The following is a 139400-nucleotide window of genomic DNA, read 5'->3' on the forward strand; positions in this document are numbered from 1 at the left end:
AACTGCCTCTTTCCCTCCCTCAGCTCAAACCCTGCCCCTTGTGGGTGGGGGTTGTTAGAAAGGACTTAATCTGGAAGGGCAGTAAAAGTGCTTTGAAGGCTCAGAAGTGGGGGCGGGGAGATGGGGATTTCCAGTTTTAGGAAGTCGGGGGTCCCAGCCAGGAGGTGGGAGATGGTTTTTGAGTGAGGGGGATGTTTGAGGGTAAGCCGGGAGCAAGCTGGCAGGGCCGTGTCCCAGGCTGGATTTAGGGAGGCTCGAGCAGGGGAGGGCCGGGATGAGGGTCTTCTGCTGTGTCTGCTGTTAGAGCAGGAGCTTGGGGTGCCTGTGAGATGAGGGGGTGAAGACGGGGGAGGGATGAGGAGGTGTTGGTGGGGAGAGAGAGAAAGGATAAAAGGCTTCAGGCTGAGCGTGGGGGATCCAGGATAATGACGTTTGGAGGGGGAGTGGGGGTGGGACTGAGGGTGGGGGAGAGCTTGAGAGTAAAAGGAACTTGGGGGACAAAGTCCTGGAAGCTCACACGTGATTAAGGAGGTCACGCTGAAAGGGAGGGGAGGGGTGCACGGTGGTGGGAGGAGGGGGCTAGAAAAAAGAGTCTGGAGATAGCTTGGGGGATTCAGGTTAGGGGGTGGAGAGAAAGAAGAGCATGGGGGTGTCTGGAGAGGGGAGAGTTTAGGTCACATGCAGCTGAAGGGGTCAGAATGGTGAGCGGAGAGAGATTGGACGAAAGGGTCTTGGGCTGAGCTGGGCTCAGAGAGAGTGTACAAGGAGGGGCCGGGGTCCCCCATCACGGTTGGCTGACGGAGTCCGTGGGGGAGGGGAGTTGAGTAGAGGGGACTTCCAGATGAGCTCCAGGGGTCACATGTCAGACTGAGTGGGGCATGAGGGGGTCCCTGGCTAAGCGGACGCTGGGGGACTTAGGGGGGTCCAGGGGCCTGTGGAAGGCGGGGGTGAAGGAGCAGGCCGCTGCCGTGGATCCCGGAGGGCGGAGGGGAGCGCGCGGAGCTGGGGGCGGGGGGCCAGCGGCGCATCGGCTGTGGCTGCGGCGGCGGCGCATGCGGCCCAGGCCCGAGCCCGGCGGCGGCGGCGGCGGCGGCAGCGGCGGCGGCGGTCAGAGCACCCGGGGCCAGCCGGAGCTCCGGCAGCGGCTGCTGCGGCAGCTGCGGCGGCATCGGAGGGAGAGGAGGAGGAGGGGCGGCCGGAGCGCGGAGGCAGCGGCCCGGGCCGGGCAGGCGCAGGTGAGACCCTGGGGCGGCAGGCCCAGCGCCCGGGGCAGAGAGGGATGGGGGACGGGCTGTGACCCAGCCTGCCCTCCCTCTCCCTCCGCTGTCGGGAGGCCCCACTCCGCCCTGGACCGCCCGCACCTGCGGCAGGGAGGGAGGAGGGAGGAGCGAGGCGGAGGGCATCTTCCCACGGGCGCCCGCATCCCCGGCGCTCACTATTCCAGGCTCCGCGGGCCTGAGAGCTCGCTCACTCCCGGCCCCCCGGCCCAAGGTCTGGGAGCTGCTCCCCTCGGGAATACGTGTGTGTGCAGGGGAACAGGGACACGCGTGTGCTAAGCGGGCCAGTTCCCCTGGGGTCTCCGAAGGACTGTGGGACAGGACAGGGTCAGGATGCCCTCCCGAGTCCCGGGATCTGGCTCCCTCCCTCCTCATTCCGGGCTCATCACCCATCATCCCAGTGTTTCAGAACCGCAGGTTGGGGTGGGGGGGAGGTGTAGGACTGGAGGTTCTGGGGCCTGCGGGGAGGGCGGGTCTGGAGTGTAGAGACCAGAGCAGTCACTTCCCGCATTCACACACCCAGCCCAGGCTCCCTCCAGCCTTGCTCCCTCTAACCACGTGGTGCTTTAGGCATCCCCAGGATCCCCTAGTCCTTGTTCTGTCCCTGCCGGTCTATGGCCCCCGTAGGCCCGGAGAAGGCTTTTCTCCTCCCCACCCCTGCTCTTGATCTGCGGAGAAAAGAACACCTTGTCCCCGTCTCCTGTCCTCCCGCAGAGGGGAGTCCGGGGGAGCCAGGGACTCCAGAAAGGAGGGGTCATATACCAGAGAGTAGATCACAGGATTGAGTCTCCCCCACTTCACTCCTGTAACCCCCAAAGCCAACAGAAAAAACTTCCTCTCATAGGATATAGAATCTTGAGGGGGATTAGTAATTGTGTGATGTCTCTCATCTTATAGCCAGAAAAACAGCCCTGTCCCCTACATCTCGGGCCTAAACCTGCAAGTCTGACTTCAGGCGGTCTTCATTGTTTCTGGGGTCCTCCCTTTCCCTAACTCAGGCTCTGAATGACTCTTTGTCTGAACCACAGAATCGTGGCATGTCATCCTGTTAGAGCTGGCAGGTGCCTAACCGGAAAGCTGCTGTCCTCTCTTACCACTTTCTGTTCTTTCCCAGCACTCTTAGCAAGACCCCCTCAAGTCATACCTTCAGGCTACATCCTCCATCCCCATTCCCTCACTCTCTACTCACTTTCCAATCTGTAGTAGCCTCAGCCTTTCTCCTGTTCCCAAACTATCCAGCCAGCGATTACTGATAATCTCTTGCTAAATCCCAGTTCTCTTTCTCCTGGATCTTTGAGTAGTTTTTGATATGGGTGCCAGTATCTCTCTTCTGGATGTTCTCTCCAAGTGGCTTGGGTGACATTGCTTTTTCATGCTTTTTGTCCCTCCCTTCCTTCCTTCCTTCCTTCCTTCCTTCCTTCCTTCCTTCCTTCCTTCCTTCCTTCCTTCCTTCCTTCCTTCCTTCCTTCCTTCCTTCCTTCCTTCTTTCCTTCCTTCCTTCCCAATTAGGGTTAAGTGATTTGCCCAGGATCACACAGCTAGGAAGTATTAATTGTCTGAGGTCAGATTTGCACTCAGCTCCTCCAGACTTCAGGGCTGGTGCTCTAGCCACTGTGCCACCTAGCTGCCCCGCTTCTTGTTTGCTTTGCAGAGGTCACCATACATTTATTTTCCTATTCTTTAAACACAAAATCTTATCTTATGGCTAGCCAGTGCCTACTTCTTCCTCACCTAATCCTCATGATTTAGAGCATCATCAGTGGCCACCTGGAAAACCACCTCTGCTCTCATCTCCATCTCCCTGAGTCTTAGACCTCCTCAGATCTGTATCCAACTGCCCAGTACCCTCCCTTCCACAGTACTCCCTGGAATCCCTCTGTGCTCAGGCAGGAACATACAAGTTGATTAAGAAAGTAGCCTTCAGCTTAGGCCTTCTCTGCTGTGCACTTTGCTTCTGCTATTCAGGGAAAACTGACTCCCTAAGGAGAGACTGCCTCCTGGGCATTCCACCCAGTATTAGCCACCCTTCCTGTTATTTCCCTTCCCCCAACTAAGTTAATATTTATTTAATATTTTTATTTTCCCATTACATAGAAAACAATTTTTTACATTTGTTTTTAAAACTCAGAGTTCCAGATTCGTCCCCTCCCTCCCCACCTTCCCCCCACTTTAAGAAGGCACTTGTGAAGTTATGCAAAACCCCTCATAGAATTAGCAGAAGATATACTTCTTGTTCTTCAAGGTCATTTCCAGGCCTTCCGACTGGCTGCCATCCCCCAGAATCCTTTCCTCATTTGAGATCCACTCCTCCCGGATCAATCCCCCCATCCAGATCCGGGCGGGAGTTATCTGTCAGCCTCTTCCTTTGTCAGATAATTAGCCACCTTGCTCACAATCTCCTTCAGAACTCCAGCGTCGGCCTTTGGACTTGGAGACTTCACCATGTATATTGATGTTCACTTATCAACTTCTTCAACATACACAGCCACCCACAAAGGTATCACGCCTTGGTGATCTCACCGTCATCCATGAATGTTCCACTCCCAAGACAAGAACTATGAAATCTGTCCCATTATCCCTAGCCTTTCATTACTCACTGAGGTGCATCCCTTCCAATTTTATTTTTTGCCCTTACAATCACCTCCAGTCCTTCCATCCCTTCTCCAAGGCCATCATCTCCCCTTGGCTTTTACTTTGCTCCTTGCCCGGTCTTGGTCCGGAAGTTACCCCGGTCAGCCATACACATGCTCTACTTTCTTTATCCTTTGCCCTTTCTAAACCCTAACCACCTAAACCTGTCCTCATTGTTCTCCACTCTTACTGAAATTGTCCTATAGATGCTCTGACAGGTCATTGAGATTATCCGATCCCAGTTGGGTTCTTATGTCTACAAAGCAATCCAATTGAGTCTCTGCTACTGGACTCCTTATATCAGTAACTGTTCCAAACCTTTTTTCCCCTCTGTAAGCCTCCATTATTTCCTCCTTCATCTTTATAGACAAAGAACCTCATCTCAAACTTTACTGAGAAAATAGAAATTATTGAATGTCTTTTCCCTCTCCTCTCCTCTGAATCTCAACATCCCTTCACATCCTTTGCCCAAGTTTTTTCTCCTCACTAAGGCTAATCCCTCGATTTGCTCCCTCTATCCCATCCCTTCCTTTTTCCTCTAGCCATTCACATAAGCATTTATTAAGTGCTTCATGTGTGCTAAGCAGTGGGGATATGGAGAAAAGCAGAAACAATCCCTGCCTTCAAGGAGCCTCCATTCTAATGGGACAGAACAGGGACTGGACCTGCCTTTTTAGTAGCCCAGGGAATTCTGAGGTGATGAAACTTTGTCTTAATATACCTTTTCGGTTTCTTACCTACCCTTAGTCACTGAACAGGTGGTTACCTCAGGCAGATTGAAACCTGTTAAAGACCTTAGTTTAAAAGGCCAAATTCTCCACTGTATCCAGGGCCACTTCCAGTCATCCTGATCTATATCTTGCTGCTGGATACAGAGGAGAAAGTGAGGCAGGTGGTCGTGCACAGCCCTCCCTCCCTCCAGTCCAATTCACTTGCATGTCACGACATCGCTTCCCTGATGCATCTTCAGGAACAAAGGACAAACAACAACTTTTTCAGCAACTTAACAGTCTTTGAGAGTGGTTTAGATCCCAGCTTCTTAAATTATGGCTCATGACCCCATATGGAGGTCATGTGAGAGTCATAAAGTACTATCAATAAATGTTTGATTTGTATACCTACTTTATATACCTAAATGCCCAGAGTCACATACAAATTCTACTTTTTTGTTGTTGTTGAGACAGTTGGGATTAAGTTACTTGCCTAAAGTCACACAGCTTAGTAAGTGTCTGAGGCTGGATTTGAACTTAGGTCCTCCTGACTTCAGGGCTGGCACGCTATCAACTGTGCCTTCTAACTGCCCCTCACATAGAAATTTCTAGGGCAAAAAGGGGTCAAGAGTAGGAAAAGATAAGAAGCCCTGGTCCAGATCACTGTGTTTAAATGGCCCACGCAGTGTCACACGGGATGTGTCAGAGACAGGATCTGACACAGAGTCTTCCTGGGTTTGAGTTCAGCTTTCTCTCCATGAGAAAATGGAAGAATTAAGTGTGGTTAAGTGACGAGGATGGAAGTGAAACAACAAAAGGTTGAAAAGTAAGTGAGGAGATGGCAATATTGACCAACTCTTTCTAGGTTTCATTGTGAAAGAGCAGAGGCAAACAGCCTGTGGGAACGATGCTGTCTCCGACAAATATGTACATCTAAGTTACATACACAATAGATGGAAGATGACTAAGGGGTGAAGACTCCAACATAAGATTAGCCAAGTGGTTGAAATGGATAAAGTGCTGGGCCTGGAATCAAGATTATTTCGAATCTAGCTTTGGACGCTTACTAGCTTGTGTGGTCCTGGGGAAGTCATTCCACCTTTGTCTGCCTCAGTTTCCTCAACTGGAAAATGGGGACGTCAATCGCCCCTACTTCCTAGGATTTTCAGAAGGATCAAATGAGATAATATATTCGGAGAATGTCTTGCACGATGCCTGGCACATATGTAAATGTTAGCTATTCTTATTCTTATCAATATTATAATTGGAGCACTTTGCTATACAAATTTTAGTTATTATTTTCTTCCAATTTCTCCTAGCCTACCGGCTCGTTCCTTGCTTCATGTCTGTCTCATCCCTAAAAAGTCTCAACCTGACTGAATCGTTCCCACAGGCTGTTTGCCTCTGCTCTTTCACAATGAAACCTAGAAAGAGTTGGTCAATATTGCCATCTTCTCACTTTTCAACCTTTTGCTGTTTCACTTCCAACTTCTTGTTCCACTTTCATCCTCATCACTCGACCACACTTAATTCTTCAAGGCTAGCAAGGTTCTCCATTTTAAAAAATCTTACTAGCTTTTGCTAGATTCCCTACTGCATCTCTCCCTTCCTTGCTCCCTTATAGTAAATAATAATTTTTTAAAAAGAAAAGAAAAGAAAAAAGTTCATCCAAATCAACCAACTTATCAAAAAGTCTATGGAGTATCTCTTAGTCATGGCCCTCCACCTCTGGTAAATGAGAGGAAGTGTCTTTTTATGGGGCTTCTTTGAATTCAGGCTTGAGTCATTTTAATTCCAGGAATTCATTTTGTATTTTTTTTTATAGTTCTTTCTCACTTACATCATTACAGTCATTTTTTGGACTGTCTTTTGCCTCTTTTCTTATTCCTGGCACATAGAAGGCACTTGATAAACAATTATCCCTTATTTTCCTGGCTCTGCGTCCCCCAGTCTGCATCAGTTCATCTAAGTCTTCTCAACCTTTAATATCTGCACATGTTCTGAATCGATTCCATTCCCCATCATCAGACACCTTGTCACAGGTCCATGACGCGAGCACGAACTCTCAGAGCCCAATCCTCCATGCCATCTATATTCATCATTGTTTCTTTTTTTTTTTTTTTGAAGTCCTTCTCTCTCTCTCTCTTTTTTTTTTTAATTTTTAAATTTTTATTTAATAATTACTTTATATTGACAGAATCCATGCCAGGGTAATTTTTTTACAACATTATCCCTTGCACTCGTTTCTGTTCCGATTTTTCCCCTCCCTCCCTCCACCCCCTCCCCTAGAAGGCAAGCAATCCTATATATGCTAGATATGTTGCAGTATATCCTAGATACAATATATGTTTGCAGAACCGAACAGTTCTCTTGTTGCACAGGGAGAATTGGATTCAGAAGGTAGAAATAACCCGGGAAGAAAAACAAAAATGCAGATAGTTCACATTCGTTTCCCAGTGTTCCTTCTTTGGGTGTAGCTGCTTCTGTCCGTCATTTATCAATTGAAACTCAGTTAGGTCTCTTTGTCAAAGAAATCCACTTCCATCAAAATATGTCCTCATACAATATCGTTGTCCAAGTGTATAATGATCTCCTGGTTCTGCTCATTTCACTTAGCATCAGTTCAATTCATCATTGTTTCTTGTTGCACAGGGGCATATATGACATGGGTCAATTTGTTCAGCCATTCCCCACGCAATAGACATCAGCTTTATTTCTGGTTCTTCGCAGCCGAAGGAAGAGCTGCTATTGGTTTTTGGTGTGTAGGGGAACTTCGTTTTTGTCACTGACTTCCTGTAGGTAAATGTCTAGCAGTGGAAGTCAAAGGGTATGGGTATTGTAGTCGCCCTTTTCAGCATTTGAAACTTTGACTCCCCTCTCCTCCTGGATGTAAACTTCTCCCTGTTCTTTCTCTTGGTTCTTTTTCTTGTTCTCCTTGGTTCTATGTATTTGTTCCTTCTCAATCTCCTTAGATGCCCCGCCCCTGCCAGTGGTAGATTCCCTAAGATTCTGTCTGTCTGTCTCTCTTTCAATCTCTTTCTCTTTCTGTCTCTCCTTCTGTTTTCATCTCTGAGGGTTAAGTGACTCGGCCAGGATCACACAGCTAAGTAAATTTCTGATGCTAGATTTGAACTCAGGTCCTTCTGACTCCAAAGAGGCGCTCTATTTACTTCATAACCAGCTGCCTTGTTCCCTGAGATTCATTCTTGAGTTCTCTTCCTTTACTTTTTCTATCTGCTCTTTTTTGACCAAACTCCTGTGGGTTCATTGTTAGTCATTGCTAAGCCCGTGAGCTGGGGTCTTACATAGCTCAAATTTCTGCCCCGAACTCTGTTCTCACATCGTCAAGGGGAACCCAGTGAACCCACTGGGTAAGGATGGCCAACCCCCTGGCAGTCGGACCCCGTGAGAGCCTGACAGGTTAGAGCTTTGGTTTGGATCTAATAAGATCGAATTCAATGGTGATTAATGGAAAACTTGACATGGGTTCAAATGCTCAGAAAAGGGCACACAGGATGTGGATGGCGTGTGTGGGCAGTTCTGAAAAAGAGCCTGGGGTTTTAGTAGACTACAAGGACATGTGAGTCAGCAGAGTGATGTGCCAGCCAGGAAAATGAATGAGCTTTGGGGCTGCATCCAGAGGCAGAGCTTCTAGGAACGGGGAGGGGAGGATTACGGTGCAGCTTGCCCAGTCAGAGCACAGCTGGATTGTTGATGGGTCCGTTGTTGGGCCACAGTTTAGGAGGGCAGCAAACAGCTGGAGTTTTCAGAGGGCTCTAACGAGGATGATGGTAGCCCCTGGCATAGGAGGACCATTTGAAGGAACCGGGGATGTTTAGCCCCGAGAAGAGGAAAGCGTGGTCTCTCTTCAAGGGTTAGAAGGACCGTCCTGGGAATAGAGCTTTTACTTGTTTTGTTCAACCTCAGAGGGCAAAACCAGATGGTAGTGGGAACGAGGGGAGGAGGGAATTGCAAAGAGGTCAAGCTAGGTTTGGTTTCTGGGAACCTTCTGAACAACGAGAGCCGCCCCCTAGTGCTGCGGGCTGCCTCGGGAGGCAAAGGGGGTCTTCTTCTCAATGGAGTTCTTCAGGCAGAGGTTAGATGATCACTTGCAAAGGATCTTGGAACAGGGATTTCTTTGGGGCCTGAGTCGGACTGTATTCCACCGAGAGTACATCTGGCTCTAAAATCCTACGATTCTTTGACCTACCTAGTGGCCATTTTCCAGTGGATGTTCCGGGGGCATTTCATCTGGATGTCTTCAAAGCAGAACTCTATGTCCACCTCCCTCAAACACTTCTCTCCGATAAGGGTGCCGCCACCTGTCCAGCTACCCAGGTTCACAAACTGGCTGTCATCCTCCATTTCCTCCCTCCCTCATTTCCCAAGTCTGATTAGCCTTTAAGTCTTGCCACATCTCCCAAATGGCTCCTACCCTCACGTGGCCCTTATTTGGCCACTCCCCTCTCTCCCAGATTCTGTGGTAGAGACCAAGTTCAAATCCTTCCTCCGACACTTACTAGCTATGTGATCCTAAGCCAGTCATTTAAATGCTCTGACTCTAATTTCCTCATCTGGAAAATAATAATAGAATTTATTCCACAAGGTGGTTAGATATATAAGATGATAAATATACAGCACTTGGAGAATCTTAAAGTACCACATAAATGTTAGCTAATATTATTTCCTTGCCTCCTGTTGCTATTCTTTTGCTGTTCCTAAAGCAGAGGTCCAGCGATGTTATTCACCTGCTCAAGAAACTACAATGGCTCCCTATCACTGTTAGGATCAAATATAAACTTCTCTTCTTGGCATTTAAAGTCCTTCCCATTTAGGGCTCCAGCCTCCCTCCTTCCCAGGCTTATTACATTACACATTTTTTTCCCTTTCACACGCTTCACTGCCACTGCCCTGACCTACTTGCTGTTTCCTGATTGCCACCTTCCATCTCCTCGTCTCCTTGTTTTTTGCCTTTGCACAGGCTGACCGTCCCCCGGTTCCGGAAAGCTCGTCCTCCTCTCTGCCTTGTAGGATCCCTTATTCCCTTCACCGATGAGAACACGGGGACCTCCCTGACCCCCACCCCCCACCCCTGGCCACCATACCCTCCCTTTTAAATAGTGCTCTTCATTCACCTCGTCAATTTTTGTATTCACGTGTCTCTATATCTGTTATGTCCCCCCATCCCCAAAGAATATAATCTTTGAGGGCGGGAATTATCTTGGCTTTGTCTATTCAGTTCCTGGTTTGTGGGGATAGAAAGTGAAATTGAGATTTCAATGAGAATCTAAATTACTAATTCAAGTCAGCCCCTCCTCTGTAGTCTTATGGCGTTGCCTGAAAGGTCTTGTTCAGGGTCACACAGCCAGCTTGTGTTAGAGAGAAGACCCCAGTCTTCCTAGCTGCGAGGTCCCGTGCTTCTCCTCTAGCACATAACACTCGATAAATGAGGGTCCGATGAATGATTGGGTCACCTAGGACTCTTCCCTGCATCCTCTGCTCCCATGAGTTCCTGGGCCACCTCTGGCCAACACGATTCCCAGATCATCATCTACTGAATCCGGATCTCTCTCCTAAGCTCTAGTCTCACACCTTTATTTGCCTGTTGGGCAGCTTCCCTTAGACCTCCCGCCGGCCCTGCAGACTCACCGTGTCCCAATAGACATCTTCTGTTTCCTCCCCTAAACCTGCCTCTCTCCCAATTCCCCATTTCTCTTCAGAGCAGTAACATCTTCCATCTCACTCACCAGACACAGAATCTCCAAATCACCGGTGACCTCACGCTAACGCTCCTCAGATCTAATCAGTCGCTAAGTGTTGACCATTCCATGGCCCTAACATCTCTGGATCTTGCTTTCTCCTTCCTGTTTGGACAGCTACCACGGCAGTTCTCACCCCCGTCACTCCTGGCTTAGAATCTTGCCCTAATTGGATGCCGCCTTATCTTTCCCTTTCTCCCACTCTCCAACCCATCTGCCACGAAGCTGTGAAAACAATCCTAAAATCAAGTTGGACCAAGAATATTCAGTAGCTCCCTATTGTCTCTTGGATAAAATAAAAAAAATCTTCTGCATGGCATTCTCATCAGGCTCCAGCTGACTTTTCTAGACTTGCATGTAATTCCCCTTTACATACTCTAGAGTACTTGGAGTTGGAGCCAGGAAAACTTGGGTTCAAATTCAGCCTCAGACTTTTACTTGCTAAGGCAAATCATTTAACCTCGCTTTGCTTCAGCTTCTGCATCTGTAAAATGGGGATAATGATCATCTATCTCCCAGGATTCCAGTAAGGATTAAATGAGATTAATAATTGTTTTTTATTACAGCTTTTTATTCACAAAACATACGCATGGGTAATTTTTCAACATTGATTCTTGAAAAACCTTCTGTTCCAACGTTTCCCCTCCTTCCCCCCCATCCCCTCCCCTAGATGGCATGCAGTCCCCTCCATGTTAAATATGTTAAAGTAGATGTTAAAATCAATATATGTGTACCTATTTATAGTTATCTTGCTGCTCGAGAAAGAGCGGATCTAGAAAGGAGGTAAAAATAACCTGAGAAGGAAAACAAGAAGCAGGCAAACAATAACAGAAGGAGGGGAAACACTATGTTGTGGTCCACACTCATTTCCCATAGTCCTCTCTGGGTGGAGCTGATTCTCTTCATCCCTGAACAATTTTATTATACTCCCATTACTTGCTATTACTCAGCTGAGCTTGTCCTCCCATCTGCCAGCTCCTTGCCTCCTCTCTCTGCCTTCTCACTTCCCCTTCTTAAGACCGCCATCTTCTTTCAGGCTTCCACTCACGGACCTTTTCTGACTGTGACTGCTCTCTCCTTCCTCTTCAAACGACCGTGACTAGAAACTCCTTGAGGACAAAGACCGTGTCAGTTGTATCTCGGTTGCCAGTTGCCAGTCTCTTATAAGGCATTTCAGAAACATTCATTGGATAGGATGGGATGGGATGCAATGGGTACGAGCCTGACGCTCCGGTGTTAGCTGACGTGCTTGCTCTTCATGGGCTTTCCTGTTCCTCAGACATGTTCTGTGCTCCCCCATCTGTTGCCCTGGGTGCAAAGTTGTCCCTTCTGCAACAGGGGAGGAAAGCCCTGGGCAGCTCAGCAGGTTCTGGGCAGTTCCCTATCTCTAGAATCCCGATGCTCAAGGTCTTTCTTTCAGCCCTAAGCTCCTTATTTGTAAAATAAAGGGCTTCTTCCGGCTCCACATCTGGGTGCTCATCATCTGCCTAGTTGGACCTCAGTTTACTCCTCTGTAAAATGGACCAGACGGCCCCTATAACATATATTACGTTTACCAAGCTCCCTGTCTCAGGGCTCTGCATGTGGGCCAATGCCATGCTTTAGTGAATGGATGGATGGATGGGAGCAGGGACATTACAGGCTGTCTAAGGGAAATGATTCTGGGGATGCTGGGGCCCATGTCTGGGCTATGAGGAGGCCAGTCCTGCTGGGGTTCTGGTGCTGCTGACCTGGGATTGAGACTCTGCTGATGGGTTTCCTTCTCCTTCTCTCCCTCCCAAAGGCCTGCACGTTCCCTGATGGCCCACATGCCGGGAGGCCCTGGGGAAGTGGACAACATGGAGGGGCCCCCTTCCATCAATAACAACAACCCCACCCGGTGGGAGAGCCCCGAGCGGGCCTGGGACCGGGAGCCCACGGCGGCCCCAGCGCCAGCTTCCGGGTCAGCCAACGCAGCTGCCTCACTCTTCGAGTGTTCCCGGATCAAGGCCTTGGCAGGTGCGTGGTGGGAGGCCGGGGAACCGGGCAAGTGGGGATGGAGGTGAGGGCTTCGGGATAGACCAGAACCCAGGGGATGGGGCAGTGGGGAGCTCGAGGCTATGGCATTGTGGGAGGCCGGGGAGCCGGGCAAGTGGGGACCGAGGTGGGGGCTTCGGGATAGACCAGAACCCAGGGGATGGGGCAGTGGGGAGCTTGGGCCATGGCATTGTGGGAGGCCGGGGCACGGGGGCTGACGCGTCCGGCTGGACGGGGAAGCAGCAGGGTGATCTTGCTCCCTAGATGAGCGGGAGGCGGTGCAGAAGAAGACGTTCACCAAGTGGGTAAATTCCCACCTGGGCCGCGTGGGCTGCCGCATCAGTGACCTGTACGGAGACCTGCGTGACGGTTATGTGCTCACCCGCCTGCTGGAGGTGCTGTCAGGGGAGCAGCTGGTGAGGAGAGCTGGGGCTGGGCCGGCCGGGAGCAGGAGACCAGGGAGTGGGACGGCTGGGGCGGCCGGGGAAGGATAGCTCTGCATGCCCTGTCCGCCCCCTTCCTCCCCAGCCACGGCCCACACGGGGCCGGATGAGGATCCACTCCCTGGAGAACGTGGACAAGGCGTTGCAGTTCCTGAAGGAGCAGCGCGTGCACCTGGAGAACGTGGGCTCCCATGACATTGTGGATGGGAACCACCGGCTCACCCTGGGGTTGGTCTGGACCATCATTCTTCGCTTCCAGGTACGAATGACCCAGAATCCTGTCTCCCCCAGGGAGAGTGAATCATTGCCCTGATACGGAACCTTCTCTCTGCCCCTGTCCCGTCATGCCCTGATACGGAACCTTCTCTCTGCCCCGTCCCGTTGTGCCCTGATATAGAACCTTCTCTCTGCTCCTGATCCCCATTCTGACCTTGAAATTCCTCTCTGAAGCAGGAGTCTTTCCTGACCCAGAACCCAAATCCAGTGTCCTGTATTAAAGTCTCAAACTCTTGGGCCTCAAAAGTCAGTTCTTGTTCTTGCTCCATGTACCTGGGATGCTTACCTTGACTCAGGACTCAATCCTAGAACTCTCATCTAGACCTTTACAGCTCTTGCTCTGACCTACAATTCAGTCCTGCAAAATCTTCCCTCATTCAGGAATTGGAACATTCACTGTGACCTAGAATGACTAACTATCCATCTGGAACTCTTACTTTGACCCAGAATTCAATTCCAATTCTCGTCTAGAAGACTGAATCTTTCAACCTGACTTAGAACTCAATCTCAGAATCCTTACCTGAGAATTTGCAACTCTTCCCTAGACCCAGAATTCTAGTAAAATTCCCAACTGGAAATACGACCCAACACAAGAATCTCTCCTCCCTCCTCCCCACATTTGAAATACTTACCCTGATCTAGAACCACCACCAGGGTCATTCTTGACTTTGAACTAGAACATTTTCCTTCCTGGGAATCTGGAATTCTGATTGTGACCCAGATTCTAAAACTCCCTGTGCCTAAGGAGGCTACAATTTTCATCCCTACTCGGAACCCATTTCTGGAACCTGAAGACCCTGAGAACCTGAAACTTTCATTTTGACTCAGACAGGATCCCATCATTTCCACTAACAAAGAACTTTCTCCTCTTCCTTTTAGAGCATAGGAATAACAGTGGTACCCCAACATTAACACGTACCTCTGGTTCCCTAGAATTCTGAAGTGCTTACCCTAACCTAGAATCCATACCCGGGAGTCTGAAAGATTCATTTTGACCTACAACATTCCCCTACTTAGAAGTCTAGGACTCTCGAACTTTTGTCCTGTCCGGAAGCAAACTCAGAATTTTCCCTTGGTAACCTTTCCTCCCTCCCACTAGCAATCAAGTTATTTTTTTCCCCCTCTCTCCCATATCCCTCTATCCCAAGTGTACAATTGCTGGATAACTCACTTAACCGATATCTGTCTCAACTGTAAAATGAGTATTAATCCTTACTTCCCAGGCTTGTTAGGATAAAATAAGATATTTATAAAATGCTTAGCACAGTATGTGGTACCCAGTAGTCACAAATAAGTACATGTTCCATTCTCTTCCCTTCCCAAATATTCATAATCAAGCAAAAGATAATTATCCTATTGGTAATGTCCAAAAAACATATGTCTCGCTCTGTATATTTAGCCCTTTACCTTTCTTGTCAGGAAATGGTGACCATTCCTGAACTTGGGTTCTTTGGAACGCTGGTTGGTCACTGCATTGGTCAGAACCCTTAAGTCATCGAAAACTGTTTGACTTTACAACGTCGATGTTGTGGAATGATTTTTTTCCCTGACTCTGCTCACTTTATCTTGCATCAGTTCATCGAAGTCTTCCCAGATTTCTCTGAAACCATCCCTTTTGTAGCTTCTTATAACACAAGAGCGTTACATCACATTCATATACCATAACTCGTTCAGCCATTCCCCAATGGGACAGCCCTTTAGTTTCTTTTTTAAATAATAGCTTTTTCTTTTCCAAAAATACAAAAAAAAAGTTTTCAACGTTCACTCTTGCAAAATCTTGTGTTCCAAATTTTTCTCCCTCCCTCCTCTCTCCCCCTCCCTAGACAAGAAGTAATTCAATATAAATTAAACATGTGTGGTTTTTCTACATATATTTTCACAATTATCATTGCGAAAATAAAAGAAAAATAAGAATAAAGAAAGAAAATATAAAAAAATAAAAGAAAAAAGAGAAAAAAAACAAGCAAGCAAAGAATAACAAAAAAGACAAAAGTATTATCTTGTAATCCATATTCAGTCCCCATAATCCTCTTTCTGGGTGTAGATGGTTCTCTCCATCACAAGATTATTGAAATTGCCCTGAATCATCTTATTTTGAAAAGAACCAAGTCCATCACAACTGATCATTATATAATTTTGTGGTTGCCGTGTATAATGTTCTCTTGGTTCTACTTCATTTAGCATCAGTTCCTGTAAGTCTCTCGAGGCCTTTCTGAAATCAGTTTGCTCATCATTTCTTATTGCACAATAATATTCCATAATATTTATCTCCCATAACTTATTGAACATTCTCCAGCTGATGGGCAGCCACTTAGTTTTCAGTTTCTTGCCATTAGAAAAAGGGCCGCCACAAACATTTTTGCATCCTTTCCCTTCTTTAAGATCTCTTTGGGATATAGACCTAGTAGAAATACTGCTGGATTAAAGGCTATGCAGAGTTTGATAGTCCTTTGAGTATAGTTCCAAATTGCTACCAGAGTGGTTGGATCAGTTCATAACTCCACCAATAAGGTGTCTCAGGTTTCCCACTTCCCCTCCTATAGTTATTATTTTTTCTTGTCATCTTAGCAAATTTGGTAGGTGTGAGGTAATATCTTAGTTGTCTTAATTTGAATTTCTCCAATCAATAACAATTTAGAGCATTTTAAAATAATGACTATAAATGGCTTTAATTTCATCATCTGAAAATTGCCATTTATCAACTGAGGAATGATTTGTATTCTTATAAATTTTCTCAGTTCTTTATATATTTTAGAAATGAGGCCTTTATCAGAAAAACTGGCTGTAAAAATTGTTCCCAGCTTTCTGCTTCTTTTCTAATTTTGGCTGCATTTGTTTTGTTCATGCAAACCCTTTTGAATTTGATGTAATCAAAATGATCTGTTTTGCATTTCATAATGTGTATTTTTTTCTGACTCAGAATCCATTTTCCTGATAGAGCCTGGAACTATTTATAGGTTTTATGAAAATTAGATTAAAATAGATTTTATTGATAGACATTTTTAACATCACCTATATCTTTCATTTTATCTATTCCCCATCCCTCCCCAAAAGGCATCTTTATAATAAGCATTTTAACATAAAATATACTTTAATATATAATATAATATAATAATATATTATTTAATATAATAGCATTTTTCTAATTACATGTGCAATTTTCAACATTCATTTCCATAAGATTTCGAGTTCCAATTTTTTCTTCTTCCCTCTCCTCCCGTTCCCAAGATGGCAAACATTCTGATATAGGTTATGCATGTGCAATCATGTAAAATGTATTTCCATATTAGTCGTATCGTGAAAGAAGAAATAGAAGAAAAGGGGGAAAAACTATGAAAAAAATCAAAGAAAGTGAAAAAAGTATATTTTGATCTGCATTCAGGTTCTATCAGTTCTTTCTCTGAATGTGCATAGTATTTTCCATATGATAAGGAATTTTTAAGAGGAAGAAAAAAAACAGTAAAATTAATATATTGAGAATATACACGTATAGCTTATATCCGATTGCTTACTAGAATGGTGAGGGGGGAGGTAAGGGAGGGAAGGAGGGAGAAAAAAACAGTGGAACTCAAAAATCTTACAAAAAATGAAAATTGAAAACTATCTTTACATTTAATTGGAAAAATAATATAATATTAAAATTAAATTAAAAAAACAAAAAATATATTGAAAAAGTCTGATCTTATTTCTATGCAGGATTTCTTACCCAGGAGCCTTCACCTCTTCAAAGAAATGGGAGAAAGTTTTCTTAAATTTCTTCTTTGAGACCATGCTTAGAGTCTCGGACTTGGAATCTGAACCAGTCTCACCCTAGACGTCCTTCTCAGGAACCTGGGTGGGGGAAGGAGAATTTGGGGTCTAGAATGTCATACCTAGAGCAACCTTGATCTCAAATCCTGTCCTAACCCAGAATTCAATTCTAGTGTTTTGTTTATCTTGGATTCTGAATCCCTGCTTTGTTATCCTTGTGAGATGGTCTAGACCAGCACTACCCAAGAGCTCAGGCCACAATCCTAACCCTGATTCAATTGAAATTATTTTGGCAAGTACTTATTAAACATCTACTGTGTATAGAGCTTTATCCTCAGGGTGGAATACTAGCTGACATTTCCATAGGCTTTCAGGTTTATCAGGTACTTCGCACATATCATCTTCTTTGGTCCTCACAGTGACAGAGAATGGATTACTATCCCCATTTCACAGGTGAGCAAATTGAGGTTCCGAGAAGGAAAATTGCTTGCCCCATGATCACCCAGGTGGCCTCAGTTTCCCTTGATTTTGCAGTCCTTGCTGGTCCATGCTGGAAGCTCTCTCCAGGATCTAAAGCCAGGAATCCGACTTCCCTTGAGATGTCTATTGGCATCAGAGGCCTTGAGGTCCCCCAAGTGTCTGTGTTGGCCCAGACACCCTCCTCTCCCAACTCACACCTTCCTCCCTCACCCCAGATTCAGGTCATCAAGATTGAGACGGAGGACAATCAGGAAACACGATCAGCCAAAGATGCCCTGCTGCTCTGGTGTCAGATGAAAACAGCGGGGTAGGGGCTCCCCTGCCCTCTTCTGGGACCCCCTCCCCTTCTCAGAGTATGGAAAAGTCTTCCGGTGGGAAGAGAGGGTGGGAGCTCTGGGTGGGGAGGCAGATGGAGGCTGGGTGTGCATGGGTGGGCAGAAGGTGCCTGATGGGTGAAGTGACCCCTTTCTGCCTTCCTCTGTCTTTCTGACTCTCCTTTTTTTCTGTCTTTCTCCCTTTCCCTTTCTCTGCTTCTCTGCATCTCCTGTCCCCTTTCCACATATCCATTTCTTTCACTTTGTGCTTTTCTGTCTCAATTGCCTTTTTTTCCCCCGTTCCCCTTTTCTGTGGCTCTTGGTCTCTTGGAACTGGGGTCTTTTTCTTTACATTTCTTCTCCGTCTCTCTCTGTCTCTTCTCTATCTCTTTCTGTCTCTTATTTCTCTTTTTGTCTCTATCTCTGTTTCTGTCTCTCTCCTCCCTCTGTCTCTCTGTTTCCCTGTCTTTCCCTCTTTCTCTGTCTCTTTCTTTGTCTCGCTGTCTCTCTCCCTCTCTCTCTTTCTCTCTCTGTCACGTTGACATCAATCACCACTATGTTCTTTCCCTGAACTTCTCTCTTTCCTTGAATTTTCATTGCTATCTTTCCATCTGCCTATTTGCTTCTCGGTCGCTTGTATCTGTGTGTCACACACGCCCCTCCCCCTCCTATCCACCCTCAGTTACCCTGAGGTGAACATTCAGAATTTCACTACTAGCTGGAGGGATGGCCTGGCCTTCAATGCTCTCATCCATCGACACAGGTAGATGCCTTGTCCCGGTTCCTGCCTCTGTATACAGACATATGGAGACACAGCTCTGCCCCCCGCCACGCCCCTTGCCCCTTGCCCTGGCGCAGCGTTCTCTCCCCCTCGGCTGGGAGCTATTCCGGGGGCTTTCCTGCCCACACCCCTCTGCTTTTACTGCCCTCCCCTCTCTGTTCACATCCCCAGGCCAGACCTAGTGGACTTCAGCAAACTCACCAAATCCAATGCTACCTACAACTTACAGCGGGCGTTTCACACTGCTGAGCAGCAGCTGGGCCTAGCCCGTCTACTTGACCCAGAAGGTGAAATTTCTTCTCCGGCTGCCCCAGAATCCCCAGGATCCTTACTTCCACTTCCTCATATCCTAGCTGTAACCCCCCGGAAATCAAAACAAACTGTCAGAGCTCAAAGCACCGTCAGAACACATATGTGTGCTGACAGTTATATGGACCTTAGGGCTGGGAAGGATTGTTTATGTATAAGTTGAAGGCCAGGAAGGAAAAAGCAACCTTAGAGGAAGATTGGAAGCTAGGGCAGGGACACAGCCTCCGAGCCAAGGAAACTTTTTAAGGTGCTAAAGTCCAGATAATAGAAGTATATACAGTGTGATTATCTTTATCTATATCTGAATACACACAGACAATTTGGTGTCTAACAGTAGCTATTTCTGGGGTGGGAGAGTGGGAAGGGAAGGGAGTTTTTAAAAAAGTAAACAAACAGAAATTCATGGTTTTGTAGTGAATCCTCTTTTTAGTTTGTGCTCTGTACACGGAAAAGTCTTTGGTCTTGATGTATTTGAATTCAAAACGAATAAATTTTTAAGACCCTAAAGTCCAGAGAAGGCGCTGACCTGGAATGCTAGAAGGGAACTTCCTTTAGTGATATCATTTTAAAAAGGAAAAAAAAAAAAAAGAACGGAGGTAGTTTACTCCCTAGATCCTTAGTCTCTACACTTGGTGCTATTTCAACAATGGAAATTAATAGCATTTGGTTCAATCCCCTCAATGATGGGACTGGAACAAGACCAGTGTTTTACTGGAATAAGGAACTCCCAGGTCAGGAATCTCCCTCCACTAACACATGGCGGCACTTTCTTGGACCTTAAGGTCTTAGAGAGAGGTTAGACTTTCCTAGGTTCTCCAGCCTGTTTGTGTCAGGAGACTGGAACCCATCCTTCTGGCTTTGGAGCCATCTTGTTATCTACTGTTATGACTTATTCTTCCCCCACTCCATCCTCTTTCCACCCTCCCCCCCAAAATAGGTCTCTAGCACTTTCCCAATATCTGGTTACCAGTTTGCCTTTTTTTTCCCCTGGGCCCCAGAGTCCCCAGCTTTGGTACTGCCTTTTTTCTCCCTCCTACTCCCATGAGATCACCTCAGCTCAAAGCATATTCCTCTCCCACTCTCCAGATGTGAACATGGAAGCTCCAGATGAGAAATCCATCATCACCTATGTGGTCTCCTACTATCACTACTTCTCCAAGATGAAGGCCCTGGCAGTTGAGGGAAAGCGGATAGGGAAGGTACCCGACTTGGTGGGCAGAGCAATGACAGACGTCTTAGAGGACCTCCTTAAGTCCTTGCTGACCTTGTGCCCTTGCCGGGGTTAGGTACTGGACCAGGTGATAGAGATCGGGAAGATCATGGAGCGTTACGAGGAGCTGGCTTCGGAGCTCCTGGCCTGGATCGAAAGAACCGTGGCTCTCATCAGCAACCAGAGGTTTGCCAACTCTCTCAGCGGCGTCCAGCAGCAGCTACAGGCTTTCACGGCCTACTGCACCCTGGAGAAGCCCATCAAGTGAGGAGCGCCCGGAACTGGAGAGGGCTGGGATGGCGTCAGCGGGAGAGGCTGGAGAGAGCGTCGGAGTAGGGCGGGAGGGTGGTGGAGAACGTAAGTGGTCTTGGTGGTGGGGGAATGGTGTCGGAGCAAACTGCCAAGGGACAGAGGAAGGAGGAGGATGTGCGGGACAGATGGGCTGTTGGAGAGAGAACCAGCGGCCAAGGAGCCCTGCCTCGTTTCCCCTTCCCTGGATTTCAGATTCCAAGAGAAAGGGAACCTGGAAGTTCTGCTCTTCAGTATTCAGAGCAAACTTAGGGCCACCAACCGGCGTCTCTATGTCCCCAGAGAGGGCTGCAGCATCTCGGACATCAACAAGGTTTTGAGACGGCGCGGGGTGGGGGGAAGACTGCCTGGGTCTGTGATGGTGTTGGGGCAGTGACTGGGTTTCCGAGAAATCGAGAAGGGGGAGACAGACTTCCGGTTGAGGGTGACGGTGATGGGGGATGTTGAGTGTGGGTCCGAGAGGATTAAGAGGTTGGATGTGGAGGTTTAAGAGAATCTGGGTTTGAAGGAGGATGGAGGGACAGATTTGGGGAGGGAAGAGGAATTGGCCTGGGTTTGGGATGATGAAGAAGGCTGATTTAGGATAGAGGGGCGAAGTTTAGGGGACTGAATTTGGAACTGAGTTTGGAGGACACGGCTGGGTCTGATCACGGAAGGGGTTGAGATCCAGTTCCACTCTCCTAAATCCCTAGGCTTGGACCCGACTAGAAAAGGCAGAGCATGAGCGGGAGGTTGCTCTTCGAGGAGAGCTCATCCGGCAGGAGAAACTAGAGCTTCTGGCTCAGAGGTTTGACCATAAGGCAGCCATGAGGGAGAGCTGGCTTAGCGAGAACCAGCGCCTCGTGTCCCAGGTGAGCGGGCAGGATAGGGAAAGCTTCTGGGGGTGACCAAGACGGGGGAATGGCCAGATCCCCAGCCCTCCATCCCATGCCATCCCTTCCTTCTCTGCACCCAGGACAACTTTGGGTATGACTTGCCGGCGGTGGAGGCGGCCATGAAGAAGCACGAAGCTATCGAAGCTGACATCTCGTCCTACGAGGAGAGGATCCAGGCCGTGGCCGACCTGGCCCAGGCGCTGGCCGGGGAGGGCTACTACGACGCGCGGCGCGTTGCCGCCCAGCGCGACAGTGTCCTGCGCCAATGGGAGCTGCTGACGGGGCTCGTGGGAGCCCGCAGGACTCGGCTGGAGCAGAATCTGGCCTTACAGAAAGTCTTTCAGGAGATGGTCTATATGGTGGACTGGATGGAGGAGATGCAGGTGCCCAGGACCGGGGACCAGAGGAAAATGCTCTACAGAGGCAGAGATGGGGAGGGACAGAGATAGAGACAGAAACAGGCAGAGAGACACAGAGAAACACATATAGAGAGACACAGAGATAGTGGGACAGAGAGACACAGAAAGTCAGAGGGAGAAACAGAGACAGACACTCAGATGGAGAGAGAGAGAGAGAGAGAGAGAGAGAGAGAGAGAGAGAGAGAGAGAGAGAGAGACACAGACACGGGGCAGAGGGAGAACAATAGGGACACAGAAATAGGATCAAGAGATAATTATGTAGCACAGTCAGATTTCCACCTCATCCAAGGAAATAGTCACCTAGAAGGGATCCCAGACTTCTGATTTGGGATTAATGTTGGCAAAGCCCTTTGCCGCTGTGCCTCACGCAGCTGTGAGCTGCCTATTTTACTAAGGAAACGGAGTCGCCCGTGACCCGACAAGGAGGATGTCTCAGAGGCAGGTTTTGAACAAAATCCTCATCTGGGTCATCTACACCAATGTGACTCTCATTTAAGAATGGAGATTAAGGGGGCAGCTGGGTTGCTCAGTGGTTAGAGCACCAGCCTTGAAGTCAGGGAAACCTGAGTTCAAATCTGGTCTCAGACAATAATTCCTAGCTGTGTGACCCTGGGCAAGTCACCTGATCCCAATTGCCTCAGCAAAGGGGGAAAAGAAAAGAATTGCGATGAGGAAATTACAGAGAAACTGGGACAGATGCTGGGAGATTCAATTCAGTCCAAGCACCAATCAGCTGACAATATGATGCCTTGTGTTTTGTAACAAGATTTTTTTTAATTACTTGGTTCCTTAGCTAAGAGACACACAGATGGGGAGAGTGGCCGGGAGGCTGAGTCAGAAAGACAAGAACTGGAGCTGTTTATCGTGGGAAAGAAAAGAGCTTTTTGGGTGTGAGGCAAGAGGGGTTAAACGACTTGCCCAGGAACCTGGTACCTGAGGTCAAATCTGAACTCGGGCCCTCCTGACCCCAGCGCCAGTGCTCTCTCCACTGCACCATCCAGCCGCCCCTAGCTCCAGGCTTTTTCCACTTTACCCCAAGGGACAGAGCTAGTGACAACTTTAGGTTTGAGGAAAGATTAGAGCTGCCCACAAGCAGGATGGGACGCTTTGGAAGGTAGTGAGTTCCTCGAGACTGGCTCTCTCCAAAGCAGGGCCCGGCTGTGCGCTAGGGGAGGGTGAGACCCCCCGGGCTGACCGGGTTCCTTCAGTAAGTGCCCTGCGAGGCTCTTCTGGCCTCTGAGAATGTGGGAGAGACAACAGGGCAGCCAGAAGAAAGGAAGGTGGGAGAGGAGGAGCTGGGAATGGCTGAGCCCCGTGTCCTTCCCTCTGTCTCTGCCAGGCCCAGCTGCTGTCCAAAGAGTGCGGCCAGCATCTCCTGGAGGTGGAGGACCTGCTGCAGAAACACGGTCTGCTGGAGGGGGACATCACGGCCCAGAGCGAGCGCGTGGAGGCGCTCAACGCCACGGCCCTGAGATTCTCCCAGCTACAGGGTACAAGGCCAGAGGGGGAGGGCGACTAGGTGGTGGAGGGGCTAGATCGCAGGGAGGACCCGAGTTCAGATCTGGCTTCAGACACTTAGCACTTCCTGGCTATGTAACCCTGGGCAAGTCATTTAATCCCAATCGCCTCAGCAAAAGATAGAGGGATGGGAAGGGCTCCCCCTGGGCATGGGAAGGCAGGAAGAAACTCCCAAGGTGGGATCAGAAGGACTCCCAGGGGTAGCGGGACTGCTGGGTGAGGGGTGGGGGGTCAGGATTAGTACAGTCTCCTGGACTTGGAGGGATCACAAATGAGGAGGGCAGGTAGGAAGTCCTTTCCTTGTAGAGTGCACTGCCCGGAGAGGTGATGAGCTCCCCATTCCTGCCAACCTGGAATGATCAGGCCTGGAAGGGACCTTAGAGATAGCATTTGGTTCAGTCCCCTCATTTTGCAGATGGGGAAATTAAGGCCCAGAGATGGGAAATCACTTGCCCAAAGTCACCGGCTCAGTGGCAGAGCTGTTTTGAAAACAGGGATTCTGCCTTCCAATCCAGTTTTCCCTTCTCTGCATCCTAGTCCCCAGCAGAGATTGAAATCTGTGTCCCCTACCCTGCCCCCTACCCCATCCCCCCACCCTGTGAGCCTCAGTTTAGTAAGTTTTTATTAAGTACTTGCAAGGCCCCATGCTAGGGCCTTGAAGAGAACCTGGGCATCTCATACTATGAACACTGTGGCTGGAGGAATGGAAGCTTCTATCCTAAAGTGCAGGGTGGGCTGGACAGCTCCTTGGGCACGGGCTCCTTGGGCATGGGCTCCTTGGGCACCGGCTCCTTGGGCACCGCTTCCTTGAGCACAGGCTCCTTGGGCACGGGTCCTTGGGCACCACCTCCTGCTGGGCTGGGACTCCTGGGAAGGGCGGGAAGGGCCTCTGCCAGGCCCGCCGGGACATCCGAGGCAGACCCGAATGCTCTGCGCCCTTTGCCCACAGGTTACCAACCCTGTGACCCGCAGATCATCCGAAACCGAGTGAGCCACGTGCACGGCTGCCTGACGGAGCTGCAGGAGCTGGCGGGCCGGCGGCGGGCGGAGCTCGAGGCCTCCCGGACGCTGTGGGCGCTGCTGCAGGAGCTGGAGGAGGCGGAGGCCTGGGCCCGGGAGAAGGAGCACCTGTTGGAGAGCAGGGCCGGCGGCGGCGGCGCGGGCGCCCACGACCTCCCGAGCGCGGCTCGCCTCCTGGCGCAGCACCGGATCTTGCAGGGGGAGCTGGGGGGGCGGCGGGCCCTGCTGCAGCAGGCCCTGCAGCGGGGCGAGGAGCTCACGGCCGCCGCCGGCGGGGACGCCGCGGCCTTGGGGCTGCTGGAGCGCGCCGCCGGAGCCCGGCGGCGCTGGCAGCGGCTGGAGGAGGCGGCGGCCCGGCGCGAGAGGCGGCTGCAGGAGGCGCGGGCGCTCCATCAGTTTGGAACGGAGCTGGACGGGCTCTTGGCCTGGCTCCGCGATGCCTACCGACTGGCGGCCAGTGGGGACTTTGGACACGACGAGGCATCGAGCCGCCGGCTGGCGCGGCAGCACCGGGCTCTGTCCGGGGAAGTGGAGGCCCACCGCGGCGTGGTGGCGGGCCTGCGGCGCCAGCTGGCCGGCCTGGGCGGGACGGGGCGCGAGGCGGCGGCGGGGGCGGCGGCGGGGGGCGTCATGGCGCTGCAGGTGCGCGTGGTGGAGGTGGAGCAGCTCTTCGCCGAGGTGGCGGAGGTGGCGGGCCTGCGGCGCCAGTGGCTGCGGGACGCCCTGGCCGTGTACCGCATGTTCAGCGAGGTCCACGCGTGCGAACTCTGGATCGGGGAGAAGGAGAAGTGGCTGCTCGCCATGCGCGTCCCTGACGACCTGGACGAAGTGGAGGTGGTCCAGCACAGGTACCGGGGCGGGGCCCGGAGCTCCCGGGGGGCAGAGCGGGTCTCCGGGGGCAGGACGCGGCTGCCAACCAGAGCCACCCTCCCCCACGCCCCGCAGGTTTGAGAGCCTGGACCAGGAAATGAACAGTCTGATGGGCCGCGTGCTCGACGTGAACCACACGGTCCAGCAGCTGGTGGAAGGCGGGCACCCCAGCTCCGAGGAGGTGCGCTCTTGCCAAGACCACCTCAACAGCAGGTGAGCGCCCAGGCCGCCTCCAGCTCCTTGGGCGAGACCCGCCCGGGTCCCATCTTTTTTCGGTTTTTAATCTCTCCCGATGTTTTTCCCTTTTGCTCTGGTTTTTCTCTCCTAACGTGATTCCTAAAGCAATGTGTATTAAAAATAAATGCCAGAAAAGCACCAGAGTGCCCTGGACTCCTCCGTGCCAGGCCGTGGACCTGGCACCGGACACAGACAAAAAGGAGTTCATCCCTGGCCCGGAGTTACTGCTCTTCTGGAAACAGGGACACTGAGAGAAAGCCAGCAGTGAACAGTTAAAGGGCTAGGGAAGAGCTTCAAGGAAGGACATGCAATATTCCAGAGGAAGGAGGTGTGCATTGAAGGTATCCGTGAAGGAGAGAGTGGAGAGGGGAGAGGCTGGGGGTGGGTCACCGGCAGTGGAGAGGTAGGTTGGAACCGAAAGTGGAGGACTGATGTTAGGATGGGAAGTTGTATTCTATTCTAGAGGCAAGAGGGAGCTCCTGAAGGTTTCTGGAGGGGGGGAGTCAAGACCTGTAGCTTAGAACATGTGGATCTACCCTCTGACTCTAGTATTTTGTCTGACATTCTGTGCTCAAAGTTCTGTATTCTAAGTTCTCTTTTAGTTCTGAAATGCAGTGTTCTAAACTGTGTTCCAGATCTGTCTTCTGTGGTTTAAGCTTCTATCTAGATCATGATGTTCCTTATTCTAAGCTCCACTTCAGCTCTGATATTCTGTGCTCTAAGTGTCCTTCCTGCCCTGCCATTCTCTGTTCTAAGCTCCCTTTTGGTTTGTGGTCTTTTTTTTTTAATATTCTGATTCCCAATGTTTTCTGTATTAAAAATGTCATCTAGTCTGCCATTCTTTGTTCCAAATTCCCTTCCACTTCTGACATTCTATGTTCAAAGCTCCCTGTGAGCCCCAACATTCCATGTTCTGATCTCTCTTTCATTCCTCTCATTCCGTGTTCTAAATTCCTTTCTAGTTCTGACATTTCCTTTCAGTCAATTTCCCTTAAGCTCTTAGATTCTATGTTCTAAGCTCCTTTCCAAAGCTGACATTCTGTGGGCTAAGCTCCCTTGCAACCCTTGCCATTGCGTGTTCTATGCACTCTTCTGTCTAAAGTTTTGCATCTCTGTCTGATATACTGTTCCAAGCTCACTTCAAACCCCGATTTCCATGTGCTCGCTCCATTCTGGCCCCCAACATTCTTTGTTCCGCACCTCCTGTGAGTCGCCCAGTCTTCTAAGCTGCCTTTCTGCTGTTGACATTGTCACGTGATCTCCCTTCCTATTGACATTCTGGGTTCTAAGCTCCTTTGCTCGTTCCTTGTTCTAAGTTCCCTTCCAGCTTGAACGGTTCTGGATTCTGAGCTCCCCAACAGCTTTATTGTTTTATGATCCGATGACTCAGGTGGAACAGCATCGTAGAACTCGTGGAACAGCGGAAGGAGGAGGTGAACCTAGTTCTCTCCGTCCAGAATCATCTGCTGGAGTGTGCCGAGGTGAAGAGCCAGGTCCGAGAGCGCCGGCTGGCCGTGGAGAGCGCGCCCCGGGCGGGCGGGGTCCTCCAACGGCTCCTCAGCTCCCTGGAAGCCACTCTCCTCGCACTGGAGCCCAGACTGCAGGCCCTGAGAGAGGAAGGGGAGGCCCTGGTTGCCCGGTACCCAGCCCAGGCCCCCCGGCTGCAGCCCGAGATAGAAGAACTGGACACGGAGTGGGCGGCCCTGGGCCACGCGGCTCGGAACTGCGGGGAGGCGCTGGCCACTGCCAGCCGACTCCAGGGCTTCCTGCACGACCTCGACGCCTTCCTTGACTGGCTGGTGCACGCCCAGGAGTCGGCAAGCGGCGGGGGCCAGCTGCCAGGCTGCCTGGAGGAGGCCGATAGCTTGCTGAGCCAGCACGCCGCTCTCAAGGAAGAGATGGACCGGCGGGAGGAAGACTTCGGGAGGATCCAGGCCGCCGGGGACGTTCTGGCGGCCGACGGGGCCGAGCTGGGGCCCGAGCTGGTCCTGGAGGACTGGCTGCCCCACTTGGAACTGGGCTGGCAGAAGCTGCTGAGTCTGTGGGAAGCTCGCAGGGAAGCCCTGGCCCAAGCCCACGTCTACCAGCTCTTCCTCCGAGACGTGCGCCAGGCTCATGCTGTCCTCCACAACCAGGTGGGCGATGGGGGGGGATGGGCTCTGGCGGGCTGAGGGGCTCTCTGAAACTGGGCTCTGCCTGGATGGTCTCACGAGATGTGCGGGTTCCAGGGGGCAGATAACGGAGTTACAGGGGGAGTCATTGTGGGTTCCTGGGCAGGAGAGGGTGGGCAGCCTGCAGGGGGCAGGCTGAGGTTAGCCAGGGGGCTTTCGGTTATGGATCTTCTTCCCTCCTTCCTTTTTTTCCTTCCTTCCCCTGCTCCCCCAGGAGACAGTGCTGTCAGGCCTGGAGGTACCCGGAACAGTGGAGACAGTAGTGGAGGCTATCAAGCGTCACCGGGATTTCCTGACCACCCTGGAATTGAACCTGCAGAAGATCCAGCTGGCCGCGCAAGCTGGAGACATCTTGCGTAGGCAGGGAAATGCCTATGCAGAGAAAGCCCAGGAGCATGGGGCCCAGCTGCTACAAAAGTAGGGGCTCCTGGCACCTCTGCCAGCCCTGCACCCCCTGAGCAGGTCCCCTAGGGCTGGAGAGGGAAACCCCACCGGGACCCCCGACACCTAGAGCTTGCTCGGGAGGGATGTTAGGGTGCCACCGTGCTCCACCCCTGGCCAGGCTCCATCTCTGTCTCTGCCATGTCTCGTAGTCCTCGCCTCTTTGTGCCCTGTTTTTTCTGTCTCTGTCCCTTGGTTCTTTCTCCCGCTCCCCCCTTTCTTTCTGTCTCTGTCTCTCCCCCCTCTCTCTTCTCTTTCCTCCCATGTCACTGTTTGTGTGTCCTTTTCTATCTTTCCTCCACCCTGATCTCTTTCATCCTGTCTTTCATGTCTTTTCTCCTTTTTGTCCTTGGTGTTATCTCTGTCTCTTTCCCTCTCTGTATCTCTTTTCCTGTCTCTCTTTCTCTCCTTCCCTCCTGTGCTTTCTTTTCTCTCCCTCTTAGTCTCTTGTCTGTCTCTCAGCCCTCTTCTCTCAATGACTTTAGTTCTTTCCTTCTTTCTCACTGGTGTCTCTCTCTCTCTCTCTCTCTCTCTCTCTCTCTCTCTCTCTCTCTCTCTCTCTCTCTCTCTCGGCTCTTTTCTGTCTCACACCAAACGTTTGGCTTTTCTTCCCTCCCTCTGTCTCATTTGTCTGTTTTCCCTCTCTGTGTGTCTATCTCTGTCCATGGGAGAGAAATGCAGAATTCTTCACCTGTGAGATGATGTGCCTGGGATCCCCAGACGTGCCCCCATTGGGGCGCTCCCCCACCGGGCCTGGGCTTTCACTCTGGATCTGTGCCAGCGGAACCAGAGAGGGGGGAGGGGCGGCCTTGGCCCTTTGTGGTCTTCTTTGGTATTTATGGGCTCTCTATGGGCCCCCACCCGTCTGAAGTGTCCAGAATTCCTGGTTTTGACCCCAGCCTCAGCCTCCTTCCCTCGCTCTGCATCCTTCCATCATGACTACCTCTTCCTATCTACCAGTAGGGCTCTCTCGCCCTTACCCTCTCTCTGTCTCTGTCTCTCCTGCTTCTTGTCTTTGTCTCTCCCTCAATTTTCTGTCTCTAGTCAGTCTGCCTCTCCATCTCCCTTCTTTTTTGCCTCTTCAGTTTTTTTTTTTCAGTCTCCTTAGACGGCTCTGGTCTGTCTCTTCTGCTTGCTATTATTTCTTCCTGTCCCTTTCTCTGCCATCTCTGACCATTTGGCTTTCCTGCCATTTTCTCTTCACTTTCCAAACCTCTTTGTTTTATTTGTTTCCCCCTATTCCCCTGTGCCTCGTCCATCTCTCTTATCTCTTACTGCTTCTTCCATTTCTCTGTATTGGGCTCTGTCTCTGTCTCTTGATCTCTGATAGTTTCTCCCATCCCCTTTTCTGCCTTTTCTTTCTCCATCCCCCCACTTTCTGTCTCTCTCTCTGTCTCTGTCTCTGTCTCTCTCTCTGTCTCTCCCCCTTCCCCTCCCCCATTTCTTTTTCTCTTCCTGATGTCACTTTCTCTTAACTCCTGGTCTCTTGGGAAGCCGCAGCTTCCTCCTCTCCCCTCCTTTTTCTTCTTTCTTTAGCTTGGCCCCTTCTGCTTCACTGTCCCAACCCCTCTTGTACCTGTCTCTGTCCTCTTCCATTTCTTTCATCTCCGATGGCAGCCCACAGCGCTTTGTCCCCCAGCCCCGTTTCCTTCCCCTTCCTCTGCTTGCCACCCCCCTGCCCGACCCCCTGACGGTCCCCCTGGTCCCTGGGGCACCGAGCACCCCCTCCCCCGCCCCCCAGGAGCCAAGAAACTCAGCTTCGAGCCCAGCAGTGGATGCAGTGTCTCTATGACCATCTGGAGCTGCAGCATTTCCTACGAGACTGTCAGGAGGTAAGGGGGCGGGGAAGGAGGGAGAGCTTCCCCGAGGATCCCCTCAGAGCCTGGGGGTGAGAAAGGAAGAGGGCCCAGTTGGGATGAGAGGAAGCAGGGGGGAATCAAGTTTAGAATCGGGAGTTTTCTCCCTGGAATAGCCGGAAAAGAGCTGGAGAGGAGGGGGGATCGCGTCTCCCGGGGCTGCGCTGAGAGCCCAGCTTCGCCCTCCCCCCCACTCCTTCCCTAGAGTGAGGGTGGGGGTGCAGGAGGGGATTTAGAGAACTGACTACACCGCCAGACGGCGCCATCATCCCATGCTTCTCCGAAGATGGCTGGGAGGCGGGGCTAGGACGGTGTCCCGGCAACTTGGTTTCCTAGCAACGCAGACCCCGCCTGCGCGTGTGGCAGCGGAAGCACGCGAACCTGAGGGGAGGGACGAGCGCCGGCGGGGAAGCGAGAACAAGCTGAGAGGTGGGAGGGGCTGCACCGAGAGCCGAGCACCGTGACCTCACGGGGGCGGGGCGCGAGCGCGAGGAGATGCATCCTCCCTCCTTTTCCCCCCTCTCCCCGTTCCCCTAACATCCTAGGGAAGCTCTTCCTCCCCCCCTTTTTGTGCTCCGCCCCCCAAGGAGGAAATGAACTAGGGTTAAAGTTGGAGGATTTGGGTTCAAATTTTACCCCCGAAGCCTAATACCCGCGTGACCTTGGGCAAATCTTTTAACCTATTTAGACCTCAGTTTCCTTATCTGTAAAAGGAGGAGATGAGATGAACTCGAAGGCTCCTCCAACACTAAATGGATGAACCATCCTCCAGCTCCTTGTGCTCCCCTTCCGTCCTTCTCCCACCCCTACCTTTTCCTAGCTCTGTGACCTTGGGTAAGCCTCTTGACCTTGTGAACCTTTTGCTCTTCTGTAAAATGGGGCTAATCCTTCCCAAGGCTGCGAGGAGGCTCCTTAGATGGCGCATATCAAAAGCTCCGGGGATCCCTAAATGTCAGCTCTTCCTGCGGGGACCCTCGATCCTGCCTCAGGATTCGGAGGCTTCCCCCTCCCCCATCTCCAACTCACTGTCCTTCAATCCTCAGCCTTCCCCCATCCCATCCCCTCTCTCCATTTTCCCCCCCAGCATCCCCAGTCTCTTTCCGTGTCCTAAACCTTCCAGCCTCTACCACTTCCCATGACTCCGCTCACCCCCTTCCTCAGCCTCCCCCATCCCCTCTCCATTTATTCCTCCCCAGCATTCCCAGCCTCTGTCCTCCTCCGAAACCTTTCCTGCCTCTACCCCTTCCCTCTTCCCTGTCTCCGCTCACTCTCCGTCCTCCGTCATCAGCCTCCCCCATCTCCTCTATCCGTTAATCTCCCTCCAACATTCCCAGCCTCTTTCCTCACCCCCAACTCTTCCTTCCTCTACCCCTTTCACCTTCCCCCTCTCCGTTCACTTTCTATCCCATCTTGTTCCCTCCACCCTAAACCTCCCCCCCCCCCATCCCTTCTCTCCATTTATTCCCCCTCCCCGGAGTATTTCCCGCTTCTTTCCTCATCCCAAAACCTTCCTGCTTCTACCTTTTCCCTCTTCCTTTTCTCCATTCTCCATACTCGACTCCCTTCCCACCCCAACCCATCCCGTCTCTCCATTTATTCCTCCCGCCCCGGGACATTCCCATTCTCTTTCCGCGTCCTAAACCTTTCCTGCTTCTACCCCTTCCCCCTTTCCTTCACTATCGCCTCGAGGCTCCTTCCACCCTCCTCCGCTGGGTCTGCCCAGTGCGCGCACCCTAGGAGACATGAAGGTGGGGGAAGGGGGAGGCTAATCAGCGCACTTGCGGGACCGCGGTTGCGGGGTGGGAAGGGGAGGGGCGGCGCGGATGCGCGCGCGCGCCGTGGTTGTCTGTGCCCATTGCTGCAGTGGCCCAGGGAGCGCCGCCCGCCGCAGGTACTGCGCGCCGCCTCTGGGCTGGGGGCGCGTAGAGGAGGGGGCTGGAGCGCGCCCCCGTGAAGGACGGTGGGGGTGGGGGAGGAGAGAGAGCGCGTGCGCCCCAAGAGGGCGGGAAGGGGGTATTCCCCCCCATAGAAGAGGGTGCTGTCCTTGGTCCTGAACCTGCGGGGGGTGGGGAACAGGACTCGTGACTGCACTGGTCTCTAGAGGCGGGGGAGGGCAGCTTTTGCTGGGATAGGCCCCTGGGGAGGGGGTAGCTTCTTACTCAATTGGGCCCCTGGGAGGAGGGGGTAGCAGGCCATCAGATTGGCCCCTGAGAACTATCCGTGGTTCTGAAGCGGCCCCGGGGTAGGGAAGACCGGCCTTCTAATCTCTTCCTGGGGAAGGTGTCGTGAGGTTTATGGGGGATGGTGGTGATTGTGAATTGTCTTTGGTGCGTATGGCGTTTAACTGGCCTGGACCGGGGAGATTCCTGGGCCTGGCCTTGGCAGTGATGTTTGTGGTAGTGTTTGGGGGGACAGGAGGGGGAACTGTGACTTATTTTCCCTGAAAGTGATGAACTGGATTTGTTTCTGTGCTGTGGTTGCCTTTTTTGGGGGGAGGGGGTGTCTGACTGTCTTTGTCTGATTGAAGTGGCTCTGATTAGGAGTTATGATTGACTTGGGGGGGGTTCACATGGACTGAATGGTTCTTTGATTTTTTAAGTGGAGAAGCATGATGTCTAGTGTTCCCTTGGTGGTAGTGGTGGTGGGAATGGAGATCTGCTCTAAATCTAGCCATAATTTGATGGAAGGCTGGTGACTGGCTTTGCCTGGAGTGACAATCTAAGTCTGGCTGTGACTGAGGAGAGGTTTGCTTGGGGGTCCTGGAACTGGACTTAGCTTTAGGTCGACATTGTAATTCATTCTTCCTGGGCTGTGTCTGCCCCTATATATATTTGTATTTGTGCTTGGGGAGCTGCTTTGTCTTGGAAGGGATCTGGATCTCACCGATTTGTTTCCATTTGAGTGGGGGGGAGACCAGGCTGAGACCTAGATTTCTTTTTGCTTTTATGGGGAGAGGAGTATAACTGAATTGGCTGGGTGGGAGATCTGGATCTGAAAGCTACCTCCCCCTCCTCCTTTTTTTTTTTTTTTTTTTTTTTTTGAGAATGAAGGACTTGTAGTTGGCTTTGATCCTAGGGCATTGGCGGGGGGCAGGTAACTGTGGTACCAAATCTGTTTAGACACTCAGGGTGCTTTCTTGTTGGAGGGATGGCATTGGTTCCAGGATGTGAGGGAATGTGCAGTCAGGGATGGTGGGGGGGAGGCTGGAGTTGGTTTGTTCCTGGAAGGGCCGTCTTCGGCCAGCTGCCCCCCTTCAGATTTAGGAAGAATGGAGGCACCTCTGCCATCATCCTGCCACTCTGGGAAAGAGGAACGGGGCACAGAGGACCTTTTCAAATCTGTTTTAGAAAGCAGTCTTACAAATTCTACACCTTGTTCCCTTGAGTCAGGGGGAAGAGGACAGAATAAAACTTGTGGGGCCTCAGTGGGGGATTTAGTGTGGAGTGGACAGATGGATAAGGAACAGAGTGCTAGGTCTGGCTGCCTCTGGGGAGCTGTGGGCCCCTCACCAAGGATTCCCCATCCCCCACCCTGCTTGTGTACAGCTGGATGGCTGGATTCATGAAAAGATGCTGATGGCTCGGGACAGCACTCGGGAGGAAGGCCACAAACTCAGGAAGCGATGGCTCCGGCACCAGGCCTTCATGGCCGAGCTGGCCCAGAATAAGGAATGGCTGGAGAAGATTGAGAAGGTGAGCAGGGGAAGGGCCTCATCATGCTCCCAAAGCATCGTTTCCCTTACCTAGCTCCTGGGCTTACTGGGAGCAGTTGTTATTGAGAGGTGAAGGGCAGAGCTCTGAGTTGGAATCCTGTTTTCTATTATTTGGGTGACTTTGCACAAGTAACTTTCTATTTCTGGGCCTCAGTTGGTTCATTTGTGAAAATAATCCATGATCTTTAGGCTCCCTCTCAGCTCTAAAAGGGATAAATCCTTCCTAGGCTGAGCTTTGGGATAGAATCTACCAGCAGAGGGCCCTGGGGGAACAGACTCCATAAAGCCCTTTTCTTCTCTCCCTGCATGGTCCTGAGGCTGAGGGGGGTGGGGGTGGCACATGTCTCCCAAGCATAGCATTCAAAAATGGGAAGGCCTGGACTTAGCTGAACTCTCCTTCCCTCCCCCCCCCCCACATCTGTCTCTCTCTCTTCTCCTTTCTGTGTCTCTTTCTGTCTCTCTCTTTCTCTCTGTCTCTGTCTCTCTCTGCCTCTCTCTGTCTCTCTCTCTCTCTGTCTCTGTCTTTCTCTCTCTCTCTCTCTTTCTCTCTCTCTCTCACACACACACACACACACACACAGAGAGAGAGAGAGAGAGACAGGCAGGCAGACAGGCTCCTCTAACCCCAGTGATGTAGGATGGAAGGGAGGAGGGTGAATGCCCTTTCTCCTCAACTTCTGGTTAAGCCCCTCCCAAATCAGGACATCAGGAGGCTTCCAGAAAACACACTGAGTTCTGAGGCTGCCTTCAGAATTTGGCCTCATCCCTGGCAGGCCCCAACAGAATCCTTGGATTCAGCCCTCAGACCCTGCTCTCATGGGATCAGCCCGAAACTGAGCTGACATCTACTGGAGTTAGGACCCCCCAGATCAGGTCTCTGGGCTTCCTGAATTTGATCATTTGCCCCACCTTGATGACAACCCACTTCTTGTCTCCGTGCATACCCGTGCGTCTGCCTTTCCCCATGTTATTTGCCGTCTTTCCTCCTGGGTCTCCCATGGCATTGTTTCCCTGTGTGTCGATCTGTTCCCCCGTGTCTCTTCCCCCTGTGTCTCCCTCTGCCTGTTTCGGATCCCTTTTCCGTGTCTCTTTTTACCTCCCCTGCTGGGTCTCTGTCCCTGTGTACCCCATGTTCTTCCTTGAGTGTGTCTCCCATTGCACCTGTGTCACCGTCTCTTTCATTTCCTGTGCCTCCTGGGTGTGTGACTGTCCTCCCTCCAAATGTATGGGTCTGTGTTTCTTATTACACGCATCCCTTTTCTTCTCCACTTTTGTGTCTGTCTTCATTGGTGTGTGTGTGTGTGTCCCTGTCCCTCCCCACCCCCTTCCCATCCCTCCCCGTGTACATATCTGTCTTTTGCTGGGTCTCTCTCACCCCTGCTTGTCTCCCGGGGCAGGAGGGCCAGCAGCTGATGCAGGAGAAGCCCGAACTGGCGAGCTCTGTCCAGAAGAAACTGGGAGAGATCCGGCAGTGCTGGGCCGAGCTGGAGAGCACCACCCAGGCCAAGGCCCGGCAGCTGTTCGAGGCCAGTCAGGCCGACCAACTGGTCCAGAGCTTTGCTGAGCTGGACAAGCGGCTCATGCACATGGAGAGCCAGCTGCAGGGCGTGGACCCTGGGGGAGACCTGGCCACTGTCACCAGCCAGCTGAAGAAGCTGCAGGTAGGTCGGACCAAGCAGGCTGACATGGAGGGGCTGGAAAGCATGACCAGGGGCGGCGAGAGGTGATCTTTCTCAGTCCGAGGGGGTTTCTTTGTAAGTGGTGGGGACGGCTCCCGTTTCTTTGAGGGGGGCAACTATGGTTTAGTTTTGCTGAGCTTTTTTTGTTCTTCTTGATCACATTTTCTTCTTTATTTAAAAGATACTCTGGTAAGAGGGAAGGGAAAGAATACATTGGGAAATGTAGAAGATGTAAAATCAAATAATGATTCTTTTAAATAATAATTGCTAGCATTTATCTGGCATTTTAAAGTTAATATGTATTATCTACTTTGAGTTTTAAAATAGTCTCCTGGGGAGGTAATTTTATTATACCTATTTTACAGGTGTAGAAATTGAGGCTGAGAGACGTTTAGTGAGACTTGGTCAGAGTCATATAGCTCATAAATGTTTGAGGCAAGTCTTCTTCACTTTAATTCCAAGCTCTATCGTAGCTAACTTTAAAAACCACGACGAGACAAATGCAGCCTCTCTTCGCCCAGAAGAAACCAGAGCATGGGCTTATTAGAGAGCGTGATCTAGACTGTGAACGTTACCAGCCATTCTCTTCCATGCTGGTGTATCAGGACGGGTCAGGGCAGCAGGAGGGGTGCACAGATTGGGAAAAGGGGGTGCCAGAGAGAATACAGGCTTCCCGGAAGACAGGGATTCAGAAGGAAGAGAGCAGGAGATGAGGCTGGGGGAGTTTGATGTTTTAATCATTTATTCACCAGCAATTCTGTTCATTCACCATTTATTAAGTGCCTACTGTGCGCAGGGTTGTGTGCCAAATGCTAGGGATACAGAGATGAAGATAAGATGGTCCCTGTTCTCAAGAGCTTTGCATTCTAGTGAGGGGTGAGGCAACATATAAACATACAGAGTGTGAGAGAGAGATTCCTATATGTGTATATATACCATATACGCAATATCTTATAGATGACATTATTTTGTATATATTATATAATAATATACATATTATTTGTAACCTAATAATCTAATAGATCGAGCAATTGAGAAGTCATTTGCATAGAGAAGATATTTGTTAAATTCTTGGGATTTGATGAGTTCACTAAGAATATAGAGAAAATAGGCCCCAGAATCTTGGTGGACCCCCATAGTTAGGTCAGTGGGATGGATATGAATCAAAGGAGACCGAAAAGGATTAGCTAGACAGATGGTAGAAGAACCAAGATAGGGAAAGATGATCAGCCATGTCAAATGTCAATGTGAGCATATACATACATATGTGTGTGTATGTGTGTGTATGAGAGACAGAGAGACAGAGACAGAGAGAGACAGAGAGAGAGAAAGAGAATGGGAAGGAGGGAAAAAGACACATACACACAAAGCAGAGAGAGGAAGGGAGGGAGGAAGAGAGGCACAGAGACAGAGACAGAGAGAGGGAAGGAGGGAGAGAGAGAGGAAGAGAGAGACAGAGACAGAGAGAGAGAAAGGGAAGGAGAGAAAAAGACACATACACACAAAGACAGAGGGAGGGAGGGAGGGAGAGAGAGAGGAAGAGAGACAGAGAGACAGAGACAGAGAGAGAGACAGAGACAGAGGGAGAGAGACAGAGACAAAGAGAGAGAGAAAGGGAAGGAGGGAAAAAGACACATACACACAAAGACAGAGGAAGAGAGGGAGAGAGAGAGAGGAAGAGAGACAGAGAGACAGAGACAGAGAGAGACAGATACAGAGACAGAGAGAGAGAGAGACAGAGAGAAAGAGAATGGGAAGGAGGGAAAAAGACACATACACACAAAGCAGAGAGAGGGAGGGAGGGAGGAAGAGAGGCAGAGAGACAGAGACAGAGAGAGGGAAGGAGGAGAAAGACACACACACACACACACACACACACACACACACACACACAAAAGCAGAGGGAGGGAAGGAAGGAGGGAGAGAGGGGGGAGAGAAAGAGACAGAAACATGGAGAGAGAGAAAAAGGAGGAGGAGGAAATGATGATGATGATGATGATGGAAGAAGAAAATGGGCCCGACTCTGTCTATGCAGAAGGGACACAAAGACAAAAATGAAGCCTTTGAGGAGCTTATATTCTATTTGGGGGAGGCAGCAGATCACTGTAGATTGTTGTATGTTCTTCATTCTGGAGGATGACCATGATGTCAGAAAGTGATGCCAGGACTTGCAAGTGAACTGGATTTGAGTGAGGAAGGCCTTTTGCAAGGTGACCTGCCTCGCTTTCTCCTTTCCAATCTATAGATACATACAGAATAGACGAAGGTGATAGGTGTGGAGAGATCAGGAGCAGTTGGTGAGATCAGGAAAGGTTCTTAAGGAGCTTAATCTGAGTCTCTAAGAAAAGGATTGATTCAAGAAGCACAGACAAGGGGGTGGGGGCATTCCAGCCTGTGCACAAGCCCAGGGATGGGCCATGGGATGCTTTATGTGAAGACTAAGGCCGTTTTGATTCAACCATAGAGTGTGTGACAAACAAAACAACCAAAACATAGAGTATGTGAAGGCAAGAAAGAGCGTAACAAGGCCAGAAAAGTAGGGTGACTAAGGTTTTAGAGGGTTTTTTTTAATAATTATTTTTTTATTTTTATTAATTAATTTATTTTTTGGTTGGTTTTGGAACGCAGGCATTTTGTTTTATTCTAAAGGCAAAAGGAGCCATTTGGGATTTATTGAGAAGGTTCCTAATGTGGTCAGATCTTTGCTTTGGGAAAATATCTTTGGCAGCTGCGAGGAGGACGGATTAGAGGGAAGCCACTTGAAGCAGGGAGGACTTTAAGAGGCTAGCATAATTACTGAGGCCAGAAGGATGAGAACCTAAATTAGGGTGTTGATTGTGTGGGTGGATGTGGGAACAGATGTGACACGCCGTTAAGATGTTGGCAGCAGATTGGACGTGTGGGGTGAGAGAGAGAGGAGGGTTGAGAATGATACCGAGGTTGTGAACCCGAGGGACCGCAGGGATCGTGGCCGTCTCTACGCTTTGGGAAATTCCAGAAGAAGACAGGATTTAAGGGAAACGATGGGATTTAAGGGGAAAGACAGAGTCCTGGGTCGGACAAGTCGACTTTGCTGTGCCTGAAGACCATCCACTTTGAACCGTCCAACAGGCAGTGAGTTGGTGATGTTAGAACTCAGGAGAGAGCCTAGAATTAGATGTAGAGATCTAGGAGAAATCTGCCTAGGGCTGATCATTAAACCCATGGGAGCTAGTGAGGAGTGAGACAAGAGAAGAGGGTCCAGGAAGGACACTTGGGACACGGTCTAGTTAATGGAGATTTTAAAAGTCCCACAGAAAGGAGAACCAAAGGAGTGGAGTGTCACAAAAACCCCGGAGGATGCTACTTAGTAGCAGTTTGTAGTTAACTGTGTCCAATATCATAGAAGTGTCTCCCTTTCTATCTCCTTGTGTTACTGTGTCTATTTTTTCTTGCTTCTTGGCCCCTCTGTGTGTGTCTCTCTCTTCCTCCGATACTGTGTCCCTCTTTTCTTGCCTGGCAGCTTCTCTCTGTATATTAGGTCCATTTTTTTTTCTTGTTGCTCTGCTTCTATCTGTTTCCAGTAGGGGTCATGGGTTTCCCGGATTACAGAGAGAAACATTATATCCCTCCACAACCTGGGAAAGTCATTAGTATGTATTTATTTCAGAGTCTGTTTCAGGCCTTTTTAAAAATTATTATTATTATTCAGAGCCACAAGGGAGAGACAGAGGGATAATGGGAAATTTCGGCCCTCAAGGAGCTCCTAATCTAAGGGAGGAAAGAAGCTAACTCAGGCCCTGTATCACCTCCCTTCTGCATGAAACAGAAGTCAAGGGCAGGAGGAATTAAGAGAGGGAATGGGAGGTGATACTGGTTAGGAGGGCGGTCGGTTCAGGCTTCAGAGGGGAGGTGATCTTTGATTCCCAGATTCCTGGGAAAGGTGAGAATGAAGTCTCTGGGTTTAGAAGAAAAAAGACTGAGCACCTCAGAGCTACACAGAGCAGGGAGGAAAGAAGAGCTGATTCTTTCCCTCCAAGACTAAACTGTATGTGGCACCTTTTAGCCCACCTACAAATCTTTTCCATGTCTGCTCTGGCTCCAGCATTCCCACCTCCTCTCCCCGGCTCCGTGCGGCTATTCCTCAAGAACCAGCTCTGAGAGCCCAGAGGAGAGAGAGCTCCCTCCCTCCTTCCCCACTGAAGATATGGCTGTTGAGGACCAGGGATTTAGGCCTGTGGGGATACCAAAACCTTTTTCTTTTTCTTTTTTTTTAAATAATAGCTTTTTTATTTTCAAAATACATGCAAAAATAGTCTTCGACATTCGCCCTGGCAAAACTTTGTGTTCCAAATTTTTTCCCTCCCTTCCCCCACTTCCATTCCTTCGTCAGCAAGTGATCCAATATATATTAAATGTGTGCAATTTTTCTAAATGTATTTCCACGTTTATCACGCTGCACAAGAAAAATCAGATCAAAAAGGGGGGGGGAATGAGAAAAAGCAAAAGCAAGTAAAGAACAACAAAAAGGTGAAAATACTGTGTTGTGATCCCCCCTCAGTCCCCACAGTCCTCACTCTGGGTGTAGATGGCTCTCTCTATCACAAGTCTGTTGGAATTGCCCCAAATCACCTCATCGTTGAAAAGAGCTGCATCCATCACAGTTGATCATCACATAATCTTCTTGTTGCCGTGTACAATGTTCTCTTGGTTGTATTCACTTCATTTAGCATCAGTTCCTGTGAATCTCTCCAGGCCTCTCTGAAATCCTCCTGCTGATCATTTCTTATAGAACAATAATATTCCATAACTCATTCAGCCATTCCCCAATTGATTCCAGTTCCTTGCCGCCACCAACATTTTTGGTACATGTGGGCCCTTTCCCCTTTTTGATCCAAAGAGCATTTCTTTAGCTGCCAAGAGAGTTTGAGTCAGATGAGTGGGGCCTTTTAGGCACTTCTTCTTCTCTACAAATGGCTCCCATTTCACCACAAAGAGGCTGTAGTCTCTGGGTAGGCCTGGAGCCTGCTGGTCTACCACCCCCAGCAGAGCTGACTGGCAACTCAACTGGTCTGAGAGCCAGGGCCCCGCCTTAGCTCCCCCCAGCCAGGTACCCGGGTGTGGCCCCCCCCCTCCAGCTCTGGGCCAGCTCTGGGTGAGGCCGTTTCTGAGGGCCCTTCCAGAAAGCCGTCACTGGTTCCATCCTTGGGTAGAGCCAGGCCCCGAGGGGGCCTCGGGGTGGGAGAAGCTCGTCCTCCGATCACTCTTGGTCTCCGAGGCCCACATCCCCACTGGTCTGGAGGCTTTGGCTGTGTTTCCTCCCTTACCTCTCCCATGTTCCTATTGCCCCTCAGCCTCCCCCAGTCCCAGCCTGAGAAACTGTGCGGCCTTCGGCTTCCCCCTTGATGGCATCGTGTCCTGCCGCGTGTCTTTTTGTGTTCCCCGTGTCTGTGCGGCACAGGATGGCGCTCCGCCAGCTTCTCTTGCCTCTGGGCTTCTCTGTGAGCCTTACATCCCTTGTGCCTCAAGGCTGGTGGCCTGGCGGCCTCTGTGTTGCTGATGCAGCCTTTCTCCCTGTCCCTCTTTCTGGTGCAGTTATGAATGTCAGCATCTCTGCTGCTTTGTCGCCGTGTCTCTGTCTCTGTGACGCCATCCATCCGAAAAGAGAGGTCCCCGAGACTTCATGAACTCTGAGGTCCTTCCTGTCACTTACCCTCCCTGGGCCTCAGTTTTCTCATCTGTAAAATGTGACAGGACTGCCTTTGGGCGCTTATCTGCTCCTCTCTAATGCATATACTTTATCTCTGCCTTTGTGTCTTTTGGTCTGTCTCTGTCATTCATCCATTCGACAAACACCTATTTGTAAAACAAGCAGTGTGAAGAATGAGCATTACGTGCCAGATACTGTCCTTTAAATCTCATTTGATACTCAAGCATCCTGGGAAACTGGGTGCTGCCATTATCCCCATTTTGCAGATGAGGAAACTGAGACAAATAATGATTTTTTTTTTTTTTTGCTGATGCAATTGGAGTTAAGTGACTGACAAATAGTGATTTAATGACTTCCCCACGGTCATGTGGCTAATAAGTGGCCGAGGTCAAATTGGAATTCAGGTCTCCCTGATCCCAGGCCCTGGGCTCAGTCTGCCCTGCTCTCAGCTGCCCACAGTTACTTCTCTCTGGCGTTTTTGTGTCCTCGCTTGTTCAGGACACCTGCTTTTACCTGCCAACATGCTCTTTTCTCCTCTCAATCGCCCGCCCCCTAAAACCCAGGAACGTTGATGTATTCTTGAGGGGGATTAGGCCCAGGGCCCCAGCAGCAGCCTGAGAGGAGCAGGAAGAACACAAGTGGGCCCCCGGGATCCTAGTGGTCCTTACCCCCTTCCACTGTGGGCAGCCCCTGTTCCCTTTCACTATGGGCAGCCTCCTCCCCTTTTACTATGGGCAGCCCCCTCCCCCTTTCACTATCAGCATCCCCTTTTACTATGGCAGCCCCTGCCCCTCTCACTATGGCAGCCCCCTCTCTCTTTCACTATGGCAGCCCCTGCCCCTTTTACTATGGCAGCCCCCTCCCCCTTTCACTATCAGCATCCCCTTTTACTATGGCAGCCCCCTCCCCTTTCACTATAGGCATCCCCCTCCCCCTTTCACTATGGGCAGCCCCTGCCCCTTTTACTATGGCAGCCCCCTCCCCTTTCACTATAGGCATCCCCCTCCCCCTTTCACTATGGGCAGCCCTCTCCCCCTTTCACTATCAGCATCCCTTCCCCCTTTCACTATGGCAGCCCCCTCCCCTTTCACTATGGCAGCCCCTGCTCCTTTTACTATGGCAGCCCCTGCCTGGAGGTGGCGGGAGTGAGGAAGCCATATGGTGGAGGCAGGCCCAGAATCCAGGTCTCTGCCTCCCCTGCAGGCCCCAGCCAGCTGGTCTGGCTGCGCCGCTGTTGCTGCGGGGGAGGTGGCCTGTTTTCCTGCTTTGGAGGAGACTGGGGTGGGGGGGGGGGAGATGCAGGGCAGAGACAATGGAAAATGCCTTGGAGAAGCTGCAGCTGGTGGGACTTCTTTCTCGGGCGAGTCCTTCCTCCCCGCCCCCTCCCCATCAGGGGTCCTGGTTGCCAATACTTTCCCTCCTATGGATCCCAGCCCTGCTCCCATCCCCCACCCCCACCTCGGCTTGGCGCATCAGCTGCTCCCTCTCCCTTTCTGTCTCTGTTCTTTCCATCGCCACCTTTCCAAGAGTCTGACGTCTCCCCTGGCTCCCACTGCTCTGCCCTCGCTCAGCGCACCTTCCTCTCTCTGGCTGAGAAAGGAAGAAGGCCATGGGATTGGGAGGGGCGGGGAGGGGAGGAAGTTAAGGGGCAAGAACCAGACTAGAACTTTCCTAAGGACCTACTATGTGCTAAGTGTTGGGGATGCAGAGGCAGGAACGAAATCTCCCCTACCCTCAAGGAGCTCCCATTCTAATGGTGGAGGAGGACAATATGAACACATGTATGGAGATCCCGTATACCTTTATTTTGTTATGGGGGGGGGCAGTCAGCATTAAGTGACTTGCCCAGGGTCATACAGCTTGTAAGTGTTAAGTGTCTGAAGCCGGATTTGAACTCTGATCCTCCTGATTTCAGGGGCGGTATTTACCCACTGTGCCACCTAGTTGCTCTTATGCAGAATATCTTTAAAGAAAATATGAGGTGCCCTGAAATCTGGAGGCCTTGCTTCACATCTGGCAGAACGTGGCCGGCAGGTCTTGGGCAGGTCACTTACCTCGGAGTGGGCTGGACAGTTCCCTGAGGCAGTGGGATTGCCTACTTTCAGGGATATGGGAGTTTCCATATCCAGCCATTGCAAGCGGTGATGAAGTCATAGGTCTGGACCACACTTCTTGCTTTTTTCCCCCAAGAGTTGGTAAGCTTTGAAGGATTCTAGAAATGAGAGCTGTGGCGTTTGAAAATTAGGATGACAGGGAAGCTAGGGGGTGCAGTGGATAGAGCAGCAGCCCTGGAGTCAGGAGGAGCTAAGAAAGGAAGGAAGGAAGGAAGAGAGAGAGAGAGAAAGAAAAAAAGAAAGAAAGAAAGAGAAAGGGAAGGAAGGAAGGAAGGAAGAGAAAGGGAAGGAAGGAAGGAAGAAAAGAAAGAAAGAAGGAAGGAAGGAAGGAAGGAAGAAAAGAAAGAAAGAAAGAAAGAAAGAAAGAAAGAAAGAAAGAAAGAAAGAAAGAAAGAAAGAAAGAAAGAAAGAAAGAAAGAAAAAGGGAGGGAAGGCAGGAAGGAAGGAAGGAAGGAAGGAAGGCAGGAAGGAAGGAAGGAAGAAAAGAAAGAAAGGAAGGAAGGAAGGAGGAAGGAAGGAAGGAAGGAAGGAAGGAAGGAAGGAAGGAAGGAAGGAAGGAAGGAAGGAAAGAAGGACGCCAGGTTTAGAGATCATTGAGTGAATCCAACCTCTTCATTCATATACTAAGCCCTGTGTCAAGCATGAGGAATACAAAGACAAAAGGCAATCCTTGCTTTCAAGTAGTTTACAGCCATTTTACAGAACAGCAAACTGAGGTGAAGGAGGCTGCCCCAGGTTTTCCTGATTGCGAGTCCCACAGCCGCTCCACCGCCACACCCCACGCCCCACGTGGCTGCCGGAGGGGATGGTATTTAACTTGGGCTTGAGGTTGCCGGAGGGCAAAGGAGAGTGTTGGGGAACCGAGAAAGTTGCGCTCAAAGCCTGGAGTGAGAAAGTGCGAAGCTCCTGGGGATCTCTGGCCTGGACCTCTCACTCCTGGGCAGTTCGGAAAGTGAGAGGGAAATGCAGAGACCTCAGGCAAGGTCGGCCCTGCTTCGGTGGCCCCGGGGCAGGAGGCTGGATCTGGGCCAAGGCGGGCCCAGAGATCTGCTTCCTCTGTGGCTTCGGACTGCTCGCGTGTGGACGAGGAGGGGGCCGTGCTGGCCGATCTCCAGGCTGCCCCGTGACCCCCGCCTGCCCTCAGGCCGCCCTCCAGGGGATGGCAGACTGACCTGAAACCTCCCGGTTGGGCCCGGGGCAGAGGCAGCTTGGACGGTGGGAAGGGCCCGGCTTGGGCTGGCGGGGGAGCTGCCTTCGCGCCCGCCTGAGGGACGGGCCAGACTTTGGCCTCCGTGCCCGAGCCCGGGAGCCTCGATGGGTCTTTCCTCTCTCTCCCTGTGCCCCCAGACCATGGAGTCCCAGGTGGAGGAGTGGTGCCGGGAAGTGGGGGAGCTGCAGGCCCAGACGGCGGCCCTCCCCCTGGAGCCCGCCAGCAAGGAGCTGGTGGGGGAGCGGCAGACGGCGGTGGGCACGCGCATCGTGCGCCTCATCGAGCCCTTGAAGGAAAGGCGGCGCCTCCTGCTGGCCTCCAAGGAGCTGCACCAAGTAGCCCATGACCTGGAGGACGAGATCGTGAGTGCCGGGGAGGAGGGGGATAAAGGGGGGGGGGGCAGCGTCCCTAGGCTCCGGGCCTGCTGGAAGCCCCCAGTGTGTCCTGGGAGCCCGAAGGAGCTGCTGCTGCCCTAGGAGCAGCACAGCATGGGGGGGAGGGGAGAAAGGCGGCGGCCCGCAACCCCCCCCCCCCAGGGGCAGACCCCGGCTACACTCGCGGTCAGTCCTGAGCCGGCCGTTTTAGAGAGAGCATTGACATGGGAGCAGATGTTAGAAGGGCCAGCGCAGGGGAGACTTGTTCTCCTCGCCCCAGGCTTGGGCCTTGGGGAAGAACCACCTGGTGGTTAGCGCCTGCCCCAAAGTGGAAAACGGGCTGCAAGAAGTGAAGGGCTCTCTCTCCCCCTGGAAGTCTTCCCCGGGGGGGGGGGGGGAGGTCTGGGTGGGCCGGCTGACCGGTGAGCCCCCTTCCGGCTGAGAGTCATGGGGGGAGGGGAGGCGGGGAGCCGCTGCCTCCTGCCTTCCTTACCCTCCTCCCTCTCTCCTCTCCCAGGCGTGGGTCCAGGAGCGGTTGCCCTTGGCGACGCAGACGGACAAGGGGAACAGCTTGCAGTCTGTGCAGCAGCTCATCAAGAAGAACCAGGTGGGGAAGAGGTCTTGGAAGAGGGGAGACTAAGGGAGCTTGGGGGGGAGGGGGTGGGCCGGGGAGGGCAGAGGTGACTCAGAGAGGGAAGTCACCTGACTGAGAAAGTCACATGTTGGCTTCTGGGCTCTGTTTTATTTTTACTGACATTGTTCAAACTTTCCCCAACACAAAACTGGTGCTCGGGAGTGTGGCGCTGCCGCCCGTTCGGCCCCGTGGCCAGAAGTAAGGGGAAGCTCGGAGGAACAAGAACACATGTGCCCCTGACTCACAGCGCAGCCTCTCCCCGTACTGCGGGCCCCCTTTTCTAAACTAGAGGAGACTGCATAGACTAGGGGGATGGATCTGGAGTGAGAACTGTTAGAATCCCAGCTTTGATCCTGGGAAATTTGCTTAATCGCTCGGTGCCTCAGTTTCTCCTTCTGAAAAAAGAGAAGGCATCAGAATCTAAGTGATTCTGTTGTCTTGGACCTTGGGGATTTTCTGTGCCTCAGTTTCCTTATCTGTAAAATGGAAAAAGTGGGCCAGGTGACTCCCACTTCTAAATCTATTCTCCTTTGCTCTGGAAGTGCACAATCCTGATGCTGGGATGCTCTGTGGGGAGTTCCCCTGCCCCTTGCTCCAGGCAGGACCCCTCCTTCCTTAGCTCGGAGAGATTGTGAGGACTGTGGGAGTTCTCTCGAGCCAAATCATCACCAGGGCAGGAGGTGCCCACCCCTCTGCCCACCCACCCCGGGCCCGACCCATCCTGGCACTTAACCGTACATAGTCCAAAATGCTGCAAAATGGGCCCTAGCTAATAATAACTAATAATAGCAGAATAATAACAATGTTTCCCTGCACTCTTGTGGCATTTTGAGGCTGCTAGTGGTCACCATTGCAGAAACATTACCCCCTTCCCCTCCCCAATTGACGTGGCTCATAGATAGGAAGTCTCTCTCTCTCTCTGTCTCTGTCTCTCTCTGTCTCTGTCTCTCTCTTTCTCTCTCTGTATCTCTGTCTCTCTCTCTCTCTCTCTCTGTCTCTGTCTCTCTCTGTCACTCTCTCTGTCTCTCTCTCTGTGTGTCACTCTCTCTGTGTGTCACTCTCTCTGTCTCTGTCTCTCTTTTGTCTCCTCTCTCTCTCCTCTGTCTCTCTGTCTCTCTCTCGTCTCTCTCTCTCTCTCTCTATCTCTCTGTCTCTGTCTCTCTCTCTCTTTGTCTGCCTGTCTCTCTTTCTTTGTCTCCTCTCTCTCTCTCTAAAGCTTTTTGTTTTCAGAACATAAGCAGATAATTTTTCACCACTGACCCTTACCTAACCTTGTGTTCCAGATTTCCCCCTCCTTCCCCCTCTCCCCTCCCCTAGATGACAAGCAATCCAATATATGTTAAACATATTAAAAAATAAGTTAAACCCAACATATGCGGACATATTTATCCAATTATCTTGCTGCACACACGGGAAAAATCAAATAAAAAAGGAAAAAAATTAAGAAAGAAAACAAAAAGCAAGCAAACGACAACAAAAAGAGTCAGAGTGCTATGTTGTGATCCACACTCAGGAAGTCTCCTGACATAAGAGTTTAAAGGAGAGGTACAAAACTGAGTGACTCGGAAGGTCCAAGGGGGAAGACTCCCTGGAGGAGGTGACCTTTGGGGCAGGCTGAAGGTCAAGGTTTGAGGGACAGTCCATCTCTTATAAGCCATGGAGCTTTGGGCAAAATCTCTTTCCCTTTCCTGGCCTCAGTTTTACTCTGTAAAAGAGAGATTTGGAGCTGATCCCTTCCAGTTTTTTCTCTGCCCTGGGAAGAGGCAGGCAGGGCTAAGTTGCTAGTATCTGAGGTTGGATTTGAACTCAGGCCGGGTGCTCTCTCCACTGCCCCCCTGCCCCTGCCCCCTGGTCTCTTCTGTTTTTAAGTCCTCTCGTGCTCTATCCCCTTTCTGAGTCTCAGTTTCTTCATTCATAAAGACCAGATGAGCTCGAGCTAGCTCTGTGTCTGTGGCCGCAGCAGAGGCCCGGCCTCCTTTTCACTTGGATTCTTCTCTCCCCGTGCCAGAGCCTCCGTCGAGAGATCCAGGGGCACCGAGGCCGGGTGGAGGAGGTGCTGGAACGGGCCGGGGCGCTGGCCTCCCTGCGCAGCCCAGAGGCCGAGGTGGTGAGCCAGAGTCTGGAGCGTCTGCAGGGCCTGTGGAGCTCCCTGCAGGAGGAGGCTGAGCGGAGGCAGCAGGTGCTGGACGCTGCCTTCCAGGTGGAGCAGTACTACTTCGACATGTCGGAGGTGGAGGCCTGGTTGGGGGAGCAGGAGCTGCTACTGATGAGCGAAGAGACGGGCAAGGTTGGCCTGGACAAGGTTCCCCAGGGAGGGGAGTCACGGGGACCCGGGGAGGGCTGTCCCCATTCGGCCCCTTCCACAGCCTCCGAAGGGAGGAGAGAATGCTCATAATCTGCCCTTGATACACGGACAAGCTCCTCGTCCTCCCTGACCCTCAGTCTCCTCTGTTCAATGAGGGTGGGCTGGATGATTGTCTCTAAGAGCCCTTCCGACTCTAGTCCTCTGATCCCATGAATCTCTGCGGGCCTCGGTTTCCTCATCTGTCAAACGAGGGCCTCTACCTCCCTTCCCTGATCCCGGGATCCTCTCTCCTTTGGAGGTCCCGGTGGGACAGTGGTCTGCCCCCCCCATCATTCTTTCCGGGCCCACAGGATGAGCAGAGCACCCTCCAGCTCCTGAAGAAGCACCTGCTGCTGGAACAAAGCATTGAGAATTATGAGGAGAGCATCGCCCAGCTGTCCCGCCAGTGTCGTTCCCTGCTGGAGATGGGGCATCCGGACAGGTGGGCGGCGCGCGCCCCGCAGTTCCCGCAGAGAGCGCAGGCGCGGCCGCTCTCCGTTCTAGCTGGGAGAGGGGGGATCCCGGGGTGGCAAGTCTTTGACTCTGGCATCGCCTGCGCTGCTCAGGGTCACTGGCCAGCCCCCAGAAAGCTCGGATTTACAGGGGGAGGAGACAAAGCCCCTGGGCAAAGGCCAGGGCAGGATGGTTCAGTGGATATGCCGCAGTCTCCAGAGTCCGGAAAGCCTGAATTCAAATTCTGGGGTTCGGGTTCTTCTTAAGGCCCGGACGGCCACGGGGGTCCCTCCTAGCTCTAGACCCTGCCGCCTCTTGTCCCTCAGTGAGCAGATCAGCCGACGGCAGTCTCAGGTGGACCGCCTGTACGTGGCCCTGAAGGAGCTGGGGGAGGAACGGCGCGCGCGGCTGGAGCAGCAGTACTGGCTGTATCAGCTGAGCCGCCAGGTGGACGAGCTGGAGCACTGGATTGCGGAGAAGGAGGTGGTGGCCGGCTCCCCCGAGCTGGGCCAGGACTTCGAGCACGTCACGGTGAGTGTGGGCGCGGGACGGCCCAGGAAGCCAGCTGGAGGATCCGGGAGGAGCGGGGGTTGGGGAAGTCACGCACACGCTCGGGTAGCCGGGACCCAGAGTTGGGCCGACCCCCAATATCCCAGGGTTTGTTCTTGGGAGCTAAAAGGACCAGGGGTCCTCAAACTTTTTAAATAGGGGCCAGTTCACTGTCCCTCAGACTGTGGGAGGGCTGGACTCTAGTAAAAACAAAAACTGTTTTGTGGGCCTTTAAATAAAGAAACTTCCTAGCCGGTGAGGGGGATAAACGTCCTCAGCTGCCGCATCTGGCCCGCGGGCCGCAGTTTGAGGACCCCTGGGTTCGGTCTCGCGTGAAAGAGAGGGACTATGGGAGGATGTTCCCAGGGTTGTGAGGGACCCAGGCTAGTAATGGGAACTAAATCAGGAAGGGCTCTGCTTCTTCTACCTGGCGTGGGGGTAAAGGGGAGCCTGGGAGATCGGAGGATTCAGAGCTCGAGAAGATCCTCGAGGCGACCGAGTCCCGTCCCACCCTCCCTGCCCCACTCAGGTCCTGCAAGAGAAGTTCACCGAGTTCGCCAGCGAGACGGGCAACGCCGGGCGGGAGAGGCTCGCCGCCGTCAATCAGATGGTGGACGAGCTGATCGAGTGCGGCCACACGGCCGCCGCCACCATGGCCGAATGGAAGGACGGGCTCAACGAGGCCTGGGCCGAGCTGCTGGAGCTCATGGGCACGCGCGCCCAGCTGCTGGCCGCCTCTCGCGAGCTGCACAAGTTCTTCAGCGACGCCCGCGAGCTGCAGAGCCAGATCGAGGAGAAGCGCAGGCGGCTGCCCCGCCTGACGGCCCCTCCGGAGCCGAGGTCCAACGCGGGCAGCGTGCAGCGGGCGCTGAGGGCCTTCGAGCACGACCTGCAGCTGCTCGTGTCCCAGGTGAGGCTCCGGAGCGGAGCAGGAGGCTCCGTCTCTACTTCTGTAAAGTGGAAATAGTAGGGCCCACATCACCTGCTTTCCAGGCTCAGCTTGTCATGGGACGGGGGGGGGAGGGTTTAAGTCTTAAAGCATCAGGGAGATGGGCTTAGTGGCAGTGATATTCAGTAAGCCTGAAATAAGGAGGATTTGCATCCAGATCCCGGCTCAGGGACATCCTCGCTGGGTGATCTTAGGTAAGTCATTTCCCTCAAAAAATCCTTCTTTCTAAAATGGGGGTGGAGGGGAGGAGAGGACAGCATGGATTAGCTCAGCTCTAATGACCTTCTAGCTCTCCCTCCTGTGATCTCAGCTGTGTAACTCGGGCATGTCACTCTCCCCACCCGAGACTTTCTTCTGTAAGAACAGGAGGCAGCTAGGTGGCAGAGTGGATAGAGCCCCAGCCCCGAAGTCAGGAGGACTTGAGTTCAAATCTGGCATTTAACACTTTCTGGCTGTGTGACCTTGGGCAAGTCACTTAACCCCCCTTGCCTCAGAGGGGAAAAAAGAATAGGGATAATAGTATTCCTCTTGTAAAAATGTGATCTGTTGTCATTTGAGGCAATCGGGAACGAGCTCCTGAGTGTCTGAGGCTGGATTTGAACTCCTGGCCTCTTGATGCCAAGAGCACTGCTCTAGCTGCCCCTTGATTTGTTGTTAATATCTTTCTAGAAGCCTTGAATGAGAGGGCTCTGGGTTCGAATCCCAACCCTGCTGTTGAGTACAAACCGTTTCCATTCTCAGAGTTTGCTTCTAGAAAGTGTGTGTGGGGGGTTATTCTCCAGGGCCTCTGCCAGTCCTGTGTACCATGTTCCTACAAGAAGCTCTCCAGGGAGCACGAGCAGCTGACTGGGAAACGGCCCCAGAGGGCCCCAGACCTGCTCCCAAACGTGGCAGGGCCCAGAGGCCCGGAGCCCCCCGAGCCGGGGCGGCCTGCTGCGTGGCCCAAGGAAGGGGCTTGAGTGGCCAGGCTGAGACTGCAGGTTACAAGCCTCCCCCCTCGCCCGCTCTGAACCTCTTCCGGCCGGGCCGGGGAGGCTCCCTGGAGGAGGCCGCCAGGGGATGTTTGGGGATTTCTCCACATCAGTGTCTCCCTGGTTACCGAGTCACGCTCCTTGTGAAAATCCCGGCAGCGAGGACGGGAAAAGAAGGCTGTGTGTGTGTCAGGCAGAATGTAGAGTTCTGCCCCCCTAGGGGGGACCCTTGTGGACACCCCAGTACAGCAAAGGGGTGAGGCTTGCACACAGGTCGCTGGAATACCCAGAATGCTTTAATGAATGCGTCAGAGAGCCACAGAGCAGGGGATTGCGTAACATCCAAGGGAGAACCATGTCATTAATCTGGAGCCAAGCAAGAAACACTGATAATAATGATGACAAGGGGAGTAATAACAGCTAATGTCGATTTACAGATTACAGATATATCTTCTTTAATGCTCACAACAACCCTAAGAGGCAAGTGCTGTGATTATCCCCATTTTACAGATGAGGAAACTGAGGCAGCCAGGTTAAGTCAATCAGTAAACATTTTAAACGCCTCCTACCAGGCACTGTGCTAAGTTCTAGGGATAAAAAGAGTCAAAAGACAATCCTTGCCCTTAAAAAGCTAATGGGAAAGACAACATGTCAACAAAGATCCAAAGCCAACTATATACAGGACAAGTAGAAGATGATTAACAGGGGGAAGGCACTAGATTTTTAATAATCTTTTAGTTTCTTCATTTCCACATAAAGACAATTTTAAAAATCCTTTTGTTTTTTATTTCATCCATTTTTTTCTTTCCCTATGTCACCTTCTTCCTCTCTGAGACAATAAGCAACCTGAGACAGGTTATACGTGTTCTGAAGCGGATTAGTTATGTTGCGAAAGAAGACACGGACACAAAGGGAAAAAAAAACTACACACAAAAAAGATGGGAAGTCAGGGGCAGCCGGTTGGTGCAGTGGTCTGCTTCGCTCTGCACTCAGATCCCATCAGCCATTTCACTGGATGTGGCTAGTGCTTTTGATCATGGTCCTTTGGAATTGTCTTGGATCATTGCATTGCTGAGAATAGCTCAGTCATTCACAGTTGATCATTTTTGACAATGTTACTGTTACCTCGTACAGTGTTCCGGAGTTGTCCATTTCACTCTGCATCAGTTTGCAGCGGGTTTTTCTGTCTGGTTGTTGTGCATTTCACTCTGCATCAGTTTGCAGCGGGTTTTTCTGTCTGGTTGTTGTGCATTTCATTCTGCATCAGTTTGCAGCGGGTTTTTCTGTCTGGTTGTTGTGCATTTCATTCTGCATCAGTTTGCAGCGGGTTTTTCTGTTCCGGTGTTGTGCATTTCCCTCTGTATCATTTTGCAGCGGGTTTTTCTGTCTGGTTGTTGTGCATTTCATTCTGCATCAGTTTGCAGCGGGTTTTTCTGTTCCAGTGTTGTGCATTTCCCTCTGCATCAATTTGCAGCGGAGTTTTTCTGTTCCGGTGCTGCTCATTTCACTCTGCATCAGTTTGCAGTGGGTTTTTTTGTTCCGATGTTGTGCATTTCCCTCTGCATCAGTTTGCAGCGGGTTTTTCTGTCCAGTGTTGTGCATTTCACTCAGCATCAGTTTGCAGCAGGTTTTTCTGTTCCGGTGCTGCTCATTTCACTCTGCATCAGTTTGCAGCGGGTTTTTCTGTGTCGGGGTTGTGCATTACACTTTGCATCAGTTTGCAGCGGGGTTTTTCTCTTCCCGTGTTGTGCATTTCCCTCTGCATCAGTTTGCAGCAGATTTTTCTGTTCCGGTGTTGTGCATTTCCCTCTGCATCATTTTACAGCAGGTTTTTCTGTTCTGGTGCTGCTCATTTCACTCTGCATCAGTTTGCAGCGGGTTTTTCTGTTCGGGTGTTGTGCATTTCACTCTACATCAGTTTGCAGCTTAGGGTTTTTTTCTGAAATCTGCCTGCTCATCTTTTCATATAGCACAATAGTATCCCATCACAATAATATAACCCAGCTAGTCCAACCATTCCCCTATGGATGGACATGGCCTCAATTTCCAATTCTCGGAAGGCACTAGAATTAAGAGGGATTGGAGAAGGCTTCCAAGAAACAAATAGAGCAGATTCTATCTAGTTGGGACTTAAAAGAAGGCAGGGAGGTCCATGTTCAAAGTGGAGGACAAGAGAGGATTCTAGGCCCTTGGGGATAGCCAGAGAAAAAGCCGGGTTGAGAAAGAACAAGCATTTTGCTCACGGAACAGCCCGGGGGCAGATGGAACTGAATCAAAGAGGATATGTCAGGGAGTAAGATGTAAAAGGACTAGAAAGGTAGATTAGGTGCCGTGTCCAGACATCCACATGAGCAGAGGCTGCCCAGGGGCACACATCAGGGCAGCGTCAGAAGCATCAGCGTCCAGCTCATTGGACAACCAACCCTATGGTTTGTCCTCACTCAGGAACCCCCCCCCCCTTCTCCTTTCATCAGGTACGGCAGCTCCAGGAGGGGGCAGCCCAGCTGCGGACCGTGTATGCGGGGGAGCACGCCGAGGCCATCCAGGGGAGGGAGCAGGAGGTTCTGCAAGGCTGGCGGGAGCTCCTGGCTGCCTGCGAGGACGCCAGGCTGCACGTCAGCTCCACGGCGGATGCCCTCCGTTTTCACAGTCAGGCCCGAGAGCTGCTGACTTGGATGGAAGGCATCGTGGGCCAGATCGGGGCCACTGACAAACCCAGGTGGGGACCCTCCCGTCCTGTCCCTGCCCTTGCTAACCAGCAGCCAAGCCCAGGCAGGGATGCGAGGGCCAGAGGGAGGGTCAGCGCACCGTCTTAGCCAATCAAGCAGAGAATCTTAAAGCCGGCCCTGTTCCCAGCTAGTCCAACCTGAATGGGAAGGTTCTAGGTACTGTCTCTGACCAATAATCATCCAGTGGCCTGTAATGACAGGAACTTCCTTCCCATCTCCTGAAGCAGCCCGTTTTTACCGTGGAACATCTCTGATGGTTAGCGTCCTTTCCTTTCATCAAGTGGGTTTTCTTTTCTGAGCGTCTCTCTCCTCCCATCCCCCAGAGATGTGTCATCGGTGGAGGTGCTAATGAACTATCATCAAGGCCTGAAGAGTGAAATTGAGGCCCGGGGCCCAGAGCTGGCCTCCTGTCTGGAGCTGGGCCGTTCCCTGTTGCTTAGCAAGAGCCCTATGGCCGATGAGGTGGGGAGGGGCCGGGGGGGCGAGGGGGACCCCCCATTATTGACCAGGGATTGGGATACGTGGGGAGGCCGGGGAGTTCCTGGAGACCTTGTTCCCTCCCCTGACTCTTCCCCCCAACTCACCCCTCTTCCCTGTAGATCCAGGCCCAGCTGGACAAATTAGTGTCACGGAAAGAGGCGATGACGGATAAGTGGGACCAGCACTGGGAGTGGCTGCAGCAGAGTGAGTGGACCTCTGAAGCCCCTCCATGCATGTCTGCTCCCTGCTGGGAGAGCTGCCGAAGCCAGTGATAGAAGGGTGGGGGGCAGGTATTCAAGAACAGGTAGAGAAAGGGGTCACTGCTGAACAGGAACATCTGGGGGGGCTGCTCATAATGCACCAGGGAGATCCAGACTTGGGGGAAAGGCCCGAGGCATTCTGGGATGGGGGTGGCCAGTAGGAGTGTCCCTCAGGTGGCCACAGTTAAGGCGAATGGGTTAGGATTTAAGTGTCAGAGTAGGAAGGTGCCAGCCCCTTCCATGCGCCAACCTCCGAGGGGGCTCTCGACCTCATCTCCTGCTGCCCATTAGCAACCACTGGTGGGCCCTCGTGCCCAGGGGAGGCCCGTGAGGGCCACTGGAGCGGGTCAGGCACCTGGAGCCCTGTCTCACCCCCTCCGGGGTGGGCTGGGGCAGGGGTGGAAGTGAGCCCCCCATCCCTCCCTTTCTCCTGCCTGCCCCACGCCCCACTCAGTGCTGGAGGTACACCAGTTTGCGCAGGAGGCCGTGGTGGCCGACGCCTGGCTAAATGCTCAGGAGCCTCTGCTGCAGAGCCGGGAGCTGGGCAGCAGCGTGGACGAGGTGGAGCAGCTGATCCGGCGGCACGAGGCCTTCCGCAAGGCGGCGGCGGCCTGGGAAGAGCGCTTCAGCTCCCTCCGACGCCTCACCACGGTCAGCCCTCCTCCGCCCCTTTCCCGCCCCGCCTCCGCTTGGTCCCGGGGGCAGGGCAGCCTGACAGCCTCCCTCTGCCTTCTCTAGATCGAGAAGCTGAAGGCTGAGCAGAGCAAGCAGCCTCCCACGCCCCTTTTGGGCCGCAAGATCTTCGGGGATCCCACGGAGCTGGCGGCCAAGGCGGCGCCCCTGCTGCGGCCCGGGCCCTATGAGCGAGCCCTGGATCCGCTGGGCAGGAGGAGCCCGGAGCCCCTGGCCCTCCCCAGCCGACTGGACTCGGCCCTGGCTGAAGGCCGAGCCAGGGTGGGCTACGTGCGGCAGGAACTGAAGCCGGAGAGGTTACAGCCGAGGCTCGACCGGCTCTACGAGAGCGCAGGAGAAGTCCTGTCTGGGCTCGCGGCGGGGGCGACGGCCGCGGCCGGGGCCGCGGTGGAGGAGGCCATTGCGCCGCGGCGGGAGAGGCTCGAGGCTCGAGGGGCGGCCCCGGTGGAGGTCACGGTGGAGCGGGGCCGCCCCGAGCGCCAAGTGTCCACCGACCTGGAGGTGGGCCGCGTGGAGGAGCTGCCTCGGCGGAGGGCGGACAGGCACCCGGAAAGGCAAGAGGCCGTTGAACACGAGCCCAAGCCGGCGGCTAGCCTTACTCTGGGCCGCTACGAGCAGCAGGAAAGGCGGAGGGAACGCCGAGAGAGGAGGCTGGAGCGCCAGGAGTCCAGTGAGCAGGAGACCCCCCGAACGGACCCTGCCCGCGGGTGAGTGGGAAGCCCCGCCCCCCGCCGATGATTGGGCCTGTCAGAGCCAGCGGCCACTCACCTCGTACCTCAGCTGGAGAAGCTCCCTGGGAGCTCGGGATTCCCTGGGCAGGCCGAGGGTCCCCAGGCTCCACCCCTTGCTCCTCATTGGGCATCCTCCCTTTCAGCCCCGCCTCCCCGTTTACCCCAGAAGCAGCATAAGGCTCTAGACAAACTGAGAATGGAACTGGGTTTGGCGATGTAGCTGGCTCGCTAGCTTCGGCCCTAGGGCCCAACTGGCCGTTTGGGGTCCGCGTCCCCAGTGCCGGATTCCGAAATCTGGGCATTGCTGCTGTGTGAGGTCCTGGAGGGGTCTTCCAGCCAGCCAGCCGTAAAGCCACAGACATGTATTATTAAAAACCTGTGTGCCAGGCGCTGGGCGAAGAGCTTTCCCTTATCTCCAGGGGAAATATCCTGGGCACATTTAAACAGATTGAGATTGAAGGTAGAAATCATTTATCGAGCGCTTGTTATGGACCAGGCTGAAGATCTGAAACTCAGCCCAACTGAATGCTGGTTAATCGGGGTGGGGAGAGAGAGGCTGGCCGCTGGGGGAAGGGCGCAGAGCAGGAAAGGCAAAGCTTCTAAGAGAGCTGATGGCTGGTTCCCAATCCTGGGGCTCACGTCCCCCCCAACCTTCTTCTCCAGGAAGGCCACTCTGGCGGATATCGTGGAGCAGCTCCAGGAGAAGGAGTCAAGCACGGGGCCTGCGGCCAACATCCCTGTCACTGCCACTGCGGGGGTAAATCCGGCAGCCAGGGGAGGTGGGCTTGAGTGGGTGCAGGGAGGCCTCGGGGTTCACTGGCTAATGCCGCCTCAGCCTCCGGCGCCGGGGCGGCCTAAAGCCTCTTTTGCTCCTCCAGCCCTCTCTCCCCCAATCCCGGGAACTCCCACCCTCGTTCCCCGAGAGGATGCCCCGTCCCGACCGGCCCCGTGCCCGCGACCGGCCCAAGCCCCGACGGCGTCCTCGGCCGCGGGACCCCAGCGGCGAAGGCGGCGGGGCGGGGAGGAGGTCTCGCTCGGCCCCAGCCCAGGGCACCAGCGCCCCGCCCCCTCCGCCGCCCAGCCACACGGTCCAGCGAGAGGGCTTCTTGCTTCGCAAGAGAGAGCTGGAGGGACCCAACCGCAAGGCGTCCAACAGGTGAGGCGGGGCCGGCTGAATTGCCTGGTCCAGCTGGGCAGAGGGACCCCAAAGGGAAGTGGAAGCCTAATGGAGCAAGTGGCATTTCTCTTCGTCCCTGATTCCCCTCCTCCGTGGTCTCTAAAGTGTGGATCTTCAGAGATGGGGAAGAGGTACCTGGTGGTTTATTCCAGACTGATGGAAAGCAGGGAAGCCAATTTAGGAGGCTGGCCCAGTAACTGAAGCAGATGGGGAATAACTGGGGCCCCAGAGACCCCCCTGGACTTCTTCTCTACCCTCCCTTCCCAGGTCGTGGATGAATTTGTACTGTGTGCTCAACAAAGGTGACCTGGGCTTCTACAAAGACGCCAAGGGCCCATCATCGGGCGGCACTCACGGAGGAGAGCCTCTGCTCAGCCTGCACAATGCCATCTGTGAGGTGGCCAGTGACTACAAAAAGAAAAAGAATGTTTTCAAACTCAAGTAAGCTTGCCAGCCCAGGGAGCCAGGAGGGCCAACTTCTAGCCTAAACAGCCCTAGATCTTGCAAATGATTCTGGGAAAGTCGTTTCCCTCTCCAGCCTCAAGCTGTTTCCTCACTCATTTCGCAAGCACTTGTTAAGTGCCTGCCTTGTGGACAATATGGCAGGGAGATAGTTCTCCTCATGTCTAGCCCCTGCCCTCAGGAAGCTTAGGATCTAGTAAATGGGAGAACTACAGACAGGTTACTTGATGCATGATATTTCATGGTAAGGCCCATTACACTATTGGGGTCATCGAGGAACTCTTCATGGAAATGTAGTTCTTGCATTTGGCCTTTAAGGGGGTGAGTTTGAATGGGATGGGCAGCCGGGCTCTGGTTTGGGGTGGAGGGTGACTGCCCACTTATGCCTCCCCTTTCCTCCCTACAGGACCCACGATGGCAGCGAATTCCTTCTCCAAGCCAAAGATGAGGTAAGGGACGGCTTCTGTTTAAGGAGACGAGGCTGTTGAGGGAGTTCAGACCAGTCCTCTCCCCTGGGTCAAGGGAAGAACCATTAGCTCGTGTTCTATTCAACCATTCGATTCAACAAATATTTATTTCCCATTTAGGTCCCTTCCACTGGGTGGAATGAGAAACAATAGAGCTCCCTAAGGGAGCTTATATTCCACAGAGGGAGGCAAATAAATACTTGCCTTTCACACAGCTGGCATTTAATAAATGCTCTTTTGAATGAGTGAATGATCCAAAATATGCCCAAAGAAGATAGCGAGTGAAAGGGGACCAAGAAATCTGAATGTTGAGGGGGGGAGAAAGCACTTTCAGCTGTGCTGATGAGAGAAGACAGGAGGAGAGATTGAGCTCTGAATGTGAAAGAAAGGGATTCTGGGAGGCGAATGCCTGGAGGGGTGCATGGGGCAGGATGAGGTTGGGAAAGTGCTTAAAGCAGAGGGTGAAGGACCCCAAGACTGGAAGGGAGGCTTTATTTAGATTATGAAGGGCTTTGGATGCCAGGCTGGCAATTAGCACTTTATTCTTCACGTGAGAGGGACCCCGGAGAATTGTATGAGAAGAGTGTCGGGTGGGACTTGTGCCTTAGGAAAAGGACGTGGGCATCTTTGGGCTGGAGGCCGGGAGGCCAGGTGCCATGTCTGGGGGAGGATGCCCCCTTTTTGTCGTCCCCGATCCTGGGTCCCCTCACTTCCTTTCGGACGCGCTGGCCCCAAGGAGCCACGTGCAGAAGAGATGTCCGCACTTTGCGATTGGGCCGAGGGCGGGGCTCAGGCTAAGCCCCGCCCCCGGCCCCACCCCCCACCCCCGTCCCCAGGAGGAAATGAAGGGCTGGCTGCAGGCCGTGGAGAGCTCGGTGGCGGAGCACGCGGAGATCTCCCGCTGGAGCCAGACGCTGCCCACCACTTCTTCCACCGACGAGGCTAACCCGAGGCCGGAGGGCCCGGGCTCCCGGAGAGCGAGCGGCCGCCGGAAGTGACCCCGCCCCGGGGTCTCCGCCACTCCGCCGGCCCCGGGCCTTACCCCCGCGGGCAGGCCCACCCCGAGGGCCCTGAACCACACTGAGACGTCTTACCTTCCGCCTTCCCCGCCTCCACCCGCCCGGGCCCCGGACACTCGGCCCTTCTCCCTCTGACGTGGGGAGACGCCCCCTGGGCCGGCGGGCCCCGAGATCCGCGGACGCTGACACGAGGGGGACACGAGGGGGAAGGGTCGGGTGCCCTCTCCCAGCCCGGGGGGTGCCTCATGCCATCGGCCCCTTGCTGGAGGCCCGCCCTCACAAGCCATATCGCTGTTCCGTCCCCTTCCCCCGGGTCTTGGGCTTCATTTTTTTTTATGCAATAAATGAGGTGGGGGGAGGGGACACGGGGGAGTAGTCTGCGTCTGAGCGGGGGAGAGGGAGGGGAGAGCAAACTGAGCCAAGCCTCCCTTCCCCTCGGACTCCTTCCTGCCCTCCAGGGTCCTTGGCCCGGAGGAAGGGACGGGAGGACCCTCCGACGTGTGGAAGCAATCAAGCCACCTCAGCCCCGCGTTTTTTCCGGGGACGGGGAGCACAATGCTGTCAGGAGATCGGGGTGGGTGGACGGAGGCCTGTGGGGGGGCCAGTGAGGCCTGCCCTCTCCCTGGGGACCCGGGGCGCCCCTCGGGGCGGCCAGCCCAGGGTGCTGGGGATGCGGGGGTCCCTCCTCTGCCTTTACCTCACTTCCAAAGCTGCCTTGTTCTGCCTACGGGCCGGTAGGGTGAGGGGGGAGGAGAGGGGACCCCGCAGCCTGACCCCCCCCCCATCTCCCATGCTCAGCGCCATCCATTTGTTTGCAATCCTCCATCCCTCCATGGACCTTCCTCTCATCTACCTGTAGAGACTCCGACTGCTTTCCATAGGATTTGCGGGAAGGGTCTGATCCCCTCCAGGTGCCCCCAAAGCGGGAAGGGAGCTCCTGAGGCCTGCCAACCATGCACGGCCGGGCGCCGCTGCCCCTGCATGCTCCATGCCGGGCACCCTCCCCCAGCCTCAGGAAGGGGCTGGCAGCGGGGTCGCCCCAGGCTGGGGGGAGGGAGAGGGAGGGCCGCGGCCCCGGCGCACTGTATGCACCTTTAATAAACCCTTGCTCTGTCCAGTCTCTGCTGCTGTTGCTGCCCCTGCTCTTTGGATTGGGGGGCGCCTGGGGATGGAGTCGGGGTGGTGAGGGGTGGGGTCTGCTTGGCAGAAAATAGCAGGATCTAGGTCCCAGGCCCCAAACCCGGGGCTGAATGTGGGCCTTCTGCCCGCCTCACTGCTCATCTCAGAGGCCCCAAAGCCCACTAAACACCGCGCTGCCCCCCATCCCCTGGGACTGTGGCACCCACTTCTGGAGGCTCCGAGGTTCTCCGGGGATTTCCCCTTCAGAAGTCACCTCAGATAAGTATTGCCCATCTGAGCACCCATTTTACAGAGCAGAAAACTGAGGCTCCTGGGAGCTCAGGAGCCTTGCCAAAGCCTATAGGGGCTTTTCGGTCTCTGAGCCGGAACTCTGACATCTCTAGAGCGGGGCCGAGGAAGGCGTGAGTCCTCGGGCCGTGGGGGAGGCCAGGGATCCGAGGGCAGCTTGTGTGTAGGGGGCCAGGGAATTGTCTGAGGGAGAGGAAGAATATCTCGGGGACTTCCGGCCCTTTAAGAGGTGGGAACTGCGACTGAACGGGCAGGGCCCCTGACCAATGATCGGTGTGCCGGGAGATTCCGGGCCAATCGGCGGGGGCATGGGCGGGGCCTCGTTGAGACCCGGAAGCGGGCTCGGTTTGGCCCAAGCCATGGCGGCGGCGGCCGCTATCGGGGTCCAGGGGGACGCGGGAGACCCGGGCCGGGGTCGGAGCGCTCCCGGAGAGGTCATCCACTTGAACGTGGGGGGCAAGAGGCAAGTCTCGAGCCCTGGCCTGTGGAGCCCCGAGAACGCGAGGCCTTGCGCTCTTCCCTCCGCCCATATTCCGGAGGGGGAAGCTGAGGCGGGGCGGGAGTCGGGGGCGGCTGGGGGTCCCTGCCCGGTGCCCCCTCCCCACCTGCCGCGAGCCTTCCGTCCTTTCACGGCTTCTTCTTCACCACAGGTTCAGCACCTCCCGTCAGACACTCACCTGGATCCCGGACTCCTTCTTCTCCAGGTGCCTGGGACCCGCCCCCGCCCCGGGATTCTCCTCCCTCCTTCCCGCCTCCTCTTCTGGACTCTCCCTCTCATCCTTCCCCGCCCCTTCTTCGGACCCTCCTCTCCCCGCCCCCGACCCTCACCTTCTCCCTGGGGTCCCTCCCCCCCTCCCTCCCAGAACCCTCATCCCACTCTGCCTCCCCACAGCCTCCTGAGCGGGAGGATTTCTACGTTGAAGGATGAGACCGGAGCGGTGAGTTTGGGGAGGAGGCGGGGGTGGGGAGGCAACGGGGTGGGGATCGTGCCCTCCTCTGACCCCCCTTCTGGCCACTCCCCCAGATCTTTATCGACAGGGACCCCACGATCTTTGCCCCCATCCTCAATTTCCTGCGCACCAAGGAGCTGGATCCTCGGTAGGCTTCCCCGGGGGAGGGGCGTTGGGGGCGGGGCCAGCAGACCTCACACAGCAGGGAGTGGGGGGAAGGGGGGGGGGGGTCCCTGCCTTGTCCTGACCCGGCCTGCCTCATCAGGGGTGTCAACGGCTCCCTTCTCCTGCATGAAGCCCAGTTCTACGGGATCACCCCTCTGGGTACGTCCGCGCCCTCCCCGCCCTTTCCCCACCCCCAGTCTCCGGGAGGGATTTATTAAGCGCCTGCAGCGTGCTGGGCCCTGCAGAGACAAGGCGGGTCCGCCCGCTGGGAGCCGCCAGCCCGAGGGGCGTAGCGCAGGATAAGGGTTCCCCGACTTCCTGGGGAGCGGGGAGCAGGAACGACCCGCTGAGGGAGCCCCGGGGTTCGAATGGCGGGCTGGGGGGTGTGGCTGCAGGAGCTGGCGCAGAAAAGGGCGCCTTCCTCCGCCTTGCGTTCCCCTGCAGTCCGGCGCTTGCAGCTCCGGGAGGAACTGGACCGCTCGTCCTGTGGGAATGTGCTTTTCAATGGATACCTGCCCCCACCAGGTGGGCCCCGGGGAGCCTCGGATGGACGGGAGGGGCCGCTCCCAGTGTCCTGGGCCCAGGAGGGTGACGGGAGTTGTAGTCTTGGATGGGTGCAGAGGGATTGGGGTCCTCAGGCTGTAAGCCTCAGTGGGAGCCAGACTGAGGGGCTTTCAGTGAGGAACCAGGGGGCGTGTTTGATCCCCGGGCTCCCAGGGAGCCTCTGGAGGTTTCCCGAGCAGGCGCCTGGCAGGGGGCACGTACCCACCTCTACCATCCCCTCCCTTTCTAGTGTTCCCGGCGAAGCGGCGAAACCGGCACAGCCTGGCAGGTCCCCAGCTGTCCGGCGGCCGGCCGGCCCCCGTGCGCCGCAGCCACACCATGCCCCCCAACTTGGGCAACGCGGGGCTGCTGGGGAGGCTGCTGGAGGACAAGGTGCCCACGCCGCCCTCAGGTACTTCTCTGTACCCTGGTGCCCGTGCCCCGCGCTGAGGCCCCGCCCCAGAGACCCCTCAGTGCCACAGGAAACAGCCCCTGTAAGAAGTCCAGACCTCGGACCCCCCCTCATTCCCTCGCGCCCTCCCCCTCCCCAGGGACTCCGGATGAGCCGGGCATGGTGCGGCTGGTCTGCGGTCACCACAACTGGATTGCCGTGGCCTACACGCAGTTCCTGGTGTGCTACAGGTAAAGCTGTGGGAGTGGGGGGCGGGGGCTGGGAGGAGACACAGGGAGAGAGTTCTGGGAGGGGGGCAAGGACACAGCATCCTGATGCTGAAACGGCCCAGGGAGAGGTCGGGGAGAAGGGGAAGGGCCTGGGGGCAGGGGCACGGGTACATGCGTGTGCGTGTGAGCCAGCTGGGGCCGAATGCTGCCCTCGTTGCTCACCAGGCTGAAGGAGACGTCCGGCTGGCAGCTGGTGTTCTCGAGCCCGAGGCTGGACTGGCCCATTGAGCGCCTGGCACTGACCGCCCGCGTTCCTGGCGGTGCTCTGGGCGAGCATGACAAGATGGTGGCCGCGGCTACTGGCGGCGAGATCCTGCTCTGGGCCCTGCAGGCCGACGGCAGCGGCAGCGAGATCGGTGGGGGCCCTCCCGCTGTGGGTGAACCCCTCTCCTCCCTTGATTCCAGCCTGCTCCTGCTCCCGAAGGTCACGGTCCCTTCCCTGGGGTCTGGGGAGGTCCAAGCCTCCTGCTGCTCTTTCCAAATCGTGGGCTTTCTTGAGCCCCTTCCTGGTGGCCCCCGGGGGGCTTGCTCCTTGGCCTGCCTCCCGCCCATCTCTGTCCCGTCTCTTCCTCCCCCCTTGCTTTCCCTGGGCTGCCCCTTAAAGGGAATCCGTGTCCAGGATGATGGCCCCTGAGCCCTCACGTTTCTCCCCATCTGCCCCTGGGGCAGGAGTCTTCCAGCTGGGGGTCCCCGTTGACTCTCTGTTCTTCGTGGGAAACCAGCTCATTGCGACCAGCTCCACAGGCCGCATCGGGGTCTGGAACGCCGTCACCAAGCACTGGCAGGTTCGGGGGAGACTTTCTGACCCTTCCTCCCCAGGGTGCCCAGGCCAGAGCCAGGGGCCAGAGTGCGGAGTTCACCCTGGGCTCTTGGAGGAGGATTGGGGGTGGTGCTGGCTGGTCTAGAACAGGCAGAAAGCTGGGCTGGAAGAATGGACGTGAAATGGCCTCGGTTTCCTCAGATCTGGCCGTCTCCAAGAATTCTCTCCTTTCTGAAACTTCTTGAAAGGGAGGGAAGGAGGGAGTAAGAAAAGAAAGAAAGGAGGGAGGGAGGAAGGAAGGAAGGGAGGGAGGCAGGAAATAAGGAAAGGAGAGAGGAAAGAAAGAAGAAAAGAGAAAGGAACAGAGGAGGGAGAAAGGAAGAGAAGAAAAGAAGGAAAGGAAGGGAGGAAGAAGTAAAAGAAGGGAAGGAGGAAGGAAGGGAGAAGGAAGAGAAAGACTATGAGCAGGAAGGAGGGCAAAATCAAGGGGGGATTCTTGAGGGCCACTGTGCCCCCCCACCCCACCCCCACCACAGCCTCCTCTTCCCCAGGTCCAGGAAGTCCAGCCTATCACCAGCTACGACGCAGCTGGCTCCTTCCTGCTGCTTGGCTGTAATAATGGAGCCATCTACTACTTAGGTGAGGTCCAAGGTGCCCTGCTCCTCCTGCCCGACGTTGGGTTTGGATGAGTCGGTCTTTAAGGCCCCCTGTGGCTTCTGGTTGGGGGTGTGGCAGAGGAGCCTTCGTGGGTGACTTCCTCCCCATCCCCAGATGTGCAGAAGTTCCCCCTGCGGATGAAGGACAATGATCTGCTAGTGAGTGAGCTGTACCGGGACCCTGCCCAGGATGGCGTCACAGCCCTGAGCGTCTATCTCACCCCCAAAACCAGTGAGTTCCTCTCTGTGCCCGAGCCCGGCCAGCTGGTGGGCTCCACTCTGTCTGAAACTCACCCTGCCCCTGCCCCTGCCCCTTCCATCCCTCTGTCTCTGCCCCTGCCCCTTCCATCCCCTCCGCCTCCCCCCCCCCCCGCCTCTTCTGTCTCTCCGTGTCCTCCCTTTCCTCCCCCCAGGCCGTCTCTGACCCTCTTTGCCCCAGGTGACAGCGGTAACTGGCTGGAGATCGCCTACGGCACCAGCTCAGGGGGGGTCCGTGTCATCGTGCAGCACCCAGAGACGGTGGGCTCGGGGCCCCAGCTTTTCCAGACCTTCACTGTGCACCGCAGCCCTGTCACCAAGATCATGCTGTCGGAGAAGCACCTCATCTCGGGTCCGTGGGGCTCGGCTCAGACCTCGGGGCTCACTAGGCCCACGGGCCCCTGGGGGGCTCCGGGAAGGGGCCAGGCCGCCAGCTCCCTCCCACTGACCTGTCTTCTCTCTCCAGTCTGTGCCGACAACAACCATGTGCGGACATGGTCGGTGACCCGCTTTCGGGGCATGATCTCCACCCAGCCGGGCTCTACCCCGCTGGCCTCCTTCAAAATCCTCGCCCTGGAGGCGGCGGACGGCCATGGGGGCTGCAGTGCTGGCAATGACATTGGTGATGTCCCCGCTCCGTCCGGGCCTCTCAGCCCTCCCTGTCCAGGCCTCTGGGGGGCGTTGTAACCGGAGGCGTCTCAGTGCCCCGTCCTGCCCTCTCCCTGTGTCCCCCATCTCGCCATTTCTCCATCCTCCTATTTCTTTGAGCATTGGGGGTGGGGGGGGGGCAGGGAGTGGCTTCCTCAGCAGGGGGTCCCAGGCATCCCTCCCCTTCCCTTCCCTGCCCAGTCTAAGCCCCCGAGGAGGGACTCGAAGGAGAGTTTGGGGCGGGTGCTGAAGAGCTCAGACCGAGCTTGGGGTGTAAACCTTGGGGTCCTGTCCAGGCCCATACGGGGAGCGGGACGACCAGCAAGTTTTCATCCAGAAGGTGGTGCCCACCTCCAGCCAGCTCTTTGTGCGGCTCTCATCTACGGGGCAGCGGTGAGGACCCCCCCCCCCCATCCCAGGCCACAGCACGAGGGCCCATGGGAGGAGGTGGGGGATGGGCAGGGATGGTCCCAGCGAGATGACCCGCGCCCCCTCCTCCTACCCAGGGTATGCTCGGTACGCTCCGTGGACGGCTCTCCCACAACGGCTTTCACGGTCCACGAGTGCGAGGGTTCCCGGAGGCTGGGCTCACGGCCACGACGCTACCTCCTCACCGGCCACGCCAACGGCAGCCTCGCCATGTGGGACCTCACCACGGCCATGGACCGTCTGGGCCAGGCTCCAGGTAGGCCCGCTGCCCGGCCGCAGGTGCTGGACTTCAGGTCCAGAGACCTTTGCCTCGGACACTTGCTGCCCCCCGGGATCTCGGGCACGCCGCTTCCTGCCTGAGCCTTGGCTCCCTTGTGTGTCGGAGGAGAGGGTGGCCCACATGATCTCCAAAGCGCCTCCGACCTCTAAATCTGTGCTCTTGTGGCCTCTCTGACCTTGAACCCCTGGCTTCCCCTCTGCTCTGACCCCTGGCCTCTGCCCCTGGGAGCCTGACCCAGTCCCTGTCCCTGCAGAGGGAGGCCTGACCGAAGAGGAGCTGTTGGAGCAGCTGGAGCAGTGTGAGCTGGCCCCTCCTGGGCTGCGGAGCCTGACCCCCAGCCCCTCGCCCCGGACTTCCATCTACAGGTATTGAGGAGGGGCTGCGAGGGGCCCATTGGTGGGGTGGAGCGGAGGGGCCCAAGGGCGTGTCTGCTCTGAACTCGGGAGGTACCGGGAGCCTCCAGCCGGTTCCCAGGATTGTGTGGTTCCTTGGGACCGGAGGGAGGATGGGTGGCTTCCCTCCTTGCTCCCGAGTTGTAATTCTATCCCCACTTTCCCCCAATCCACAGTTCCCAGTCAGAGACAAGTATAGACTCCAATCCGAGTCACCAAGGGAGCCCAGGCCCCCCACAGCCAGAGATGCGGAGGCGGGGGGCTGGTAGCTTTGTGGAACGGTGTCAGGAGCTAGCCCGGAGTGGGCCGGACCCCCGCTGGCCCCCCGCCCCCGCCCCCCGGCCTCGCCCAGGCTCTAGGAGACTCTGCTACCCCCCACCCCCCATGTCCTTCTGAATGCCCGGCCTTCCTAGGGGTGGACTCGTGAGGTGCCTTTGGACAGCAGTCCCCTGTCTGTCTGTTCTATTTCCTCGCCTCCCCGGGGTCGGGGTGGGCTCCCTGTTACAGCCCTGCCAGAAGAAGCCAAAGTTGCCCCCCATTTCTCCCTGCTCCTCACCAATAAAGTGTTCCCCACTCTTGCCTCCATTGTCCTCCTCTCTCATCCCTCCCGGTGCCGTGCTCCGCGCTCCTTCCTGTCCCAGCCTGAAGGTCTTGTGGTTTCCCCACAACAGGGGAGGAAGGGAGCAGGGGGCTCGTCTGGCCTGTGGGACGCCAGCTCAGGGGGTCCGGCGGGGCTGAGGTGGGGCCTGAAAGAATGGCTGCCTGCCACTGCCGTGGGCCCCGGGACCTCTGGAACCTTCCCCACAGCGGGAGACGGCCCAGGGAGGAGAGGCCGAGACGGGAGCTGAGCTGGCAAAGCCTGGGTCAGGACCTCGGCGCCGTCAGGTGCGTTGCTGTCAGCAGAATGGTTGGCAGATGCCTGCGAAAGGAAGTGGCCGACGAGCGAGCGGGCACTCGCAGGAACTGCGCCTGCCGCCGCCGAGCCTGCTTCCTTTTCTGCTGGGAGCTAGGCTGGTAGATGAGGGAAGTGCCACGGACGGGGTTCAGGTTTGTCAGGCACTCATGCCCTCAGCTCAAGGAGCGGGACGGGCCCCGGGGCAGCGTGCTGGGGGTGCAGATTTGGTGCAGAACTGCCTCGGGTGGTGGGCTCGGATGTCGGGATGGGTTTTATAAGATCCAAGTCTGAGAAAGATCTGAAAAGGTCCAGGTGGGTGGCGCAGGGAGTGGTGCACCAGTTCTGGGGAGAGGAGGACCTAGATTCATACCCATCCTCAGGTGATCCTGGATAGAGCACCCTGATTGCTGCCATCGCCACTCCTCCCTCCCCAAAAACCTGAGCCAGAAAAATCTGGAGGTTTCAATGGACCATACACTCAATAGCAGTCAACAAGTTACAGGCGAAGAAACTGAGCCACAGAATTAAGTGGCTTGCCTGGGGTCCTACAGCTAGTGTCTGAGGTGGGATTTGAACCTATCATTATCACCCTGCCTCTTAAAATTATACCTAGATTAGATTTTTTTTTTTTAAGACCAGAGACTTTTTATTCTTTTTTTTTTTTCAATTCCAAATTCCCTCCCATTTCCCCCTCCTTTGCCACTTAGAAGGCAAGAAAAATAAAACCCATCATACATAGGTATAATTGTGAAAACAATTATGTATTTAATATATAATAATATTTACATATTATAATATATAATAATAAATATATAAATGAAAACCTTAGCTATGTTCCAAGAAAAAAAAGCAAAAAAGAGAAGAAAATCTATTTCAGTGTGCACATGGAGTCTATCAGCTCTTTCTCAGAAGGGGGATAATAGTATGTCTCTTCAGGAGTCGTTTGGAATTGTGGGATTGTGTTGGTCAGAGTGCAAAGTCTTTCAGGATTGGTCAGAGTTTTGTCAGTCGTTCCGGTTCTCGCTCCCCTCTGCCTCGGTCCATACGAGTGCTCCCGGGTTTCTGTGAAACGGTCCCCTGCGTCACTTCTCACAGAACAAGGGCGTGCCGCCCCATACACACAGCACGGCTTGGGCAGCCATTCCGTGGGGTGCGTGGGGTACTTTGGTACTGTCCTGGCCGGGCTTGGGCTCGTGACTCATGACCACTGAACATGTAACACAAAGGAAGCTCAGGATTCGCCATTGTGGAAGAAACATGAGGCAATGACACATTTGGTCAAAAAGGGGGTGTCCCGTGCCCCATAACGACACATCCATCGAGTTTGAGGGGTGTTCACTTTGGGGCTTTTTATGCCCCTGGTTGTCAACGGCTCGGTCCCCGGTCTCTTGGACGCTCTGCTCTTTAGGATGGCTTTCCTGCCTTTTAGGGGGAAACCACCTTAACTTGTCTAGTGGGGACCCTCAAGAGTGTTGCTCCTACTAATCTGGACCAGGCCACATGTGGAGGATTGTGTTTACGTCTAGAGTTCACTTTTAAAAGAGAACTCAACAAAACTGCATTCAGCTATTGGGATACAAATGGACTTGGGGACCTCTGTAACATTAAAGGAGAAGTCCCTGTAACCTGGTGGCTGCAGCTTCTCATGCTGGTCCAGCCTCGCCTCCTCCCCCGGCAGCCTTCCCCTGCTCAGTCAAGCCAATTTCAGTGAAGACGTCAGTGATGTGGAAACTTCCTGGGGAAACCAAGGCAGTGGGTCCAGAGTCCAGTCCTCCTAGACAAGAAAAGCCCTAAGTTGCCCCTGAGAGGGCGACCCAGAAATAGGAGCAATGGGTTGGTTTCCAAGAGACACACTTAGGCCGAGTGAAAGAACAAAATTCTGACTACTGGGGTCCCACAAGTGACTTGGGCTAACGTGAGAGGTAATGGGCTCAATTTGATGAGTCTTTTTAGATGGTTGGGCTGGGGGCTGCTGTTTCCTTCTTTAAGCTGAGCTGGATAAGAGAAAGGATGGCAGAGTGGGAAGGGAATGAGCATTACTAGACATCTGCTACGTGCCAGGCACTGGGCTGAGCCTCCACATTTGATACTCACAACCCTGGCAGATAGGTTCTGTTACCCTCATTTTGTAGTTGAGGAAATTGTAGTAAACAGGCAAGTGACTGGCCTAAGGTCATCCAGCTGGTGGGGATCGAATCTGGTCTTCTTGACTCTGGACCCAGCAATGTCCACTGCCCTCCCCCCCCCCCCCCACCTCCAGTTGCCTTCCTGGTAGGTATCTATCAAGTACATTACAGATGAAATTCTGCTCCAGGTACGGGCCGAACCGATGTCCAGACTACAAGATCGTGTGATCAGGACTGGGCTCTGTAGCATGAACGGTAACGAGGGACTAACTCAATTTGAATTTTTAGAATTTAGAGCAAAAAGAGACCTTCCGAGTCCTCTGGTTGGAGGGAAAACGAGTCTGGCCCTTTTCATTCCTGAGAGCTCTGGTCCAGTAGATCCTAGACTATAGATCGCTTCTCAAGGGAATTGATGAAGAGCCGGGATCTTTGCCAACCTGACACGTTTCATCACCGATGGGCCAGACTCACTGGCACTCAGAGGGAGCCTAAGCAGATCTCCTGTTTCCCACGAGGGCGTGCTGGACTAGGGGGAGCTCGACATCAGTCCTGCTCACTCTCTTGTCCTTCCTGGAGCTAAGATTTGAATGGACTGCTTCGGGATGTGGCGAGTCCCCTAGTACGAAAGGGGTTCAAGAAGAGAACGCTCGCCCTTTTTGCAGTGGCGAGGGACTGGAAACAGCAGCTGGCCATGAGTTGGAGAATGGCTAAATAAGTTATGGGATGGGAACGTTATGGAATATTATTATTCTGTAAGAAATGACCAACAGGATGATTTCAGAAAAGTCTGGATTTACATGAACTGATGCTGAGTGAAATGAACAGGACCAGAATACGGCAACAGCAAGATTATACAATGATCAATTCTGATGGACGTGACTCCAACAATGAGATGATTCAAGCCGCTTTCAATGATCTTGTGATGAAGAGAGCCGTCTGCATCCAGAGAGAGGATCGTGGGAACTGAGTGTGCTTCACAACATAGCATTCGCATTCTTTTCGTGGTTCGCTTGCATTTTGTTTTCTTTCTCATTGTTTTTCCTTTTTGATCTGATTTTTCTTGTGCAGCAAGGTAACCGTATAAATATGTATATATATGTTTATGTTATCTTAACATGTAGAACATATATTGGATTGCTTGCCATCTAGGAGAAGGGATGGGAGGAAGGAGGGGGAAAATCTGAAACACAAGGCTTTGCGGGGGCAATGTTGAAAAATTATCCATGCATATGATTTGAAAATAAAAAGCTTTTTAAAAAGAGAGAGGATGCTAGTCTGGGAGACTTCTACACAGATATGGGATGGACCAGCTGCCCTCTGAAAATTCACTCATTCTAAGATTCTGCATTTCTGTGAAGCCTGTTTTCTTCCATAATGGGAGAAGGGATGAAGTCCAATCTAGAGTACAGGGTGCCTAGAACACAGTCACAGCTAGCATTTTTTAAAATCAAATTAATTTAATTTCTATTTTCTTTCCAAATATATGCAAAGATAGTTTTCAACATTCACCTTTACAAAACTTTGTTACAGTTTTTTCTCCCTCCCTCCCTCCCATCTCCTAGATAGCGAGCAATCCAAGTATAGGTTAAACATGTACAATTCTTCTAAATTTATATCTATCTTCATTATGCTGCACAATAAAAATCATCGCAAAAGGAAAAAAAAACCACGAGAAAGAAAAAAAAAAGAAGCAAACAAACAAAAAACAGGAAAATACTATGCTTTGATCCACATTCATCCTCTCTCTGGATGTGGATGGCTCTCTCCATCACGAATCTATTGGAGTTATCTTGCATCACCTCACTGTAGAAAAGAGCCACGTCCATCAGTGAATCATGACATAATCTTGTTGTTGTTGTGTACAATGTTCTCTTGGTTCTGCTCATTTCACTTAGCATCAGTTCATATAAGTCTTTTCTGAAACGAGCTAACATTTGAATAAAAGGGATATATTAGATCTGGAGTCCTATACGTATTTGCAGAAGTCGCATTTTAGGCAAGAGAATGACAAACTGGAACAAGGTCTGCAGGAAGGGGATAAGAGCGATGAGATTGGAGGGCGTCTCTTACCTTATGTTGGAAAACTGATTCAGTATTTTGCGTATTCTTTTTGAGCCAAGACAATTTGTCTTCTTAAGCCCACTGGGGAAGAGCTCAAAAAGAGACATGCAAAGAGGTATTATAGCCAGGTTCTTTATCCAAATGGGACAAATTCGACTATTTCGTTGTCTTTCTTGCCGAATTGAGAAGACAAAAAGAGCAGTGATGGCAGCTGGAGTTAGGACAGCTGGAACATTCCAGGAACAAGAAATATATGAAGAATTATAAGGTTCCAAAAGGCTGAACTGTTTTTCATTGAGGGAGAGGGCTGAATGGTCACTTTTCCCTTGGGAAAGACGATCTCCCGTAATCCTTCAGAGTGGCAATGTCTAATCTGACTATAGTCTTTTGCCAGAATGAAAAGTTCTAAGACCTAGGAAGACTTGTATGAACTGATACAAAGTGAAATGAACAGAACCAGGAAAACATTGTATACAAGAATAGCAACCTTGTATGATAACCAGCTCTTAGCTCTCCTAAGTTCTCAAAAGTTCAGTGATCCAAGACAAATACAAATAATTTATAATGGAAAATGTCATTTATATCCAGAGGAAAAAAACTGATGGACTCTGAATAAAGATTAAAGCATACTATTTTCACTTTTTTCATGGTTTTTTTTCCTTTGGTTTGTTTCTTCTATAACTGTGACTAATATGGAAATACACACCCACATATATATGTACACATATATTTCCATGATTGCACATATCATACCTATATCAGATTGCTTTTTGTTTTAAGAAGAGAGGAGGCGAGAGAAAAAATTCAGGGCTTGCAATTTTGTGAAAATGAATGCAAAAAAATTGATTTTACATATAATTTTAAAAAATCCTATTAAAAATGAGACCTCCAAAAATAGAATAGTAAGTTCTACGACCACAGAGAAAGATAAGTCTATAACTCTGTTTCCACTCATTAAAGAGTCAGTTGAAGGAACTGAAAATTTCTCAAATATAGTTGGTATTTAATAAATGCTGATTAATTTATTGAAAGAGGCTGAACTAGACCAGCCATTGCGATTTCCTCCTCCAGCTCATTTTGCAGATAAGGAAACTGAGGTAACTCAAGACCACGTCTACACGGAGGAATTCTATAATGGAAGAAACAAACTCTTGGAAAGCATGGAGACATCATTTTATAAAGTATCTCAGGGAAGGGAAGGTGCCAAAAGAATGCCAAGAAAAAAATCACCAACAATATTAATGCCGTTACCCCAAAGATTGACAGCAAGACTTCTCATCAATAGCTACTAATTCCCATGTTTACTTCCTCTTTCTTATAAAATCTTCACTTGATTCTAGTCAAAAGACCAACTAGCTATTTTTTTTACAGTCTTTATGAAAATTACTTCTATATGTATAGAAAGCATTCATGGAGAATATATGAGAAGAAAACAGGCAGGCTTCTGTATTTTTTGGTTATTGTTGTTTGATCACGTCCAAGTCTTCTTGACCCCATTTGGGGTTTTCTTGGCAAATATACTGGAGCGGATTGCGATTTCCTCCTCCAGCTCATTTTGCAGATAAGGAAACTGAGGTAAACAGGATGAAGTGACTTGCCCAGGGTCATTTAATTAGTAAGTGTCAGAGACTAGATTTAAATGCAGTTCTTCTTGACTCCACACCTGATGTTCAATCTACTTCACTATCTAGCTTTCCATTATTTTCTGCATTAGACCAGATCTTTGAAGTTACACTCCTGGTTGCAAAGGGAAGAGGATCCAAAATTCCCTTGTGTTTATTGATCAATGAGAACAATTTGACCCGGTAAGGTACAGTGCAACCTGAAAGGTTCTCCTCCAATGAGTGGTTTCTTGTACCTATGTTAAGATTACATCTGAGTCTTTGGTGAATGAAAACATAAATAATTCCAGCCATCTTTTAGTTATTCATGTTCAGCAAGGCGTGTAAAACAGAGAGATGTCTGCTCATGAAAAGCATTCACTACAGCCTGAAGATTGCCCTCTGGAAGGTCCAAATGGAGAAGAAATCCCCGCTCCAGACCTCTAAGCTAAGATATCCATCCCACAGTTACATGAACTTTCTAGGGAGGTGACAACTTCCTCAGCATTGATCAGGGCTTGGGTGACTTGTCACTGATGTTACAGGGATGGATGTCCATGCAAGTACAGGTCAGACTAGATCCCCTTAGGTCCCTTCCTATTCTGAGAAGATGAAGTCTAGAAAAGTCGATTCAATTAAACAATTATCAAAGGCTTACGGTCTCCAATGCACCTAAATTGCCAAAACTTGGTATCCTAAATATGTAGAATATGTGTATCTTCACTACCCAGAACACAGCAAAGACATTCTAGCCTTCGGTGCATTTAGAACACTCTATGACCTAGAACTTCAAGACTCTAGAACAATAAAGAACCCTGAATTTGAAGACCAGGGGGACCTAGCAGAATCCTAGCTACAAAGAATTTTGGCGTTAGAAGATCCATTTATCAGTCATCTAGGCCAATCCATATCTGACAAAGAATTCCCACCATAACACAGCCTCCAAATGATCATCCAGCCTCCACATGGACCTGCAGGGTGTCCTTCCCCCACTGTCCTCTCCAATCATCACCTCCTCAGACAATCCATTCTAATTATCACCTCCTCGGACAATCTGTTCCAATTCTGGACAGCTCCAGTCCTTAGAAAGCTTTGGGTTTTTCCTTCTGATGTATGAAATCCCTAAACTTTCTCTTCCACCGCTCCTCTGGAACCACAGAGCAAATCTCGTGTATCTGCCATGTGTCTCCTGCCCCCTTCCCCCCCCCCATCTTCTCTTTCCCAGGCTAAAGATCCCCAGCTCCTTCTCCTAGTCACACCTTTCACCATCCCGATTGCACTCCAATTCAAATCTCCGCTCTCCAATTTAACAACGGCCTTCTTAAATTGTAGCCCTCAGCGATGGTCTGACCAGGGCAAAGGATGGCGGGGCCATCACCTCCTTGTTCCTTTTCCTGGAAGGCATGCCTTTTGATGCAGTCTAAGATCATATTTATACTGCCATATCACAGGCAGGCTGCCTAGAACCCAGGAAGTGGTGACCTAGATCTCAAGTGAATCTAGAATACATCCTAGAATCTCGGAGTAAGAATTCAAGTAGGTGAGGGTGACCCAGAAGAGTCACTGGGGTCCAGTAACTGTCCATTCCAATTTTTCTCCCTTCTTCTTCCCATGGACCAGGATCAAGATGCAGTTGCTTAGCAACCAGAGAGTGCAGTTGTGATGACTCAAAGGAGGAGGAGCCAGGGGTACAGAATCCTCCCTGAGCTAAGGACCTGGGGTGGGGGTTGGGGGGCGGGAAATAGAATTCTCCTTGAATTGGGGGGTGGGGTTGAGTTGGACTCCTCCTTATTTTAAGAGGCGGGGCCGCCGAGGGGCAGGGCTTCCCGGCCGGGAGGAGGAGGGTTTTGGCCAAGCCCGAGAGGCTGACCTGCCTCCCCTTCCCCACCTCCCGACCAGAGGAGAGGCGGAGGTCTGGGGTGGCAGGGCAGACTGGGGCAGGGGCGAGAAGGCCCGCTTCAAGGTAGAGGGCTCCGGAGTCCTGGCCCGGAAACAGCAGGTACGGGGGCCGGGAACCACACACACACACACACACACACACACACACACACACACACACACACGGTTCTCCATCTCCATTCCCGGGGCGCAGCGCGCACTCACGGGGCCTCTCTCCCATAGACTCCGGGGAGCCCTGGCGGCAGCTGCATCTGGGGACCGAGGAGGAAGAGGAGACACCAGCTAATGCTGAGAGGAGGAGCAGGGGCCGATGCTGCGCCTGGTGAGGGCCCAGTGACCCGCCCCCTCCCTTTCCTCCCCATTTGTCCTCTTCCCTTCTTCCCTCTATCCCTGGAGCAAGTCCCATTCTCCAAGTGTGTCTGTGTGCGCTTGTGTGTAACCGCGGCCATTCGTTGTGTCACTGTGTGTGCACCTCCGTATATCCCTGTAGCAGTGTGCAAATGTGTATGGGTGTGCGTGGCTGCGCGTCTGTGCCCTCTCAGTGTCCCTGTGTGTATGAACTTCTGCATGGTTGCATGTGTCTGGAGTAATCGGGGTTTGTGCTTCTCGGAGCTTACTCTCTGTATGTTTGTATCTTACTCTGCAGATTTGCATGTCACTTTCTGTAGATTTGCATGTTATTCTCTGTATGTTTGTGTGTTACTCTGCAGCTTTGCGTGTCACTTTCTATAGGTTTGCATCTTACTCTGTAGGTTTGCATGTTACTCTGTAGTTTGCGTGTTACTCTGTAGGTTTGCACGTTACTCTGTAGGTTTGCATGTTACTCTGCAGGTTTACATGCCACTTTCTGTAGGTTTGCATGTTACTCTGTAGGTTTGCATGTTACTCTGTAGGTTTGCATGTTACTCTGTAGTTTGCATGTTACTCAGTAGGCTTGCATGTTACTCTGTAGTTTGCGTGTTACTCTGTAGGTTTGCACGTTACTCTGTAGGTTTGCATGTTACTCTGCAGGTTTACATGCCACTTTCTGTAGGTTTGCATCTTACTCTGTAGGTTTGCATGTTACTCTGTAGGTTTGCATGTTACTCTGTAGTTTGCATGTTACTCTGTAGGTTTGCATGTTACTCTGTAGTTTGCATGTTACTCTGTAGTTTGCATGTTACTCTGTAGGTTTGCATGTTACTCTGTAGTTTGCATGTTACTCTGTAGGTTTGCATGTTAATCTGCAGGTTTGCATGTCACTTTCTGTAGGTTTGCATCTTACTCTGTAGTTTTGCATGTTACTCTGTAGTTTGCATCTCACTCTATAGGTTTGCATGCTACTCTTTGCAGGTTTGCTTGGATCTGCAATCTGGCACATATCTGAACCTGGACACCTCTGTGTCTCTGGGCATCAGTGGAGCTGTAGCTCTCTCTGGGTGGGTCCGTGGGCCCCTGGGAATAATTGTATGTGTCCGTGTATGTCACGTGTGCCATTCATCGTGTGTCTATATTTTTGAGTATTTCATTTCCTGTCTCTGTACTCCTGCCTTTTTGTGTGTGTACTCCGAGTACTTGTGTGTGTACCTAGCTGTGAGCATGTGGGCGTGCATAAGTCAGTGTCTCCCCCTTCACGTATACCTCTGCGAGCGTGTGTATGTGTATACTTGGGAACAATTGTGGCTTTATATCTGTGTCCATATCTCTGCACAAGTCTGCCCTCGTTTACTGTCTGGATAGCTGCTATCTCTGTCTCTGTCTGCACCAGTGGACAACGCCGTGCCCGTGGCTGTGTCCGTGAACACTCCTTCACTCATTTATTCCACAAGCATTTCTTCAGAATAAAGAGGTCCCTAGGAGAGGCCATGGGGGCACGAGAAAGGAAGGCCAGATCTGGCTCTAAGAGGGCTCGTGGGCTAGTAGAGGCTTTCAGTCAGACCCAAACCAAAACAATAATTCATAAAACATAATTTCATAGAAAACAGGGGAGGCAAGGATCACGGTGGCCCCTTTTACAGAAGCCTGGAGGTTAGTGATTTGCCTTTGCCCAATGACACACAGGAAGTGCATTGAGGTGGGACTCAAATTTAGACCTCATGACTCTCCAAGCCCAGGACCAGGCTGGACAAGGTCAGGGTCAGGAGCGAAACGAGGTGATGAGACATTGGAGGGAGAGGGAGGATGAGAGGGATCCCCAAGGCTTTCTGGAGCTTGTACCTGAGCTGGCCCTTGAATGACAGGGATTTTGCCGTTGGGTGTCACAGGGAAGAGGAGCGAGGAGGGACCTCAGCCAGCACACAGGGTCCCGGGCAGAAGATGGGCAGGGAAGGGAGACTGCTTCTGTCCCTCCGGAGCTTAGTCCGTGTCCCCCCTCTGCCCCTGAGGCCTCGCTGTTTCTCTGTATCCTTCCAGACCACACGGCTCTATTCCTCGTGTCATTGCCCTTCAACCCTGCCTGTCTCGGGGTGTCTCCGTCTCATCTCTGTGTCTTCCTCTGTCCCTTTACTCCTGAGGGAGGGGCGGGGGCAGGGGGCGAGAGATGAGACCTTGGACATGACCCCGAGAGCCGGGGAGGGGGGGGGGGATGGCTAGGGATAGGGCCTCTTTCTCGGCCCCGCCCTCTCCCCGACCCCTCCGCAGTTGCTCTTGTGATTTCTTCAGGAGGAGGGAAGGCTGCGGATGGACGAGCCCCCGGAGCCGGAGAGAGAAGAGAGGCTGCTGGCGCTGCTGGGCCTGGTAGGCACAGCACTCAACCTGCTGGTGCTCGTCTGTGTCTACGTCTACACCACTCTCTGAGTTGATGTCACCTACTGGAGGCGGGGCCAGGGAAAACCCTCCAAGGTTTTCCTCGGAGTCTATATGGAGCTGGAGGCGGGGCCTTTACAGCTCCTTCTGAAGCCTGGGTCTGCATGGAGGGGGCGGGGCCGGGAAGCAGGGGTGGGACTTGGAACCACTTTCTGAGGGAAGGGCCACCCGTGGCGAGAGGCGGGTCCTGGAAAGACGGGATGGGGGCCTTCAGGAGAGGGTGGAGCTTAGACTCACCTACGAGGGCTGAATTTGGGGGCGGGGACTGACTTTAGTCTCAGAAGGCGAGGCCGGGTGGAGGGAGGCGGAGCAGGTAAGCAGGGAACTGGGTCCTTAGAGCACCTAACACCTACTCTACTGTGGGGCAGAACAGGAGTTCACGGGCTCTAGCTGCCTCCCACATGAAGACTCAGTGAGCAGGGAGCTAGGGCCTGGCGCCAAACACTCCGATGCAGAATCTTCCAGCCTCGTTACACCAGGGTGGAAGCGGATCCCCAGTTCAGTAGGGCTGCCCCCCTCTCTCAGTTTCCACGGAGCAGGATTCCCGTGTGGGCTCCCGAGGAGCCAGGGGGTTCTCCGAGGTCGAAGGTGGGGAGGATGGAGTCTTCACGAAAAGCCCTCTGGAGATCTGGGGTGGGATCAGATGGGATATTCTTTGGGACTATCAAATTTGAAATAAATCCGCCCCTGGCCATTGGTAACGGACTTGAGAGAGCCAGCCTCGTCACTGCGACAGGGGCCAAGGGCGGGAGAATGGAACCCGCTACAGGATTTCCTAACCCCCTGCCTCCTTACTCAGGCCTGCTGCACGTGGGGGTCCGAGCCGGAAGGGATTCATAGACTCCTGCCCCCAAGGGATCCACACGAGATGTGCTCCGCCACTCACCCGTGGCAGTCCAGAGTACCCCCCCTCGCCCCCAAGTCCTCAAGAGCACCTGTCTCAGACAATCCGCCCCCGTGGCATCCCCATTGGCCCTTTCCGGGCACCCCCCTCCCAGCCGGCACTGTGTTCTTATTGGTCAAATCTGGGCTCCCCCGGCCGGCGCCGCACCTCCATTGGTCCAAAGTTGGAGCTCGGGCAGCGGGGGAAAGTTGGTCTGGTGGAGCTGGCGGGGAGGGGAGGGCGGGGTAAGAGGAAGGAGTCCGGGGCGCGGGAGACTGAGGGGCCAGAGCCAGGGACTGGACGGGACAGGGACAAGGGCAGGGGCAGGGACACGGAGCAGGACGAGATGCTGCCTCCCGGCCCCAGCTGCCGCCTCCGCCACCGCCCCCTCCTCCTGCTCCTCCTCCTCCTGCTCCTGTTGCTGGTCCACGAGCCGCGCCCAGGGCAGGCCGTCGGGGCTGCAGGGACGCAGGGGAATAGAGGCCGGGGCCGCCCAGGGGGCCAGGCCCGGTAAGTCCGCTCTCTCCCCTGCTTTGCTTCCTTTCCTTCACTCTCAAACAGCAACCCCCCCCCCCCGGGAGATGGGGAGGATCTCAAAAGGATTGAAGTGGGTGGGTAGGGTGCCCAGGACCGGGGGGGCCCTCATAACTCAGGCCCCGCCCCTGCGTCCCAAGTGGTACCAGCCCATCCCCTCACCCCTGCCTGCAAACAGCGCCCCTCAAAACTAGTAGAAAGAAAGGGGCTAGGGAGGAATTCAGAACCCCCAGAGGTTGGACAGAAAATGCCCCCCATCCCCAGGCAGTGCCTGCCCTTCCCCTCCGCCTGTAGTCGGTTTCCCCCGTGGTCTTCGAAAAAGAGGGAGGGACACAGAGTCCCCAGTGTGTGCACAGGGAGCCCTCTTCTCCCCCGGGATCCAGGTAGCGGCAGGTCCTGACTGTAGTCCGCGCCCCCAGCCCCATTACAGTGGAGGGAGGAGAAGGGAGGAAGGGTCTTCACCTGTCTCCCTCTACCCTTGGTCCCGGCCACCTCTCCGTTTGTCCGGCGTGGAAGCCAAGGCCCTTCCCCGGGTTTTGGTGGAGAGAGCCGTGTCTGTTCCCCCTTTCCCCTCTCCCCCTCCCCCTTCTCCCCTCGTCCCCCGCCAGATCGGCCCTCACGCTCCGCTACAAAGGGCCAGGGCTCGGGCTCCCGCCTCTGCGAATCCGCTTAGTAACCCGAGCTCAGTAGGGCCGCGCCGGGGCGGGGCCGGGAAGGGGTTAACTGGCAGACCCGGGGGGAGGGGGCTCCTCCAGGGATTTTTTCCTCCTACGTTTCTTCTCCTTGGAGGCAGTGGGGATCCGGGGCAGGCAACCGAGGGCGCTGGCGCACTGCCCCCCACGTCGCCCCACTTTTCCATTCCCTTCCCATCCTAGGGGCCTGAGCGCCCGTGGGTCTCGAAACCCCCTCCAGGGGAGAATGGAGCGGTCTTGGAGGGGTGCGGAGGAGGGGGTGCGCCTGCGCAGGGGCTGGAGATGGAAGAAGAGGAGGGACGCTGGGGGTTTGGGGGCCCCGGGAACCTGGCCCCAAGCGCGGAGCCCGGGCCTCCGGGAGGGCGGCGCCACCTTGTGGAGGCAGGAGGGAGTGCGTCTGGGGGCCGCGGGGAGCTGCTGGAGGCTGGAGGCTAGCAGCGCAACCGTAGGTGGTGATGTCCAGCTGACCCCGGCCTCTCCTCCCTCTGGCGACCCTCTGCTTCCAGCCCTGCAGCTGCCTGCCGCCGCTGCTGCGCTGGGCGCGCTGCACGCCCGGGCTCGTGTCCTAGAGGTGAGTGAGTGTCCGCCAGGGCCGGAGGTTGGACGGGGCGGCCGGGGTCGCGCGAGCAGGGGCGGAGCGCTAGGGGCGCCCTGCCTGAGCTCCTGCCGCCGTCTCTGGGCTGGCGCTGGGCGCGGCGCGGGGTGGACGGAGGCTGGGTCGACGACGCTCCTACCCTGCTCCCACGGAGCCCGAGGGGAGGGAGGCTCTAGCCCACATTGTCCTGGTCTCTCTCCCTTGCAGCTCCCTGTTCGCCTCGGCAGTGCCCCCCGGGGGAGCAGTGTGGAGTTCCTCACTTGTGCCCCTGTCGGCCCGGCTGTCGGCCGGTTCGGGTTCCCCGGGCCACAGCGGCCCCCGCCCCCAGCCCCGGGCCTGTCACCCGTAGAGAGGCGTCCCTCACCTGGCAGCCGCTGACGTGAGTGCGGGCTGGGGGATCCCCTCCTGACCCCGTGCTGCCCCTGCCTCTGCCCGTCTCTTTCGTTTTTCATTCCTTGTTGAACAATCGGTCTCATGGTGACTGTGCTGCTGCCCCTCTACCCGCCATTGCCTCTTGGGAGATGCTCTCTGGACCTCACCAGACGGGGTTCACCGATATCTCTGGGTCTCTACCTCCCTTTGCCTTTCTCCATTCTGCCTTCTTCAAGGAGCCTCATTGTGCTTGGGAAAGAAAGCTAGATTCAGTGGAGTACCTGGGAGCAAACGAGTCCCAGCCCTTCTATTTTAATAAGTACTTAACGCCCTGGGCCTCAGTTCCCTCCTCTGTAAAATGAGACATTTAGGCTAAATGACCTCTAACATCTTTTCCAAGCCATGGAGCTGTGCTTTAGAATGTCATTGTCTTGCTCTGTTTCCCTGTGGAAGGCCTGAAATCAGTACTCTTTCTTTTCTTCTCCCCCAAGTGGTGATGTCTGCCTTCTCACCCAGCTGTCTCTTTCCATGTGTCTCTCTGATAGATACCCCTGTCGGCTTGCTCTCCATCTCTGTCTCTGTCTTCCCTGCTCATCTTTTGTCTCTGATGCGCTCTCCTCTCTCCCCCCTTCTTTCCAACCCCCCTCCACAGCATCATTCTTGCACGACTCTGACTCAGAATCTCCCTCCGTGGCTCCATGCCCGCCTTCTCTTTCCCCCTGTCCCCCTCTCCCTCTCCTCTCTCCCTCCTTCCCACCACATGTCTCTTCCCTGTGGGTGGGCCCCTTTCTGTGAGTCCTCATCTTTCTGTGGGTGTCTTTGCTCCCCATATCTGCATGGTTCTGTCTGTGTATCGGGATCTCCTCTTAGTGTCTCTCCGGCTTGGTCTCCTCTTATTCCCTTCCCCCCTTTTCCAGGCTCTGTCTCTCTCCATGGTTCTATCTGTAAGTCATCTGTGTCTCATGTCCCTGAGTTTGTCTTTCTGTCAGTCACCCTGTCTTCCTGTCCTGCCTGTGTCCCCGTCTCTTCCTCGATCTCCTCCACTCTCCCTGTGTGGGACACTTTCAGTCATCTCATGAAAATCTCCATTTTGGGGCCTCTTCCCTTCCCTCACCCCAAGTCTATGTGTCTCAGGTTCTCTGTGTCTCTCTCATTGTCTTTGTCGTTCCTAGGTTCACTTTTAATGTCCCCACAGATCTCTGGCTCCCCATCTGAGATTCCCGGTCTTCCCATCTTTGGGCCTTCCCTGTTCTCAAGGGAAGGGGTGAGGGCGGGCTGAGGACTTGGGCAGCCCCTCTTGGCTTTTGGGGCCTGGCTCTCTCTCCCTGCTCTAGCTCCCTTTCTGCCTTACTGGCCGCCGGCCTCTGTCATCGCCAGGTCTCTTTATTTTCCGAAGGTCTCGTTTGTCTCCATTGCCAGGGCTCTGTGCCTCGCGCTTCTTCCATCGATAGCATCTTTCTCGGTGTCACTGGGTCACTCCGCCTCTCTCTGTTTCAGGGCTCTCGGGGTACCCTCCTCCTTCGGGCAGTGCCTGCAGGGGGCGCCTGTCTTAGCCACAATAGGGGTGGACGAGTGGGAGGGAAGCTCTGGGGTTGGGGGGGGGGACTTTTTCTTCGTTTTGCCCCAGAAGGAGCCAGGGGGCGCCCTCCAGGGCCCGGGCTAACCAGCTCCCCTCCCCTCCTTCAGGCTGCAGGAGGCCCGGGCACTGCTGCAGCGCCGCCGACCCCGAGGGCCCGGACATAGGGGCCTTCTGCGGCTGAGCCGCCAGCTGGAGAGAGCGGCCGCTGCTCCTGCCCGGGCCCCCGGTAAGCTGTTCGGCCCCTCCTTTCTCCTCTCCAGGGACCGATAAGGCCGTCTGGTTCCCACGCCCTGCATTGTCCAAGGGGAAACCCCTAGGGACCGTGAGCGTGGGTGGCGCCGCCGTCCCGGGCCTGGGGTGCCCTCTCCCGGGCCTTGGCGACCCCTTTCCCCAAGCCTCAGGGGACCCAGGGTTGGGGGTGGGGTGGGTGGACAGGAGTCCGGGACTCTTCACGCCCTTCTCTTAACTCTCTCTTTTCCCTCCCCCAGGGCGAGAGCTGAGGGACCCTGGCATCCGGCCCTTCTCTCAAGGTGGCTCCGTGACAGCGGGTGTGGGGGAGGGAGGTAAGGTGCGGGGCGGGGGGAGGGAGATTTTTGTCAGGGAAGACGTTGTCCAGAGCCGCTGACCCACGGGGCGGCCGGCCCAGGGAGCGGACCCCACCCCCACCCATTTAACCCTTTCCTCGTCGCCAGCGAGGGAACTCGCAGTCCGAGTCCCGCTCCAACTCCCAAGGGGAAAGGCAGGCAGGAAAGAAAGCGGGTCCCGAGCCGGCCCGGCTGGCTAGGGAGCGAGGGGCGTCTGGCGGAACCCCAGTCCAGACAACAAAGGGGATTGTGAAGCCGCGACGGCGGCGCCGGTGGAAGGGTCTGGTCTGATTGCGGGACCGGGGGAAGAAAAGAGGAAGTGGGGGTGTGTGTGAAGGAGAGACCCGGCGGCGCGGCCAGGAAAACTGGGAACCCTGCCTCGACCTCCGGGTTGGTCCAGCTTCCCCCAGGGCCCCTGCCTTCAGCCCCTCAAAACATCTGTAGCCCCAGAATCTTCTCCAGCTGTGCCGCCCTGCTGCCAGTTCCTTCCCTCAGCTGTAGCCCTCTCGGGCCCCAGATGTGCCCTTAGAGGCGCTGGACGCCCGACTTCTTAGTCCAGCAGTGTTCAGTCTCCTCGACCTCAAATGTACCCCCCCCCATTGCCTGCCCCCCGCCGGGACTTTGCCTTCTAACGGTACCTAGTCCTCTCTCCAGCTGTGTGGAGCGGAATGGGGAGGGGGGGAGTTTCCAGGTGTGCGCCCCAAGGTCAGCTCTTGGATCATACCCCAGGAAGCGCTTCGGGGTCCCCGGCGACCCCACCTGTTCCCCACCCTCCCAACCACTTGTCGCAGCTGGGCTGGGCTAGGCTTGGCCTGAATTGGGGTGGGGGGGAGCGCGGGGGGCCGGGAAGGAAGGAGGAAGGGGAGGGAATGGGTTGGGAAAAGCAGTGTGTGTGAGTGGGGAGGGGGGCGGTGATCCGGCCCGCGCTCTCCCCCGCGTCGCGCACAAACATTGGTGTTGGCACGGAGCCCGGCCCCACGCGCCCCCGTGCGGTTGCCAAAGAGCCGGGAGGGGGTTGGCCCGACTGGGTTGGGCTGGGCCGGGCCGGGCCGGGCCGGGCCGGGCCAGGCTGGGCTGGGTTGGGCGGGGGCGCGTGGGGCCGCCCCCTCCCCGGTCCATCCCCCTCCCCTCTGTTCTCCTCCCTTCCCCTCCCTTTCCCTCCCCTCCCCTCCCCGCACTGCGCAGCGCTAGCTGCTGTCTGGGCTTGGGCCCCTCGGGCGGGCGGCGAGGCAGCACAGTGCGCAGCTATGGCGGGCGCCCGGCAGCCCCGGCGCCTAGTGCTCCTAGTGCTGTCGCTGCTGCCTTTGCTGCCCGGCCCGGCCGCCCGGCCCCGCGAGCGGCTCCGAGTACTCTTCACCCCGGCTGTGTGCCGCCTGCGCTGCACCGGGAATCGCTGCGTGCCCCACTGCGTGCGCGCCAACACCACGAGCGTGGAGAGCGGCGCCCCTGGCGGGGCACCGCCCGCGGGGCCAGGCTTCCGAGTGTGTGAGTGCCAGTCCGAGGACGGGGCCGGGACTGGGGGACAGGGAAGGGAGCCGGGAGCCCCACAGAGGAGGGAGCAGGGTGCCTCCAGGTTGGAGCAGGATAGTCCTAGAGCAAAGGCGCAGAAGAGGGAGCCAGACACCCTTTGCCAGGGGCAGGGAGCTACAAAGGAAAGGAAGCAGGATGCCCGTAGAGGGGGCAGGGAGCAACATAGTGAAGGGGCACAAGGGAGAGAAGTTTCTCCGCTTAAGGTCGGCCCTGAGCCTCCGAAAAGGCAGGGAGCCTTCGGAGGACAAAGGGGGCTTCCTGGAGGAGGATCCGGCATTCTCAGGAGGCATCGGGGAGGTAGGACGTCCAAGCGTCCCTTTGCAGGCTATGAGACCCTGGGTGAAAGTGGGATTGCACACCTCAGAGAGGACCTTGAAGGGGGATTACAGATGTGCTCCTTCGAAGAAGAGCCTGGGGCCCAGGGAGAGCCCTCTGGCTTGACTCTCCCGACTGGGAGGCGGAATTGAGTGCTCCCCTCAGGTGCCAGCTAGGTGAACGAAGAAGGCCTTGGTAGGGAGTAGGGTGGGCAATGAGGACCACAGTTCCTGGGACGGCAAGGGGACTTTCAGCTGAGAGTAAATCCACCCCTACGTAGCTCCCCAGTCCACCTGTCCCTCTCGGTGGAGGGCAGGAGGGCGGATGGGGCGGGATTGACCCGGGCTGGGCACTGGACACCTGCCTTGCTCGGCCACCCTTTCTCCCCAGGCTTCGATTCCCCTCGGCGGGACGTCGCTGCGCCTTGCCGTGCCTCGGCTTGTGGAGCGAGGGGAGCGGGGAGCTTAGTTCCCCCATCCCGAACCTCGCTCTCTACCCCAGCTTTGCGCCTCTCCCCATCGCCTAGCTTGCCCCCGGGGGTGGCCCCCAGCCTCAGAGACTGCGGCAGCCGGCGAGAAGGGAGCTGGGGGCCCCCCGGGCGCCGGGAACAGGCCAGGCCTGGCCCGGCTCCAGACCCGGCCGGCGTGAGCTCATCTCCCGTTCGGCCCCCGCCCCTTTCCCCCGCCCCTGCCTTACAGACCCAACCCGGGGGGCCCCGGGGGAGCCAGGCGTTCAGGCCCACGATGCCAGCTCTCGTGCCAGGGGCTGAACCCTGAGACGTTGCCAGAATCCCCTGGCCTCTTGCCTGGAGAGGCAGGCGCAGTCGGGCTGCTGGAAGGGCCGGGCCTGACCTTACCAAGACCCCGGCATCTTCAGCCCCCAGCCCCTCCTCTCCCCCTCCTCCCAAAGGGGCGGGAGGAATTGGCACTACCCCCGAGGAGCGCCCCGCCCATGGCGTGGGCCTGGCCCGTGGGAGCGGGGCTTTGCTGGCGCCAAGAACAACGGGGAAGAATTTCCACCGGACCCCTCCCGCCCCTGCGCCCGCCTCCCCCCCTTCCCTTCCCCTCCGAGACCCCAGTTTACGGCACCAACACCAACTCTGATCTCCGGAACTGAAATCCCTGCCCGCTAGAGTTTGGCTGGAGTACCGTCCCGCCTCTTGCCCAGAGATCCCCTCGCTTCCCTTCGCCCTCTTCACTGTGAGATTCTCTCCCCCTCCTTCTTCTCCCCCGTCCCCCATTCCCCCCCCCCCCAGCAACCAAACTCTTAGTCCTAGCGCCTCCTCCACTCCTTGAGACCCAGGACCCCAGAGTTCCGCCCCCACTCCGGGCTTGGCTGGCCCCCGCCCGGCCCCACCCCACAGCTGTCTCCAGCTGTTGCCGCTGGCGGCTTCGGGGGCTCCCGTGGGGGAAGAGGCCGGCGGGGGAGAAAGGGGAGAGAGGAAGATTCAGGGCAGGACCCGCCTCTGGTCCCCCGGAGCGCCAAACAGCTGCCCACAGCTGGGTCCTGCTGGGCACGGGGCTCCAAGAAGGAAGGGGCAGAGGCGGAAAAGCCAGCTTTTCGGGGGGATAGGTTTGCACCCCTCAAGGCCCCCACGCTGAGCCAGGGGAATGTGGAGCCGCCCTCTTTGCCTCCACCGCCTTTGTTTACCCGTCCTCACCACTGGCGGCACCGCGCCCAGATGTCCCTGCGTGCGGGAGCTGGGCCCGATGTCCCATCTGGGGACCACGCGTTCTCCCTCCCGGGGTGCAGCTGGCGGAGAGAGCTAAGCCGTAGAGTGGGGTGGGGGAGGAGCGGCTGACGGAAGAGGACATTTGGATTGTGTGTGTGTGGTGGTGGGGACTGTGGAAGGGGTGCTCAGCTTCTTCGAAGGGATGGAGGACAGGCTCGTCTGGCTCCTTTGAGGAGCAGAGGAAAGAACTGGGAGAAAGGAAAAAGTCGGGTTCTTGGACAAAAGGAGGGGGGAACCGAGAAGAGGCTGGGGAGGGGGTACGGATTTCTGGCAGAGGGAGGCGGGGAGGGGCGGGGGCGTGACCCGCCCCTTCCATCCTTCCCTAGTCTTGTGTCCACTCTTGTGCCATAACGGGGGGGTGTGCGTGAAGAAGGACCGCTGCCTTTGCCCCCCGGACTTCACGGGCAAGTACTGCCAGCTGCCTGCCTCTCGCACGCGCCACGAGGCCCCTCCGCCTCCCCCACCTGGGGTCACCAAGTCGGTGTATACGCTGCCTCTGGCCAACCACCGGGAGGAAGAGGATGGTGAGGGCGGGAGAGAGAACACGCCCACAAAACAGCCACTTCTCTGGGTCGGGCAGCGGGAGGGGAAGTGACGGGGCTCTCAGAGGTGGGGGTGCAGTGGAGACAGGTCCAGGCCGGGTGGAAGAAGGCCTGCGTCCTCCCCAGGAGCTCCCCGGCCCTGGGTGTAGCCTTAGCCAAACTGTTCTGGGCCCGAGTTGTCCTAGCCGTAGGGCCGCATAAAAGGCACCTATGACATGTGAGGTCACGGGAAAAGAGCTGCCTTCAGACTTTGGTCTCAGTTTCCCTGTCTGTAAGGTGAAGGGCTTGGACTCAATGATTTCCAGTCTCTTCCAGCTCTAAATGCTCTCTTCCCAACTTTCACTTATGTAATCTTAAGATCCGATTAATGCATTTGGGAGCCCTCTTCCCAGTTCACTGGCCTTAGTTTCCCCACCTGTGAAATTTCTTCAAAGTCCTTCCTAGCTTTCCATTCTTATGTAAAGAATGTTGTCCCTCCATTCTCTCTGGTGGGTTCCCAAGACCTGCTCTCCCCGAAGGCACTTAGGTTTCTCCCATGGGACCCCCACTTCCCACCCCGGGCTGGGTCACCGCCAGTCTTGGCTCAGCATGTGTTCACTCTCCTCTGACACCCGTCCCCACCCCAGGCGTGGCGTCCCTGGTGAGCGTCCATGTGGAACACCCTCAGGAGGCTTCAGTCATCATCCACCAAGTGGAGCGTGTGAGCGGCCCAGGGCCCAGCCTGGGCCCCGAGGAGTCGGGAGCTACGGGCCAAAGCCAGGCCCGGGCCTCGGGGGTGCCTTCGGACCGCGCCGCCTTGTACACGGTGCTGGCCCAGAGCAGCCCCCGGGGTGAGGAGGAGGAAGGTGGCGGGTACACCGACACCTCGGGCTTCGGCTACTGCTTCCGCCAACTCCGCGAAGGCGAGGTGAGCCGCGGGGCTGGGCCCCCACCTCGGGAGGGCAGAGAAGGCGCCCGGCAGCGCCGAGCCCCTCCCTTTGTTCTTTGCAGTGCGCCTCCCCGCTGCCAGGGCTGCGAACTCAGGAGGTCTGCTGTCGAGGGGCTGGCTTGGCCTGGGGAGTTCACAATTGCCAGCCCTGCTCCGAGCACCTAAGTAAGAAGGGAGCTGGCCTGGGTGGGCACGAGCCCCCCAGGCCGCTGTGCCCCCTCCCTGCCCTCGCCCACTGCCAGAAGGCGCCAGGTGCCCCCCCTCCCACCTAGCCCAGCCTTCGCGCCCCCAGCGGGCGTTGTAAGTCGAAAGTTGTCCCTTTCGCTTCTCGTCCCCTCCGGGCAGAGGGAGGCCTGTTCGCAACAAGCCCCGCCCCCCTCCCGACTTTCTCTGGCCCGGGGCCGGGCTCAAGCACGCTCTCTTTCTTTTCCCCAGGCGGCGTAGGCCGGGTGGGCTCCTCGGACGCAGCGTGCCCCACGGGCTTTGAAAGAATCAACGGCTCCTGCGTCGGTGAGGGGGTACTCGAGCGTGGGGGTGGGGGTGGGGGGCTCCCGGAAACGGGACTGGCCAGAGCCCGCGGGACGGGACGGGCGCAGGGGCTCCTCCAGACCGCCTGCCCCCATTTCCCCCTCCCCCTTCCTAGACGTGGATGAGTGCTCCGAGCCGGGTCGCTGCCAACACGGGGAGTGCGCGAACACTCGCGGCGGCTACACGTGCGTGTGTCCCGATGGCTACCTGCTCGATTCTTCCCGGAGCAGCTGCATCTGTGAGAGAGCCCACCTCGGCTTCCTCCGCTCCTCCCTCCGGGAGCCGCTCACCCCTAACCCCCAATCCCAAGCTCCGCCCCACTCCTTTCCCAAAGCCCACCCTGCCCTTCTCAACCGCCCTAGTTCAGCACCAAGCCCAGCCCTCGAATGCCCCTGAAACCAAGATCCTCTGCTCATCCGACGCCATGCCCTCCTTTACTCTGCTCCAAGTCCCGCCCCCATTCCAAAACCCTGCCTCCGATTCACTCCGGGCCGCTCCCTTCCCTCCCTCTCCCCTCTCGTCTCCCTCTTCCCAAAGTTGGCCCTCTGACCCGGGACTCTGGCCCCCGGCTCTTCTCTAGCCCAGCATGTGATCTCAGAAGCAAAGGGCCCTTGCTTTCGGGTACTCAGGGCTGGAGGCTGTTCGCTGCCCATCCTGCGCAATATCACCAAACAAATCTGCTGCTGTAGTCGGGTGGGCAAGGCCTGGGGCCATAGCTGCCAGCTGTGCCCACCTTTTGGCTCAGGTGGGCTTCGGGATTGCCCTGTAACCTGGTCTCTGTATCCTCATTCTACATCCTGCCCTCCCTCCACCATTACCTCAGCCTCCACCACTACCTCAGCCTCCAGCATCCTCTAAATCCTCCACTGATCATCCTGACTTCAATTCCCACATCCTGAGGGATTGCCCTGACCTGTAGTCACACATCCAGCCCCCAGGTCACCCGAACCCCGCGTCCTGGCTAGTTCTGCACCCCAGGTCCCTTCCCATCTCACAGACTGGCCACTCACAAAGTGATTGGAGCCATTTTACCCAGTAACACCTCCTCTAGGACCTATGCTCATGTGCATCTTTGTGCACCCAGCTCCCAGTCTGTCTCATATACCCCAGATCGATACCTCTACTAGTCCTGCTGTTTCTGTCTCCTCATCTCTCTTTCTCTCTCTGTGTCTCTGTCTCTCGTTCTCTCTCTTTTTATTTTCCTTCGCTGACCTGCTCCCTCCACCCATTTCCATGTCTCCTACAGAGGGTTTCAGAGAGATATGTCCAGCTGGCCCTGGTTATCATTACTCAGCCTCTGACCTCAGATACAACACTCGCCCCTTGGGCCCGGAACCACCCCGAGTACCCATCAGTCAGCCCCGGGTGCCTCCACCTGCCAGCTCAGCACCCCCAGTCTGGGTTCCTACGGGTAAGCTCTGAGTCTTTGAATCTCTCCATCCGCCCTGAACTAGGTGATAGGCAAAAATGGAGGATTCCCAATGCTGGGGAATGAGAGGAAGGCATGGATGGCATCAAGCACCACTGGCCCCCTTGTGCTATGATCTTGACCTGACTCTTCACTGATTTCCTTGTACAGTTGTCTGGAGCTATCCACCTACTTCCCGCCCGGAGCCCAGACCCAGACCCCGGCCTCAGCCCCAGCCTAGGCCCGAGGAACCCCTGCCCACTGTCCCCATTCAACCAATCCCTGAAGTTCCTGAAAGAGGTAAGGAGCCCCAGATGATGGGTGAACTGGGATGAGAACTCTAAGTGGAGAAGGGAGCGGAGGGGCAGAGGTTCTGGGAGCCTAAAAGAGCTTAAGGGGAGAGGGAATGAGAAGCCCATTTAATGGGGAAGGAGACTGGGCACAGAGCTGAGGCAAGACCCTGATTCTTGGCTGGTCCGCCAGGTCCACTGGCAAGAGGCGTGTGTCAGCGGAATCCCCAGATCTGTGGTCCAGGGCGCTGTATCCCCCGCCAGGGCGGTTATACGTGTGTGTGTGACTCGGGCTTCTGGCTCAGCACCCATGGCACACACTGCATCGGTGAGCCTGGGGACAAAGGTGGCAGGATGGGGATCCTGGAGGGAGGAGGGCCCATCACTTCTGACTCCTCTGACTTGACCTCCCTTCCCTGTCCACTTCTCTGGGACAGATGTAGATGAGTGCCGCCAGATACCCAGACCCTGTGCCCATGGGCGCTGTGAGAATTCAGCAGGCAGCTACCGCTGTATCTGTGCCCCTGGTTTCTATGCCAATCCACAAGGCACTGAATGTCAGGGTGAGTTTTTGTCCTTTCCAACCGCTATGACCAACTCTGGGGTTAGGGGGGAGCAATAGATGTAGGATATCCCCAAAGGCCACACCTGGGCCTGAGACGGAAGCTGGAATTGTTAGCCCCCGCCCACTTCTGCTGCCCGGCTCCACTCCCATCCTTCGGTTTGCAGATATAGACGAATGCGTCCAGCAGCCCTGCACCAACGGGCGTTGCGAGAACACTCCCGGCAGCTATCTGTGCGTTTGTCCGGCTGGGTACAAGGCTGCTCCCCATGGAGCTGGCTGCCAAGGTAAGGTGGGGGGGATCGGCAGGCAGCTGGACAAAGGAAATGGGGGAGGGACACCGAGGGCCACGAGGATATGGAGGCTAGGGGATACACAGGGTGGACATGGGAAGTAGGAGCTTGGGTTTGAGGGACAAAGTAGGGCACTGAGAGTGGTCTTCGAAGCATCGGGCCTCTTGTGGAGGCTCTGCGGTCAAAGTCGGGTTGAGTTCTCAGGCTGGCCGAGGGATCCCGTGGGTCCTTGGAGAGCAAAAAGGCTTCCTGAGACGTCCACGTGGACTGGTGATGAAGTGAGTTCTGTCTCCTTTCTCAGACATCAACGAATGTGCCCAGAGCCCGGGGCCCTGTGGTTGGGGCCACTGCGAAAATCTGCCTGGCTCTTACCGCTGTTCCTGTCCACCCGGCTTCCAAGGCCCCGAGTGTGAAGACATAGATGAGTGTGCCCGGGACCCCCCTCCCTGTGGGCCCGGCCGGTGCGACAACACAGCTGGAAGCTACCACTGTGCCTGCCCTGCCGGATATCGTTCCCACGGGCCCGGAGCACCATGTGTTGGTATGATCCTCACTGCCCCTTCTGCTCCCCAGTACTGTCCCCCACGCTTTTTCTCCTATTAGGTGGAGGGATCATAGATTTAAGAGCTAGGAGGGAACTTAGGGGGCATCATTGACAGATGAGGAAACTGAGTCTTATCTAGATCACGTGACCTGCCAGAATCACACAGCTGGCGTCAAAACCCAGTTCCCGGTTCTGACTCCAAAGCCGACACTCTACCCAGTGCTCCTCGTTGCCCCATTTCTTCCCTGGCCCATCTCCTGACATCCCCTTTACTGGGCCAGCCTAGGAAAAGCACATAAGCCCCCTCCCATTTCTCAGCCTTGGTTCCTCCATCTAAAAGAATGGGACATAATGGACTTGGAAACTCTAAGAGTCATTGTAGTTCTGAACTTCTGCTGAAAAGGAGACCAGGAAAGGGCTCTCAGACACTTGCTAGCTGTGTAATACTGGACAAGTCCCTTCAGCTGTCTGAGCCTCAGTTTCCCTATATGTAAAACAGAGATAAAGCCTTATAATGTGATAAGAGTAGAACTCAGTAAAGCTATTATTGTAAGGGGCTTCCCTATAAGGTCACAGTAAATATGGAGGCTGGGATTGGAAACTGCATTTCTTGGCTCCAAGCCCAGTCTCTTCATTACCATTACACTGGAAACGGTAATATTACTATCTGTATCATGGTGGGGGGAGGGGAGGGAGAAGAGCAATTGTACTCAATAGTTGCCCCTTGGATGGAGTGGAGGATGGACTATGTTTCAGGCAAATTATTGAAGTGGAGACTGGCATCTTACTGGGGATTCTGGCTTCTAACTCCTTGTTCAGTCCCTGGCCCTCGGTGTGATTCTGGGGAAAGCTCTTTGTCTCACTGAGCCTCAGTTTCCCTGTCTGTAAAATGAGACGGGTTCTCTGGATGCTCTAAGAGCTCATCCCATCAGGATGGAGGGAAGGGGGCGGTGGCCAACCTCGGGAAGACCCTGCCAGGGTGTGCTTGCGAGTGGGAGGGGGTCTCTAGGCCCCGCGGCCCACCTATGCCGTCTCATCTCCCGCAGACGTGGATGAGTGCCAGCGAAGTCCCTGCAGCTACGGGCGCTGCGAGAACGTGGACGGCTCCTACCTGTGTACCTGCCCCACTGGCTTCCGGCTCAACGCCGCGAGCCAGGCTTGTGAGGGTGAGGGGGCGGGGCTTAAAGGAAGGGGCGGGCCTTGGGCGTCCCGAGGGCGGGGCTCATGCCCTGCCTCTGCGCCTTCTTTTCCCCCAGATATTGATGAATGTGAAAATCACGTGGCTTGCCCAGGACAGGAATGTGTCAACTCCCCGGGATCCTTCCAATGCCGGGCGTGTCCCGCCGGCCACCGGCTGCTCCAGGGCCGCTGCGCTGGTGAGATCGGCAGCGGCCCGGGACTTTTTTCACACCCAAGCCACCCAGTTGAGACACTTGTGCTGCTGACTTAGGGCCTGAGGCACATTCTCCTCCCGCTCCCATCCCTCTGACTGGGAAGACCTGAACAGTGTCCCCCACAGCCTGTGATTGAACCCCAGACCTTTCAGCCTTCTGCTCTGGGGACCCGGTGACCCCCCCCATCCTCCCCACGGGAAAGCCCTGGAACATCTGCCCTTCCCCCCTCCCCATCTTGTGATCTGGACCCAGCCCTTCAGACCTCTGACCCAGAGACCTATGAGGAGATTCTGGAGCATCATCCCGGGCCTTCAATCCCTCTGACCGAGGCACAAGCCCATCGTCCTCCATCTCTCCCGATTTGGGGAGCCCAGGCCCCCAGGAGCCCCAGATTCCTTCCTTCACTCCCTCAGTTTGTTCTTGAGGCCTCCCCCTCCCCCTCCCGGGTGTCCAGCACTAGAGCCTCACATCCTGGCGTTCCTTGTTTTCAGACGTGGATGAGTGCAGCTCAGGTGCCCCCTGCGGACCCCACGGGCACTGCACCAACACGGACGGTTCCTTCCGTTGCAGTTGCGAGCCTGGCTACCGGCTCCCACCGGGCGGGCGACCCGGTCCTTGTGCAGGTGGGCAGGGGCATGGGGAGTCCGCGGCTGTCCGGCAGAGGCCCGGGGCTTCACAGCCCTCACCTTTCCCCTCTCCCTGCTGCCTTCCCTAGATGTGAACGAGTGCCTGGAGGGAGACTTCTGCTTTCCCCACGGCGAGTGTCTCAACACCGACGGCTCCTTTGCTTGCACGTGTGCTCCGGGTTACCAGACGGGGCCCCGCGGATCCTCCTGTATCGGTAGGCGGGCCCTAGAACGGAAGCGAGCTTTGGAGGGACCCAGCCTGGAGCCTCGTGGGAGGAATCAGAATGTGGGCATCCTAGTCAGCGATGGGACCCAGCCTGGGGGCAGAACCGAGATCTGGGACTGGGACGGGGTCAGAGGGGATCGTTGGAGAAGCTTAGATGGGATAAGGGAGGAGGATTCATCCTTGCGCTTCCTTTCTCCCGCTGTCCCCTAGACGTGGACGAGTGCCGAGACGAGAGCCTGTGTCAGGGAGGCCTTTGCACCAACACCGACGGCTCCTTTGAGTGCGCCTGTCCTCCGGGATACCGCGCCAGTGCCGACCTCACTTCCTGCCTCGGTGATTGCCCGTCCTTCCCCTTTCCCCCAAGGCCTGGGGCTTTAGATCTCCCAGTGACTGACCCAGCCCGGGGCTGTGTTGTGTCCCCGCAGATGTGGACGAATGCCGCGAAGGAGGGTCGGCCCTGTGTGGGACTCAGCGCTGCGAGAACTCCCCAGGCTCCTATCGCTGCGTCCGGGACTGCGACCCGGGTTACTTCGCAGGTCCCGAAGGCAACTGTGATGGTGAGAAAGCCCGCGGACCCCTTTTGTGCCCAGGATAGCCCCTCCCCCGCCCGGAGGGACAAGGGGGCAAACTGGGACGGAGCAGGTCGCGCCTCCCCGGGCCTGACGTTCTGTCTGGGAGAGTTACCGCAGACTCCCGCGTCGGCCAAGGGAAGGCACGAGGCGGAGGGGCCGCATGATGTGGTCCGCTTCTGCGCACTGCGGCCCTCAGAGCTGCGCGCAGCCGGTCCCTCTGCTGGCCACGAGGGGGCGTGCCGGGGCTCGTTCCCGTGCCCTCTCTACTGTTTTTTCTTTCCTTGCAGATGTGGACGAGTGCCGAGAATACGGGCCGGTGCTGTGTGGGACCCAGCGCTGTGAGAACACCCCGGGCTCCTACCGCTGCGTCCCAGTCTGCGAGCCGGGCTACCAGCCCACGCCCAGCGGCGGCTGCCAGGGTAATGAGCGCGGGTAGCAGGAGCGAAGGAGACTCCGGGTGTGCACATCTGGGGCACGCTGGGCTCTGGCGCTCTGGGACTGGGTCCCTCTGGGTAATACGGTGAAGGTAAAGCCGCTTGTAGTGCCAGCGCCCGGGCCAGGCCGGGGAGGAAATAAGCAATTACACAGTGTCTGCTGCATGCCGGGAACTAGTATCATCCATCTTCCAGCTGAGGAACTAGGCAAAGGTCAAACCTCCGGCTTCCCAGCTAGAAAGTATCTGAGCTCGAACTCTTGTCTCCCTGACTCTAGGCTCAGGACTCTTTCACTGCGTCTGTGAATTTGAGCAAGTCACTCGGTCACTCTCGGCCTCAGTTTCCTCATCTGTAATGTGAGACAATTGCTCTAGATGACAGAGGTCAATTCAATTCATCAAACACTTTTTAAGCACCCACTCTGTAGTCTGCTTGGGTGCTGGGGTTATAAAGACATAAATGAAACGTCGGGCCCCCCCAGCCAAGTCTGGGGAATTATGGGATTATGGAATGACTGATCCCCCTAGGCCAAGGTCCTTTATGTTCCAGACCAGCTCTGGTCTCAGTATCTTCCCTAACTCACACATTTTTCTCTCTGCCTCCCCCAGAATAAGAATATTCAGAGAGAAAACAAAATTACTGCTTTTGATGGATAGTGTGCTTAGAGAAACATAGAGGGGGATATTAAAATTAAAAATAAATTGAAATAATCGACGACTCTGGCAGAGTCAAAGGATATAAGATAAATCCACACAAACTATCAGCGTTCCCTGATAGCAATCACCAACAAAATCCAGCAGGAAGAACTAGAGAGAGAAATTCCATTCAGAATGATGACAAGCTCTAAGATCCTTGAGCGTGTGTCCCAGAGTGCATCTGGGAACTACGCCTTCGTGGTGTATGTGTACACGCGTGTGTGTGAGATGTACACACATATGTATATATACATACACATATACATGTATATATACAGATGTGTACGTATAAAGTATTCTTTGCTGAAATAGATATACCTAAGTAACTGAGGCAGATTTATTGTTCAGGGGAAAGGGCAATAGAATAAAAATGACAGTGAGAAGGAAGGGGATCTGTCAGTACCAGATCTCAAACTATGCTACAAAGTAATAATTATTCAAATGATTTAATGTTAGTAAATCATTTTTCAATCTTTCCAACTCACTGTGATTCTTTTGGCGTTTTCTTGGTAGAGATACCGGAGTGGTTTGCCACTTCTTTCTCCGGCTCATTTTATAGATGAGGAAACTGAGGCAAACAGGGTGAAGTGACTTGCCCAGAGTCACACAGCTAGGAGGTGTCTGAGGCCATATTTGAATTCATGAAGATGATACTTTCTTACACCAGCCAGTGCCATAACTATTGCTGTTCCAAATAATTTGATGCTGGTTTAAAAGGAAAAAAAAAAAAACAAGGGATCTGGGGCAGCTGGGTGGTGCAGTGGATAGAGCACCAGCTCTGAAGTCAGGAGGACCTGAGTTCAAATCTGATCTTAGACACTTAACACTTCCTGGCTGTGTGACCTTGGGCAAGTCACTTAATCCCCAACTGCCTCAGCAAAAAAACAACAACAAAAAAAACCCAAAGAGGTCTACATCTCCTCCAGCCCTTTCCCTACCGTAGGCCCACAATCCCAGTCCTTTAGGTCCATTCTGGCTGCCAGGGTCTTTTCCTGGTCAGGTTTTCCAATGGTCTTATATGAATCCCACATTTTAGTCCTGGGTTTTCTCCTGTCCTAGAGAATTCCCTGGGGTTTACTAGGTTTAGAGCCAGGAAGGACCTTAACGAGGTTGTTAAGACCTCATTTCACAGCTGAATATGACACACATGGAATCTAGATCTGAATCTTCCTTACCCCAAGTCCAGTGTTCCAAACACTATAGCATCCAGTGCCACAAAGGTGCCTGGTGCCACGTGGGGCTGTGCCATAGCACCCAGTGCCACGAGGGTGCTGGTGCCACATGGGGCTGTGCCACATGAGTGAGCCTTTTCTCTCCAGGTCCTAGGACTGGGGGGAAGGGGGGGCAAGAATCCATGTAAAATTGCTGGTTTCATTGCAGATGTGGATGAATGTCGGAACCGAACCTTCTGTGGGGCCCACGCCATGTGCCAGAATTTGCCGGGTTCTTTCCAGTGTCTCTGTGACCAGGGCTATGAAGGAGCCAGGGATGGGCGCCACTGTGTGGGTATGATGGGGCTGCTGGGGGGAGGGGGTCCTAGAGGATGTGGACACTGGTGGGCGTAAGGGAGACAAGACTTATCTTTCCTACTCCCGGCAGATGTGAATGAGTGTGAGACCCTCCAAGGTGTGTGTGGGGCCGCGCTGTGTGAGAACGTGGAGGGCTCCTTCCTCTGCGTTTGTCCCACCAGCCCCGACGAATTCGACCCCATGACTGGACGCTGTGTTCCGCCAAGACCTCCTGCCAGTGAGTGCCGTTCCTCTCTCTGTTTAACTGAGGGCTACAGCAGGCACGTGTGGCTCAGCAGCCTACAGGCCATGAAACCATCGCAAAGGTTTCTGGGCTGCTTGTCTAGGCCCAGTCATTTTTCAGTCATGTCCGGCTCTTTCTGTCCCCATTTTGGGTTTTCTTGGCAAGGCACGGGTGGTTTGCCATTTCCTTTTCCAGCTCATTTTACAGATGGAGAAAGAAATCGAGGCAAACAGGATGAGGTGAATTGCCCAGAGTCACACAGCTAATGAGCGTCTGATGCTAGATTTGAATTCAGAAAATGAGTCCCCCTGACTCCAGACCAAGCATTTTAGCCACTCAGTGACCTAGATGTTCCTTAAGGTTTTTAACAAGTAAAATTAAAAATCAGCAGTCAGCCTTGAGGTTAAAGGGAAGCTAGCTGTGACCGCTGTCCGCTTGGGCCCTTTCTGTCTCTAAAATGAGGGGTGTGGAGCACGGGGCCACCAAGGGCTCCTCAGCTCTAAAAATCCTGAATTGCCCGAGTTACCATAGCACAGTCACCTGATTGGTCCAGCTTAACAGATATTTTGACAAGCTCCCAATCATGGCTAGTGGGCCATTAGTTACAAAAGGTCCAACTGAGGCTCAGGCCTGACCCACTAATGTTCCCGATTGCTGGTGGATGTGGTTTTAGGAACACTGGGAATATTTTTGTTCTGGGGCCTCGATGAGAACCTCCCATTTTCTCCATTCTCAGGGTCGAGTCCTCAGTTGCCCTCGAACCCTGGGCTCCCTGCCCGTCCACCACCTCCACCAGCTCCTCCTCGGAGACCCACGGCACCGAGACCGGGCCCTGGCCCTGGGGCTAGCAGCGGACGAAGGGAGTGTTACTATGACACCGGGGCCCCCGATGCCTGTGACAACATCTTGGCGAGGAACGTCACCTGGCGGGAATGCTGCTGTACTGTGGGCGAGGGCTGGGGCAACGGCTGCCGCATCCAGCAGTGTCCAGGCCCTGAGACAGGTGCTGGGGTTGGGTTGGGGAGGGGGGGTGAAGAGGCCAGACTCTGCCCCCTGTGGGGAGATGGGAAGTGGGAGAAAGTTCTGTGAGATGGGGAGGGGGGAGGGAGAGATGGAGAGGAAAGAGAGAATGTGAGGGAGGGAGAGAAAAAGAAAGCTAGGAAGGAAGGGAGAGGGATGAGAAAAAGAGAGAGAGAGACAGAGACAAAGACAAAGAGACAGAGCAAGAGAGAGAGATATTCTCTCTGAAGAACTGAAGGGGTGCTTAGGGGGCATCAGGCAGGAGACAGAGTGCGGGGCAAATCCTTCCTTCTCTCCCTCTGCCCCACCCCCCATTCAGAGAGAGAGAGAAAAAGAGAAAGAGGAAGAAAGGGAGAGGGATGAGAGAGAGAGAGGAGAGAGAAAGAGAGAGAGAAGAAAAAGGAGAGAGAAAGAGAGAAAGGGAGAGAAGAGAGAGAGAGAGGTGGGAGGAAGGAAGAGAGAGGGATCAGAGAGACAAAGACAGAAAGAGGGGGGAGAGAGACAGACATTGAGAGAGGAGCTGGGACTCCTGAGTCCCCAGAAGCCCTGGGTTCGAGCCCTGCCTCAACAAGTCACTAACAGGCTGCTCTCTTTGCCAGCGGAATACCAGTCTCTGTGCCCACATGGCCGGGGTTACCTGTCCCCCCCGGGAGACCCCAGCGTCCGGAGAGGTGAGCCTTTTGGCAGCGTGGAAGAGGATGATGGCCCACGGGCTAGATCCCCCCTCCCGCGCCCCCCCTCCTTGCTCTTCCCATGGGGCAGGTCACTTCTCATGCCTAAAATGGAAAGGAAGCTGACTTCCAGGCTGGGCCCGGGGCCGCCCCTGTCCTGATTTGGGGCTCCCCGCTTCTCCCCGGGCCCCGCTGTCCCAGCTTGCGGCTCCTCCTTGGGGGAGCTGTGTCTGTCGGGTTTCTCTCTCAGGGTCTGGGATCACTCCGGCCCTCCCTGCCCCCACCCCCACCCCCAGGCGGTGGGGGGCGGGGCTGAGTGACCGGCTCTCTCCCACAGACGTGGACGAGTGCCTGCTGTTCGGGGACCAGGTGTGCAAGAGCGGGGTGTGCGTGAACACGGCCCCCGGCTACTCCTGTTACTGCAGCAACGGCTACTACTACCACACGCAGAGGTTGGAGTGCATAGGTAACGCCCCCTGCAGGTCCGCCCCCTCCTCCCTCCTAGCTGAGGAGGGAACTTGTGGGCCGGTGCAGAGGACTCTGGGAGGGGCTGAAATCCGTCCTCTAGTCCATTTCCATTCCTTCTCATAAGGTCGGATGCTTTCCCCCCCTCCCCCAGTCCTTGGGAAGCCTCCCGTGGGTCCTTTCTGCTCCGGGGGAGGGGGTGCGCTGCGGGGGGGGGGGGAGAGGCGCGGAGGGAGGGAGGAGAGGCGCGGGGGGGGGGAGGCGCTGGGGGGGAGGGAGGAGGCGCTGGGGGGGAAGGAGGCGCGGGGGGGGGGTGGAGAGGCGCGGGGGGGGAGGAGGCGCTGGGGGGGAAGGGAGGAGGCGCTGGGGGGGGGGAAGGAGGCGCGGGGGGGGGGAGGCGCTGGGGGGGAAGGAGGTGCTGGGGGGGAAGGAGGCGCTGGGGGAGGGAGGAAGCGCGGGAGGGGGGAGAGGCGCGGGGGGGGAGGGAGAAGGCGCTGGGGGGGAAGGAGGCGCTGGGGGGAGGGAGGCGCTCGGGCCCTCCCCCCTCAGCCCCCGTGTCTCCCCAGACAATGATGAATGTGCGGACGAGGAGGAGGCATGTGAGGGCGGCCAGTGTGTCAACACCGTGGGCTCCTATCACTGCACCTGTGTCCCTCCGCTGGTGCTGGATGGCTCGCGGCGGCGCTGTGTGACCAACGACAGTCAGAGTCTGGGTAACCCGAGGCCCCCTCTCGCCGCTCCCGGGCCTGGAGAACCGAGGCTGCCCCCCCGGGGCTGGGAGGGAGCCAGGCCGGGGCGGGGAGGCTCAATCGGGGGGATGCAGAGGGCCAGGAAGAAGAGGATCATGGAGCCCGAGTGGGCCTGGGGGGTGGAGAGAGGAGAGGAGCAGCAGGAGACGGCTTTCAAAGGAACTGAGGGGGCGCTTAGGGGGCGTCGGGCAGGAGGCGGAGCGCGGGCAAATCCTCCCTTCCCCCCTCTATCCCCATTCAGACGACAACCTGGCCGTGTGCTGGCAGGAGGTGGGCCCGGACCTGGTATGTAGTCGCCCTCGACTGGACCGCCAGGCCACCTACACCGAGTGCTGCTGCCTTTATGGCGAGGCTTGGAGCATGGACTGCGCGCTGTGCCCGGCCCGAGACTCAGGTACTGCCTCCTTCCCCCGGCCGGGCCGCGCCTCTGGCCCCGGGAAAGTCAGGGCGAGGAGAAGCCGCCGCTGGCTCTGGGGGCGCCTCCTGGCCCCTGGTGGCCGTGGCTGGAATTACAGCCGGGGCTCCTCGGGCAAACCTAGCCTCAGAGGAGGAAGGAGGCTAAGAGTCCGAGCTAGAGCTCGAGAAGCTAGAGATCCCTCAGTCCCCGGGGGAGGTCCGAGAGGAGAGGTTAATGTCCACGCCTGTCGTGCCGGCCTCAAGCTTAACATAGGTCAATATTACTCTAAATTATGATTATTAATAATTATCCTCACAAAATAACATTGTGCAGTGTCTTATAATTACAACACGATAACGTTATAATTACTCATAGGTGCTATGTCACACGCGGTGTCATGCAAATGAATGTAATTCATAAAACTGATGCTCAATTTTGATATTTTAGGTTAGTGTTTATTTGAATGTTTATCATTATTAATATTTATTCATTTATTATTATTATTGAATGTTCGGTTGTTTGCCGCTGTCTTTGTGGCCCCATTTAGGGCACCCTTGGGAGACACCAGGAATGGGTCGCCGTTTCTTTCTCTAGCTCCTTTTACAGATGGGGAAAGTGAGGCCAATGGGATGAAGTGACTTGGCCAGGATCACCCAGCTAGGAAGTGTCTGAGGCCATATTTGAACTCAGGATCTTCCTAAATCCAGGGCTGAGACTCTATCGACCGCACCACCTAACTGCCCATTAATAATTAGCAACAATATTATTAATTACTAACTTGCTGTTATATCCCAATGTTACAACGTATTTCTCTAGTTAATAATGGTGGTCGTTCATATTGCTGATGATGGCATTAGTTATGTTAATATCATATATTATATGATTGTATTAATTATCATTCATGATATTCACGGGAATTCCAAGTCGGGACGCCTATGCTGCTCGAGTTCCCGTTTCGTCAGCACTAATAGAGCCCCCACCATAAACGCGTGAGATAGAATCCGTGTTCTCCCCATTTTCGTGGGTGAACGAGCGCAGGAGCAGGGGGGGAGTGATCGCCGCAGGGCCCCACGGAGGGAGAGCCGGCCTCCGAGGCGGGACCACTGGAGAGCCCCCATTTTATTTCCGGTACCTCCTGGCTGGGTGACCCTGGCCAGTCACCCCTCAGTGCCTTAAATCAAGTTCGTGGTGGGTATAAGATGACGAGTGTGGCAGGCCCGCATTGGCCGAGGGAGGGTCACCTCACCAGGGGGCTGGTCGCCTCGACCGATGCAATCACCAGCTGACACCCAAAGAAGGACCGCGCGGCTGATAACGTATTGGAGGCGAGATTTGAACTGGGGTCTTCTGACTCCAGAATCTGTGGGCCTGCTGTAATCTCACCTAGTTCACAAGATCAGAGGAGGTAGAGGAGGTCTTAGAGATCTAATCTGATGCTCCCATTTTATAGATGTGAACACTGAGGCCAGGAGGGATGTCTACATTTATACCAGTCAGAGACAGAATTGTTCATTCTGTGCGGTGGCTTTTGGGGAGAAGAAGGAAGAGACGCTGGGGAAAGGATGGGAAAGAGAAAAACAAAAGACAGATAGAAATTTTTTTTTAATTAAGTCAGGGGGAGTTAGAGCTGGGCCTAGCACTCAGCCTCCTAGACTCGCAGCTCCTTTGCAGGTTCCTGACAGATAGAAGGGCTGAGGGCTGATCTGGGCTCTTGGGCCTCCTTTTACTCTTCCAGATGACTTTGAGGCGCTCTGTAACGTGCTTCGCCCACCGGCCTATGGGCCGGCCCGCCCGGGAGGCTTTGGGATCCCCTATGAATATGGACCAGACTTCGGACCGGGCTATGGAGGTCTCCCCTACGGACCAGAGCTGTACCCACCCCCACCCCCACCAGTCCCTGGGCTGGGCTATGACCCTTACCCACCTCCTCCAGGCGCCCTGCCCTTCCCCGGCCCAGGTAGCCCCTATGGCCCACCACCCTTCGAGGTGCCCGACTTTGACTCGGTGGCTGCCGGGGCCTACAGGGAGCCCGAGGGCCGCCCACCTCTGGATTCCACTGCCCGCTGGCGCTATCGGCCCCGGGACACGGGGGGCTCTTTCCCAGAGCCTGAGGAGGAAGAGGAAGAGGAAGCCAGAGCCCCCTATGCTGGTGAGCATGCTCAGGGGCTCTCGGGCTGCTGAAGGCACCATTCTGGGCCTCCTTCCACTCCTGTCCCCCCCGGCTCCTCCCCACCTTCTAAAACCCATCCTCCAGCATCTTCCGCATCTCGTGTCTGTCGCGATCTCTGCTGTCTTGGCCGCATCTGCTGCCCACTCCCTTTTTTGGCCTGCGCCAAAGGGGCAGCTCAGATTTAAAAGGGCTGCGATGCGAAGGATGGCCTGACCCTGCCCACCCGCCTCCCTCAAGGCCCTCAGCCAAGATCAGTCGGCCACAGGATCCATCCCCGTGGGGGAGGTCTGCCCGGCTGGCTGGTCCTGGAGCAGGAAGGAGGGTGCTCAAGTTCACCACGGCAGGATCTGTCCACGTTGTACAAAAGTTCTGACAGGACCAGTCCATTAGTGGCTGAGCCCTGGGTCAGGCGATTCCCGCCCCGCTCCTCCCGCCCCACTCCTCCCACCCTGCTCCTCCCGCCCCCTCCTCCTACAGTGGTTGCCTGATGCCCAAGGCCACCGTTCTCCTCTAAGCCCCGGAGGGGTCTGGCTCTTGGATGGCGGGGGAGGACCTGCAGAGCCATGATGTTTATCCCCCCTCAGCCGGCCGCTATGAGCCCTTCGAGGGGCTGCAGGCTGAAGAGTGTGGGATTTTGGACGGCTGTAACAATGGGCGCTGCATCCGGGTCCCCGAGGGCTACACCTGTGACTGCTTTGATGGCTATCGACTGGATATGACCCGCATGGCCTGCGTGGGTGAGCTTGGGACCTAGAGAAAGGAGGGCAGGAGAAAATGGGCAGAGCGTCAGAGCCGCTGCCCCTCCCCACCCAGAGATCCCCAAGGAGGCAAAGTGTGGAGTGCCCGGATCTGAAAGGAAAAAAAGGGTCTGGGGGGTCTGAGTGCCCTTCCCTGAGGACCAAGAGGTCCGGCTCCCTTAGGAAGGGGGGCCTGGACTCCTGGGTCCCAGTTCTTTGTGAGGATTCCCAAGTGCTCGGTTCCTCATCCAGCCTGTCTGTCCCCCTGCAGACATCAATGAGTGTGAGGAGGCAGAGGACCGGAACTCGCTGTGCGTCAATGGCCGCTGTCTCAACTCCGACGGCTCGTTCCGCTGCCTCTGCCGGGCTGGCTACATGCCGTCACATCAGCCTCACCGGTGTGTCCCTGCCCGCCCCCAAGCCTGAGCTGGATCAGCCCCCCACCACGGACCGGGCTGAACCAGAGAAGGGATCGCGGAAAGCCCCCTAGAGCCCGCTTCCAGCAGGGGCTGGACGTGGCCGACACGGCCCCAGGCCGGCCCCATCTACTGTAGCCCCCTTCCCCGCCACACTCTGCACACGCGTGTCCCATCCCGCACACATGCTTTGCTCACAATTCTGCTCAGATGCACGGGACACATGACTGGATGGAGAGATGGGCAGAGGGACAGACAGATACCACTCCGGACACACGTCCTCCACCTCGGCCCAGGGCCTACGGCGATCCTGCTCCCCCTAAGGGAACACTGAGGTCCAGAGGCCTGGTCCTGGCTTATTCCCTCCCCTCCCTTTCCCTGACAGCCCCCCTCAAATTTTTTTCAATAAATTTCCTTTTTCTACTTGTTGTCTTATGGTTGTTGCCCAAGCGCAGTTCAGAGGAAGAGAATTTGTGACTCTTTTGGCTAGGAAAGGGCCCCCCATGGCCTTGTTGCCCACTTGACCTTCTTGGGGCGCTTCTGGATGACTCTGGGTGACTCTTGGAAACCACTTCCCTGCCAGAGAATGGGTCATTACTCAACTTTTTTTGGGGGGGGATCATCATCATCATCATCTTAGCTAAGGCAACAAGATAGTTTGGCTGGAATAAAGAATATACTGTGGGGTGGGAAGGGAGAGTAATAAAAAATAGGATTGAGCCCGAAGTAAAGGGCCACCAATGTCAAATGGAGGAGTTTATCTTGGAGGAAATAGGGAGCCATTGATGGTTTGGCCAATATCTGTTTGGAGGCCATATGCAGGATGGATTGGGAAGGGGAGGGACTGAAGGCAAGGATTTTTGTAATGTTCCATGTGAGAAATAAATGAGGACCTGAACCAGGATGAAGAATGGAGGATGATTCCATCATTATGAACCTGGGTGGATGAAAAAAATAGTAATATCCTGAACAGAAATAGCAAATTTTTGGGAGGAAGGAGGGGTGTGTGTGTGCACAATGCTGTGATTGAGATAACTACCAGAAAACCTGGTGAAGATGTGAACCTGGTGCTCAGAAGAAAGAGAAGATTGAAATTTGTAGAGGGTTTTTTTAAAGAAAAAATAAGTTGATTGGTTCTCGCACTTGAAGATCAACATGACATCATTATGGGGATCAAATAAGTGTAAGTGGCTGATCAGACCAAAGTGAGATCAGAAGGCTCTGCCACAGGTTGAGTACAAATAGTCCACGTGAACCTTTGGAGTGAAATCTGTTCATCTCTACTCTTTGCTCATAGAGCACAGCACCATTATTGATAAGGGCACGCCATGGTGGGTGATAGGGTGCCAGTATCTCCCATGTCTCATAATCAATCCCAAAGTTCTTCAAAGAGACCTTGGTAGTGTCCTTGTAGCTCTCCTTCTGATCTCCGTGTGAGCACCTGCCTCACTTAAGTTCTCCGTAAAAAGTCTTTTAGGCAAACACATTTAACATTCAAACAATGCAGCCAGCCTTTTGAAGTTGTGCACTCTGCAGTACAATTTGAATACTTGGCAGTTCAGATCAACAAAGGACCTTGGTGTTCGATAATTTATCTTGCCAGGAGATCTTCAGAATCTTCCTGGGATAATTCAAATGTAAACAATTCAGTTTCCTGGAATGGTGCTAGTAGACTGTCCAGGTTTCATCATACAACAAAGTCAGCACAATGTAGATCTTCAGTTTGATAATCACTTTAATGCTTCTCTTCCACACTTTCCTGTGAAGCTGCCCAAATACTAAACTATCTCTGGCAGATTGTGTGTCAACCTCATTATCAATGTGGACATGCCTGGAAAAGTAAATGAACTTATCCACAGCTTTCCCTCCAACTTAACAATGAACTACTCTGCTCAAAGAACAGCTCCAGTCCATTGACATTATGTTTTCTCCTAGTCATTTTGCCTTGGGGCCTCCACTTTTATTGATTGCAAATATTTAGCTTAAAGAGGATAAGTCTATGATCAGTCCAGCACGATTCACCTTCATCACTCTAATATCCTATTTGTCTCTTCTCTCAGTCACATTGTCTAATCAATGCCAATGTTTGCTGCAAGGGAGTATCCTCAAAGTTTTTAGGTCATGGGATGCACAAGTTTTCAGTAGTAATTGAGCATTAGTATTACGGTTTCCAACTCCATTCCTCCCAAGGACTCCCTGCCACATGTGACAGTTGACCATGTTGCTGTTTTCAATTTCACTCCTCCCAAGGCCTCTCTGTATTAAAATCACTTAAAATTTGAAGCTTGTCTTCTTTTGGCACATTAATGATAAGGGTCTTTAGGCTGTCATAAAATTTTTCTTTGACTTCAACAAGGTTCATGATGCTTTTCTGAAGGTGGCAATTGCATTGTCAAGATCCTGGTGCTCCATGTATGAAAATGTTTGTGGCAGCCCTTTTTGTGTTGGCTAGAAACTGGAAACTGAGTGGCTGTCCATCAATTGGAAAATAGCTGAGTAAGTATATGAATGTTATGGAATATTATTGTTTTATAAGAAATGATTAGCAGGATGAGTTCAGAGAGACTGAAAAGACTTACATGAACTGATGCTGAGTGAAATGAGCAGAACCAGGAGATCATTATACACACAACAACAAGATTATATGATGATCAATTTTGATGGATGTGATGCTTTCCAACAATAAGAAGATTGATGGTAGTTCCAATGATCTTGTGATGAAGAGAGCCATTTACACCCAGAGAGAGGACTGTGGGAACTGAGTGTGAACCACAACATAACATTTTCACTCTTTTTGTTGTTGTTCTCTTGCATTTTGCTTTCTTACTCATTTTCTTTCCTTTTGATCTTATTTTTCTTGCACAGCAAGAGAATTGTATAAATATGTTTACACACATTGGATTTAACATATATTTTAACAAGGATATCTAGGGAAGAGGGTGGGGGAAAGGAGGGAAAAATCTGAAACACAAGGCTAGGCAAGGGTCAATGCTGAAAAATTATCTGCACATATATTTTGAAAATAGAAAACTTAACAAAATCTTTTTTGGGAGGCATATGAACTTGTTGACTAGATTAGATTTGCTTGCAAAATGTACATCAGCTTTATATTGAGCCCCTTCACTTTGACCACTCCAGAAAAATATATCCTCATTTGCCAGCTGTGTTTCACTCAGGGCTGTTCTTTGGATGTGATACCTGCTGAGTTCTCTTGCGAAAAGAGCTGTTCATCTTTCAAGTCTACTAAATTTAGTGTTTTCCATAAGTGTGTGCATATTCCTTGCACAGATGGTGAATAAAATTATCTTTGCAAAAGTTTTTATGGATGATAAGTTGGAGACCAGGGTCTAGAATGGAGCCTTGAGGTAATCTTATTTAGAGGCAGCTGGTGTATAGTGGTTAGAGCTCTGGACTGAAGTTAGAAAGTTGTTATTCAGTTGTGACAGTGTTTCAGTCATGATTAACTCTCTATGATTCTGGTGTTTTCTTGGTGGAGATACTAGAATGGTTTGTCCTTTCTTTCTTCAGCTCATTTACAAATGAGGAAACTGAGGCAGAGTGAAGTGACTAGAATTCAGGACTTTCTGGCTCCAGACCCAGAACTTGATCTGTGTGAAAACCTAAAGTTCAAATTCAAGTTCAGAAATTCACTAGTTGTGTGACCCCAGTCTCAAATGTAAAATGGGGGAAATAATAACATCTCCTTCCCAGTATTATGAGAATCAAATGAGATCATATTAGTACTAATCACTTACACACAGTACCAAGCACATAGTAGGCACTATATAAATGCTTATTTTCTTCCCTTCCCACGTAAAAAGAAGGGGTCATTATTCTGCAAAGTGTACTGAGGAGGGGCCAAAGAAGTAGGAGAAAAATCAAGACAGAGATCTGTTAAGGGCTAGAACAAAGATCTTTGGGCTTAAACTGCTAAATTGACCATTAGGCTCCTTCGATGCCTTTGCTCCAATCCCAAACCCCACAGCCAACTAAAATACAGAATGGTGTGGGCTAAATACTTTCTAGAGGAACAGACCAAGAACTGGGGGAGGACTGGAAGGCTGACATGGCTGGAGAATTCTTAGAAGAGAAGAATAGCCTGACTTGGGTTTTAGTGAATAAAAAGGGATTCAGAAATGAATAAAATTTATTTCATTCACACGTACATCCCTTGCCTATAATCTGTCCCAGACGTAATAGAAAACTGTCCTTAATAGAAAAATCCTCCCTGGATTTAAGATTTAGATTTGGTTGAGATTTTATAAACAATTTAGTCTAACTCCTTCACTTTACAGATGAAGAAACAAACTGAGGCCCAGAGAAATTAAGGAGCTACCAAAACTCAGGACTTACTGACTCAAAGTCCACTGGCTCATGCCCTGCCTCATGGGTCCAGCTTTCCGTCCCCTCTGCTCCCGGCTTGGGTGGGCGGCGCTTGACCATTGGTTCCTCACGGTTCCTAAAGAGTGTGTTGTAATGCTCCACTGCTCCAGACAAATCAGGCTTAATTTCACCTCACTCTTAGGGGAGGGAAAAAGCCCTGTTCCCATCAGCCCCTCCTCACTGGGAGCCTGTTTCTGCAGGAGGTCAGCCTTGGGGTCTCACTTTGCATCAATCACAGAACCATCCTGCACAGGATGGTAAGTGGTGGGGCAGCGCCCTCTGGTGGCTGCGGTTCCCGAGCCCAGTAAATCTCTTTTCTCCAATTCATTGGCTCAACCTCCTACCAGTGGTTCTCAAACTTTTGTTGATCTTTATCCTATTAAAAATGACTGAGGATCTCTCCAAAGCGTTTTTGTTTATCTGGATTATATTTATAGACATTTACCAGATTGGAAATAAAAACTATTTTTGAATTTGTAGACCCTCTAAAAGGGTTTCCGAGATCCCCAGGATTCTCTAGACCATACTTGGAGAACCACTGTGACCTAGGCCATTGTTGCTTTCCTGATGTTAAGGGTTAGTTTCTTGCTACATTTGGAACCAATCCTGGCGTGTGAGTGGATGTCTCATGAGTGGGAAGGACCAATCAATCAGTAAGTCCAAATTAAGCACCTACTATATGCCAAGCATATAAAGTTTACTTTCTAAAGGGCAGATAAAGCTATAGAAAAAATAGATATGTGTGTATATATATGTTATACACACATACATATAATACATATCTACTGCATAGATACATATATAATACATTAATGTATATAACATAGCTAACTTTTATATACTGCTTTAAGGATTTTAAATTCAATTACTTCCCATTTTACAGATGAGAAAACAGAGGCAAGTGACTTGCCCAGAGTTGCCCAGCTACCATTGGTCCTCTGAGCTTACTGACCGCATGCTATGTCTCCTGACACTAGTTTCCATAAAGCAAGTTTCCTTTGGAAGCCCTAAGACAACACTTTGCAAACTTCACAGCGCTAGATCAATGCCGGCTCATGAGGGTTCTCTGGGTCTCTTAGTGTCACAGAACAAGAAAACTGTTCTGTGAGAAGTCAGAGGGCCAGGGCACTGCCCCAGAACCAGAACTAGCTTTCCTTTGAGGGGGAGGGTCCCAATGGTCACCACGCCATTGGACCCCAGTGGTTCCTCCAGCTTCCCTTGGGGGAGAGATGCTGGCTGGTACAGGGAGGAGAACTCTGCTCCTTGGGAGTTCTCTCAGCCAGTGAAATCAGCACTTTCCCTGCCAAGTTTCAGAATCCTTTAAGTGTCAAATAAGGACGGGAACTGGGGCCTGGAGCAGGAGTTGTGTAGGGTAGTTGGGCAAGGTCCCTGGGTAGGACTGAAAGGAAAGCCTCTTTCCAGGAACACGCTGAAGGAAGAGCAGCTATGGGTCACTGGGGGCCTTGGAGGGGTCCTCGGTCAGGCCCAGCGGCCACAGCTGGTGAGCTCCGCCAAACCGGGGGACCCACCATATGGGGGACCGGCCATATCGGGACCGCGTAACCTCCATCCAGCGCGACCGGGTGCTCCAGCGGTCAGCTGGGGACAGGCCGGGAGGCAGGGGCTTCCCGCAGAGCTGGGGCCGGGGGATTGCCGGGCACCGGGACCGGGAGGTGGTGGGAGGCATTTGGAGCAAGCCGCAGGGACCCCCTTTGATGTCGGAGCCCGGGGAGACTGCGAGGGTGACCCTCAGCCCTTGGGGACAAAGCAAGGCGGACAGAAGCGGGTCGGGGGGCATCGGGCTGTCAGATCGTGTGCGGGACGGTGTGCGGGAGCCCGGGAGTCAATACCCAAAGCCCCGCTTTGGGCTCCAGTTAAGAGAAAGCACATTTAATTCACCGGCGGCTCCTTCCAGATTAGCGCCATTGAGATAATGCATGTAAGGAGCCCCGTGGAAGGAGATTAAACTCATAATGAAAACGAGGGCACGAGCGAAGCGCCTTCAATCAATTATGAACTAACTGCTGTGGGAACATATTTACACGCTAGTTAGAAGCTGGGCAAAGAACCCGAGGCTCGTATCGCCACCTGGCGGCAGGTGGTGAGATTGCGCTCCCAATGGACCCCAGAGGTGCTATGTGCTCCGGAACGTCTTCCGCCCGAAAGGAGGGCCCAGCACCGGGTTAATAACCTCCGTGAGCCTCGTTTTCCCCATCTGCATCGGAGGGAGCAGGACTACGTGCTCTCTGCCGCTCCTCGGGTATCCACCCCCTCCCCGCCTCTGACTCGCTACCGTCTTGGGGCACGTGCTCCCACCTGGGCTAGTGGAACAGCCTGATGGCCAGGTCTTCCTGTTTCAGATCTACCTTCCCCCCCCCCCAAAAAAAAAAAAGAAAAAGAAAAAGAAAAAGTGATTTATTCACTTTTTTAAAAAAGAAAAAGAAATTCTGGTTGACCGACTAATAATATCTTAACTGGTCCTCTCAACTCCCGTCTATCTACCCTCCACCATAAAGTTTCCTAAAGCCCCGATCTGAGCTTGTCATCCCCACGCTCCGCAAGCACCGGTGGCTCCCATCGCCTCCGGATCAAATACAGAACTCTGGGGTCCAAAGCCCTTCATGGGACCCCTCCTCCACGTCCCCTTGCCAAGGCTTTCTGTACTTCCCAGCCCCAGACCCACACACTCTTCCATCCAGACTCCCTGCCCCTCAGCAGACAAGACGCTCTATCTTTAAGCGCTGGCTTCCTTCCGCCTGGATCCAGCTCTGTAATGAGCTTCTTCGTCTCCATGTCCCGGCTTTCCCCTTTCGTTCAGGTCTCACTTTCTCCCAGGAGCCTTCCCAGCCCCCCTTGTTCTAGAGCCATCCCCTCTCCGTTATGTCCCCTCTCCCTTATGTCCCATTGACTCCATCCATGGTATGTTTGCACATAATCGCATCTTGTCTCTTGGAGAACAGGGATTCTTCCCTTTCCTGTAGCCTCCCCGCTCAGCACAATGACAGGCCCACGTAGCAGATGCCGAAGAAATGCTGCTTGGCATTCTGGAGAGCAATCTGGAACTACACCCCAAGGGCTGTCAAACTGCAGCCCCTCTGCCCCAGCGGGGTCTCTATCCTGTACCCTAAAGAGATCAGAAAGGAGGGAAAGAGACCCATACGGGCACAGAGGTTTGTGGCGGCCCCTTTTCATAGTGGCCAGAAACTGGAGAAGGAGTGGCTGCCCATCAGCCGGAGAACGGCTGAACAAGTTGTGGGATACAGTGTTATGGGATATTATTGTTCTACAAGAAATGATGAGCAGACGGATTTCAGAAAAGCCCGGAAAGATTTACGTGAACTAAGTGAAATGAGCAGAACCAAGAGAAGATTGTACACGGCAACAACAAGATTGTGCGATGATCAATTCTGATGGACACCGCTCTTTTCCACAGTGAGACGATTCAGGGCAGTTGGATGGAGAGAACCATCTACATTCAGAGAGAGGCCTGTGGGAACTGAGTGTGGATCCATGGCAACATAGCATTTTCACCTCTTTATTGTTGCTTGTTTGCTTTTTTTGTTGGCTTTCTCCCCTCCCTCTCCCCCTTTTCATCTGATTTTTCTTATGCAGCAAGATAATTGTGAAAATATGTATAGAAGAATTGCCCATGTTTAACCTATATTGGATTACTTGCCATCTAGGGGAGGGAGTGGGGAGAAGAGAGGGAGAAAAAATTTGGAACACAAGGTTTTGCAAGGAAAAATGTTGAGAACTATCTTTGCTTATGATTTTGAAAATAAAAACTATTATTAAAAAAAAAGAAATTCTGGTTGACCGACTAACAGTATCATAACTGGCCCTGTCCATTCACACGTATGGACCCTCCAGTCTCCTCTCCTTCATCAGACTATAGGATCATAGATCTCATAGACTCAGAGGTTTGAATCCAGTTTCTTCATTTGACAGATAATAAGAATCGCCCGTTTAACATATATTGGATTACTTGCAGAATAGGGGAGGGAATGGAGGGAAGGAGAGGATACAAAATTTGGAACACAAGATTTTTCAAGGACAAATGTGGAAAATTATCTTTGCAGATATTTTTAAAATAAAAAAACTATATTTAAAAAAAAGAAAAAGAAATTCTGGTTGACTGACTAATAGTATCTTAACTGGTCCTCTCAACTCCTGTCTATCTACCCTCCAGTCTCCTCTCTTTCATTAGACCATCGAATCATAGACCTCATAGACTCAGAGTTTAAATCCAGCTCCTTCATTTGACAGATAATAAGCACAATAATGAGCACTTATACAGCATTTTAAGGTTTGCAAAGCATTTTATGTATGTTAACAGTTTGTTTTCATGCCTCTGTGACATTTTACAGAGAAGGAAACTCAAGGGCTGCTCAAGGTCACGGCTAGAATTTTAACTTAGGTCTTCCTGGCTCCAAGTTCAGTGCCTTACCCACTATACCATACTTCCTTCTCACTGGTCCTCTCATTTTACAGATGAGAAAACTGAAACCTAGAAGTAGAAATTATCTGTCTCTAGCCTATACTTGACTAAAGCTACAATGCCTCCTAAGTGTGGCCCAGAACCAAACCCGCTGCTCCATATGAGGTCGGATGAGGGCAGAGGAGGGTGCAACAATCGCCTCCCTCTTCTTGGAAGCTTTGCCTCTTTTAATGCAGCCTAAGATAATGTTCGATTTCCTGGCTGCCTCATCGGCGCTGACTCACACAGAGCCTGCCGCCCAGTACCGCTCCCTGCCCTCTCCAGTGTCGTGCAAACTGCAGGCTCTCCATTCCTCCATCCACCATCTTGTAGTTGGGAGGTTGATTCTTGGCTCCCAAGAGTGAGAGTCACATCTGCCCCTTTTGAATTTCTATTTTCCCAGTGCCCCTGGGTCATTTATATATTTCTGCTCTGTGTCATCTGCAGATTTGGTGAACGTGCTGGTTATGCCTTTCTCCAAGTCAAGTCAAGTCAACAAGTGTTTATTGAGCGCCCACTGAATGCCGGACACTGTGCTAAGCTTAGGAGATACCCTCCAAACAGTCCCAATTTTCAAGAAGCTCACAGTTAGAAGGGGGAAAGAAAAAAAGGAAGGAAGGAAAGAAGGAAGGATGGAAAGAAGGAAGAAAGGAAAGAAGGAAGGAAGGAAAAAATGAAAAAAGCAGAAAGGAAAAAAGAAGGAAAAAGTATTTATTAAGCCCCTACTATGTGCCAGGCACTGGGCTAGGCACTTTATAAGTTTTATTTCATTTGATAATGGGGAAGATGACATGAAAATAATTATGTAAAAACAAACATGGATAGGATAAATTTGGGCTAGCACTGAAATTGAGGAGGTCTAGGAAACACTTCTTGTAAAACATGTATTTGAGTTGAGATTTGAAGGAATTCAGGAACTAGCGATAAAGAGGGAGAGAATTCCGGAAAATTAAACAGTTCAGGGACAAGTGCAGATCCCCATGAGACTCCACTACAGACTTCTTGCCTCACTGACATTGGACTATTAACAACTCTTTGAATTCAACCATCCAGTCAGTCCTTAATTCTTCTGACTATGTTATGTGATTCAGATCTTCCCAAATTATCCCGAAGAATATATTTTTGTTGTTCAGTCATTTTCAGTCATGTCTGATTCTTTGGGATCCTTTCTGGGTTTTCTTGGCAAAGACATTGGCGTGGTTGGCCATTTCCTTTTCTTGCTCATTTTACAGATGAGGAAACTGAGGGAAACAAAGTGAAGGGACTTGCCCAGGGTCACACAATTAGAATGTGTCTGAGACTGCATTTGAACTCAGGTCTTTCTGGCTCCAGGCCTGGTGATTTATTTACTCTGCTTCCTAAAAATAGGACATTTATTCTTTGCCTATTTTATGAAATCTCTCTTGCATTCCATAGTCTTCCTTTTTTTGGGGGGGGGCAATTGGGATTAAGTGAGTTGCCTAGGGTCACACAGCTAGGACGAATTAAGTGTCTGAGACAAGATTTGAACTCAGATCCTCCTGACTTCAGGGCTGGTGCTCTATCCACTGTGTCTAGCTGCCCCCCACCCCCAATAATCTTTTAAATATCACTTACAGAGTCTGTTATCAGATCGTTCAATATTTTTTCACCCCAAAATGTACAGTGGTGTGTAAATTAATTAGGATAGAGCTAGATAGTGCAATGGATAGAGTACTAGAGTACTAGTCCTGGAGTCAGAAATACTCACGTTCCTTCAAGGACATGACTGAACAGCAAAATAAGTTTACAACAAGTCTTTAAAAAACATTAATGTGTAAATGAATCCTCCTTTTGCTTTTGCTTTGATTACTTGTTTATATGATTTGCTATTAAGTTTCAGAAATCTTGAGTCATTCTTTAATTCCTCATTAGGAAACCATATACCACTTTGAATTTTAAGTGTATTTTTTAAACAAATACTCTGTGACTAGCTTTGATTATCTATGTCAAGTTTTCCTTTATAAAAAATATTATTAAAAATGGAAAATAACCTTTATTTGGCCTACAAAACGATTCATAAGTTTGTGAGATCGACTATCATGACTTTTCCTGAAAACTTTCACAATAAAAGCTGTAACTCTACTAAAACTTTCCAAATCTGTGTTCCAACAGGAAATCACTATTTATGATTTGGCAGTAACAGTGACATAATGCCTTATTTCAGAGTACAATTCACTTGTTTACAATTCTGTAATAAAAATCTTGCCCACATTAATCTTTGATCCAGTTTCAATGGATAAGTATAGAAACATGTAAGTTGAACTACACTCACATTCAATGCAAGAATTGACTAATTGTTTTTTTTAAGTTTAAAAAAACTATTTAAAAAAAAGATTCAAAACATCTTGTCAGAACACAAAAATAGCAATTAATGATGCCTGGTTTTATGTGTTTAATTAAAAAATGATTCTCTTGAAAATAGAAGTCAAGGGATCTCTGTTCTGATACGTTATACGTAATACGTTGAATTAACACTTCTCGTTACGAAGATCCCAAGAATGCATATGGCAGATATGCATGATTCAGTTATTATACAATAGGATCTATGATTATTAAAGACATGACTCTTTCGCGTGGACCTTGTTGAGAAATTCGACAATTAAAGTAGAGTTTTCTATTCACCATTTTTAAAAAATCATTGTTCCTTCCCCTACTCTCTGACTCCTAGAAAATATTATTGCATTATTGCAATAGAGTTATTGAATAGCTGACATCGAAAAACAATAGCAAGTAATTCATTTTGGAGCATCATTTAGTATGAAAGTATAAATACAATGTGCATCCAACACAAATTCGCATGTTATGACACAGATGGTAAAGTACAAAGCAAAAATAAGAAAACTTATCAGTTGCTAGGAAGCTAGGTGGCGCTGCAGTGGATAGAGAACCCTGTCTGGAGTCAGGAAGATGAGTCTTCCTGAGTTCAAATCTAACCTGAGACACTAAACAGTTGTATGACCGTGGACAAGTCATTTCACCCCGATTGCCTCAATTTCCTCATTTGTAAAATGAGTTGCAGAAGGAAATGGCAAACCACTTCAAGAAAAACTCAAATGAGGTCATGATGAAGACATGATTGAAGAATGACAGCAATTGGTTATTATATACAATCAGATACAGTAAAATTTTTTTTAGCAAAACAGACATCTCAGATTATTAGAAGACCACTGTCTATTCAGAATCACCATCCTGCTGTAGCATCTAAATCTGTTTTCTCCTTGTCTCCTTTTGTACTTGTCTTGTACTTTTGTATTTGTCTCCTTAGTCATTGTTTTGTTGATTACCACCCCCTTGGGATGCCTGGCCATATTAGGCTTGTGGACGACTGTGGTTTCTATATTCCTGACCACATCTATGGTTCCCATAATTACTCGGTAAGCATAATCATATCTATCAGGATACTGTCATTTTGATCTCCACCATAGACAATATCATCTAACATCCATATCCTGGATTGTTCTTGTTATTCAGTCATTTTCAATCATGTCCAACTCTTTATGACCCCATTTGGTGTTTTCTTGGCAATCCTGAATCATAATAATTATTAAAACTTTGGTCTCAATTTTGACCCTGACTTCAATCATGACCCCCAGTTATACCTCATCTACCAGCTGCAGCACCCTTCCTTCTGTCTGTTGTTGCTGTTGCCGCCCGGATATCTACCTCTCTGGGATATAGAACTCTGATTTGACAATTCCCAGAATCCAATTGCTATGTTTTTAAATAACTCCTTTAGGGGCACAATAGAGAGAGTGTTGGACCTGGAGTCAGGAAGTTGTTCAATCATTTTTCAGTTGTGTCAACTCTTCGTGTTCCCATTTGGAGTTTTCTTGGCAAAGATACTAAAATGGTTTGCCATTTCCTTCTGCAGTTCTCCAGTTTTACATATGAGGAAACTAAGGCAAACAAGGTTAAATGATTTGCTCATTGACATAGCCAGGTTTGAACTTAGGTCTTTCTGACTCCAGACCTGATATTCTAGCTCCTGTGCCACCTAGCTGCCCAAACTTAGTCCAGTTTAGCTGCCAATAATTCTGATGATTTTATTATCAATCTGCTATAGCAGTGATGCTAACTGGGAGATTTGTGACAGGTGGTATGGAGGGAGAGTTGCAGAGAGAGTTGGATTTTAAACGATGATGTAAGAGCCCCCATACATTTTCTCTTTTTTTTCTCAATAGTATTTTATTTTTCCAAATACATGTAAAGATAGTTTTCCACATTCATTTTTTTGGGGAGGCAATTGCAGTTGAGTGACTTGCCCAAGGTCACACAGCTAGGAAGTGTTAAATGTCTGAGGCCAGCTCTGAACTCAGGTCTTCCTGAATTCAGGGCTGGTGCTCTCAACATTCATTTCTGTAAGATTTGAGTTCCAAATTTTTTCTTCCTCTCTCCCTTACTTCCCCCTCTCCAAAACAGCAAGCAATCTGATATAGTTTCTACATGTGTAATCGATTTTTAACATATTTCCACATAGGAAAGAAAACTCAAAATAAAGTGAAAATCACTAGAAAGAAAGAGCAAACAAGCAAAACAAAAGAAAGGTGAAACTAGTATGCTTCAGTCCACATTCAGTCTCCATACTTCTTTCTCTTGATGCAGATGACATTTTCCACCTCCAGTCTATTGGAATTATCTTGGATCAGCTATTGCTAAGAAAAGCTAAGTCTTATCATAGTTGATCATCATACAATGTTGCTGTTACTATGTCTGTTATTATGTCTGCTCACCTCACTTAGCATCAGTTCATATAAGTCTTCCAAGGCTTTTCTTAAATCAGCCTGCTCCTCATTTCTTATACAATAATAATATTGCATTACCCTCACACACCGTAACTTATCCAGTCATTCCCCAATTGATAATATCCATTCATTTTTTTAATTCCTTGTCACTACAAAAAGAGCTGCTACAAATATTTTTATACATGTGGGTCCTTTTCTCTCTTTTATAACTTTTTTGGGATAGAGCCAATAGTAGCACTGATGGATCAAAGGGCACAAGAATGTAAATATTTTCTTTCTTTTTCTTTTTTTTTTTATTATAGCTTTTTTATTTACAAGACATATACATGGGTGATTTTTCAGCATTGACCTTTGCAAAATCTTCTGTTCCAACTTTTCCTCTCCTTCCCCCCACCCCCTGGCAGGTAGACCAATACATGTTAAATATGTTAGAGTATAAGTTAAATACAATATATGAATACATGCCCAAACAGTTATTTTGCTGTACAAAAAGAGTCGGATTTTGAAATAGTGTACAATTAACCTGTGAAGGAAATCAAAAATGCAGGCAAACAAAAATAGAGGGATTGGGAATTCTATGTAGTGGGGACCCATATATTTTCTTTTTTAAAAAAATTTTAATAGATTTTTATTTACAAGTTATATGCATAGGTAATTTTACAGCATTGACAATTGCCAAACCTTTTGTTCCAATTTTTCCCCTCCTTCCCCCCACTCCCTCCCCTAGATGGCAGGATGATCAATACATGTTAAATATATTAGAGGATAAATTAAATACAAAATAAGTATACATGTCCAAACCATTATTTTGCTGTACAAAAAGAATCGGACTCTGAAATATTGTACAGCTTGTGAAGGAAATCAAAAATGCAGGCGGGCAAAAATATAGGGATTGGGAATTCGATGTAATGGGAACCTATATATTTTCTTTTTTTAAAAAACATATATATATAAAACTTTTTATTGACAGAATCATGCCAGGGGAATTTTTTACAGCATTATCCCTTGCATTCACTTCTGTTCTGATTTTTCCCCTCCCTCCCTCCACCCCCTCCCCCAGATGGCAAGCAATCCTTTACATATTGAATAGGTTACAGTATATCCTGGATACAATATATGTGTGTAGAACCGAACAGTTTTCTTGTTGCACAGGGAGAATTGAATTCAGAAGGTATAAATAATCCAGGAAGAAAAACAAAAATGCAAGCAGTTTATATTCATCTCCCAGTGTTCTTTCTTTGGGTGTAGCTTCTTCTGTCCATCCTTAATCAATTGAAACTGAGTTAGATCTTCTCTTTATCGAAGAGATCCACTTCCATCAGAATACATCCTCAAACAGTATCATTGTTGAGATATATAATGATCTCCTGGTTCTGCTCATTTCACTTAGCATCAGTTCATGTAAGTCTCGCCAGTCCTCTCTGTATTCATCCTGCTGGTCATTCCTTACAGAACAATAATATTCCATAACGTTCATATACCACAATTTATTCAACCATTCTCCAATTGATGGGCATCCATTCATTTTCCAGCTTCTAGCCACTACAAACAGGGCTGCCACAAACATCCGTGCACATACAGGTCCCTTTCCCTTCTTTAGTATTTCTTTGGGGTATAAGCCCAGTAGAGATACTGCTGGATCAAAGGGTATGCACAGTTTGATAACTTTTTGAGCATAGTTCCAAATTGCTCTCCAAATGGCTGGATGTGTTCACAATTCCATCAACAATGTATCAGTGTCCCTACTTTCCCACATCCCCTCCAACATTCCCCATTATCTTTCCCTGTCACTCTAGCCAATCTGACAGGTGTGTAGTGGTATCTCAGAGTTGTCTTAATTTGCATTTCTCTGATTAATAATAATTTGGAGCATATTTTCATAGGTCTATAAATAGTTTCAATTTCTTCATCTGAGAATTGTCTGTTCATATCCTTTGACCATTTATCAATTGGAGAATGGTTTGATTTCTTATAAATTAGAGTCAATTCTCTATATATTTTGGAAATGAGGCCTTTATCAGAACCTTTGATTGTAAAAATGTTTTCCCAGTTTATTGTTTCCCTTCTAATCTTGTCTGCATTTGTTTTGTTTGTACAAAAGCTTTTCAATTTGATATAATCAAAATTTTCTATTTTGTGGTCAATAGTGATCTCTAGTTCTTCTTTGGTCACAAATTCCTCCCTCTTCCACAGGTCTGAGAGGTAAACTATCCTATGCTCTTCCAATTTATTTATTATCTCATTCTTTATGCCTAGGTCATGAACCCATTTTGACCTTATCTTGGTGTATAGTGTTAAGTGTAGGTCAATGCCTAGTTTCTGCCACACTAATTTCCAATTTTCCCAGCAATTTTTGTCAAATAGTAGAAGCCATATATTTTCAATGGAGTTTATATCAGGTGACTTCCCAAGTCATTTAGCATGTTCGACTCCATTTTGGCTACATTTTTAAACCTTTCTTGATATGCGGTATGGTGTAAGATCATATTCCATTTCTATTTGGGGATTTATGCCATTCCAGAGTAATGCTATTTCTCACAATATTAACACGCTAATCTGAGTTCATCATTCCCTAAATGGAGACAAGACTTCTAGGTATACTAGAAGTAAAAAGAAAGAAAATTTTGAAACATTTTTAAGAGAATGGATGTTTTATGTCCAATGAATATGTCTAAATCTTATAGATGGACTTATGTTTTTGTATAGTCAAGAATGGGAAAAGTGAGTTTCATTAGTATAAATCTTCCACCGGTTTTTAGTTTTCTGATCTTTGAATTATTCTGATCATAATAAGTCTTTTCTTCATAGCAATGTTTGTTTGTTTTTTTCCATTGAGGTGATCAGGCTCAAGTGACTTGTCCAAGGTCACACAGCTGTGGGACAAATCTTGACAAATCTGCGATCAGATTTGTACTCAGGTCCTTCTGATTCCACTTCTGGTGCTTTATCCACTGTACTACCTATCTGCCCCCCATAGCAGTGTTCTTAAAACTGGTTTTCTCTCTGTTCTTCCAAATTCAAAAAGCTTATGTCATATTCTAGAGCAATAAACAATAACCTTTTCGGGTGTCCTTCCAAAGGGTTTTGCTTGTGTTTCTGAGAATTCATTAAGCAGTTGGGCAGCAATAGTTTGCCAGTTTAGGGTGTTTCCCGACTCATTTTCATTTATACTTTGGTATGACTCATCCTTTTTCATCTTGGGCTTAAACGATTTTTGAAATGCTTAGGTTCCATACACCAGTGGCCACTGAAATATTACTAATAGTCATTGAAGTGTGCTCCTTATGGGTTACAACTTTTGAATATTTCCTTGGCGTAATATCTATAGTTTAAAATCACAGAATTAAAATACAACAAAAGGAAATAATTTAAGCCATGTGCAGTAAATCCCACCATTTATCTGCTAGAGAACCAACAAATGATAGAGAAACCAGTCCAATTTAGTTTCATCTGGTCAAGGTCAGACATTCTGAGTCAGCCTAGAGTGAGTAGACACATAATCACCTTTGCTATCACAGAACAGAATCATCTCAAAATTATTGCTTCTCCTAATTAGTTCATAAATTATCTGGTTCACCTGTCCCAGGTCCTTGGATCAAAGACAACCAGATATTCTCGTTCTTTTCTTCTTACCCTGTGGGTCAACTCCCATAAGTCACTTTTTGTTGTCATTTCTTGTGTACTGATCATCCTCGATGACAAAGAAAACAAATAAGAGATGAACAAAGTCTCATCCTTCCTGTTGACAAAGAAATCACCTTTAGATTTCCAAAACATATAGAGAATTGACTCTAATTTATAAGAAATCTAGCCATTCTCCAATTGATAAATGGTCAAAGGATATGAACAGACAATTCTCAGACGAAGAAATTGAAACTATTTCTAGCCATATGAAAAGAAGCTCCAAGTAATTATTAATCAGAGAAATGCAAATTAAGCCAACTCTGAGATACCACTACACACTTTTTAGATTGGCTAGAATGACAGGGAAAGATGATGCAGAATGTTGGAGGGGATGTGGGAAAACTGGGACACTGATGCATTGTTAGTGCAATTGTGAACACATCCAGCCATTCTGGAGAGCAATTTGGAACTATGCTTAAAAAGTTATCAAACTGTGCATACCCTTTGATCCAGCAGTGTTTCCACTGGGCTTATATCCCAAAGAGATTTTAAAGGAAGGAAAGGGACCTATATGTGCCAAAATGTTTGTGGCAGTCCTTTTCATAGTGGCCAGAAACTGGAAACTGAGTGGATGCCCATCAACTGGAGAATGACTGAATAAATTGTGGTATATGAATGTTATGGAATATTATTGTTCTGTAAGAAACGACCAATGGGAGGATTTCAGAAAGGCCTGGAGAGACTTACACGAACTGATGCTGAGTGAAATGAGCAGGACCAGGAGATCATTATATACTTCAACAACAATACTTTATGAGGATGTATTCTGATGGACGTGGCCCTCTCCAGCAATGAGATGAACCAAATCAGTTCCAATAGAGCAGGAATGAACAGAACCAGCTACACCCAGTGAAAGAACTCTGGGAGATGAGTGTGAACCACAACATAGCATTTATATTCTTTCTGTTATTGTTTGCTTGCATTTTTGTTTTTCTTCCCAAGTTATTTTTACCTTCTTTCTAAATCCGATTTTTCTTGTGCAACAAGAGAATTGTATAAATATATATACATATATTGGATTTAACATATACTTTAACATGTTTAACATATATGGGACTAACTGCCATCTAGGGGAGGGAGTGGAGGGAGGGAAGGGAAAAGTTAGAACAGAAGTTTTTGCAAGGATCAGTGCTGAAAAATTAACCATGCATATTTTTGTCAATAAAAAACTATAATAATAATAATGAAAAAAAAAATCACCTTCATCCCATCCATGCCAAGCAAAGGTTCCACCCCTTCTTTGATCCTCCTTTATTTACCAATATAATTAAAAACCCTTTTGCTGTCCTTGGCTTCCTTCACTAGCCACCAGCTCTTTCTGAATTGTAATATTACTGACACTTCCAAAGTAAATAACAATAATGATATACATTTATGTAGTACAACTGTGTGCCAGGCACTATGCTAAGCACTTTGCAGTAATGTCATTTGGTCCTCACAAAAACTCGGGGAGGTCCTCATGTTACAGCCAAGAAAAATGAGGCAGAAGGAGGTTAAGTGACTGATTCAACACCACACAGCTATATTAAGTGTCTGAAACTGGATCTTAAATTCTGTTTGTTTTTTTCAGTCCAAACCCAGAATTCATTGTGCCAGCTTCAGCGAGTTCCTTCATGCATTCATTCTGACCTTTATACCAGGTCTCCATACCAGTCTTCTATACTTTATACCACAATTTTTTTCAAATCAATTTTCTCTCCCTCCCACCTCTTCTTCACCATCAGGAGAAGAGGGAAAGAAAAGACCTACTATAATAAAGATACAAAGCCCTTTATTGTCTGTTTCCAAAATGTTAGTCTTATTTTGCACCTTGAGTCCATCACCTATCGCCGTCAGAGGGTGGATAGCATGTTTCATCATTAGTCCTCTGAAATCATGGCGATCATTGCATTGACTAGACTTTTTTTGTGGGTGTGCCTTAGTTTCCCTATTTCATCCAGAGCCGAGACCTTTCATTGGCTCGATCTCGGCACTGATCTGCACAGATGACTTAACCTGTTCCATTTTTGAGCCCTCGCCTGGTTCATTCTTTCTTAGTTTGTGAGTTCTGAGAACTGGGGGTTTATTACTCTAGCTCAGGACCTGCAAACTCCCAGAATTCCACCAGTCTGGCTTCTTTAGCAGCAAGGACTACAGGCGTGCTCTAACAAGATGAGCTATAAATAAGAGTCCTCAGAGATTTCCAAGTTGTTTATTTTTAGTGTTGCTGTTATAGCACAAATTGGATTTTTATGTTCTCCACCTTGTTTTCTTACACTGGGTCTCCTAATGCTTTTATCATCCATCTATGATCTCACTATTATGGGCACACCTGTGTCCAACAATGGGATTGCAATAACACCTTGTATATACTTTGCAAGCCATGTCTAGTTCCTACTTTCATCCTCCAAGGGAGTGGGGTGCCGAACTTCTTTTTTTTTTTAATTATAACTTTTTATTGACAGAACCCATGCCTGGGTAATTTTTTACAACATTGTCCCTTGCACTCACTTCTGTTCCGATTTTTCCCCTCCCTCCCTCCACCCCCTCCCCCAGATGGCAAGCAATCCTTTACATGTTAAATATGGCACGGTATATCCTAGATACAATATATGTGTGCAGAACCAAACAGTTCTCTTGTTATACAGGGAGAATTGGATTCAGAAGGTATAAATAATCCGGGAAGAAAAACAAAAATGCAAACAGTTTACACTCATTTCCCAGTGTTCCTTCTCTGGATGTAGCTGCTTCTGCCCATCTTTGATCAATTGAAACTGAGTTAGATCTTCTCTTTGTTAAAGAGATCCACTTCCATCAGAATACATCCTCATACAGTATATAATGATCTCCCGGTTCTGCTCATTTCACTCAGCTTCAGTTCGTATAAGTCTCGCCAGTCCTCTCTGTATTCATCCTGCTGGTCATTTCTTACAGAACAATAATATTCCATAACATTCATATACCACAATTTACCCATCCATTCTCCAATTGATGGGCATCCATTCAATTTCCAGTTTCTAGCCACTACAAACAGGGCTGCCACAAACATTTTGGCACACACAGGTCCCTTTCCCTTCTTTAGTATTTCTTTGGGATATAAGCCCAGTAGAAACACTGCTGGATCACAGGGTATGCACAGTTTGATAATTTTGGGGGCATAATTCCAGATTGCTCTCCAGAATGGTTGGATTTGTTCACAATTCCACCAACAATGTATCAGTGTCCCAGTTTTCCCGTGTCCCCTCCAACATTTATCATTATTTTTTCCTGTCATTTTAGCCAGTCTGACAGGTTTATAGTGGTATCTCAGAGTTGTCTTAATTTGCATTTCTCTGATCAATAGTGATTTAGAACACTTTTTCATATGAGTGGAAATAGTTTCAATTTCTTCATCTGAAAATTGTCTCTTCATATCCTTTGACCATTGATCAATTGGAGAATGGCTTCATTTCTTATAAATTAGAGTCAATTCTCTATATATTTTGGAAATGAAGCCTTTATCAGAATCTTTTAAATGTTTTCCCAGTTTGTTGCTTCCCTTCTAATCTTGTCTGCATTTGTTTTGTTTGTACAAAGACTTTTTAATTTGATATAATCAAAATTTTCTATTTTGTGATCAATAATGATCTCTAGTTCATCTTTGGTCACAAATTGCTTCCTCCTCAAGCTTGCGACGTAAACTATCCTATGTTCCTCTAATTTATTTATGATCTCGTTCTTTATGCCTAAATCATGGACCCATTTGATCTTATCTCCGTGTTTGGTGATAAGTGTGGGTCAGGGGCCTTCTGAATCTCTTCGCCTCTGCTCAGATACTTAAAGAGCATGTGGATCTGTCACATCCACATGCAAGGAATAACTTGCAATCATGGCTCAATTGATTCCCCTTCCTTTCCAGCCACCCATTTTTTCCCATCACTTCCAGTCCTCTACCATTCTGACTAAACTTTAACCATAATCCCCATCCTTTCTCCCTCAAACCCTAACCTTTGGAATCTGCCCCTGGACCCCTTATAGAGAGCTTTTGCCTTATCTAGCCTGGAACCAGATCTTCCAACCACTTTCAAATGTATTGATACCATACCTCCTAGCACAAACCTCCCCCCAGCTAGGACTCTCTCCTTCCCCTGCCCCCAATTTTCCAGGTCCATTTTATATGTTGCCTTCTCTCATTAGATCTAATCTTCTTGAGGGCAAAGACTATTTTTGCTTGCTTGGATTTATATCCTCAGTGCTTAACACAGTGCCTGTTATTATTTTATATTTATATATAAATATATTATATATTAAGCACAGTAAGTGCTTAATAATTAGGTATCTATATGGCCACCTATCTTGCTGTCATGTTGGGCCTTAACACACTCCTATATGTTTCTTTATTTGTGTAACTTCTGATTGGCCTGGACTTTTTCTTCTTCTTCTTGATTTTCTTGCCATTTCTAGCGCCAGACAAAAGCAGGAAGTGTGTGTGAATTGCCTGGGGGCATTTAACGTGAAAGCATTTGCTTAAGTTTATTGAATTGCCATTTTATAAAGGAGATATTTGAAAGGAGCTAAGGCACATTATGGTAAAAACACCAGAAAATTACAAAGGAAGCAGAAACACTCCAGGAAACTGTGAGAGGATACCAAGATGGTGCCCAATTGGCCATGGGCTCTCTGTGACCAACTGAAGATGCTCTAGCATCTTCTTCCCAGACATACTGGCCAGGCCAGGGGATGAGTGTCAGTTGTGATAAATCCAGCCAGAGGGAAGCAATTATGATGGACTGAGAAAGAGCTCTCCTTGCACCCTTTTCCTTAGAGATCTTGCTCTGTAAGTTCAGTCTGCCAGTCTGGTCTCTGGGAGCACCTGTGAAGCATCAGAATTGGAAGAACATGGAGATAGAGCTAAAGTTTTAGACCTTACTAAGAGCAGCAGGTTGATTACTGCTTATAGCTTTAAAGTGGACACTGTTCATTTAATTTTTTTTTCTACCATAAAAAGGCTATTGGGGAAGGGAGGTGGTACAGCGGATAGAGCACTCATCTTTGTGAGTTCCTCAGACACTGTGTGATCCTGAGCAAATCACTTAGCCCTGTTTGCCTCAGTTTCCTCATCTGTAAAATGAGCTAGAGAAGGAAATGGCAAACCATTATCTTTTGCCCCCCCAAAAAAATTTCCAAATGGGATGAATGTTGTAGGGATGTGGGAGAAGTGGGATGCTAATACACTGTGAACTGATCCAACCATTCTGGAGAGCAATTTGCAACTACGCCCAAAGAGCTATCAAACTTGTGCATACTTCTTTGATCTAGCCTTATCTACTGGATCTGTGTCCCAAAGAGATCATAAAGGAGGGGAAAGGACCCATATGTGCACAAATGTCTGTGGCAGCCCTTTTTGTAGTGGCAAAGAATTGGAAACCGAGTGGCTGCCCATCAGCTGGGGAATGGCTGAATAAATTGTGGCATATGAATGTTATGGAATATTGTTCTGTAAGAAACGACCAGCAGGATGATTTCAGAAAGGTCAGGAGAGACTTATAGGAACTGATGCTGAGTGAAGTGAGGAGAACTAGGAGATCATTGTACATGGCAACAACAAGATTATGTGATGATCAATTCTGTTGGACATGGCTCTTTTCTTTTTTTTTTTTTTAATTTTTTATTTAATAATTACATTATATTGACACTCGTTTCTGTTCCGATTTTTTTTCCCCTCCCTCCCTCCACCCCCTCCCTAGATGGCAAGCAGTCCTTTATATGTTGGATATGTTGCAGTATATCCTAGATACAATATATGTTTGCAGAACCGAACAGTTCTCTTGTTGCGTAGGGAGAATTGGATTCAGAAGGTATAAATAATCCGGGAAGAAAAACAAAAATGCAGATAGTTCACATTCGTTTCCCAGTGTTCTTTCTTTGGGTGTAGCTGCTTTTGTCCGTCATTTATCAATTGAAACTCAGGTCTCTTTGTCAAAGAAATCCACTTCCATCAAAATAGGACATGGCTCTTTTCAACAATGAGATGATTCAGGGCAGTTCCAATGGTCTTGTGATGGAGAGAGCCATCTGTATTCAGAGAGAGGACTGTGGGAACTGAGTGTGGATCACAACATAATATTTTCATCTTTTTTATTGTTGTTTGCTTGTTTTTTTTTCTTTCTCGTTTTTTTCCTCTTTGAACTGAATTTTCTTGTGCAGCATGATAATAGTGGAAATGCGCATAGAAGAATCGCACATGTTTAACTTATATTGAATTACTTGCCACCTACGGGAAGACATGGGGATAAGGGAGAGAGAAAAAAAGATTGAAACCCAAGATTTTGCAAGGGCAAATGTTGAAAACTATCTATGTATATGTTTTGAAAATAAAAATTTTCTTAAAAAATTCCAAATGGGGTCATGAAGAGTTGGATATGACTGAAAAAAACTGGAACAACATCAAAAGCATGATTTCAAAACTGGATAAGGAAAAAACTTGCCTAGCTTGTATAATGGAGAGCTTTTAAATAGTCATTTGATATCGTCATTGTTTCCCCCTATAATTTCTTATTCTCTTCTTTTCTCAGTGGTAAGTTATTGACACTGACTTGAAATGGAAAAGTTCAACTTCTCCCTGGGCTCACACCTAAATGATATGACATACAGGCATTCCCCTAGACCCTGGGGGCCTAATTCCCTATTTCCCTCTTATTCTGTCTCTAGGAAGGGGAAGGACAAATGGTTTACAATACAGGTTAGTTTTTAAATAGCATTAATTCTACCAGGTTCCAAGTACAAAGCCCTCCTTAGGCCCAAATACTAATATCTTAGCTTCTCAGGTTCTTCCTGATGGGCTGGTGACAACCTCTGGCTTGGATTCCTGAACCCAAGGCCACCATGTTCTCCACTGCCTTGACCTAGAACTGAAAAGACCAAGCAAAGCAGACCAAAAGCCCAAACTCATTTCTTGGGACCCCAGGACCCAATAAAAGAAAGGAAATGCCCTTTCAACACAACTTTCAACCCTGGATGTTTCTGAAAAAAGAAAAGAAGAGAAAGGAATAAGCATCTACATAGGACTCACTATGTGCCAAAAACTGCTAAACTATTTAACCAAAATCTTACTTCAATTAATCCTCACAGCTACTGTGGGATATAGGTGCTATTATTATCTTTATTTTACAATTGAGGAAACTGAGACAAACAGTTGTCAAGTGACTTACCCAGAGTCGTGTACTTAATAATAATTTGATGTGGGATTCAAATCTAGGACTTTGTGCTCTATCATTCACTATTTATCTATCTCAAGATAGATTTATCTGTCTATTTATCTGTCTCAAGACAGAGGACTGTGTTTCCCTTGGGCAGATTTAGAGGCTCAGCAAGTTCTCGTTATGTAGCTCTTGCCCATATAGTAAAGGAATGCAGAATTTTCTTGCACCAACAAGTCCTGTTGTCTCTTACACGAGCGCCTCCCTTTTAGTTGATCTACTCAAGCTCTTTTACACTATTGGCTGTTTTGTTGGTTTTGTTTTTTTCATTTTAAGTGAAAGAAATTAATATGTGTTATGAAAGGTCAGGAGAATGATCATCTGGGTATTTGGGCATCCCACTCTCCCAGTGTATAGATTTTGCAGCCAGATCAGTTCCCTTTTCGTTGATCTATTCAAGCTCTTTTACACCATCAGTTGCTCTTTTCCATTTTTGGTGAAAGAAATTAATATGGAGGCTCCACCGTTGTGGGTTGTGTGTTGTGAAAGGGCAGGAGAACCATCATCTGGGTATTTGGGCATCCCACTATCTGAGTGTCTAGGTTTTGCAGCCAGATCAGCATCAAGACCACAAAGAGCAAGGAGTAACCTTTAAAATGCCTCTGGTTGTTAAGTCGGTGGTACCAACGTTACCTAGAAATCGTGCTGAGAGTGAGCCCATGTCCCAGACACCAAGACCAGGGAGAATGTGTCCTTTAGTTGTTGGGAAAATATTTATATGCTTGTTCTTATTTATCTTCACAGAAAATATCCCTTTGTAAAAGCTAATTGATGTTAAGTAGTTAAATGGAGCTGAGACACTAACCACTGGTGACTAATATTGAGGGGGGAAAGGAAACAAGCATTTATTAGATGCCTAATGTATGCCAGGCATTATGCAGAGCACTTTACAAATATTATCTCATTTGATCTTCCCAGAAGTCTTCTGAAGTAGGGATTATTGTTATCCCCACTTTCTAGATGAGGAAAACAGAGGTTAAGTCCAGAATCACAAAGCTAGAAAATGTCTAAGGCTATAACAGGAAGATAAGGAAAAGAAATCGAAATAAGAAGAATATATAATAAGGAAGCAAAGCTATCACTTTTTGCAGATGGTGTGAGAGTATACTTTGAGAGACCTAAAGAATCAGCTAAAAAACTAGTCAAAATAATTAACAGTTTCAGGAAAGTTGCAGAAAAATAAAGCCATTTTTTGTTTTACCAACACAAGCCATCAGGAAGAGATAGAAAGAGAAATCCCATTTAGAACAATGGCAGACAGTATAAAATACTTAAGCGTCTACATGTCAAGTTATACATAGAAACTATATAAAAAACAATTACAAAATACTCCACACAAATAAAGACATCTAAATAACTGGAGAAATATTGATTGTTCATGGGTAGACCTAGACAATATAAGAAGAAATGACAATATTATCTAAGTTAATTTACTCAATGGTTACCAATCAAAATATCAAAGAATTACTTTATAGAGTTAGAAAAAATAACAAAATTAATTTGGATAAAAAGAAGTCATATCAAGGGAATCAATGGGACAAAAATGTAAAGGAAGACAGCCTTTCAGTACCAGATCTCAAGCTAAACTACCAACTTGTAATCATCAAAATATTTGGTACTGGCCAAAAATTAGAGTCCATTGATCAATGGACCATATCAGGTATAAAATACACCAAAGCAAATGAGCACAGTAATCTTGTGTTTGATAAGCCAAAGGTGCCAACTAGTGGGAAAAAAAATTGGGACTGGAAAGTCTTCTGGCAGAAACCAAGCATAGACCAAAATCTTATATCGCATATCAAGCTAAGCCCAGAATGGGTACATGACTTGACACAAAAAGTAATATAAATAAATTAGAGGAGCAGGAAAAAAAATTACTTGTCAGGTTTATGGATGGGTAAAGTTTCTGACCAAACAAAAGATGGAGAAGTTCAAGGGAAGTAAAATGAATAATTCTGATTACATATAATTTAAAAGATTTTGCAGCACAAAACCAATATAGAAAAAATCAGAAGAAAAGCAGGAAACTGGGAAATACTATTTGCACAAGTTTCTCTGATGAAGATCTTATTTTTGAAATATATAAGCAAATGAACCAAGTTTATAAAAATAAGAGCCATTCCCCAATTGATTAATGATTAAGGGATTTAAACAAGTGGTTTTCAGAAAAAGAAATCAAAACTAACTTATCAATAATCATATGAAAATGTGCTCTAAATTACTAACAGAGAAATGCAGATTTCTCACACCCATCAAACCGTCTAAGATGACAGAAAAGGAAAATAACTAATGTTAGTGGGGAATGGTAGAAAGATAGATATGCTAACACGGTTGGAGCTGTCAACTGTTCTGACCATTCTGAAGATCAAGTTGGAACCCTGCCCAGAAAGCTATTAAACTTTATGTATCCTTTGACTCAGGGTAACTACTAGTAGGTCTATAGTCTAGACTCGCAGGGGTCCTCAAACTTTTTAAATAGAGGGCCAGTTCACTGAACCTCGGACTGTTGGAGGGCCGGACTATAGTAAAAACAAAAACTTTGCTTTGTGGGCCTTTAAATATTAAAGAAACTTCATAGCCCTGGATGAGGGGGATAAACGTCCTCAGCTACTGCATCAAGTTGTAGTTTGAGGACCCCTGCTCTATAGAGATCAAAAAAAGGAGAAAAACAACTCTATTTGTGGTGACAGAGAATTAGAAACTGAGATTGAATTGATAGAAATCCGTTAGTTGGGGAATGACTGAAGGAGTTATGGTATATGAATCCAATGGAATATTATTGTGTTATAAGAAATGAGAAAGGGAATAAGTTCAGAAAAGCCTGGGAACAAAGTGAAATGGCCAGAATCAGGAGAGCCGTCTACACAGTTATTATAATAATAATCAACTGTGAAAGATTTCATAACTCTGATCAATCACAATTCAAAAGGCTTCCTAATGAAACATCCTATCTACTTCCAACAAGAGAGCTGATAGATTTATATTGCAGATTGAAACTTATTTCTCTCTCTCTTCCTCTCTCTCTCTCTCTCTCTCTCTCTCTCTCTCTCTCTCTGTCTCTCTCTCTGTGTCTGTCTCTCCTCTCTCTCTCTCCTCTCTCTCTCTCCTCTCTCTCCCTCTGTATATAGTTAATGCAGAAATTGGTTTTACATAGTTTCATATTTGCCATGGATTTTATTTTTCTTGACTTCTTGATGGGTGGAGAGGGAGAGAATTTGTAACTAAAAATAAAATTGAATTTTAAAAAAGAAAATGTTTGTGGTTCAGGCTTTCCTGACAGTAGGCCTAGTGTTCCTTCCATTTTATTACTTCAGTGCTTCTGGAACACAAGTAAGATGGAGCTTGAACCATGTCCCAAACCCCTCAGGTACTCCAGAATTGGCTAGAGTATAGCTGTTCTATCATATTTTCTTATTGAAATTAATCTTTATTTCATTTCTTATGCACAGATATAGGAGCAACTCTATATTAATTTCCTTTCATAATGAACAAGTGACATGGGAAGATTGACAGCAATTGATGGGAAGATTGACAGCAAGATGTATGGAGACCCCCAAAAGTTTAGGCACCTTTGACTTCGATCCTCTGTCTGCTGGGATAATAAAGCAGATTTCCTCTGTTTGGGTCAATTCCCAGGACAAATGAACCCTCCTGGGCAGGAAGAGGATGTGTGAAACGGGACATGAGGTTGCAAGGCACAGCGCCACATGCTTTTGTCCCTCTCCTGTTTCCAGTCCTGCCCCATCCCTCTTATATCTGTTCTTAGTTAGTTTGAGCATTCTTTTCCATCCCTCCATTTTTTCCCATGTGGAAGAAGCCAGAAATGGGAAGCACCTGGGACTTGTGCAGCCTCGGGGGATTAACAGAGTCGCCGGAAATATTGTTCAACTGTCAGGCTGCAGACAAAAGCTCGCCAAATGTTTTGTGCTAAGCTCTTCGGGAAGGTTGGGATGAGGACATGTAAGAAACCGATGGGATGTGCTGCCTCTGTTTCCCTTAGATCCATGGGGGAAGCTCATGACCCCCAGAAGCAGAGATTTGCCCACTGGGGTGCCCAGAAAGCTGCTGCTATTTCTATAGGAGTCAGAATGGGCTTCCCACTGCCCAAATGAGACTGTCCCTTTCCCATCTTTTTGCTTGAAAAGCATCATGGCAGAGTAGATGGGGCGCTGGACCTGGAGTGGGGGAGACCTGTTTCTTGCCTCAGTCATTTACTTAATTATCTTGTGTTTCACTTCATGCCTCTGAATGATGACAAGGTTGGGCTTACTGGTCTCTGACACCCCTTCCAGTTTGCCATCTCTTATCCTGTGATTGTGGTCTGGGCCAGAGAAGTGATTACCCTGCTCTGTACGAGGCTTCCAGGAAGATCTATTCCCTTTTGTGAAAGAGGAAACTGAGAAGTCAGCTCTTGTCAGGAGCAGAGATTTCAGAGCTTGCCAGAGGAGTGACATCACTTGAAATTTTAATGTGACTTCTTACTTCTGAGTCCATTCCTTAAATGTATTCTAATCGATACTGTAAGTATTTATTCCTTTGAGCAGAAGAAAGGGAGATGAGTAATTGAGGGGGTTGGGCTAGAAGAGCTCCAAAGTCCCCCCACCCACATCCTTCTCTGTCCGGGATTGGACACATCTACCTGGTCTTACCATTATCGGGGCAGTTAGGTTGAACTGATGTAGATAAACTTTATGAAATATTGAATTGTAGAGGGCCGGGACTCCGGAGAAGTCTACTTGAAACAAGGATACTTACAACAAGGTGTTAACTCCGTGGGATTGATGAGATAATGGCTCTCTAGTTCCCATATATACTTAATAATTAGCGCGGTGATGTCATGGTTCTCTAGTTCACACATACAGAATGTGCTGTAATGAAGAGAGATTCCATCTTTGACCAGCCTCCTGGGGGGGTCTCCTGCACTAAAATCAAGGCTGGTCCCGAGGTGCTCCAGAAAGCCAGCATTATATTGAATGGTGGTGATTTTTACACTTAACAGCCTTGAGGGAGCCCAGTGGGCAGAGCCTAGGAATCTGGGACTATTTCCTAGTACTTTGTCAGAGATCTACATAGACAGAGATACCAGTCGTTTCAGGAGCTCCAGGCTGGTATAGGCCAGGAGCACCACCTGGTGGCTCAAATAGAGTTTGCACCCTAAGGTGCTCCTGTAGTCCTCTCCCTGGGATTTGCTTCTCCTCTCACTCATTCTGTGACCCTCTGCCATCCATCTTCCAATCTCATCGGTCAACTGAGATTGCTCTCTTCAGAATTACCAGTGATACTAATTGCTAAATCTGACAGTCTTTTCCCCTCTCAGTTTCCCTCCTTCTTAATCTATCTGTTCTGTTGCAAAATACACTACTGATCATCTTCTCCAGATACTCCCTCCTCCCCGGTTTTCATGGAATTATTCTCTCTTGCTTCTCCTCCCATTTATCTGACTGTTCCTTCTAAGTCTGTGTCGATTCAGCGGCCAAATCATTTTCCATAACTGTAAACACTCCCTGGGTCCCCTACTGCTCTCTCAATGTTGTCTTTCTGGGTGATCTCATCAGATCCCATGGGCTTCATTATCATCACTCTATCAACCATTCCCACATCTACGTACTCAGCCCCATTCTCTCCACTGAGTTTTAGTTCTTCACTATCAATTGACCATTGGTCACGTCAAAGTGTCCGTCCTATAGACATTTCCCCCAACCCCAATCCCTCTTCCAAGTTTCCTGATTTTTGTTCAAAGTGCCACCGTTCTGTCAATCTCCCAAAGTTATAGCCTTGTTATTATCATGGATCCCTCATTCTCCTTCACCCCACATAGCCAGTAAACTTTCCATTTCTACATGCAGAATTTCCCTTGAAGCCAAACTTCTTTACACATAATTACCAGCTCGATTCATCCTATCCCACTCAGATTACTGCAGTGGTCTCTAGTTGGTCCCTTTCCCGTTTTCTCCAAACAACTGCCAACTTGATTTTAAACATAGATCAAATGTAGATGTTCTTCCTTATTCACTGAACTCTAGTGGCACCCTATTGCTTCCAGAATCAGACATAATTCCCTCTGTTTAACTTTAAAGCGCTTCCCAACCAGGACCCAAGCCATCTTTCCAGTTTTTTTATGACAGTCCATGATTTGATCAAGTTGAACTTCTCTCTGTTCCTCATACAAGACCTCCCATTTCTCTCCTCTGTCTGCTTATGCATGGGCCTAGAATGCACTCCTTCCTCTCCCTTGCTTCAGAGATGCAGCTCAACAAAATGAAGCCTTTCCTAAATGCTAGGGCCCTCTTCAGATAACCTTGTGTTTAACTGTTTGTTTTTAAAAATACATTTATTTATTTTAAAATAGATTTATGATCTGTACTATCTCCCTTCCACTGAATAACAGTAAAAAATGATAAACAAAGTGCTCATCATAGACATTTATACATGGTCAGCTTGGCAAATCCCCATATTGGCCATGGCCAAAAATATTATGTTTCTTTATACATTTTAAGTTCATCACTGTTGGACAGCTGGGTGACTCAGCTGCTCAGAGCGCTGGCCCTGAAATCAGAAGGATCCAAGTTCAGACACTTCCTAATTTTGTGACCCTGCCTAAGTCACTTAACTCTGATAGCTCCCCCCCACAAAACAAAACAAAACACATATATGACAAATGTGGAAATACATTTAGAAAAATTGTACATGTTTAAACTATATTAGATTACTTGCTACCTAGGGGAGGGGGGAAGTAGAGAGGGAGAAAAATATGAAACACAAGGTTTTGCAAGGGTGAATGTTGAAAACTCTTTGCATGTATTTTGAAAAATAAAAAACTATTATAAAAAAAGAAAAAAATCAAATTCATAGAATAAAAAAGGAGGGGAGGAGAAGTCCATCACTTCTCTGACAAGAAATGAGTAGCATGTTTTATCTCCAGTCTTCTGGAATCCTGGTTTTCATATATTGGTCAGAGTCAATAAGCTTTTAAAAGTTATTTTCCTCTACAATGTCATTGTCATTGAATTATCATTGTTATTGTTATTTTCTTCTAATTCTGCATCAGTTCATAATGGCCTTCTCAGATCTCTCTGAAACTGCTGATTTCATCCTTTCTTATGACATAATATTCCATTCTGTTTATATATTATAATTTGTTTAGCCATTTCCCCAATAGGAGGACAGAACCCTAGATTCCAATTTTTTTTAATACTGTGAAAAGAACTGTTATCAATATCTAGGCCTTTCTGGGTGTTTTTCCTTTGTTTGATCTCTTTAAGATATAGATCTAGCTGATTTTTCTTGTGCAGCAAGAGAATTGTTTAAATATATTTACACATATTGGATTTAACATATATGTTAACATGTATAACATATATTGGCTTGCTTGCCATCTAAGGGAGGGGGTGGGGGAAAAGGGGAAAATCTGGAACACAAGGCATTGACACAAGGGTCAATGTTGAAAAATTATTTTGAAATTAAAAAACTTTAAAATAAGTAAATAAATAAACGGGGGAAAGGAGGATATAGATTTAGTTTTACTTGGTCAATGTGTATACACAGTTTAGTCAAGTTTTGGACATAGTTCCAAATAAATTCCAGAAAGGCTAAACCAATTTACCACTCAGTCAACACTGTAGTAGCGTGCCTGTTTTCCCTCAGTCTTCCAATTTTGTCATTTTTCTCCTTTTTGAATTTGCCAATCTTTTGGATATGAGGTAGAACCTAAAAGTTGCTTTGATTTTCATTTCTTTAATGTTTAATGATTTAGAATACTCAAATCAAAAGAATTTAGATCCATTGGGTCTCCTCCTTTGAAAATATGTTCATCTGCTGATATGTTCCTATGTTCATTTGTCTATTAGAAAATAACAAATAAAAAAGATCATCTAAAAAAATTAAAAAATAAAAAAAAAAGAAAATGGCTTTTAGTTTTATAAATCTGAAACTGTTCCTTGTATATCTTGGATATGAGACCTTTATCAGAGAAACTTCCAGGAAAGATTATTCTCCATTTTTCCCTTCTAATTTTAACGACATTTGGGCAAAAACTTTAAAATCGAATCGTTTCAAAATTATCCATTTTATCTCATGTCATCTTACTCTTCTCTTATCCACATCATACTTAATCATACTCTTCTCTTATCCACATTTCTGAAAGATAATTTATTCCTCATACCGCTAAGTTATTTATTATGTGACTTTTTAATATTTATCTGGAGCCTATCTTAATATGTGGTATGAGAGTTGGTCTAAATTTAATTTCTGCCAAATGGTAGCCCAATTTTCCCAGAGAGTTTTGTCAAATAGTAAGTTCTCTCCCTAATGCTTCCCTCTGGGGTCTTTGGGTTTATCAAACACTAGTTTGATTTTGATTTTTGTATTTCTAATCTAATTCCAATCCATTCAAATGGTTTTTAATGATCATTTCTTTGTAGTGTAATCTGAGATCTGGTACTGTTAGATTTCCTTTCTTCCCATATTCCCCCCATGATTACCATTGAGATTCTGGACATTTGTTCTGCAGATGAATTTCTTTTTTTTTTTTTATGGTTCTATAAAATATTTCTTTGACATATTTAACTTATTTTCTTCACATTTATCCAGTACATATTTATAGTGTAATTGTTGTCTCCTCCTTTAGAATAGACGCTTCCTGAGAGTAGGTATTGTTTTATTCTTTGCACCTGAATCCCCATCACTTAGCGCAGTATCTGATATAAGAGATATAATATAAATACTTGTTTGAGGACTGAAGTAGGAATTGTCTGTCCATCCTATTATTTTTCTGCTCCCGGTGTCTGTGTAACATCTGGTACCTCCAGAGAATGGAAAATTCCATTTAACTACGCCATTACACTAGCTCTTACTTGGAAACAGCTGCTGTAGCAGTGGATAGAGACCCGAACTAAGAGACACGAAGACCGGAATTCAAATTTGGCCTCAGATACCTCCTGGGTGATTGAACAAGTCCCTTCCTTTCCGCTTACCTCAGTTTCCTCGGTTGTAAAAGAATGTTAATAACTGCATCTACATCCTAAGGTTGTTGTAAAGATTAAACAAGATGCTATTTGTAAAGTGCCTGGCAGACAGTAAGTGCTATATAAATTCTAGCTCTTATTATTAGCTCACCAGGGAAGTGTCTTTAGAACTCATGGTGTTGATAATGTTGAAGATGGGGATCTTTCAGGAGAAAGGTACAGAGCGTGGGTTTAGGATCTGAACATCTCTCTCTGTATTAGCAAATCTTCCTCGTTCTAAAGCTGGAGGGTCCATCTGTGAGAAATGTTTGACTTAGCACAAAAATCAGTCTCTCGTTTGTCCCCGAGTTGAAAATTGAGGTTTAGAAATTCTGGATCACAGGAAGATGGACTCAGAGCTAGAATGGATGATAAAGGTAGCTGAGTCTGACCGTCTCGTTTTCAAAATTGGGAAATTGAGACCCAGAGAAGGGATTTATCCAACGTCACGCAGACAGCAATCCCCAAGCATCCTTTTTTAGTGGGAGACGGAGTTTCTTCTGGGAGAGACCTTAAAGATCTCTAGGAGACAGCTCGAAAATGTGTAGTCTTCTGTTTGAGATCCTTGAGAGGAAACTGTTGGTACCCCCAGTACTACACACAGTCGATACTTAAAAATGCTTGACTCTACCTTCCCATATAAATTGAATGAATGAATGACAGTGCATTGATTAGGTGCTTATTACAGAGTTCATATAAGAGAATTAACTCATCTTTTAAGATTCAGGCAAGGTTTTAGCTCCTCCAGGAAGCCCATGATGATCCTTTCCTACCCTTTCCAAAAGTGGTGTTCAGTTGTATCCAATTCTTCGTGGCTGTATTTGGGGTTTTCTTGGCAAAGACACTGGAGTGGTTTCCCATTTCCTTCTTGAGTTCATTTTACAAATGAAGAAACTGAGGCAATTAGGTGTTAAGTGACTTGCCCAGGCTCACACGGCAAGTAAATTTCTGAGACCAGGTTTGAACTCATGATGATGAGCCTCAGTCCACAGCTTCACCCAGCTGCCTTCATAGTGTGTATCACAACTCGAGCACTTAGAGAATGAGGCAATACAGGACCACCTGCGGCCCATCCTGTCTCTGTTCTCCCAGAGGGCCTGGCCCAATGGGAGCCACACAGTGGAGGAGACAATACAGATCCATTTACTGACTGTTCAGGTCACAGATTAAAAAGTTTCATCTTTCTAGAGGCGGGGAGAGGTGCCTGATCTTAGAGGAGGCCTAAGAGGGGATCCAATATGGGCTATGACCATCAACCAGAGCGGCCTTTCTGTATTACATGAAACCTTCTTACAATTTCCTCATTCTTCTCAAAAATGTATTTTCTCGTACCTTTCCCCTGTGGTGAGGGAAACAGACTGAAGCCAACTCTGGTGGAGGCAAAGGATTTTGAACTGGGAGCTTGGAGAATGAAGAGCTCGGGGTGAGCACTAAACGCTGGTTAGGAGCCAAAGGGATATTGATTTGGGAGGGGCTGTCCCCAAGATGGTATCTGGCCCATGAGTCCTATAAACTCCCCATTAATTGTCAATCAGCTCCCATTCACAAGGCAGGAAAACCCTCCCCGTTAAAGCAGCAAGGTACCCCGAGCCCAGAGGGAAACGCAGGAGGCATCATGTGTTCAATAAGTCAAGGGACAGTCACCATCTTGACCACCATCTCCCTTCAGGCGCTGATGGAGGCAGCCTAGGATTCTGAGTCCGGGGGTCTTGGGAATAGCAGTATCTCCCAATACACCACCAGACTTGCCTGCAGTATAGGGCCCTCAGCCATCAACCTGGAACCCAATCCTGTGGAGAAGCAGCCTATCCCCTAACCCTGCACTGAATGAAGTATCTATTAGGTGCTTACTGTGTGCAAAGCACTAGGGATAGAAAGAAAAGTAAGGCAGGCTAGTTCACATTCTAAGGGGGAGATTGTAGCTGAAAATTCTCAGCAATGAATTGAGGAGTGGTCCCCAGAATCAGGCAGATTGTCAGAATAATAGTATTCCTAGGTTGGATGTGGGGAGGGGCAAAGCCAAGGGCTTTGGAATAGACAAATTGCCAGAATAGAAGTCCCTCCCCAGGTCAGGGGACCCCAAAACCACCGCTGCATTTCCCTAGAAGCTATATCATATCCTAACTACTGTCACAATCTATGGGAGACAGATACTTAAGCTTAATCAGTACAGAAAACCGACTGCTGATTGGGCATTTTACATTTCACCTTGGCTCTGCACTGTCTCCATCAGAGTCTTATGTCTTCTGACAAGCAGGCCAGGGTTGGGAGCTCATCTTCTTGTTGGCAGTCATCTTCTTCAAGAGTTGGTTACCGGGGACTCCTCTCAAATTCATAGTCAGCTCAAAAAGACCCGGGACCTTCAGATCTCATGAAATCATGGAATCATTGACATCAGATCAGGAAATTATGAAAACAAATGAAGCAACCCAAAATGCAGGCTCTGGTTTGTCTAGGCAAGATATGTGCTCATGGCCTCCCATGGCCAGGCAAGTTACCCTTCCTCCACCCTTCAGGGAAACAGGAATATTCAGCCAGAAGAATGAGCACTGAGGGTGAGGTCGCTCTCTTTTAAATACGCACTGAGTCATCAGCTCTTCCTGCTTAGTAACCAATATGGCGACTGACTATATCATAGTCTCAAAGCACCAAGCTCTTTCAGTGCCAGCTCATCTCATGGATGAAAATAACCCAGAAGTTCTTCATCTCCAAAGG

General features: G+C 51.0%; 4 protein-coding genes across 8 annotated transcripts; all 4 read left to right on the forward strand.

Moving 5' to 3' along the window:
- Positions 1–1127: 1127 nt before the first annotated feature.
- Positions 1128–59488, forward strand: SPTBN4 (spectrin beta, non-erythrocytic 4). 3 transcript variants are annotated; one of them, XM_051989179.1, is made up of 36 exons: positions 1128–1235; positions 12161–12375; positions 12658–12809; positions 12922–13095; positions 17558–17649; positions 18339–18419; positions 18609–18724; positions 19833–19945; positions 20033–20220; positions 20461–20578; positions 20958–21116; positions 21221–21523; positions 22899–23049; positions 24027–24945; positions 25043–25180; positions 26595–27339; positions 27590–27792; positions 29558–29648; positions 33218–33364; positions 34782–35045; positions 44214–44438; positions 44968–45057; positions 47093–47371; positions 47740–47870; positions 48208–48412; positions 48960–49340; positions 52825–53069; positions 53403–53541; positions 53679–53763; positions 54274–54470; positions 54558–55219; positions 55907–56000; positions 56122–56399; positions 56688–56861; positions 57289–57331; positions 58186–59488. In XM_051989179.1, exons 2-36 carry the CDS (start codon positions 12177–12179, stop codon positions 58345–58347), a joined length of 7743 nt encoding a protein of 2580 aa, XP_051845139.1. In that variant the 5' UTR covers positions 1128–1235; positions 12161–12176; the 3' UTR covers positions 58348–59488. The 3 variants fall into 3 exon arrangements, with proteins under 3 accessions (XP_051845139.1, XP_051845140.1, XP_051845141.1); XM_051989180.1 differs by lacking the exons at positions 1128–1235; positions 12161–12375; positions 12658–12809; ... (13 more) ...; positions 27590–27792; positions 29558–29648 and adding an exon at positions 30571–31420; XM_051989181.1 differs by lacking the exons at positions 1128–1235; positions 12161–12375; positions 12658–12809; ... (13 more) ...; positions 27590–27792; positions 29558–29648 and adding an exon at positions 31482–31563.
- On the forward strand, positions 49490–52801 carry LOC127556197 (uncharacterized). Its single transcript, XM_051989210.1, has 2 exons — positions 49490–51928; positions 51978–52801. The coding sequence occupies exons 1-2, from the start codon at positions 51463–51465 to the stop codon at positions 52415–52417; spliced, it is 906 nt and encodes a 301-aa protein (XP_051845170.1). The 5' UTR covers positions 49490–51462; the 3' UTR covers positions 52418–52801.
- Positions 59489–59580: 92 nt separating the features above from the next.
- Positions 59581–66138, forward strand: SHKBP1 (SH3KBP1 binding protein 1). 2 transcript variants are annotated; one of them, XM_051989194.1, is made up of 18 exons: positions 59581–60259; positions 60447–60500; positions 60689–60734; positions 60821–60894; positions 61012–61070; positions 61356–61436; positions 61705–61866; positions 62006–62096; positions 62301–62491; positions 62805–62920; positions 63447–63534; positions 63667–63783; positions 63991–64161; positions 64276–64431; positions 64754–64850; positions 64964–65142; positions 65420–65531; positions 65735–66138. In XM_051989194.1, exons 1-18 carry the CDS (start codon positions 60063–60065, stop codon positions 65952–65954), a joined length of 2211 nt encoding a protein of 736 aa, XP_051845154.1. In that variant the 5' UTR covers positions 59581–60062; the 3' UTR covers positions 65955–66138. The 2 variants fall into 2 exon arrangements, with proteins under 2 accessions (XP_051845154.1, XP_051845156.1); XM_051989196.1 differs by lacking the exon at positions 61012–61070.
- Positions 66139–83371: 17233 nt separating this feature from the next.
- On the forward strand, positions 83372–103582 carry LTBP4 (latent transforming growth factor beta binding protein 4). 2 transcript variants are annotated; one of them, XM_051989189.1, is made up of 30 exons: positions 83372–83648; positions 86067–86264; positions 86909–87189; positions 87273–87375; positions 87646–87720; positions 87854–87976; positions 88319–88483; positions 88985–89149; positions 89318–89446; positions 89630–89764; positions 89874–89999; positions 90166–90285; positions 90593–90832; positions 91882–92001; positions 92092–92211; positions 92721–92852; positions 92945–93070; positions 93292–93414; positions 93507–93638; positions 93941–94072; positions 96163–96288; positions 96382–96528; positions 97271–97537; positions 98154–98225; positions 98563–98691; positions 99257–99403; positions 99681–99833; positions 101572–101985; positions 102591–102743; positions 103015–103582. In XM_051989189.1, the coding sequence occupies exons 1-30, from the start codon at positions 83411–83413 to the stop codon at positions 103167–103169; spliced, it is 4746 nt and encodes a 1581-aa protein (XP_051845149.1). In that variant the 5' UTR covers positions 83372–83410; the 3' UTR covers positions 103170–103582. The 2 variants fall into 2 exon arrangements, with proteins under 2 accessions (XP_051845149.1, XP_051845150.1); XM_051989190.1 differs by lacking the exons at positions 91882–92001; positions 92092–92211 and having other exon boundaries at positions 83373–83648.
- Positions 103583–139400: the final 35818 nt, after the last annotated feature.

The sequence above is a fragment of the Antechinus flavipes genome, chromosome 3, assembly GCF_016432865.1.
Source record: "Antechinus flavipes isolate AdamAnt ecotype Samford, QLD, Australia chromosome 3, AdamAnt_v2, whole genome shotgun sequence".
Taxonomy (NCBI): Eukaryota; Metazoa; Chordata; class Mammalia; order Dasyuromorphia; family Dasyuridae; genus Antechinus; species Antechinus flavipes.

Coding starts and splice junctions, on each gene's coding strand:
- SHKBP1 (XM_051989194.1), top strand. CDS start 60,063: ATGATCGGTGTGCCGGGAGATTCCGGGCCAATCGGCGGGGGCATGGGC. Junction 61,437..61,704: donor TGGATACCTGCCCCCACCAG/GTGGGCCCCGGG, acceptor CTCCCTTTCTAG/TGTTCCCGGCGAAGCGGCGA. Junction 63,784..63,990: donor CTATCTCACCCCCAAAACCA/GTGAGTTCCTCT, acceptor TCTTTGCCCCAG/GTGACAGCGGTAACTGGCTG.
- LTBP4 (XM_051989189.1), top strand. CDS start 83,411: ATGGCGGGCGCCCGGCAGCCCCGGCGCCTAGTGCTCCTAGTGCTGTCG. Junction 93,639..93,940: donor TCCCGAAGGCAACTGTGATG/GTGAGAAAGCCC, acceptor CTTTCCTTGCAG/ATGTGGACGAGTGCCGAGAA. Junction 98,226..98,562: donor AGACCCCAGCGTCCGGAGAG/GTGAGCCTTTTG, acceptor TCTCTCCCACAG/ACGTGGACGAGTGCCTGCTG.
- SPTBN4 (XM_051989179.1), top strand. CDS start 12,177: ATGGCCCACATGCCGGGAGGCCCTGGGGAAGTGGACAACATGGAGGGG. Junction 23,050..24,026: donor GAGATTCTCCCAGCTACAGG/GTACAAGGCCAG, acceptor CTTTGCCCACAG/GTTACCAACCCTGTGACCCG. Junction 56,001..56,121: donor CTGTCACTGCCACTGCGGGG/GTAAATCCGGCA, acceptor TTGCTCCTCCAG/CCCTCTCTCCCCCAATCCCG.
- LOC127556197 (XM_051989210.1), top strand. CDS start 51,463: ATGTTACTGTTACCTCGTACAGTGTTCCGGAGTTGTCCATTTCACTCT. Junction 51,929..51,977: donor TCTGCATCAGTTTGCAGCGG/GTTTTTCTGTCC, acceptor AGTTTGCAGCAG/GTTTTTCTGTTCCGGTGCTG.